The sequence below is a fragment of the Dreissena polymorpha genome, chromosome 3 (genome assembly GCF_020536995.1).
Source record: "Dreissena polymorpha isolate Duluth1 chromosome 3, UMN_Dpol_1.0, whole genome shotgun sequence".
In the NCBI taxonomy this organism is placed as follows: domain Eukaryota; kingdom Metazoa; phylum Mollusca; class Bivalvia; order Myida; family Dreissenidae; genus Dreissena; species Dreissena polymorpha.
Genome location: NC_068357.1, coordinates 16,129,981 through 16,265,575, shown reverse-complemented (window position 1 = coordinate 16,265,575; position 135,595 = coordinate 16,129,981). Strand labels below are relative to the sequence as shown.

Below are 135,595 nucleotides of genomic sequence, written 5' to 3'. Positions count from 1 at the left end.
TCATATGAAAAAAGAACTATCATGCATGTTTGATGTGTTAAAGTGTGTCACTAAATTTCCCTAACTGCCAATTTCGGCTATAATTTCGGTATAAACATGCACATAAATTAACATATATATAATGTTATTGCCGGTATGTTATTGGACATTTTGTATGTCAAATGTTCATTATTTGTATTAAAATTAAGACGATGCTTATTTGCCAGAAAGCGTTTATTTCAAATTCAAAACAAGCAATAATCATACATAATACCAAAATATAAAACTAACAAAATGACAACACTCTCGCTTAACGCAACGTTCAGAAGCACGCGCACTTAACAAAATTATTGCAACTAATGCAAGCTGTAATTAATATGTGACTACTTGCTATACACCCAGTATCATGCGAAAATTGATCTTATTTAATTGTGGTTCCCTCTTTGAATTTATGTTGCCTGTCGACTTTTAGAATAATGTGTCAGTAAGAAATGTATTGCTTGCTCTACAACCAGCATCATGCGAAAATGGATCTTATTTAATTGTAAATCCCTCTTTGAACTTAAGTTGTCAGTCGAATTTTAGAATAATGTGTCAGTAATAAATGTTTTTCTTCAGTTTCACATGTTTTTTTAAGAAAATTTAGTGAAAGATGCAAATGTGTCTTATTTATTTTTTTCTGTGTCTTCAATGTATCTTATTTATATGTGACTGCGTGCTTATTTTTTTTTCAAGAAATGAAAGATGCAAATGTGTCTTATTTTAATTTTATCCATGTCTTAAATGTGGCTTATTTATATAATATAAAATGATATACTGCCAGTGTCATGCAAAAAAGGATCTTATTTCTTAATATCCACATTCACGCTTTGTTCTTTATTAGCACCGTCTTTAATTAGGCTATCTATTTAAAGTACAGATTACTGTGAACTTAATAATTGTGCAACGGTGATGTTGATCCATTATCGTTGTTAATTTAAAATGTAGACAACAAGTTAGCAATTAATGAAATCAGTTATTTTGGAAGTAAATCTAATTTTTTCTGTACAGTAGCCAGGTGGATGTGTATTGAGCGGATAAGATAGGGATCACCCCAACAAGTTTCTAATACACAGTATAGACTTCCCCTATTATTATTAATTACCTGATTGGAATAAATAAAGTGTTAAAGATCATTTTATGTGAAAAGCAGGATTTCTGACATAATTTCAATCGTTTTGCTTTTATACACAATTTCATGGAACAATGAATATATTGGCGCGATGGAACTAAATTTATAAATCAAGCTGACAGTATAGTATTTTAATTATGTGTAATTTAATTCGCATCTCTCCCTTAACTCGTTCAATGACACGTGAACTTATATCAATTATAAAACATCACGTGCATCATTAAATATTTTTTTTTAATTATGAAAACATATATGTTCTACATGGTTTTGTTTAGTTTTTTTCTCAACCAGAGAGACATTATAAAACATTGTTATATATAAAGCGCTTTACTTTTCTACATTACATAAAGATATATCGATTTTTTTGTTAAGTGTACGTGCTTGACATATTTATAAAAAGGCAGTGTTTATTTTTGTAATAAAATCGAAAATTGACATTTAATTTGATGCAATCCACATTGTTTAGCGGCCAAGCGCAGTATTCCGCTCTCGGCGGCCGATGGTGTATTGCAATATATACAATGAAAAGCTGGGTTTCTGACATAATTTCAATCGTTTTGTTGACGCGGAAGTGCTTTTTGGTGGCCAAAAATACTATTGTTCCCTTTATTTAAACCTAAATCAGTATTTTTTTACACTTGAAGGTTTGTACAGCGGGGATTTCGGTACCGGCGCGGGTTTATGTGCTTGTTAAGAATTACCGAAATCCCCGCTAAGAGGCAACATATTATCCTGATTTATGCTTTGATTAAACATTGATAACTAAATTGCAAAAGTATATAGCATATTGTAAATAAGGTAGTTCGATATCATTTGTTTCATCAGATTTGTTTGGAAAATACTTTTTTACATTCGTTTACACATTTTTCACATTAATAAACTATTTAATAATGGAAAAAATATTCTGATAAGAGTGTTTAAATGATTAACACTAATATGCTTGTGTACAAATCAACATTAATGCAAAGCCAAAACCCAAACATAATGACATATAGACCCTTTAAGGCGTAATATGGGGGATTGGCGTAAACATGGGTGATTTCGGCTCTGGGCGTACGAATGTAGCAGTACCGAAATCCCCGCTAATTATTTTCCAAAAGAAGTAACCGAATGGGAGATAATACATGTCACTGGTTGCTAATGAAAAAAAACACTATAATAATTTTGTTGACACTTGAAGGTTTGTACAGCAGGATTTCGGTACCGGCGCGCGTTTAAGTTCTGGTGTAGAATTACCGAAATCCCCACTGAGAGGCAACTTAATGCTGTCAAGAGTGCTTAATAATTAAAATTAATATCATTTTTTTGCACCTTAACATTCATGTGAAGTCAAAAACCATTCATACCGATGACCTATTGACCCTTTAAGGCGTAAATATGGGGATTTCGGTACTAGGCGGGCGAATGTAGAATTACCGAAATCCCCTTTTCATCATCGCACATTAGTGTAACATAAATTTTAACACAATATATGTAGGGAAACTCATATGATTCGCGTAATGTGAAAATGATTACTATGCTATAATTCGACCACGAAACTTGACGTGACTTAATACCGGACATTATGGAATGGAGCTACGCTTGCCGTATTTGACATAAGACCCATTTTCGCAAATTATCTTATCAATGCTTATATGAATTTGATTGCTATAATCTAATGCGTATTCGACACGGAATTATTGTCAAGGTTTTTCATGTTGTCAATATTTATCATAGCAGGGGACATTGCTGACATCAATATGGATACTGTTTTCATTTTCTGTCGAGAAATGATATGACTTATTATCAAGATTATTTTATAGTACGGTAGCGTTCTCTTCACAAGTGAGATTTATTTGTACTGGTAAATTGCTCTTATACGCACCATTCGGACTCTACGATCGGCTCGAATAAAAATGTTAGTCGCTTAAAAGTACAAATTCATCATATTGAGCACGATTATTATTATTATTATTATTATTATTATTATTATTATTATTATTATTATTATTATTATTATAATTATTATTATTATATAGCTTTTAGAAACTTATACCTTAAAAAAAATCCCATTGGAAAAAAAAATCCCATGGGAAAAAAAATCCCATGGGACAAAAAAATCCCATGGGACAAAAAAATCCCATGGGATTTTTTTTATTATTTTAAAACACGATATAACGCGTTGAAATCGCGAGAAATGCTCATCATTTGATAAAAGGTAGTGTTTCTGAAGGTTACATGAATAAATCTCTAAAAATCAGAAAAAAATCCCATGGGATTTTTTTTTCCCATAAAAAAATGGGATTTTTTTTCTATCAAAGTAAATTAAACGAAAATAAGCACAAATGCTTTAACAATGCTTAAAATCGATAACTAAGCACAAACGAACGTGTTTTATGTTTTTGAAAATCCCATGGGATTTTTTCTCCCATAAAAAAAGCTGGAGAAAAATCCCATGGGAGAAACCAAAATTCCCATGGGATAATGAAAAATCCCATGGGATATTACAAAAATCCCATGGGAACCCCAACTTTGCAAATAAAGTTCATAGTGAAGAAAACGCATTTAACAAGCAAAAATAACCAATTATTAATCACAAGTTAGACTTTTATCTTATACTTTATCACAAATAAGCAAACCTTCAAGAAAAAGGGTACTTAAGTTTGCGAAATTTCGGTTTCGCAAAGTTTTTCCGGTGGCCGTTCAAAATGGTTTCCATCAATGTTATTTATTCAATTGTCCTGTTTTCATAATTAATATATTTTCTGTCTGCTTCTGATGCTTTCAATTCGAACAAGTTTCACATTGCAATGACGTAAAGGGTGATGATTAGTTAAGTCAGAGCATATGGTTCATGTAAACTTAGGTAGCAGGGGTGAGATGCGAACTTGGCACCGGTGGAATTTTCACACATTTCAACTGGTAGAATTATAATTACATAAAATAACCAGTGAATAAATATTTCATCAATTTCTCCTTTGGTTTTAATAACTGATACACTGAAAATGTTTAGGAAAGTACGAAAATTCGGGTAGGCTAGCTCTATTCAGTTTGAATAGTTCTCCAAAAAGGAGGTAAACTTGAAAGTGTATTTTGAATCCACCATATAGTCGGACGAACAGGTAATGTGCTCAGAATTTCTCTAAAATCAATACGGATGGCGTATGGTTTTCTGCACATTTTTGGGTCATGCAGGGTCCAAGTGTTTAGTAAGGGGGTTCAGATTCTCTCTATTGCGCGTTTTAAATCAAAGAATTGCCTTAGAAATATGGGAGAAAAGCTCGGTTTCGGCCTTGATTTTAAGGGGGTGGGGGTGAATGAATTGGTTGTGAAATGGCTTTCCCCTCTGTTTAGTTTTAGTAATGCATTATGATTGTAAGCCTTACTCATATAGCATTTGTTTAGGCATAGACATTAAATGCTGATGTCACTTGTCTCAGAAAAAGTCACATATTTCTAGTACAGGTGCAGGCAAACTCAAAATTGGGGAAAATTTCACACCCTGCCCCCAATCATGACGCTTACTGAAGTAACAGGGTTTGAAGCAGCAGAGGTGGTTGTCTGATCAAGGCACCAGACTATTACCCGGGAGACTAGTGGGGTGTCCTTTTGCTAGGTACTTTTACCTTTGCTATGACCCTGGTTTATGACCCAGGAATCATGGATAAGTGAACTGTCTGCCTGATTTAACTCAATGAAGGCTGAGTGTATCATTCTGCATATAGGTTTGTTTAAATATATACTTTTTTGATTAAGTTAACCCGTTTACTTGTTTGAGGAAAATTGTTACTGACGACTTTGAAATAATTTTAAAAAAAAGAGGCAACTTCTTAGCAAACAGCTGTTTTGTCACTATAGTGATTTTGAAAACCTTGAGACTAAAGGAAAATGTTCTCATTATTATTCTCCTGTTATCTCAAGCTTTTCAAATAACGTTGTCTGCTGCAAAGGCGTCTGCGTCATAAGGTGTTCGAATTTGGGAAAGAGTTAACCGTGTCTAATATCATAAGTCTTAAAGGCGTCAGCGTCATAAGGTGTTCGAATTTGGGAAAGAGTTAACCGTGTCTAATATCATAAGTCTTAAAGGCGTCAGCGTCATAAGGTGTTCGAATTTGGGAAAGAGTTAACCGTGTCTAATATCATAAGTCTTAAAGGCGTCAGCGTCATAAGGTGTTCGAATTTGGGAAAGAGTTAACCGTGTCTAATATCATAAGTCTCAAAGGCGTCAGCGTCATAAGGTGTTCGAATTTGGGAAAGAGTTAACCGTGTCTAATATCATAAGTCTTAAAGGCGTCAGCGTCATAAGGTGTTCGAATTTGGGAAAGAGTTAACCGTGTCTAATATCATAAGTCTCAAAGGCGTCAGCGTCATAAGGTGTTCGAATTTGGGAAAGAGTTAACCGTGTCTAATATCATAAGTCTTAAAGGCGTCAGCGTCATAAGGTGTTCGAATTTGGGAAAGAGTTAACCGTGTCTAATATCATAAGTCTCAAAGGCGTCAGCGTCATAAGGTGTTCGAATTTGGGAAAGAGTTAACCGTGTCTAATATCATAAGTCTCAAAGCTCTTATAGTACATGGCTAGCTTCAGTTACTTCTGTTTTATCCCGACCGACGATATTATGTATAAACAATTTGTGCAAGTGTAAACAAATAAGTAAAAAAAAATCCATAAAACGGCTGAATTTTCGAAAGCCTGTAGACAGCATTGTGGCAAATGAAGGAAAAATGTATAGTTACAAGCAATTTCTCCCTTTATCACATTTCTTCCGTATGATATTCTAATCATACCTATTTTCAACAAGATTAAAACCCTCTGTAAAATGTAGATGTACATCTTATATCGGTCTTTAAACTTTTCCTTATTTCAAAAAAAAAGTCTGCAGAAGATGACATGAAAGCCAAAGAAGAAAATATCCTGACATCCCTATCAAATACTGTATGCTAAAATAATTCAAGTTAAACATATTGGGACACAAAAAGAGAATTTGCTCATATTGAGAAAATTATTTTTTCTTTTTAATATTTTCAAATGTCATCTGCTGCAGAGGTGTCAGATTTCATCTGTATTATGAAAAGGGTTAATAAATCAAACCAATAATGCGAGCTCTGTTACGTTAACAAGCAACATAACATTCTTTGTGTAAGTAAGAAATGGAGAATTTTAACTTCAAATGAACGTTTCTCATATTCATTATTCCATGATCTCCATCTTCGATAGTTTTCAGCCCTTAATGATATAATATTGTGTGAAAGTTTCCAAAGAATTAGACGAAACGGAGACTTTATCAGCCAAACAATGCGGACAACAAGGTACGGCAAGACGATGAAAACCACACTAAGAAATAACCTCTTACGGTCATCTTAAATCTGTTCAAACGACACAAAATTACATATTAACCTTTTGCTATTTATTACAAACTCATGAATAAAGAATGTGGCAAATTATATGAAAGCTTTTTTTTATCTAAGTAATGCAAAATTAACATATATATTAATATCTAATGGGAGATAAGGCTGGGTTTTCGATTTCTTAATTCTTCATTTTCAAATAGTATGTTGTTGGTGCTCATTAGAATCGCGTCATTAAGACGGCCTTAATGAGTACCAGCCATATAGGGTTTTGTAAAAGATTTATATAGTAAGAATATGAAAATCAAATATTATTTTATCTGAACGTCTGCAGGTTAAGGTAATCAAGATGTAAAATTATGTGAAGTTCATAGGTCAAGGATGAGGGTCAATAGTAGGGGGAGTAAAAGGGTCTTTGCAAGTCAATACAAGTTCATCATTAAAACCTATGTTGTTGGTGCTCATTAGAATAGTCTCATCGAGACAAAGATAGCTGTGAAAATTACCCTTTATCTAGAGCTCTGTTAAAGTGTTTCATTCTGCCCTATATGGCATTTTATGACTGGTCCAATTTGAAAACATCAACAGAGTAACTTCTATCGTTGAAAATAAATCTGGTATTGTAATACTTCTGTCCAAATTCAATAAAAAAAATGGTTGCGATGGAAAATGTTTGTTAGGTGCATTATCTCCCTTTGTCACAATATGTTCTTCAGTTTTCTGCTTTAAGTGTATTAGAGCGTGCAAACTGCATTTCGTACATAGGGTGCATAGTAGATCATGTCTAACTAAAATGTATATACTATATGCAAATAAGACCAAGTGTAACTAAAAGGTATCTTATTTATGAAAAGTAGATCATATGTTACTAAAAGCTATATAATTTATGCAAAGTAGATTATGCTTTTACAACTAAAATGTACCCAACTTATCTTGCTTTACAGTAATGCTTGCCTAAACTTATCGCGGTTGCCTTGGCAACAGCCAAAGAGTCAACGCATCAAAGCAACACAATTCCCGCCAATTTCGATACATATAATATAAGGTGGACATTTAAAGGATTTAGAAATCAGAGCACTCTTAGAACATCGAAAAGAATGTTCTGTTCGCTTTTGGTTACCTGCCTCTGTATATGCGTCGAAATCATTAAGAAGGGAACAAAAAGCGAACAGAACATTCTGTTCGATGTCCTGAACGTGCCTCTGAGGCGTGTTCAAGAAAAAAGAACGGAAGCGCTTTCGTTTGATCGAACAATTTTAGCTTCTGAACGACTTCACTGTTTTCTGTTCACTTCCGTTCGCTTCCGTTCGCTTCCGTTCAATGTAACAATCCGTTCAACAAATAACGAAAGCGAACAGAACATTCCGTTCGATCTCTTGAACGTGCCTCTGTTATCGCTTGGGTGGAAACCTCGTACAATAGTCCACACGCGTTCAAACTTTTGCCAGAAATCAACGTCGAGCACTGATTATAACAATCTAAATTGAAAAATAAAACTGATAAGTGGATTTTGAAAATAAAAAAAACGTTAGATGGTATATAAGATTTGGAAATACGCCTGTCCCACCCCTTTCTAACATATCTTCCGCGCAATAAGTTTAGAAAGGCGTGCAAATGTAAAAAAAAAGGGGCGTGGTTTCAACCGGGTCCTTTGTTTTATTTTGAGCATGATATTCTACCATGATACCGCGATACATCGCACATATCAAATAACCCATAGCGTGCTTTAGGCGCACCCGCGAAAATATCTGTTTTATATATAAGTATTGTGTTTAAGCACAATGTATCTTCTTTCGAAAGAAAATGAATTGGAACAGTCAGTCTATAAATGAATAGAGTTTATTTCAACGTCCTTCCATAATATATTGCGAAGTAAAAAAAAAATACATGACTGCTGCGCCCATTATAACAAGTGTGTTAAATCAAGCTATTGCCTATAAATATACGCTAAGTGATTACGATAAGGGAAAGAAAGGATGACATGATGAGTACAAATTAATCCCAATCATCATGAAACTTGGCAAGAATATTAGTCTTTATGAAATCTTTAACAAGTTCGAAAATTGGTCACCTCAGGTCTAAAAGGTCACTAGGTCAAATCATATCAAAAGATTTAATACGCTATTGAAGCTACATTTTTATCCCAATCATCGTGAAACTTTGTCAGACTGTTATTTTTTATGAGATCTTGGTCAAGTTCTAAAATGGGTCACATCATGTGAAAAGGTAGGACACTAGGTCAAATCATAGAGAGACCTTGTGCGCAAGCTCAATATCTAATTTATAGACCAATAATCATGAAACCTGGTCAGTATGTTTGTCTCGTTCATGTTCGAATATGGATCCTCTTGAGTCAAAAAAATAGTGAGTCTATAGGTCAAATCATATAATATATTTGATAAATGCAGGTTCCCTGTAAACAAAACTGACTGTTTGTTGTGCTATCACCAATCTCAAATTATTTTCTGCTATAACAACCAAACTTCAATGACAGCAACAATTTACAAGTAATCCTTTACCAAATGACACATTTTGGACAGACCCAATATGAACGAGATTGCAGACGACAATTAACATTGTAATGGAATATGAAGACATTTATTCTGTAGGGTATAAATAATTGTGATAAAAGGAAAAATTGCGCATGTTGAGCAATTCCTCCTTTTACCTCAATTATTTCTTGAGTTGTCAGCAACAAACCCGTGAAATCCCTTAAGGGTTAACATTAGAATCGCATTATTCACAAATCAACTGTCAATTAAGTGTTCATTGCTTTGATTATGTCTCGTGTTAATGCATTTTGAAATAATTGCTGGAAAAGAAAAATTGCTTGGGTCAAGCATTTTCTCTTGTGCCAATCTGATTTCAATTACGTATGAGAAAACCTTTTCAATTTTTTACGATCCTTTATAATTTATTTAGGATTTATTCAGGGGTCTAAATAAGAGGGAGTAAAATTGTCTTAACATGTCAATAACTAACGTATTCCATAAGAGGGAGTAAAATTGTCTAAACATGTCAATAACTAACGTATTCCATAAGAGGGAGTAAAATTGTCTTAACATGTCAATAACTAACGTATTCCATAAGAGGGAGTAGAATTGTCTTTACATGTCAATAACTAACGTATCTTATAAGAGGGAGTAAAATTGTCTTAACATGTCAATAACTCACGTATTCCATACGAGGGAGTAAAATTGTCTGTACACGTCAATAACTCACGTATTCCATAAGAGGGAGTATCTGTCTTTACATGTCAATAACTAACGTATTCCATTAGAGGGAGTAAAATTGTCTTTACATGTCAATTACTAACGTATTTTTTAAGAGGGAGTAAAATTGTCTTTACATGTCAATAACTAACGTATTACATAAGAGGGAGTAAACTTGTCTTAACGTGTCAATAACTAACGTATTCCATAAGAGGGAGTAAATTTGTCTTTACATGTCAATAACTAACGTATTTTTTAAGAGGGAGTAAAATTGTCTTTACATGTCAATAACTAACGTATTTTATAAGAGGGAGTAAAATTGTCTTAACATGTCAATAACTAACGTATTCCATAAGAGGGAGTAAAATTGTCTTAACATGTCAATAACTAACGTGTTCCATTAGAGGGAGTAAAATTGTCTTAACATGTCAATAACTAACGTGTTCCATAAGAGGGAGTAAAATTGTCTTTACATGTCAATAACTCACGTATTCCATAAGAGGGAGTAAAATTGTCTTAACATGTCAATAACTAACGTATTCCATAAGAGGGAGTAAAATTGTCCTAACATGTCAATAACTAACGTATTCCATAAGAGGGAGTACAATTGTCTTAACATGTCAATAACTCACGTATTCCATAAGAGGGAGTAAAATTGTCTTAACATGTCAATAACTAACGTATTCCATAAGAGGGATTAAAATTGTCTTAACATGTCAATAACTAACGTATTCCATAAGAGGGAGTAAAATTGTCTTAACATGTCAATAACTAACGTATTCCATAAGAGGGAGTAAAATTGTCTTAACATGTCAATAACTAACGTATTCCATAAGAGGGAGTAAAATTGTCTTTACATGTCAATAACTAACGTGTTCCATAAGAGGGAATAAAATTGTCTTTACAAGTCAATAATTCACGTATTCCATAAGAGGGAGTAAAATTGCCTTTACATGTCAATAACTCATGTATTCCATAAGAGGGAGTAAGATTGTCTTTACATATCAATGACTAACGTATTCCATAGAGGGAGTAAAATTGTCTTTACATGTCAATAACTCACGTATTCCATAAGAGGGAGTAAAATTGTCTTAACATGTCAATAACTCACGTATTCCATAAGAGGGAGTAAAATTGTCTTAACATGTCAATAACTCACGTATTCCATAAGAGGGAGTAAAATTGTCTTTACATATCAATAACTAACGTATTTCATAAGAGGGAGTAAAATTGTCCTTACATGTCAATAACTCACGTATTCAATAAGAGGGAGTAAAATTGTCTTAACATGTCAATAACTCACGTATTCCATAAGAGGGAGTAAAATTGTCTTAACATGTCAATTACTAACGTATTCCATAAGAGGGAGTAAAATTGTCTTTACATGTCAATAACTAACGTATTCCATAAGAGGGAGTAAAATTGTCTTTACAAGTCAATAACTCACGTATTCCATAAGAGGGAGTAAAATTGTCTTAACAGGTCAATAACTCACGTATTCCATAAGAGGGAGTAAAATTGTCTTAACATGTCAATAACTCACGTATTCCATAAGAGGGAGAAAAATTGTCTTTACATATCAATAAATAACGTATTCCATGAGAGGGAGTAAAATTGTCTTTACATGTCAATAACTAACGTATTCCATTAGAGGGAGTAAAATTGTCTTTACGTGTCAATAACTAACGTATTCCATAAGAGGGAGTAAAATTGTCTTTACGTGTCAATAACAAACGTATTCCATAAGAGGGAGTAAAATTGTCTTTACGTGTCAATAACTCACGTATTCCATCAGAGGGAGTAAAATTGTCTTAACATGTCAATAACTAACGTATTCCATCAGAGGGAGTAAAATTGTCTTTACATGTCAATAACTAACGTATTCCATCAGAGGGAGTAAAGTTGTCTTTACATGTCAATAAATAACGTATTCCATCAGAGGGAGTAAAATTGTCTTTACATGTCAATAAATCACGTATTCCATAAGAGGGAGTAAAATTGTCTGAACATGTCAATAACTAACGTTTTCCATAAGAGGGAGTAAAATTGTCTTAACATGTCAATAACTAACGTATTCCATAAGAGGGAGTAAAATTGTCTTAACATGTCAATAACTCACGTATTCCATAAGAGGGAGTAAAATTGTCTTTACATGTCAATAACTAACGTATTCCATAAGAGGGAGTAAAATTGTCTTAACATGTCAATAACTAACGTATTCCATAAGAGGGAGTAAAATTGTCTTAACATGTCAATAACTAACGTATTCCATAAGAGGGAGTAAAATTGTCTTTACATGTCAATAACTAACGTGTTCCATAAGAGGGAATAAAATTGTCTTTACAAGTCAATAACTCACGTATTCCATAAGAGGGAGTAAAATTGTCTTTACATGTCAATAACTCATGTATTCCATAAGAGGGAGTAAGATTGTCTTTACATATCAATGACTAACGTATTCCATAGAGGGAGTAAAATTGTCTTTACATGTCAATAACTCACGTATTCCATAAGAGGGAGTAAAATTGTCTTAACATGTCAATAACTCACGTATTCCATAAGAGGGAGTAAAATTGTCTTTACATATCAATAACTAACGAATTTCATAAGAGGGAGTAAAATTGTCCTTACATGTCAATAACTCATGTATTCAATAAGAGGGAGTAAAATTGTCTTAACATGTCAATAACTCACGTATTCCATAAGAGGGAGTAAAATTGTCTTAACATGTCAATTACTAACGTATTCCATAAGAGGGAGTAAAATTGTCTTTACATGTCAATTACTAACGTATTCCATAAGAGGGAGTAAAATTGTCTTTACAAGTCAATAACTCACGTATTCCATAAGAGGGAGTAAAATTGTCTTAACATGTCAATAACTAACGTATTCCATAAGAGGGAGTAAAATTGTCTTTACGTGTCAATAACTCACGTATTCCATCAGAGGGAGTAAAATTGTCTTAACATGTCAATAACTTACGTATTCCATCAGAGGGAGTAAAATTGTCTTTACATGTCAATAACTAACGTATTCCATCAGAGGGAGTAAAGTTGTCTTTACATGTCAATAAATAACGTATTCCATCAGAGGGAGTAAAATTGTCTTAACATGTCAATAACTAACGTATTCCATAAGAGGGAGTAAAATTGTCTTAACATGTCAATAACTAACGTGTTCCATAAGAGGGAGTAAAATTGTCTTAACATGTCAATAACTAACGTATTCCATGAGAGGGAGTAAAATTGTCTGTACATGTCAATAACTCACGTATTCCATAAGAGGGAGTAAAATTGTCTTAACATGTCAATAACTAACGTATTCCATAAGAGGGAGTAAAATTGTCTTAACATGTCAATAACTCACGTATTCCATAAGAGGGAGTAAAATTGTCTTTACATGTAAATAACTCACGTATTCCATAAGAGGGAGTAAAATTGTCATAACATGTCAATAACTCACGTATTCCATAAGAGGGAGTAAAATTGTCTTAACATGTCAATAACTAACGTATTCCATAAGAGGGAGTAAAATTGTCATAACATGTCAATAACTAACGTATTCCATAAGAGGGAGTAAAATTGTCTTCACGTGTCAATAACTAACGTATTCCATAAGAGGGAGTAAAATTGTCTTTACATGTCAATAACTAACGTATTCCATAAGAGGGAGTAAAATTGTCTTTACATGTCAATAACTAACGTATTCCATCAGAGGGAGTAAAATTGTCTTAACATGTCAATAACTAACGTATTCCATAAGAGGGAGTAAAATTGTCTTCACGTGTCAATAACTAACGTATTCCATAAGAGGGAGTAAAATTGTCTTTACATGTCAATAACTAACGTATTCCATCAGAGGGAGTAAAATTGTCTTAACATGTCAATAACTAACGTATTCCATAAGAGGGAGTAAAATTGTCTTTACATGTCAATAACTAACGTATTCCATAAGAGGGAGTAAAATTGTCTTAACATGTCAATAACTAACGTATTCCATAAGAGGGAGTAAAATTGTCTTAACATGTCAATAACTCACGTATTCCATAAGAGGGAGTAAAATTGTCTTAACATGTCAATAACTAACGTATTCCATCAGAGGGAGTAAAATTGTCTTTACATGTCAATAACTAACGTATTCCATCAGAGGGAGTAAAGTTGTCTTTACATGTCAATAAATAACGTATTCCATCAGAGGGAGTAAAATTGTCTTTACATGTCAATAAATAACGTATTCCATAAGAGGGAGTAAAATTGTCTGAACATGTCAATAACTAACGTTTTCCATAAGAGGGAGTAAAATTGTCTTAACATGTCAATAACTCACGTATTCCATAAGAGGGAGTAAAATTGTCTTTACATGTCAATAACTAACGTATTCCATAAGAGGGAGTAAAATTGTCTTAACATGTCAATAACTAACGTATTCCATAAGAGGGAGTAAAATTGTCTTAACATGTCAATAACTAACGTATTCCATAAGAGGGAGTAAAATTGTCTTTACATGTCAATAACTAACGTGTTCCATAAGAGGGAATAAAATTGTCTTTACAAGTCAATAACTCACGTATTCCATCAGAGGGAGTAAAATTGTCTTTACATGTCAATAACTCATGTATTCCATAAGAGGGAGTAAGATTGTCTTTACATATCAATGACTAACGTATTCCATAGAGGGAGTAAAATTGTCTTTACATGTCAATAACTCACGTATTCCATAAGAGGGAGTAAAATTGTCTTAACATGTCAATAACTCACGTATTCCATAAGAGGGAGTAAAATTGTATTTACATATCAATAACTAACGAATTTCATAAGAGGGAGTAAAATTGTCCTTACATGTCAATAACTCACGTATTCAATAAGAGGGAGTAAAATTGTCTTAACATGTCAATAACTCACGTATTCCATAAGAGGGAGTAAAATTGTCTTAACATGTCAATTACTAACGTATTCCATAAGAGGGAGTAAAATTGTCTTTACATGTCAATAACTAACGTATTCCATAAGAGGGAGTAAAATTGTCTTTACAAGTCAATAACTCACGTATTCCATAAGAGGGAGTAAAATTGTCTTAACATGTCAATAACTAACGTATTCCATAAGAGGGAGTAAAATTGTCTTTACGTGTCAATAACTCACGTATTCCATCAGAGGGAGTAAAATTGTCTTAACATGTCAATAACTTACGTATTCCATCAGAGGGAGTAAAATTGTCTTTACATGTCAATAACTAACGTATTCCATCAGAGGGAGTAAAGTTGTCTTTACATGTCAATAAATAACGTATTCCATCAGAGGGAGTAAAATTGTCTTTACATGTCAATAACTAACGTATTCCATAAGAGGGAGTAAAATTGTCTTAACATGTCAATAACTAACGTATTCCATAAGAGGGAGTAAAATTGTCTTAACATGTCAATAACTAACGTGTTCCATAAGAGGGAGTAAAATTGTCTTAACATGTCAATAACTAACGTATTCCATGAGAGGGAGTAAAATTGTCTGTACATGTCAATAACTCACATATTCCATAAGAGGGAGTAAAATTGTCTTAACATGTCAATAACTAACGTATTCCATAAGAGGGAGTAAAATTGTCTTAACATGTCAATAACTCACGTATTCCATAAGAGGGAGTAAAATTGTCTTTACATGTAAATAACTCACGTATTCCATAAGAGGGAGTAAAATTGTCATAACATGTCAATAACTCACGTATTCCATAAGAGGGAGTAAAATTGTCTTAACATGTCAATAACTAACGTATTCCATAAGAGGGAGTAAAATTGTCATAACATGTCAATAACTAACGTATTCCATAAGAGGGAGTAAAATTGTCTTCACGTGTCAATAACTAACGTATTCCATAAGAGGGAGTAAAATTGTCTTTACATGTCAATAACTAACGTATTCCATAAGAGGGAGTAAAATTGTCTTTACATGTCAATAACTAACGTATTCCATCAGAGGGAGTAAAATTGTCTTAACATGTCAATAACTAACGTATTCCATAAGAGGGAGTAAAATTGTCTTCACGTGTCAATAACTAACATATTCCATAAGAGGGAGTAAAATTGTCTTTACATGTCAATAACTAACGTATTCCATAAGAGGGAGTGAAATTGTCTTTACATGTCAATAACTAACGTATTCCATCAGAGGGAGTAAAATTGTCTTAACATGTCAATAACTAACGTATTCCATAAGAGGGAGTAAAATTGTCTTTACATGTCAATAACTAACGTATTCCATAAGAGGGAGTAAAATTGTCTTAACATGTCAATAACTAACGTATTCCATAAGAGGGAGTAAAATTGTCTTAACATGTCAATAACTAACGTGTTCCATAAGAGGGAGTAAAATTGTCTTAACATGTCAATAACTAACGTATTCCATGAGAGGGAGTAAAATTGTCTGTACATGTCAATAACTCACGTATTCCATAAGAGGGAGTAAAATTGTCTTAACATGTCAATAACTAACGTATTCCATAAGAGGGAGTAAAATTGTCTTAACATGTCAATAACTCACGTATTCCATAAGAGGGAGTAAAATTGTCTTTACATGTAAATAACTCACGTATTCCATAAGAGGGAGTAAAATTGTCATAACATGTCAATAACTAACGTATTCCATAAGAGGGAGTAAAATTGTCATAACATGTCAATAACTAACGTATTCCATAAGAGGGAGTAAAATTGTCTTCACGTGTCAATAACTAACGTATTCCATAAGAGGGAGTAAAATTGTCTTTACATGTCAATAACTAACGTATTCCATAAGAGGGAGTAAAATTGTCTTTACATGTCAATAACTAACGTATTCCATCAGAGGGAGTAAAATTGTCTTAACATGTCAATAACTAACGTATTCCATAAGAGGGAGTAAAATTGTCTTCACGTGTCAATAAATAACATATTCCATAAGAGGGAGTAAAATTGTCTTTACATGTCAATAACTAACGTATTCCATAAGAGGGAGTAAAATTGTCTTTACATGTCAATAACTAACGTATTCCATCAGAGGGAGTAAAATTGTCTTAACATGTCAATAACTAACGTATTCCATAAGAGGGAGTAAAATTGTCTTTACATGTCAATAACTAACGTATTCCATAAGAGGGAGTAAAATTGTCTTAACATGTCAATAACTAACGTATTCCATAAGAGGGAGTAAAATTGTCTTAACATGTCAATAACTCACGTATTCCATAAGAGGGAGTAAAATTGTCTTAACATGTCAATAACTAACGTATTCCATAAGAGGGAGTAAAATTGTCATAACATGTCAATAACTAACGTATTCCATAAGAGGGAGTAAAATTGTCCTAACATGTCAATAACTAACGTATTCCATAAGAGGGAGTAAAATTGTCTTAACATGTCAATAACTAACGTATTCCATAAGAGGGAGAAAAATTGTCTTAACATGTCAATTACTAACGTATTCCATAAGAGGGAGTAAAATTGTCTTAACATGTCAATAACTCACGTATTCCATAAGAGGGAGTAAAATTGTCTTTACATGTCAATAACAAACGTATTCCATAAGAGGGAGTAAAATTGTCTTAACATGTCAATAACTAACGTAAACCATTAGAGGGAGTAAAATTGTCTTTACGTGTCAATAACAAACGTATTCCATAAGAGGGAGTAAAATTGTCATAACATGTCAATAACTAACGTATTCCATAAGAGGGAGTAAAATTGTCTTTACATGTCAATAACTAACGTATTCCATAAGAGGGAGTAAAATTGTTTTAACATGTCAATAACTCACGTATTCCATAAGAGGGAGTAAAATTGTCTTTACATGTCAATAACAAACGTATTCCATAAGAGGGAGTAAAATTGTCTTAACATGTCAATAACTAACGTATTCCATTAGAGGGAGTAAAATTGTCTTAACGTGTCAATAACAAACGTATTCCATAAGAGGGAGTAAAATTGTCATAACATGTCAATAACTAACGTATTCCATAAGAGGGAGTAAAATTGTCTTTACATGTCAATAAATAACGTATTCCATAAGAGGGAGTAAAATTGTCTTAACATGTCAATAACAAACGTATTCCATAAGAGGGAGTAAAATTGTCATAACATGTCAATAACTAACGTATTCCATAAGAGGGAGTAAAATTGTCTTTACATGTCAATTACTAACGTGTTCCATAAAAGGGAGTAAAATTGACTTTACATGTCAATAACTCACGTATTCAATAAGAGGGAGTAAAATTGTCTGAACATATCAATAACTAACGTATTCCATAAGAGGGAGTAAAATTGTCTTTACATGTCAATAAATAACGTATTCCATAAGAGGGAGTAAAATTGTCTTAACATGTCAATAACAAACGTATTCCATAAGAGGGAGTAAAATTGTCGTAACATGTCAATAACTAACGTATTCCATAAGAGGGAGTGAAATTGTCTTTACATGTCAATTACTAACGTGTTCCATAAAAGGGAGTAAAATTGACTTTACATGTCAATAACTCACGTATTCAATAAGAGGGAGTAAAATTGTCTGAACATGTCAATTACTAACGTATTCCATAAGAGGGAGTAAAATTGTCTTAACATGTCAATAACAAACGTATTCCATAAGAGGGAGTAAAATTGTCTTAACATGTCAATAACTAACGTATTCCATTAGAGGGAGTAAAATTGTCTTTACGTGTCAATAACTAACGTATTCCATAAGAGGGAGTAAAATTGTCTTAACATGTCAATAACTAACGTGTTCCATAAGAGGGAGTAAAATTGTCTTTACATGTCAATAACAAACGTATTGCATAAGAGGGAGTAAAATTGTCATAACATGTCAATAACTCACGTATTCAATAAGAGGGAGTAAAATTGTCTTAACATGTCAATTACTAACGTATTCCATAAGAGGGAGTAAAATTGTCTTAACATGTCAATAACTCACGTATTCCATAAGAGGGAGTAAAATTGTCTTAACATGTCAATTACTAACGTATTCTTATTAAATCCGATGCTGATGGTTCTCATTAGAATATTTTCCAGACAGTTCTAATGAGAACCCGCAACAAAGGGTGTTGATCAAAAATAAGTAATATACCCCGGTAGCTGTAGAAATACGCCCTTCATCTAGAGCTCTGACGCTGTGTACAAATTAGTATGAGCTTACTCTACTATAGAGCTCTGACGCTGTGTACAAGTTAATATGAGCTTACTCTACTATAGAGCTCTGACGCTGTGTACAACTTATAATGAGCTTACTCTACTATAGAGCTCTGACGCTGTGTACAAATTAGTATGAGCTTACTCTACTATAGAGCTCTGACGCTGTGTACAAATTAGTATGAGCTTACTCTACTATAGAGCTCTGACGCTGTGTACATATTAGTATGAGCTTACTCTACTATAGAGCTCTGACGCTGTGTACAACTTATAATGAGCTTACTCTACTATAGAGCTCTGACGCTGTGTACAAATTAGTATGAGCTTACTCTACTATAGAGCTCTGACGCTGTGTACAAATTAGTATGAGCTTACTCTACTATAGAGCTCTGACGCTGTGTACAAATTAGTATGAGCTTACTCTACTATAGAGCTCTGACGCTGTGTACAACTTATAATGAGCTTACTCTACTATAGAGCTCTGACGCTGTGTACAAATTAGTATGAGCTTACTCTACTATAGAGCTCTGACGCTGTGTACAAATTAGTATGAGCTTACTCTACTATAGAGCTCTGACGCTGTGTACAACTTATAATGAGCTTACTCTACTATAGAGCTCTGACGCTGTGTACAAATTAGTATGAGCTTACTCTACTATAGAGCTCTGACGCTGTGTACAAATTAGTATGAGCTTACTCTACTATAGAACTCTGACGCTGTGTACAACTTATAATGAGCTTACTCTACTATAGAGCTCTGACGCTGTGTACAACTTATAATGAGCTTACTCTACTATAGAGCTCTGACGCTGTGTACAAATTATTATGAGCTTACTATACTATAGAGCTCTGACGCTGTGTACAAATTATTATGAGCTTACTCTACTATATAGTATAATACTGTGACAAAGGCATGCATTATAATTATACAAATTCACATTTGCTGATAATCTTTTATCAAAACCATTATTACAATGAAAGGAAGTGGTCCAAAACAAGTCTTGGATCGCAGAGTTCTATTATAATTACTAACAAAATGTACTCTATCAGTTGTCATTTACAGATGTCGTTAATTTGGAAATTATTTTAATTGATAAGGGTTTAAAACAGGTGAGACATTTCGTCGGTGTCGATCGAAAAGAACGTACCTCCAGATTGTCGAAGCTGGAGATACGTCCTTATCGGTCGACACCGACGAAATGCAACAATGACGTTTAAAAACCCTGGGACAAAATGAAAATGTGTCCAACATGAGCATATTCTGCTTGTGTCACTTGAACTATTTCATTTTGAAGCTTTTCATTGAAATGTTTGAATTTCGTAGGCTGCAGATTTTATAAAACAGGGAAAGGAAAACAAAGAGATTATTTAATTAAACTAAGTTGTCAAATATAACATGCTGAAAGTTAAAAAAAGAAATTTAAAAAAAAAAAAATTACCAAACATCGCCTTTTTTCTCAACATGTTTGTATCAATTGAAATTTGAATGAGAGTTATCGGAAACTGTTCATAATGAAGACGTTTTCATTATTTTTATAGTTATGTCCTTCAATCTTTCCAGAAATTTTCTTATTTTTCTGCAAATCTTTCAACTTGGAACGATTCAATATTTCTTATGGTAAATGGTTAACAATATATTAGTCGTACTATTATGCACACGGTTATATCTGACAACAAAAGCTGTAGGATACACACAATACTCATGCTCAACTGAATGATTTATGAAATACATCCTACTTATAAGTATATGCTAAAGTTTGTTGGCATTTTAGCATTAACAAATATATAAGCAGAATAAGTAATAATCTCGGCTGAGTTTTACAAAATGATACCAGTAATTTGGGCTATTACAAAATGATACCAGTGATTTGGGCTATTACAAAATGATACCAGTGATTTGGGCTATAACAAAATGATACCAGTGATTTGGGCTATTACAAAATAATACCAGTGATTTGGGCTATTTCAAAATGATACCAGTGATTTGGGCTATTTCAATGTCTATAAGCACTTTATATTACCAGTGATTTTGGCTATTTCAATGTCTATAAGCACTTTATATTACCAGTGATTTTGGCTATTTCAATGTCTATAAGCACTTTATATTACTAGTGATTTGGGCTATTTCAATGTCTATAAGCACTTTATATTACATGCTTTATTCAATTAAGCATGAAAAAAGCTTTATTATTTTGAGCAAAGTAATCTATAATTTAATTTAGCTTATGCGTTCACCTGTAGGCCTCCCTTCAAGTGCTGGAAAATAAAAATATGTAGTTAGATCTGTTATTAATGTCGCTGTCTTGTCCGGCTTTCTATGTGTCTCTTCTTTCATAGGACGACAGTGTTTCGTTTACAAGTCAACAATTAACAATAATAGGCACATCGAAACTAACCAATGACATGGGCGCATGTGTATTGCTAAATTTGATTCAAACTATACTACAATGGCAAATCTTAGCATTGCCCTTGAAAACTATCAATTTGCCTGCAATTTCGATTCAAATAACATTAAATACATGATATTCCCACGAAAATACATGAAGTGTAATGCCCCTCCATATTTCTACTACAATTACTTTTCAAAATTACTCGAAATATTAGACTCGGTATCATGAAAAAACACATAAATTTCGCTAACGACTCAATCAGCATGTAAAGTAGTATTGACAAAGCGAAGATGCCATATTAGGTATTGCACTTGTTATTCGTTTTCATTTCGGGGAAACTACATTTTATAACTTAATGTCGGGTTTTATCATAAGGCAGGTAACCCGCGACATATTTTCCCTTTACAAATACTAAACAAAAACATGAATATCCCATAATCCTTTCAGTCTGATCCGCGGCAATATTGTGTGCGGATACCGCTGGGTCAGTATTGGCGAGGTCTTCAACTGTCAAAACATTTGCCTTCATGATAACTAACTTCCCTAAATTCAAAAATAAGATCAGATGACACGAGAACAACAATTGCATCTCAGAGCACTTTGTACCGCAATAATAGAGTGTTCGTTTCGAGCAATGTATTTGTGTCACAATAATTTCTTAACGCGTCTAACGTTTAACTATTTTTCCCTATCAGACTAATTTAAACAAGGCACTTTGTAAACAAATAATTAATTACGAGCAAATGATTTTGTGTTACAATGTTTTCTTAATGCGTCTGATGGTAAACTTTTTCCTCCTTTTTACTCTTTCAGCAGACGAAATTTAGAGAGTTAAAACAATTGTATCAAAAGCGTGAAGTTATTGTTGGGACTCAGCGGTACATTTTAAAGCAGAGTACCATTGTCCTAGCGGCTGATATCTACACATGCGCATGACGGTAAAGTTCTGTCTATTAATAGAATTATATAGTGGAACAGGTATTAACTTCTAACGAGACTGTCTTATCAGAAAATCAAAGGAAAATTCCGAATTCGACATATACAAGGGGTTTATTAGATATTGTGATGTAGAAGTATGTTAAATAAGTTACATTGTTTTACTGAGCAGACTAATCGAATGTATTATACTAAATGTATTTATATACATGTTTTCGAATGCTACCTAACATGCAAAAGTACGACACTTGACAACTGGGTACAGGTTTCCAGAGTTTTTTTGCGGTTCTATACTGCGGTTCTATACTTATATATCTGGGTTCTTTTCCTGAGCAAGTCGACCATGCATTACATTTTGTATATATGAAATAAACCTGATTGCCATGCGTAATAGTTCATACTCATTACATGCATTCATGTAACTAGAATATATGTGTATGTATCAGACGTTTCTGGCAAAATACAGGCGTCTCTCTTTACGCACAACATAGGCTATTGTTTGTTATTGTTTGGGGCGAGAAGTGGATAGGACTTATATTCCGCGCTGTCTGTGGAATTTGGCTTACCTGGGAAACTTTTTTCTACGGATCGCTGGACGTTTATATCAAGGTTTCCGTAAAAATCTTCCGATTTTATATATTTTTCCAGCAGCGTCTTGCGTACATGTTTTTGTTCCTTTAAACCGTTTTCCAAACCATTCCTAATCTGTAATTGTTAAAAAAAAAAACACGTGTTATTCTCCATTTATTACGAAGTTTCCAAAAGTTGTTTGTTACAAAAAGGACTCGGCATGAAAAACTAAAAAAAAAATGTATTTATAATTTCGTCGGTCTCGATCGGAACGGACGTTTGACACAAGCTGGACATACGTATTTTTCGATTGAGACTGACGATATGATAATGATGATGATGATGATGATGATAAATAGGAGGAGGCGGAGGTTAAAGTATTCAACTCACCTCATCCCCTTTTAGTACAAAGTCCCCGCGACTGCGTTTCCAATGGTCAAGAATAAGTTTATGGAAATCATCCAGGGTTTTCAGCCCTTTGGTGTCTAGTCTCAGCTCCCTTACAATACCAACGAGGGTTCCCAGGTCCTTTATATCAAACACCTGCTCCCAACTACGTATATCACTCCAGGTTAGCTTAGTCTGTCCTGGTTTTGTCGCCATATTGGATCTGTATTCCACGGGTCGTTATATAATTTGTATGATAATATTACACCTACCCTGAAACATATGGTGGAAACTACTTAAACTAGTTTAACCTTTTTCTTTCTTTTTTTATTTTTTTTATTTTTTAAATATGCAGCAAACGAAATATATATCGAAAATAATCAAAAATGCTGAAATCTCTATATAAACTTGAAAAATTCAAGTGACAAACATTTAGACAAAGCGAGCTTTTGCTCATCGTGATCAGTTTCTTCCTTTGTCTCACCTCCACACCCTCACACAGACCCACACACACTACCCCGCCCCTTCTCCCCCCACAGCGCTGCTCTAATTCATTGTGTGTTTGTATATTTATGTTTGTTTCTGTGCTATCCTTTTGTGTGTGTTTTGTATACGTCTTTTTCTACAATCCTGGTCAAATGCACACCGCAGACAGGGAACAAGTTTGCCTAAACCGTCATTATGTGCCCCCACCCCCCCCCCCCCCCGCTTCTAAAGCATCCGAATGAAAAGCAGAAAACATGTAACGTGGGTTCAACGTATGTCCAACGTAAAAACGACGTTGTATCGATTAAACGTCGGGCCGACGTAGAACCGACGCTAGATGTTTGCTGGTGGGTCTAGCAGCTAGCCAGTCCTGAGGTAACTTACCTTAGTTTGCAGATGTGTGTAAAGTTGGCACTGGGATCGAGAATCAACATTCCAAGTCGACATTCGACTCGAATGTCGACCTCGACAATCTACACTCAAGTCGACATTAGATTATTGTTTAGCAATTCGAATGTCGACCTCGACGATCAACACTCAAGTCGACATTAGATTATTGTTTAGCAATTCGAATGTCGACCTCGACAATCAACACTCAAGTCGACATTAGATTATTGTTTAGCAATTCGAATGTCGAGCTCAACAATCAACATTCAAGTCGACATTTGAATTTCTAGAGTGTTGCGAATGTCGAGCTCTACATTCAACATTTAAGTTGACATTCGATTTGTGTATAGCGATTCAAATGTCCAACTCGACAAACAACATCAAAGTCGACATTTGATTTTCTTGAGCGATTCGAATGTCGAGCTTGACAATCAACATTCAAGTCGAATTATAACTACTCTAGAAAGTCGAATGTCGACTTATACGATAGGTACGTGCGAAAAGTCTTCGACTCCGAAGGGAATGCGTAAGGTCCATGAAATTGTTGCGCAGGTACCATCGGAACGGCCCGCGTCGCATTCACTCGATGCATCCGAGCGATGTGCACCCGTTAGGTCTGGGAGAAAAGTGTTCGAGTTCGATGGGAATGCGTAAGGTCTAAATACTCGTTCTGCCGGTAACATCAGAATGGCTCGTATCACTCCAGCCCGATGCATCCGAGTAATGCGCACACGATAGGTACGGTAGAAAAGTGTTCGACTCCGATGGGAATGCGTAAGGTCCGTGGAATCGTTGCGCCGGTACCATCGGAACGGCCCGCGTCGCATTCTCTCGATGCGTCCGATCGATGTGCACCCGATAGGTCCGGGAGAAAAGTGTTCGACTCCGATGGGAGTGCGCTTGGTCCGAGGAATCGTTCCGCCGGTACCATCGGAACGGCCCGCGACAGGTCCGACAGAAAAGCGTCGAGCTCGACATTCGATGCACATTGGCCCCGATATAATATTTGTGTGTACTCAATACCCATATGATGCACATTGGCCCCGATATACTATTTGTGTGTACTCAATACCCATATGATGCACATTGGCCCCGATATAATATTTGTGTGTACTCAATACCCATATGATGCACATTGGCCCCGATATAATATTTGTGTGTACTCAATACCCATATGATGCACATTGGCCCCGATATAATATTTGTGTGTACTCAATACCCATATGATGCACATTGGCCCCGATATACTATTTGTGTGTACTCAATACCCATATGATGCACATTGGCCCCGATATAATATTTGTGTGTACTCAATACCCATATGATGCACATTGGCCCCGATATACTATTTGTGTGTACTCAATACCCATATGATGCACATTGGCCCCGATATAATATTTGTGTGTACTCAATACCCATATGATGCACATTGGCCCCGATATAATATTTGTGTGTACTCAATACCCATATGATGCACATTGGCCCCGATATAATATTTGTGTGTACTCAATACCCATATGATGCACATTGGCCCCGATATACTATTTGTGTGTACTCAATACCCATATGATGCACATTGGCCCCGATATACTATTTGTGTGTACTCAATACCCATATGATGCACATTGGCCCCGATATACTATTTGTGTGTACTCAATACCCATATGATGCACATTGGCCCCGGTATACTTCATAAGCATTAACAATTTGTTTTAAATTGTGTTAAAAATAATGAAATCATCAATTAGAAGTTGTACAGAGTCGACATCATGCTGAGACAATTTGTGTCGAATGCATGTTTCAGACTTTGCGTCTTCCATAAAGCTACTGTATGTATTATATTGACTGTCTTGAATGATTCGATATTTGTTTGTCGAAGGAACTGATAGTTTGGGATGTTTTATTATTGTATAAACCCTGCCTCAAAGCGCAATCATTGAACAAAGACCTCGATGTGTGCGCTATACATACATGAACTGCTAAACAAAGCATGTTTTTTTTCTTTTAAGTACTTTAAATTTGAATAAATGATTAGATACAGTAATTTGAATATAAAAAATAAAAATACAATATGTATCAATACACCTGAAAGTAGTTCCTTCGTGAAAATTTAGGTTTGTTGATGCGTAAACAGGTTGCATCGGCCAATAAAATACCCCAGTGGGATTGGAATGAAAGGGAGATATCTATAAGTAAGGCATGTATTAATAATAAAGAGATACTTTATTTGATAAGCTTGCAGAAGGGTCCTTAGTGGTGGAGTGGTTAAGGCGCCGAACTCTCAGCCGGGTGACCAGGATTCGATTCCCTCCTTCGCTGGTGAGGTGTCCTTGAACAATCGACCTTTCCGCGGTCTAGTACTGGTTTTCAACCCAGAGACAAAAAAACGAACTTTCGCCGCGACATAACGGAAATTGCTGATTAACGGTGTAAAAACCTCAAATAAACAAACACACGAAAGCTTACAAAATTAACAACATCTCTTATAAAGTCTATGTTTTAAAAATTGTAATGAGTAATTCCTCGCCTTTTTGTATACTTCCAGCGTGGAGAACCCTGATGTTAGTGGCAAGGCGTACTTAGGAGATATTTGTCACCCTCATCGTAAATGTGCATTGTCCCATAAGACACGTGTGACAGAATACGTCATACCAACACACGAATTGGGCCATTGGTAACGTATCGGCCGGCAGTTGATATAACAGCCCAGATAACACAAGAAATCGTTCTAAGTCGACCAAGCGTCAAACCGACCTTGCATTTCTGATTTGACGTTGGGCCGACGTAGAAAAGACGTTGTTTGTTTTGAGAGCTCCCCATAAATCCAACATTATTTTTGTCCAAATTTCACAAAGCTTACGTCAATGTGTCGAACTTTTTATTTCGCGATTCCCGAGGCTTACGAGTGTTACCAATATAACACGATTACATAATCAAATCGATGATAGAAAGCTAATCTTAAATAATTAAAATGTCGGATAATTCGGGTCGAAAATAAGTATGTATGTTTTTTTGTTTGTTTCTGATCAGACAATCCTCCTTCTACGAGGGCAATTTTTAAAGCGGTGGGATAACGCTGTGAAGGCAGAGCTTGTTAATAAGGGACGACACTTTATCCAAATGATTTGCCCAATTCTATCCACGAACCTTACTCGAACCACAAGAAGTTTAAATTCTATCAATAAAGAACGTATATATGTTCATTATGAAAATACCCCAACCACCCCGCCTCTCTATATGTCCATTACGAAAATACCCCACCCACCCCACCTCTCTAGAGAGGTGTGATGGGTGGGGTATTTTAATAAATAACACATAGACGTTCTTTATTGATATAATTTAAAGTGCCTGTGCTTAAACAACTATTATTTAACACCGTTGTATCATCAAATAATGGAAAACAACAGCTGCCAGGTTTCTGACCCAGCACAGAGTTGAGTTTTTTTTTTTAAATTTCTGATAATGCATTTCCCTAAAATAGAGGAAGAAAATAACCCGGGCTGTGCGGGAGAATTTGTAACGTTACAGCTAATTGACGTTTCCCATTATCATGGTCACGAAAATCTTATTAATCGAAACAACTGAAATGCTAAATAACTCAAATGGGTTGGAATGTTAGAATTGGCTCCATCATATCTCGTCACACACACACACAATAATGATAATTCAATTCAATGGTAACAATTTATCTCCGATATACTAGGAGGTTGGTAAAGTTAGAGTTACGTCCATTTTGGGGAAAATGATTCCATATGCCTTGTGAATTTACCCAGCAAACATAACGTCCGACGAAGACCCGACGTTATGTGCTTGCTGGGTAGTACTGCACCACAAAAATGCACCGTCATGTTGACCAGCCATGTTCATCTCTCGAAGGCTTAAATTGATCAGTATGTGTATACCTAATTCGCATTATTAATTCATGTTACACAGCCTGGGAATGTCACATGATAAAGACGTAGGATGTCCAAGTCCGAACGACGGAATTATGGGATCAAAGACCAGCGGTTGGAGTAAATGTAGTATCAACAGTGCACGGGAATTGTTACAGTAAGATAACGTAACCTCAACTCATTCATCCCAACATGCGACCTTTAAAGTCATTCAGCAGACGATATTTGAAAACAATGTAATAATAGAAGAAGTTGCTAATAACAAATTTCTCCTCTTATCACAGTGTTTTCGATGATATTAACGTCCTAAACATATTAAATAAATGCTACCTCCCTATTGATATGTAGCACATGAGTCCCAAAGCTGAGTTGATCATTTATCTCGCAACTGGCACATTTATTTACTGATAACACTTGCCATATAACTGTTAGTTATAACAGGTTAATTAACCTCGTGATACGATTTTCCACTGTTACTGTTTGCACAATTGAATATAAAACCGCCAAATTGATAACTTAACTCTTAGACGCGAGGTGGTCTTTTTTAGTAAATATTGTGAATCTATAGCATATATATATCTGCAGAGTTACTAGATACATATAACATTATGCTACTGAGGGCAAATATGAAAGCTATCGGTCAGGGGTTGGGAGAATTTACCAACTCGATTCTCCCATCCCCTGACCGATAAAATTCATATTACAACACAGTAGCATAATATTCTATATATAACTGGATGGAACTCTTGATGAAAATTAATAATCTCGAAGAATTATCAAACTGTTAGCCTCCTAAAATATGTACAATACCTTGTATGACTAGCCTCTGATTGGCCAATAGTTTACTAATATTACAATAAGCATATTTAAAATTAGAATTAACTCGGGTTAGAAGTATATTTTCTTATTCCAGAATATATGCTTGTGACAAAATGTGATATTGGTCATGATGAAACATTTCTCCTTCTGTCACAGTGTTTTCAAAAAATGAAATTAATTTGCAAAAAACAGCATAAAACTTCAGATCGAAATTGCTTTCAATAATGCTCACTTAAAGTCGTCTTCAACAGACGCAATATGCATGATAGGTACGAATGATGATAGGTACGAATGATGATAGGTACGAATGAGTAAATAAGGCTAAACTAGATTCAACCTCGGAAACTATTGAAAAATGCAGCAGTTCCATAATTTACAAAAATATAACTCTTCAAGTATAACCTATGTCTTTAACGAATCGCTCCATTAGTCTTTGGTCTAATTAAGACCAATGGAGAAGATTTTCCATAATTAGAGAGCTTTTATGACAATGGAATAAAATTGAAAATGAGGTAATGTAGAAGAGAATACGTATTTTCAATAGTTAAGACGGTGACGAAAGAGTGCCGCACTCATACTTTATTGAAAGACATGCATATCTTTCACCTCTTTATGGGTTAAAACTTATGCAAAGACTGTGAAACCATTTGTATTCGTGGTGCAATTATTTTAGTGGGTTTCGTGGGTAGGCTGATACATTAATTTAAGATTCAACGAATTACTGTGCTTTGTCTTACGTGGTGTTAACACTACGAGAGTCAAATCATAATAGATCGCTGAATCTAAAATTCGTTGATCATATTGCAATCCTTTATTTTATCCATCATTTTAGAATTGAAAATCAACGAATTTAGGCATACACGAATTTCTATTTTTTGAAAAACAACGACATCTCATACCGACGATTTTACATGAAACAACAAAAGATGGACGAAACATGCTTGCTTCTAGTTTTTGTTTTATATATGACCTTGACACACGCAAGTATAAATCACATGTAAATGTATGGTTTCTGTATCACATTCTTTTGACACCAGAAGCGATTTCAAGACATCGAACGCTATATTCTGTTTGCTTTCGTTCGCACCTTGTAACCTGCCTAATGTTCAAAACGTAAAGACAGAGGCAGCTAACCAAAGAAGAACAGAACCTTCCGTTCGATGTATTGTGAACTCGCCTCCGGTTCCTCCAATGTAACCTACTTGTAGGGGCTCGTCGGCGGGTTGTTTGTTCCAGACTAACGTTGAAGGCGGCGTAGTTGTAAACCTTACAGCAGAGTGGCCGGGTAAGTCCAGTCCGTGGGGGCGGCACCTTGTGTCCACATATGTTCATGTTGGTTGAGTCAGGTTATGACCGACCCACGGACGATGTATCGTCACGGACTGCACGGACGATGTATCGTCACGGACCGCACGGACGATGTTTGGGGTTCAAATTGAACAATTGAAAAATAAATCGAATATAAACAAATCCAACTTTAGAATTCTTGAGTTCGCTTTGACTTGAGATTGGTTAAAAGTTTAAAGTTTATAACCTCGGGGCATGTTCCCTGTTTCCGACATCGTATGCCGTGGTCGATAATAAAAAGCGCAAGTGTTGCTTTCAGTTTAATCCTTCATTAAACGACACATCTCGACCCGTTACAAATTTAAAGAGCTTGAATACCATAATGTAACTGTTTATTACAAATTAACTGCTCATATGGTATTGATGTTATTGTCCCTGTTATGTTCTCTTTGGACCCCAAAACCGTTTTACAAAATCTGCAACAGATGATATGAAACTCAGAGACCGCCAAACTGAAATCTCTATTAAAGAAGATCGATTTAGATAATGAAAGAGGAATCGTTGAGACAACGGGAGAATTTGTTCACTTTAAGCAAAAAAAAAGTTAGGAGGAATACGCATGCTGCCAAGAACTAAATCATGGAGTTGTCGTAATGTTTTATTTGAAAAGCGCGTATTTACGGCTTGTCCGGCAAACATGTGACATCGTTCAATGATGTTCAAACGTCAAATTGACGTCGGACCTACTTAGAACGGACGTATGATGTTTGTTTGGGAGAAAGTATGTGGTTTTGTGTGGGTTTTTTCCCCAGATAAGGAGAAATGACTCCATATGACATACATGCCTTTTTATTTATACATTCGATCTTGTATTTAACAGCCGTCTTCAAGACCGTTTAAAAGTGTTCTATAAGACAGAGGGCAGCTTAATACATGATGCTAGTCATGTAGAAATCTCAGGTATGAGGTTTCTATATGCGTAGCATCCAGTGTTAAGCTGTCACCTGGTTTTACAGACATTCATGCTTTGCTTAAGAGTCGTCGCTTAGAACAAGACTGACTATATAACATATGTGTTATATTTCTAGGTATGACCTATACCGATGACGAGATATGCGAACTCCACTATGGCCCCGGATATGTGTACAGACCATTCCCTTATGCAGCCTGGGTACGGCAAACAATACTTCATTTCTTGGTTATATATGGTATTTCCCAGGAAACACGCTGTATTGGTTAAACGTTGGCCCTACGTCTTACCGGCGTCGCATAGTCCGCTTGACGTTTAGTCAACACACGCAGTATCGGTTCAACGTTGGACCGACGTCAAACAAGTCTGTTTGACGTTCAGCCTACGTTGAAACGATGACTAATGTTTGCTTGGTCTGACAAACGTTGTCCTGTTCTCCTCTGATTACGGCCTTGTTTGTACAATACGTACATTCTTTTAATGCAAGCAATCTGATAACACCAGTAAAACGTTGGAAACGATGAAAAATTACATATCTGCAGCTTGTCACAAGTTGCAGATATGTCGTTTTCGATCGAGTCCGACGATAAGCTAAGTATTTTTTTTTAAATGTATTCCCATATACTTGCACCTGCCTACTGTTCTTGATGTCAGGCCGTTATACTATTTACTCGCTATTTAGCGTTATAAATACTTCAGTTCTTGATATCAATAATTTTATTATCGATATCAACAATTCCATTATTGATAACAAACATTCAATTATTGACATCAACAATTCCATTCTTGATATAAGGAAAAAAAATATTGTTGAAATCAATAATTCGATTCTTTACATCAAGAATTGAATTATTGATATCAAGATTTGAATTATTTTTTATTAAAAATTGAGTTATCGATATCAAAATAGGAAGGTCATTTTTGTGATCAAGAAATCAATAAGTGTTATCGATTATTCAAGTTTTCATATCGATGATTTATTGCTTGATATCAATAATTCTATTATTGGTATCAACAAATAATTGTCGATATCATAAATACTTGTTGATATTAGACATTTATTTATTAATATCAAACATTGAATTATTGATATCGCCAAATAAGGACTAAATGTTAAAACGGCTAGCCATTATTCTTGATGCGTTTCTCTCCCCACGTGGTGTATGCAGTACACACTCCTGTTTATCAGCTAATGTTAACTCTATGGTGCCTATAGACGAAATGTGCGTCCTTCAGCAGACGACTTTTGAAACTTTGTTACAAAAGGAGAAATTGCTCATCATGAGCAATTTCTTCTTTTATCACACGGTTTATAAAGGATAATGATGAATACATACAACAGCAGATCTTAATTGCTATCTGCAGTTTATGATAACTTATTTTTAACTCGTCTGCTTCCTTGTTACATGTTCTAGTGTGTTAACGTACTTATTTGTCCCCAGGGTGAGTGCACCTTGCACTCGTGTTGGAACATGACGACGACCTCCCCACAATTCGGTGTAAGTCACAACCATTATTGGCCGACGGACGGGCGCTACTGCGGCCCAAGACAGGTATGACGCCACTAATAATAATATTGCATTTTGGGGCTGTAACAACGGACCTTATATAGATCTGAATTGCTATCTAAAACTTAACAAAAAAAGTCATCTGCTGCAAATTGTAACAAAAACGAATGGGTAAACTCCTTACAAAACAATTTATTTTGGACTGTCTCAAATTGAAGCATGATGCAGGCCACAATTATTAGTTGTAAACGGATATTAAGGAATATGTTTGGTAGGGTAGAAAACATTTGATAAAACGAGAAATCGCTCATTTGAGCAATTTCTCCTTTTATCACAATGAGTTCTAGAATCGTCTGCAACAATCTCTTAAAGTCTCGTTATCGTTTAGTAATAGATTAAGTGGTGACGGTTATTCCATCAGTAGCGCTCACACTTTATATGAAAAATGTACTGGTGGTCCCGAAACAAAATAAGTAGCCAAACACGTTGGCATGGTGCACGGATCACGGTCTTAGCCCTGTATTTGTGTCCGTGTCCCGTTATTCGGGCACCTTGGCGTGATGCACGTTGCAAGGTCTTGGTCCTGTATTTGTGCAAGTGTCCCGTTATACGAGTCTTGGCCCTGTAAATGTATCTGTGTCCCGTAATACGGGCACATTGGCGTGGTGCCCGGTGCAAGGCATTGGTAATGTATAAGTGCCCGTGTCCCGTTCAACGGGACCTTGACGTGGTGCAAGTTGTAGGGTATTGGCCTTGTATTTGTGCCCGTATCGCGTTAAACGGGACCTTTGCGTGGTACCCGTTGCAAGGTCTTTGTCCTGTATTTGTATCTGTATTCCGTTATACGGTCACGTTCGCGAGGTTCCCGCTGCAAGGTCTTGGCCCTGTATTTGTGCCCGTGTCTCGTTAAACAGGCAACTTGGCGTGGTGCCCGGTTAGAGTTCTTTGCCTGGTAGATTTATCTCTACCCGTTATACGTGCACATTGGCGTGGTGCCCGGTTCAAGCTATTGGCCCTGTATTGCGTCCGTGTCCCGTTACATCAAACCACAGAGACATCTGCAAAGGTTCGTTACGTCACGAAACATGATAAATTCCAGGTTTGTATCTCCGAGGCCATATCCGGGAAATACCATTGTAGATCTTGGAGTGATACCGGACTACAGGAGGCCCAGTTTGTGGTGGTCGCGGGTGGCTGGTCGGACTGGGGAGAGTGGTCGGTATGTGGTCGCACATGTGGGACAGGTGTCCGTTATAGAGAGCGCTCCTGTAATAACCCCAAGTAAGGTCTAATCAAATTATAAAAACTATGGAAAGTGTATAACTTAATGATCAATTAAATTGTATAGCTAGTCAACTGCCAAAAGAATTAACTGTATGCGTTTCTTATACGTCGGTTTGTCAAAAACATTTCGTAGAGCACTACGGTGGCTTAATTCTCACAGTAGCTTTAACTTAACATGGTAGTTGAAGGTAATATCGTAGTAAAACTTTGCTTTCACTATAGTAGTGATAAATGTAAGGTATCATGAAAGTAGTTGACTTAGAATTTTGTGATACCAGCGGATGTGACTTCGTAATACCGTGATACTTTAGCTCCAATATAGATATGAAAACACCTTTTGCCTCAAACCTTGTAGAGCATATTATCAGTCTCGATCGAAAAGTAACGTAGTAACGAGCTGCAGACGTGTCCGTTTCGATCGATACCGATGATACGGACGACGTCCAGCAACTAAAGGCCAGATAGACAACATTGTATTTGCGTTTGATAGTAACTGCAATTTGGCATTTTTGACATCTCATATACTTACCTACTAGGTCAAAACAATGAATACGGGGTGTGCCTTCCCTTTAATCCAACAAAATGTCAACAAACCCATTCCACGTGTAGGTTAACCCCTCACATTCTATATTTGATATCAATGATTTGAATGTCATATTGAATGAACCCATTCCACGTGTAGGTTAACCCCTCACATTCTATAATTGATATCAATGATTTGAATGTCATATTGAATGAACCCATTCCACGTGTAGGTTAACCCCTCACATTCTATAATTGATATCAATGATTTGAATGTCATATTGAATGAACCCATTCCACGTGTAGTTCAACCCCTCACATTCTATATTTGATATCAATGATTTGAATGTCATATTGAATGAACCCATTCCACGTGTAGTTCAACCCCTCACATTCTATAATTGATATCAATGATTTGAATGTCATATTGAATGAACCCATTCCACGTGTAGTTCAACCCCTCACATTCTATAATTGATATCAATGATTTGAATGTCATATTGAATGAACCCATTCCACGTGTAGTTCAACCCCTCACATTCTATAATTGATATCAATGATTTGAATGTCATATTGAATGAACCCATTCCACGTGTAGTTCAACCCCTCACATTCTATAATTGATATCAATGATTTGAATGTCATATTGAATGAACCCATTCCACGTGTAGGTTAACCCCTCACATTCTATAATTGATATCAATGATTTGAATGTCATATTGAATGAACCCATTCCACGTGTAGGTTAACCCCTCACATTCTATAATTGATATCAATGATTTGAATGTCATATTGAATGAACCCATTCCACGTGTAGTTCAACCCCTCACATTCTATAATTGATATCAATGATTTGAATGTCATATTGAATGAACCCATTCCACGTGTAGTTCAACCCCTCACATTCTATATTTGATATCAATGATTTGAATGTCATATTGAATGAACCCATTCCACGTGTAGTTCAACCCCTCACATTCTATAATTGATATCAATGATTTGAATGTCATATTGAATGAACCCATTCCACGTCTAGTTCAACCCCTCACATTCTATAATTGATATCAATGATTTGAATGTCATATTGAATGAACCCATTCCACGTGTAGGTAAACCCCTCACATTCTATAATTGATATCAATGATTTGAATGTCATATTGAATGAACCCATTCCACGTGTAGTTCAACCCCTCACATTCTATAATTGATATCAATGATTTGAATGTCATATTGAATGAACCCATTCCACGTGTAGTTCAACCCCTCACATTCTATAATTGATATCAATGATTTGAATGTCATATTGAATGAACCCATTCCACGTGTAGTTCAACCCCTCACATTCTATATTTGATATCAATGATTTGAATGTCATATTGAATGAACCCATTCCACGTGTAGTTCAACCCCTCACATTCTATAATTGATATCAATGATTTGAATGTCATATTGAATGAACCCATTCCACGTGTAGTTCAACCCCTCACATTCTATAATTGATATCAATGATTTGAATGTCATATTGAATGAACCCATTCCACGTGTAGTTCAACCCCTCACATTCTATAATTGATATCAATGATTTGAATGTCATATTGAATGAACCCATTCCACGTGTAGTTCAACCCCTCACATTCTATAATTGATATCAATGATTTGAATGTCATATTGAATGAACCCATTCCACGTGTAGTTCAACCCCTCACATTCTATAATTGATATCAATGATTTGAATGTCATATTGAATGAACCCATTCCACGTGTAGTTCAACCCCTCACATTCTATAATTGATATCAATGATTTGAATGTCATATTGAATGAACCCATTCCACGTGTAGTTCAACCCCTCACATTCTATAATTGATATCAATGATTTGAATGTCATATTGAATGAACCCATTCCACGTGTAGGTTAACCCCTCACATTCTATAATTGATATCAATGATTTGAATGTCATATTGAATGAACCCATTCCACGTGTAGTTCAACCCCTCACATTCTATAATTGATATCAATGATTTGAATGTCATATTGAATGAACCCATTCCACGTGTAGTTCAACCCCTCACATTCTATAATTGATATCAATGATTTGAATGTCATATTGAATGAACCCATTCCACGTGTAGTTCAACCCCTCACATTCTATAATTGATATCAATGATTTGAATGTCATATTGAATGAACCCATTCCACGTGTAGTTCAACCCCTCACATTCTATAATTGATATCAATGATTTGAATGTCATATTGAATGAACCCATTCCACGTGTAGTTCAACCCCTCACATTCTATAATTGATATCAATGATTTGAATGTCATATTGAATGAACCCATTCCACGTGTAGTTCAACCCCTCACATTCTATAATTGATATCAATGATTTGAATGTCATATTGAATGAACCCATTCCACGTGTAGTTCAACCCCTCACATTCTATAATTGATATCAATGATTTGAATGTCATATTGAATGAACCCATTCCACGTGTAGTTCAACCCCTCACATTCTATATTTGATATCAATGATTTGAATGTCATATTGAATGAACCCATTCCACGTGTAGTTCAACCCCTCACATTCTATAATTGATATCAATGATTTGAATGTCATATTGAATGAACCCATTCCACGTCTAGTTCAACCCCTCACATTCTATATTTGATATCAATGATTTGAATGTCATATTGAATGAACCCATTCCACGTGTAGTTCAACCCCTCACATTCTATATTTGATATCAATGATTTGAATGTCATATTGAATGAACCCATTCCACGTGTAGTTCAACCCCTCACATTCTATAATTGATATCAATGATTTGAATGTCATATTGAATGAACCCATTCCACGTCTAGTTCAACCCCTCACATTCTATAATTGATATCAATGATTTGAATGTCATATTGAATGAACCCATTCCACGTGTAGGTAAACCCCTCACATTCTATAATTGATATCAATGATTTGAATGTCATATTGAATGAACCCATTCCACGTGTAGTTCAACCCCTCACATTCTATAATTGATATCAATGATTTGAATGTCATATTGAATGAACCCATTCCACGTGTAGTTCAACCCCTCACATTCTATAATTGATATCAATGATTTGAATGTCATATTGAATGAACCCATTCCACGTGTAGTTCAACCCCTCACATTCTATATTTGATATCAATGATTTGAATGTCATATTGAATGAACCCATTCCACGTGTAGTTCAACCCCTCACATTCTATAATTGATATCAATGATTTGAATGTCATATTGAATGAACCCATTCCACGTGTAGTTCAACCCCTCACATTCTATAATTGATATCAATGATTTGAATGTCATATTGAATGAACCCATTCCACGTGTAGTTCAACCCCTCACATTCTATAATTGATATCAATGATTTGAATGTCATATTGAATGAACCCATTCCACGTGTAGTTCAACCCCTCACATTCTATAATTGATATCAATGATTTGAATGTCATATTGAATGAACCCATTCCACGTGTAGTTCAACCCCTCACATTCTATAATTGATATCAATGATTTGAATGTCATATTGAATGAACCCATTCCACGTGTAGTTCAACCCCTCACATTCTATAATTGATATCAATGATTTGAATGTCATATTGAATGAACCCATTCCACGTGTAGTTCAACCCCTCACATTCTATAATTGATATCAATGATTTGAATGTCATATTGAATGAACCCATTCCACGTGTAGTTCAACCCCTCACATTCTATATTTGATATCAATGATTTGAATGTCATATTGAATGAACCCATTCCACGTGTAGTTCAACCCCTCACATTCTATATTTGATATCAATGATTTGAATGTCATATTGAATGAACCCTTTCCCAAACTGCACATTTTTTACCATTCCACATTAAAAGAGGTTGCAGACGACACATGAACTAGTAATAGGATATGACAACATTGATATGATAGGGTAGACATCATTGTGATAAAAGGAGACAATTCCTCAGGTTGCGTAGTTTCCCCTTCTCCAAAAATGATTTCTATACTACTTAATCAATGTTTTCATAATATATTACGGTTTTAATTGTCGTCAGCAATCTCTTTCGATTTGAGAAAGTCCCGAATTAGTCGTGTGTTAGAGTAAATATGACACTGTTCTTACGAAGCTCATATTATTAAATAATGTTTCAGACCGAAGAATTCGCCGAGTTGTAATGGATCGAAGTATGACGCTGTTCTGTGTAACAAACAGGTAAACATCAACACAACCACCATAATCATCATTATAATCATCATAATTATAATCTTAATCATCATATTAACGACTTTTTAACCTTTATTATCAGAAGAAATATTATGAACATTGGCGGTTAGAAACCAGCAAACTTTGTAAGCCCATAAATCAATGATCTGTACTGGAACGTGTTTATTTGATAAAGACGAGAGAGTGTTTTTGTGTTCAAACAAGGAAAATTATTTCGACTTTCTCAGGCGATAAACAAATGTGTTGTATACTGTTCTTCTACTCTAACTGAGCAGCAGAGTACCAGCTAGCTCTATTTATAACTATCTCGAAACGGTACAAATATAACGACACTTTTATCTTGATGATAATATATCATACACGAGCAGTAGCATGAACTTTCGAGTTAAGATATATGTTCACGAAACGATAAAGTATCATGATTACAACATAATTTCTTAGCCAGGAGGACTTTGAGCGGATTAACCCATTACCGAACAATAATGAGATTCTACGGGTATGTTGCAGACGACTCTAGAAATCATTGTGATAAAAGAAGAACTTTCTCAAGATGAACAATTTTTCCTTTTATCGCAATGATTTCTACTTTACCAAATCATTTTTTTCATATCCCATTAACATTTTATTTGCCATTTGAAACCTCTTTCAATTTGAGACCGTCCAAATGTTGTCGTTTAGTAAAAAGTCAACCCAATCCCTGGAACTTAAGAGTTTGTTGAAGATGACACTAAGAAGACATGAACAGATAAATCGTTTAAAGTTAGTAGTTCCTCACTTCTTCAAGTTGGTTTCCATCTTGTCTACTACATAATTTCAAAAGTATTTCACATTCAACTGTCGCATTGAATTTAAATTAAACTTTTTGAATTTGGAAAGGCTAAACAGTGTCGTTTGGTAAGGAGTTCGCGGAGTAGCGTGTGATATAAAATCAAGTACTCTAACCACAAGGCTCCCTCGTTCGAATGTCGGCTTGAGAAATCCACCCTCTCGAAGAACATTCCACCTTGTCCGGTGAAGGTTGTTGGAATCGTACCCAGGTGAGAGTCTGGCGCCTTAATGACTTGAACATGAAAGATTTCTTCCTTTCATTTATATATACAATTATTATATAAAGGACTCTGGTTATAAAGTAGCCTATAACAAAGTAAAACAAATATTTAAGTACTGTTTTATGTGATGAAGCTGACGATGGCGGCAGTCAAGGAATCTAGATAAGGGGAGTATCTGCATGGCTAACTTTCTTATATGTGATCAAATCTCGATGATGTGTGTACTCATTAGAATTGTCTCGATGGGACACCTCGAATAAGTACCAAAACCCAGAGATGTAGAACATATTATCTACGTCTCTGCAAAAACATATGATTCAAAAAGAATAACACAGAATCCAAGAACGGTCACTTACACCACAGCCCAAGGTTCTAGATAAAGGCGGAGTAAATAAGTATTTACAAGTGAATAACTCCTTTATGTTTCACAAGTGAATAACTCCCTTATGTTTCATTAAATCCTATGTTGTTATTGCTCACTAGAATTGTCTCCTTAAGACTATTCTACTGAGTTCCCACAACATAGGATTTGGGTCAAGAATAAGAAAGTAAGCTGTGGAAATACCCGATATATCTAGAGCTCTGTCACACCCCTAATGTAAACCCCTGTACAGTTCATGTATATCTAGAGCTTTTCCACACCCTTTATGTAAACCCCTGTACGGTTCATGTATATCTAGAGCTCTGCCACACCCCTTATGTAAACCCCTGTACGGTTCATGTATATCTAGAGCTCTGCCACACCCCTTATGTAAACCCCTGTACAGTTCATGTATATCTAGAGCTCTGCCACACCCCTTATGTAAACCCCTGTACAGTTCATGTATATCTAGAGCTCTGCCACACCCCTTATGTAAACCCCTGTACAGTTCATATATATCTAGAGCTCTGCCACACCCTTTATGTAAACCCCTGTACAGTTCATGTATATCTAGAGCTCTTCCACACCCCTTACGTAAACCCCTGTACAGTTCATATATATCTAGAGCTCTGCCACACCCCTTATGTAAACCCCTGTACAGTTCATGTATATCTAGAGCTCTGCCACACCCTTTATGTAAACCCCTGTACGGTTCATGTATATCTAGAGCTCTGCCACACCCCTTACGTAAACCCCTGTACAGTTCATGTATATCTAGAGCTCTGCCACACCCCTTATGTAAACCCCTGTACAGTTCATGTATATCTAGAGCTTTTCCACACCCCTTATGTAAACCCCTGTACGGTTCATGTATATCTAGAGCTCTGCCACACCCCTTATGTAAACCCCTGTACGGTTCATGTATATCTAGAGCTCTGCCACACCCCTAATGTAAACCCCTGTACGGTTCATGTATATCTAGAGCTCTGCCACACCCCTTATGTAAACCCCTGTACAGTTCATATATATCTAGAGCTCTGCCACACCCCTTATGTAAACCCCTGTACAGTTCATATATATCTAGAGCTCTGCCACACCCCTTATGTAAACCCCTGTACAGTTCATGTATATCTAGAGCTCTGTCACACCCCTTATGTAAACCCCTGTACGGTTTATGTATATCTAGAGCTCTGCCACACCCCTTATGTAAACCCCTGTACAGTTCATATATATCTAGAGCTCTTCCACACCCCTTATGTAAACCCCTGTACGGTTTATGTATATCTAGAGCTCTTCCACACCCTTTATGTAAACCCCTGTACGGTTCATGTATATCTAGAGCTCTGCCACACCCCTAATTTAAACCCCTGTACAGTTCATGTATATCTAGAGCTCTGCCACACCCCTTATGTAAACCCCTGTACAGTTCATGTATATCTAGAGCTCTGTCACACCCCTTATGTAAACCCCTGTACGGTTTATGTATATCTAGAGCTCTTCCACACCCCTTATGTAAACCCCTGTACAGTTCATGTATATCTAGAGCTTTTCCACACCCTTTATGTAAACCCCTGTACGGTTCATGTATATCTAGAGCTCTGTCACACCCCTTATGTAAACCCCTGTACAGTTCATGTATATCTAGAGCTCTGCCACACCCCTTATGTAAACCCCTGTACAGTTCATGTATATCTAGAGCTTTTCCACACCCTTTATGTAAACCCCTGTACGGTTTATGTATATCTAGAGCTCTTCCACACCCCTTATGTAAACCCCTGTACAGTTCATGTATATCTAGAGCTTTTCCACACCCCTAATGTAAACCCCTGTACGGTTTATGTATATCTAGAGCTCTTCCACACCCCTTATGTAAACCCCTGTACAGTTCATATATATCTATAGCTCTGTCACACCCCTTATGTAAACCCCTGTACAGTTCATGTATATCTAGAGCTCTGCCACACCCCTTATGTAAACCCCTGTACAGTTCATGTATATCTAGAGCTTTTCCACACCCTTTATGTAAACCCCTGTACGGTTCATGTATATCTAGAGCTCTGCCACACCCCTTATGTAAACCCCTGTACAGTTCATGTATATCTAGAGCTCTGCCACACCCCTTATGTAAACCCCTGTACGGTTCATATATATCTAGAGCTCTGCCACACCCTTTATGTAAACCCCTGTACAGTTCATGTATATCTACAGCTCTACCACACACCTTATGTAAACCCCTGTACGGTTCATATATATCTAGAGCTCTGCCACACCCTTTATGTAAACCCCTGTACAGTTCATGTATATCTAGAGCTCTGCCACACCCCTTATGTAAACCCCTGTACAGTTCATGTATATCTAGAGCTCTGCCACACCCCTTATGTAAACCCCTGTACAGTTCATGTATATCTAGAGCTCTGCCACACCCCTTATGTAAACCCCTGTACAGTTCATGTATATCTAGAGCTCTGTCACACCCCTTATGTAAACCCCTGTACAGTTCATGTATATCTAGAGCTCTGCCACACACCTTATGTAAACCCCTGTACAGTTCATGTATATCTAGAGCTCTGCCACACCCCTTATGTAAACCCCTGTACAGTTCATGTATATCTAGAGCTCTGCCACAACCCTTATGTAAACCCCTGTACAGTTCATGTATATCTAGAGCTCTGTCACACCCCTTATGTAAACCCCTGTACGGTTCATGTATATCTAGAGCTCTGCCACACCCCTTATGTAAACCCCTGTACAGTTCATGTATATCTAGAGCTCTGCCACACCCCTTATGTAAACCCCTGTACAGTTCATGTATATCTAGAGCTCTGCCACACCCTTTATGTAAACCCCTGTACGGTTCATGTATATCTAGAGCTCTGCCACACCCCTTATGTAAACCCCTGTACAGTTCATGTATATCTAGAGCTCTGCCACACCCCTTATGTAAACCCCTGTACAGTTCATATATATCTAGAGCTTTTCCACACCCCTTATGTAAACCCCTGTACAGTTCATGTATATCTAGAGCTCTGCCACACCCCTAATGAAAACCCCTGTACAGTTCATATATATCTATAGGCATGTCACACCCTTTATGTAAACCCCTGTACAGTTCATATATATCTAGAGCTCTGCCACACCCCTTATGTAAACTCCTGTACAGTTCATGTATATCTAGAGCTCTGCCACACCCCTTATGTAAACCCCTGTACAGTTCATGTATATCTAGAGCTCTGCCACACCCCTTATGTAAACCCCTGTACAGTTCATGTATATCTAGAGCTCTGCCACACCCCTTATGTAAACCCCTGTACAGTTCATGTATATCTAGAGCTTTTCCACACCCCTTATGTAAACCCCTGTACAGTTCATGTATATCTAGAGCTCTGCCACACCCCTTATGTAAACCCCTGTACAGTTCATGTATATCTAGAGCTCTGCCACACCCCTTATGTAAACCCCTGTACAGTTCATGTATATCTAGAGCTCTGCCACACCCCTAATGTAAACCCCTGTACAGTTCATATATATCTATAGCTCTGTCACACCCCTAATGTAAACCCCTGTACAGTTCATATATATCTAGAGCTCTGCCACACCCCTTATGTAAACCCCTGTACAGTTCATGTATATCTAGAGCTCTGCCACACCCCTTATGTAAACCCCTGTACAGTTCATGTATATCTAGAGCTCTGCCACACCCTTTATGTAAACCCCTGTACAGTTCATGTATAGTTTGCGGGCGACAATGGTGCAGGGGGTAGATCGTCGGCCTCTGGTACCGAGGGTCTCGAGTTCGAGCCCCGATAGCAGCGGGATAAAAATATCGGAACTAACCCACACATCGGCGCGAGTACTGGTGTAGAGCCCAGGAAGCAGACATCGAGAGTGATTTATATAAGCTTCAAACCATCGTCACAATCGATGTAAAATTAATTAGTTTAAACCTAAACCTACATTTTCCTCAACGCTGTATCGTCTTGTCTCTTTCTGTTCTAGCCGTGTGGTACAGACAAATCAGACAAAAGCTCTCTAACCAAACAACGTGCTGGCGAGTTGTGTGCTGTACTTGCCTCAGCAAGCAGGTCCGGGAACTATCTGACTACTGGCGACAGATACCATTACGAAAGTAGGTCTTCATATATACCTACTTTATGGCATTACCGAACGAGAATGGGATTTTACGATTTTGATGCAGACGACGCTATAACTCATTGTTATAAAAGGAGAAATTGCTTATGATTCCTAGTATTACAATGAGTTCTATCCTACCTATTAAGTGTTGTTATGTTCTTTTACAATCGTAATTGTCGTCTGCAACCTAATTCAATAGGAACAGTCAAGAGCTTGTCGTTTGGTAAAAAGTTAACGCATTACCCAACAAAAACGATATTTTATAAGTACTCTAGAAATAATGTTGGGAAAGGAGATATTACTCAAAATGATAAAATCTTACTCTATCAAAGCAATGTCTTCATTTTTCTATTAAAATTTGAATTTCCTTTGTATATGCGTTGAAATAACTAAGCAGTGTACCAAGTGGGAACGAAAGCGAACTGAATATTCTCTTGAACAGGCCTCAGGTATCTAACCGTATACGATAAACACGACTGTTATACGAGGACATTAACCCTTTACCAAACGACACATTCTTGACTTTCCCAAATTGAAAGAAGTTGCAGACTACAATAACAAATGTTCTCAAATAATACTTTGGTTGAGATAAAAATAGAAATTGCTCATCATGAGAACTTCTCCTTTTATCACAATAATTTCTAGAGTCGTCTACCACAAATCCGTAAAATCTCGTTTTATTTTGGTAAAAGGTTAACATATGCGCGTACCTTCTATAATTTGCAGGATATAGCTTGAAATAAGTTTATTGATTAGTAGATAACTAATTGGATCTTCTTTTTATGCAACAAATTAAACCAGAGAAAATGAGACTTTGCTTATGGCGGAGAAATTGCTCGGTATGGGTAATTTCTGCATTCCATCCACAAGTTATAAATTAAGATTTTTCATAACCCCAACATTTACACTTACATTTACTTTTACTTACTTTGCCGGACGTCACTTTATGGTACTACATTGAACCAAGCCAAACGACAGTTTTCAAACTCTCTGAAACCGAAAAAGTTTACTGAAGACATCTGAAGATGTATTGATATAACAAGTAACTCAAGGCGTTGAAAAAAGCAAGTGGGAAATGCAGAACACTCTCTTTTAACCGTCAGATTCAAGAATCGAACATTTACAGCTCAGCATAAACAAACACAACTGAAATATTGAATGCCAAAAGCTACATCCGATCTTGTATTTTACGACCACCCTGAAGCAAGCATAAATATCTGAAAAAAACTTTTGACAGTTTAACACAGAATGCTTTCTACATGACTAGCATCCTGTTTTAAGCTGTCATTTGTCTTATATCTTCTAGAACGCCTTTACAAGTTTTTGAAGCCGGTCGTTTAAAACAAGATTGACTGTATACATTACTAGCATCCTGTTTTAAGTAGCCATTTGTCTTATAGAACACCGTTTTAATTTCTTGAAGACATCCGTTTAATATAAGATTGACTGTATATGTCTCCTATATGTTCCTATATATCAGATGACGGACAGTGTGAGGTCCGATGTGACACAGCTTCTGGTTTCACAGCGCCAACCTTCCAGCGTTTTGGGCTCATGCCTGACGGAACTCCTTGCTCGCCTGGGTCCGAGACATTCTTGGAGAAATACAGCCTTCCCAGGAGAACCGGATATACGTACCACTGCGTGCAAGGCCGGTGTCTCGTGAGTAAAGTAATCTGTGCTATGATAACATAACATTTTGGTTGATATAATATGTCACCAGATGACACATATTCGACCTTTCCAAATTCAAAGAGTTTGCAGACGACATTTTATTTGCAATCCATTTTGCAATTATACATGTATTCTGAACTGTCTCGAGAACTATTCTGTAAAAGAGTGGTTTACTTACACAAGACCAGGTCTTGTTTTGTCTTAAACTTTCAAATACATACATATTTGCGAAGGCCCCGTGATGACTTCATACTTCACAGTTCATAGTTCATACTTCATATTTCATAATGTATTCTTCTCGTTTAAGAGCATAACGGCGACTTCACAGTTAATTCCTCATACTTCACAGTTCAAACTTCACGGTTCACTGTTCAAACTTAACGGTTCACAGTTAATACATCATTCTGAACAGTGTATACTTAACAAGTCACAGTTCATATTTCATGCTGAACAGTGTATACTTTACACGTCACAGTTCATACTCCACAGTTCATACTCCACACTTTATACTCAATACTTTAAAGTTCTTAATTCAAAGTTCACACTTCATGGTTCATGTTTCACACTCAATTTCACATTTCATTATTAAAAGTTCATTATTAACAGCTCATACTTTACACTCACAGTTCAGTCTTCATAATTAATAGTTCGTACGTTACAGTTCATACTTCACAGTTTACTCTTCACAGTCCACACTTCATACTTTTAACGTTATAACATTCGCGCACTTTTCGAATGATTATGACGTCATACCGCATACTTCCCAAGGATAATCATTACAAAGAGTCACACGTACGGTCAGTTACAGAATAAACTTTTCCCCGTACGTTTCTTTCTGTAATATCGTCTTCATTGGTTGTAAAGTCATTCCTGTTGTATCGTGGTGTAGGTAGCTGAGGCATACAAAGAAGGCTAAACTTAAACAATGAACTAGCAAGAATAAAATATGAACTGTAATGTATGCAGTATGAACTGTCAAGTATGAACTGTGAACTATAAAGAATGAACAGTGAAGTGTGAAGAATGAAGTTAGGAATGTGAGGTATGAACTGCGAAATGTGAAATATGAAGTGTGAAGTATGAACTGTGAAGGCACCATGGGGCTTTCGTACATACGACATCGGTTCTTCTACGGCCTTGCGTCAAACCAAAGTTGCAGCGTCGTTCTGTAAGCATGGGAATCTCGATTCATAGGGCCTCCTTGGGCGCTATGGTTAGAGTACTGGGCTTTAAACGAAAAGGCCCCTCAATGCATGATTTATAATACCTGTCAGTTACAGATTGTATGAGGGGACGTTTTATCGCTGATTAGCGATGGGTTTATTTTACTGTCAGTTACAGATTGTATGAGGGGACGTTTTATCGCTGATTAGCGATGGGTTTATTTTACTCTCAGTTACAGATTGTATGAGGGGACGTCTTATCACTGATTAGCGATGGGTTTATTTTACTCCCCATGTCAGTTACATATGGCAACTTTTCCAAGCACATCCAACTTTTCACAGCATATCGGGTTGCCGGGGGTGAATCCGTTGTATACCGATAGTCATAAAGTTGTAGGGTCACCAGGGTCGAGGTCGATTTAAAATGAATTTCTCCGTTATAAATGGCAAACAAAGAAAAGAGACTGTTATGACAGGTACAATTATAAGGAAAATGTATTAATCACAAGATATGTTGATATGTACCAATATTACACATACAATCAACATTTGTAAATTGTTAATCCAACATGTAAATAACCAATCTACAGTAGACCAATATTTCAAATAAGGTTATACATGACATGATCAATACAATCGAAAATAGGAACATCGTGTTAACTTTTAAATGGAAATCTACAATAAGAAAGTGACAAGACTGAAAAAGGATTAGTTAAAAGCTATTTATTTAAGTTCTTTTGCACAGAAATCATAAGGCTTATTTGAAACGCTCTCGAATCCGTTTCCTGGGACTAGAACTAGTAATTGGTGTCTTTGGGGGTGATGTAAAGAATGATCCCACATTGGGGATCGAACCCTTTAACTCCCGATCGCTAGGCGGACACAATATCCACTACACAACTGCGAACAAACAAGAATTCCAATAATTAATGAAATACTTCATAATAACCAAATTAATTTTACAAGTACAATATTTCTAGTATCACTATTCGCAATTACAATCAAGTAGGCTAAACAACAAATTGAATATAGTATGTCGGTGACAACTTCCTAACTTCCTAATTCAAACATAAGGCTAATGAATGAAAGATACGAAAACATATTACAAAACTGTTATTTACTGCGAACAGACATGTAATTCACTACCGACGTTTCTAGCTAGATGCGTGCTTGTAGGTTTTAAACCAAAAACAAAATACCTAATTGATCATTCAAGCACTTTACATTGTGCTGTTTGTCTATTATGAGCGCTAATTCGTCTTTATTGCGTTCATAGTCATTTAAAATTGATTGGGATATTGTAAATAAAAGATATATTTATTACACCATTGTGATCAACACAGAACTGAACAGACCATGATATCTGATACCAGGTATTTGAGGCTTGCAACTATTGTATCCGATTGAAGCAATATGCACGCTCGACCGCCGATAGACGGTAAACCTTTTGAAACAGTACCCCGATATATTTATGAATTTCGTAGTTCATATCTGACCAATAAATGACGAGCTATTTGATCACGTGGTGATATTACAAAGCTTTGTGATAGACTGCGCATTTGTATCGAATCTAGAAGTGCGGTGGTCGAGTTAACCATTTATATTAAAAAAGACAATATAATTGATTATTCCTGCTCATCAGATTATGTAAGTACATGTGTTTCTTTAATTATTTTATGCATGTTTTATTTCAGTTGTTTGTTTGAAAAAAGTTAATGCACTGTGTTTACTGGCTAAGTCGCAGAGAACAAAGACCTTTATATAACAGACATTCATTGCTCAGCAAACTGACAACCGAGCGCTTAAAACACTCATTAACACATTAAGATTGTTAATAACAATATCAAAATAATATAAACAGAACAGATCATGCTCAGAATACCCTTCGACAACAAATATAAACGACTAATAACGAAGAATAATTAATTGCTTTAAAACAAAATGGCCGACAGTAGCTGAAATAATTCGCGTTCAGAATAAATCTGAACGCTGAAACTCCGGTCTGTAAAAACCATAACGAAAACTGAATACAATGCTATTATATCGATTTGCTTAAAATTGCAAAATAACATAACCAACTCATAAAGGTTTAGTTAAGAAGTCCATTTTTACCTCAAATCGCGTCGAATTGAAGTTAAAAGGCATAATTTGTTTCAGTTAAACTTCTGCTTAAATCACAATACAATCATTGACCTCTCGTCATGTTATGAAATATTTAAATATCAACCAATCAGAAGAAGGCATTACAGTGTAATAGGCTGGGTTATCGATTAAAATCTACCTGCGGTATACAGCGGGCACAGCGATTGGAATGGAAAATGTGAGTAGTGTGTTGATTTAAATTGGTCAGGCGTGCAAAATTGAAAGATTCATTACATAATTCTTACGGAACATTATTGAGAAATGAATTATCTACACAGGTATGTAAATATTATTGCAATCCGTTGATACTAACTGTCTGATATCGGGGCTTGAATGTTGCGCACCAAATTCCTTGCGCATCAATATAGACAAAGAAGGAAAACTTTCGCTATTAAAAAGATAGAGTGGACTATTGACGCCAAGAGTCTGCCAAAGCAAAAATCATCAAAAGACTCTATGTCGGCAATTTATATTGACTACTGGAACAGGGAAGAATCTACAGGTACACCGGCATCTCCAAAATCAATGTCACGTGACCCGAGTCCGCCGTTAGATATTATCGCATATCGCTATCGCGAAGACGAGAGTTTCCAATCTGTGTTATCTATAGGTCTTTGCAGAGAATAAAGTAAACAATACTATATGGATTAAATGCAGTCTACGAATCACTTAAAATAACACGTATGAACGAAATATCGCTTATAGTTAAAAACAATACAAATGCAATCCAAGTAAGCTATTTCATGTGCAAGTAAAACGATAAATACACGTGTTTGATGCGCAATTGATTAATTGTATGCGAGGTAGCGGTATCAAACTGTCAAAAAGGACGAATTGCTAGCAAACTTTAGTTTCTCTATAGAGATCCTTATATTTATTAAAAATATATGTGTAAAATACACTAAGTTCATGAATTGCATTGTTATACATGGATGGTTTTTTTTCGAATGCATTTATGTAAATCCATTATTGATGTCGGATAACTTATAATATTTTATGCACACATAAAAGATTTTATGTCATTGTACGATTTCTTAATTGTTGACATTATATTGGTTCAAGCCTTATATTTAATTACTTGTGTATAGCCTCAGTGTGGGGTCACATGGGCTCTTTTGACCAATCAAATTCAGTGTTGGCCATTGTGGCCCTTTGTATCCTTTTAGACTAACGAGGAATCCAATATGGTCGAAATTAACAATTACGCTCTTAGGCGATACTTCCAAGGATTAATTTTAATAGGATATGATGCCGTTGCATTCCGTTTATGTGAAGGATTATCTCTCGTTGTACGAAGACTTACACCAATGGTGTTATCCCGTGTGATACTAAGTTTAAAGGGCAGTTGAACGAGTACACATGCTTATCACTATCAGTGCCGTGTGCAGAAAACTTTGCGACGTATACGCAGTCTACCGTGAAAGGTTTCCAAGATGGCGGCGCCCACAGCGTAATTAGCGCATATCGCCAGTCACTTTTTTTTATGCTGATCAGCTACACAGTTGTCGCTGCCCTGTATCAGTCATACTGATTCAGTTCAGATAAGTATTCAAATATCGTGTTAACATTTGTGCCTGACTTTAAGTTCTGGCTGTTTATATTATTCTTTTTTCTGCCTTTTTTAGAATGATGATCAATTCGGGTCAGCTCTATATATCTTGTATATTTATTATTGTCTTATTTAATTTAAAGTTCAGCCTGGGCTTATACTTTATGAATATTTACGACACATTTGTATTGTCAGTTTAGCTGGGTTTCCCACTGTCACATTAACAGATGTCTTCACGTTTTTATGAAATAAACAATGAAACAGGGCTCGAAATTAACACTCGCACACTCGCAAAATGCGAGTAAAAAATACCGAATGCGAGTCAAGTTTTAAGCCACTAGTATTTTTTTGCAAGTAAATAGTGAAAAGAAATGAGTAGGTATAATGCTGCTCGACACATGATCACTAAATCTTAGGTCAATTTATAGAACGCCCAAGAACCCTTATGCGTAAGCGCGCACCTTGTATGTAGACTGGTATATACAGACACGCGGATGGTATTGGTACAAAGGAAGTGAAACAGTCGACTATTCACACATGTTCATTGAAGCGAAAAATAACTTGTCACTTTATTCCCACAGACGGATATAACACAAAATATACATAATACAAAAGATAAAGCAAAGTTAACCGTTTAGTTAGAAAAAACAGATTTTAAATCCTTCTATGAAAACAGTGAATTAGTGGAAAAAATAACTTAAAATAAGACTAAAACTTGTTATAGATGAAAATGGTCGATCAACCTAATGTGGGCCCTTGTGGTACAAGGAACTGATATCTTTGTATGGTTGCAGAAATAAAATGTGTATACATGTTAAGTACTTTTATTTTGTTTAAATAGAACTAAACTAAAAACCAAGGGTTTTTTATGTTTCCATCAAAATTTGCGAGAATGTTTTTGATTTTGCGAGTTGGTATTAAAGCTGCTCGCAATTTTTTGCAAGTAGAAAAAAAGTTAAATTCGAGCCCTGTTATCCAATTGATTTTTCAATATGTAAATATTATTTTCTGTTATGTCGCCTTATCAACTTGATTAAAAAAAAAACCTGAATCATCAGAAAAAAATACTTTTGTTTTACTTTTGTTTAAATTACATCCAAAAAAATGTGCACAGATCACATCAAAATGGCCTTGAAAAAGTCTATTTTCCTGTACATATTTTGGGAATGATTGGAGATTCCTTTTTTTAAATAGAAGCAGTTAAATAAAATATGCAAAAAATATTTAAAAATCGGTAATAATTACGGATCGTCACCTTTTATGAGCCTTTAAACAAAAATCCAAATTATGCAACACTTGTAATATGCGACATTTGTGTCCGCATGCCTGTTGACACACAGATATTGTCCAATAGCTGCATTCATGCATAATGTCGTTTTATATAAAAAAGAAACATTAATTTTTTTCAAACCAGCAAACGTGCCTCGTGTAAATATGCGTATCGTAGACTATTTAATTAGTGAAATTCGATTTTCAACAGGATGGGTTAAAAATACATTCAAACAGTACAATTATATAATTATATTATTTACATGTTAACGAAGCTCAACAAGAGCAGGTACATATTTCTATCAGGCGTCCCAACAAGTCTAGAGGCCAAAGTCGATTAACAGGTTTAAATTTAATACATTCGCACGCAAATATAGAAAGTTTTACAGACAGGGTGTGGAGCATTTTTGGATAGGCAACAATTAAATTGTTTTTAAATTAAATGGGTAACTAAGAGCAACAAATTCGACATTCTTTTACCATCAATACTACTTTTGTAAAATGCACATAATCAAATGTTACGTTTTATAAAGAACTAGAAGGAGGAATGTCTGAAATAATACTTTTCTCTTAAACATTTATCTTTCTATTATCTACTTGTGACCGCATTTAATGTACAAAATGTATTCGATGTTATGATATACATGAACATTTATAAATGTGTTCCATGAGATGAATTATGAAATAAGTGCGGCGAGACTTTTGACTGGTTCAAAAACTATCGATCAGGATAATACTTTTCGAGTACATTTGTTCATAACTAGTGTACTGTCAACAAATAAGCGATACCTTAAAATATGTTCATCTCATAGAGTATCGATTATATTGATACTGTTAAAATTTGCAGGTAATAACTGCATTTGGATAATATTTATTAATCTGGTCGGTACCAAATAGAAAACTAATATATTCCGAAATATGATTGACCCTTTATGATGCAGTTGAAAGCATGCAGGGTATGTCCACAAGTGAGTTTTTATACCGTTTAACTTTCTGTGTTCCAATTTAATTATGTTAAAGGAAACACACTTATGAAACGCCTCGTGAAGATATGTGTCCGCCGCAAGTACATACTGAAACGAAAAATAAATGCATTTGACAGCATTTGAAATGACAATAACTTTTTAAGGCGCGAAAACGCTGAATATTTTAACTGATTAGAGGGTTAATAAACAATTTTCAACATTTGTTCGATATGATTAAATTATGTGCTTGAACATTTTTAAAATTTTAAACATTTATTAGTGATGTATGTGGCAGAAACAAACACAAGGCCAACTGCAAACCAAACGTATTATGATAATAATATTGACAATACGTTATGATTTGTAGAACGTTTCGATTTCTTAATCGCATTTGCTATATGATGTCTTATAATTTAATACGAATACTGTTTGTTTTCGTTTATATATATATGTATATATATATATATATATATATATATATATATATATATATATATATATATATATATATATATATATATATATATATATATATATATATATATATATATATATATATATATGTGTGTGTGTGTGTGTGTGTGAGTATATTACATTTGACAAGATATACACGAAGAGCACTATTTTAAATAATTTGGAAAATTAGTATATTCCATAATTAGTATTTCGTTCTTATTGTGAAGGTAATCATCTTTTAAACACTTGAGAATCTAGCATTTTTTAAGCTTTTTGAATTACAACTATAAGGTTCGCGGCAATGAGTGATAATGATTTTAATTATGTAAATTCTATTTCATTTGGGTATTTCAATACTCCGATAACTGTTATGAACACATAATTTAACTATATCCTCAATTTCGTTCATGATGTCGCTCGGATGGTAGAACATATGCATGGGAATAACAATTGGCTATTGTTGAGTACTTGTGTACGAATAGTTTAACGAATAGTTAAACTTACACCTGTTATCTTCTTTAGCTACATAAATAAACAGCTTTTATCCCATGCATTAACTTTGACATATTATACAAAATTATAACTATAAATCCGTTAATTATATAAATATGCATGTGCGATGAACACGTGCGCATTCAACCTATTACTTATCTTTCTCATTTAAAGCTATACAATTATGTCGTATGCTTTATTTATGAATTATTCAATGAAGCAGTCATTTATACGAAGACGTACTGACAGGCTGAGTAAGCATTCACCATTGGCTTTTGCGTTATATTTGGTACAATGCATGAATATTGAATCATTAAAACAAACACTGGATAACGTTAACTTATATGAGATTTTCGATGTGTCATTGACTTAAACAATATCAACAAATAAACAGTTTTGGACAATTAATATAGTTTACAAAATATAAAGTTATAACATTGATAACTCATAAGATTCTATGTTTGTATAAATACAAAAGAGTTGCTGATTGTATCGCGTTCGGTTTCTGACACGCTTGCAATTTCTCAATCTATTAATGTCAATCAATGCCGTAGTCGTTTGAAAAAAAATTGTCTGAAGGGGAGGTCAATGCCGAGTTGCATTAAAAACCGCAATTCGAGTTATGTTCGTTTTGTTGCTTTTAAATCATTTGCATGTTAGATAGAAGTTGCAAATTATTAAAATATAATTAATTCATATTTCTGTAAATTGCAACTGGAAATTTGTCAGAGCGTTCACTTAATTGAATTGATACCATAAATGTATATGATGCGAGGAGAGTTGAGAAGTTGGCGCATCATGAGAGCGCTCATTAAATAACAACAACAAAAAGAAAATCGACATCTATACCAAACATAGTGAACATTACGTACTTTCAAGGTAATGCTTATTTGGTGTGGCATAGTAGAAAGTTGGGATGTAATTGTCGAATATGGAATTTAACGTGACAAGCATATACTAGCCTCGTTATGTTGCATGGTCCTTAAATAACTAAAACATTCAATGGGGAAGCGGACAACGACAATGATCGAGGCATGGTATAGGGGAGATAACCCTGGGTTATGGTTAGGTTAAGGTCAGGTGTCGGATTAGGGTTATGGTAACAATATCATGCCTCACTCGTTGTCGTTGTCCGCTTCCCCATTCAATGTGTGCTCTATCTATTATACATGCAATATCAGAGGTGTCAAAGTTCAGGATTATTCCTGAAATCAGGATTTTGGCCCTTAAGGACCAATTTTGATATTGATATAAATCAGAGGATTTTTTTCTGGAATTTTAAGATTATTGTCACAAAATGTTATCTTAAACACAAATTATTTTACTTTGACATATTGTTTACAAAGTTATAAACACTAGTTAACAAAGTTACATGAATTATTAACCCTTTTTTGCTCTGGCCCCCAAACGATAGGCTTATTTTCAGGATTTTAGATTTTGGCCAATTGACACCCCTGAATATTTTGCAACACAGTTAAGCCATTTGGCAGATACATAGTTAATTACGTGATTAATATAAATCTCACTTTTTCTGCACACATATGTAACTAAGTCATGTCTGGATATTGGAAATGTATATAGAAAATACAAGTATCAGCTATTTTGAAGTTAAGTTTTAAGCATGTTTTATTTATCTTATAATTAAGTTTATATAAACAAACTTCTGTGCCATCAATGATATATACTACGATAATATTACATCACTCTACGCATATTGCTTTTTCTTCATAATATTCTCCACAAATTAGAAAACGAATCCTCAATGCCACTGGATTATTTGTCAAGAAACTAGGATAACAATCCTTCTTTGTACATTACTCTAAGTCCACTTAATTTAGAACAACGCATGTATTGATCACGCATTGATCACACGTAAAATAGCACTAAGCCGAGACAGATAAATATGCCCAGCATGTTCTTTAAAATCTTTAAAACAGGCACTGAGGCCATGACCGATATTTCAGTTTCAAATGAAACTATTTCGGAACATGCATTGTTTATTTAATGCACGAGCGCCAATCTAGAACGTTCTGAACCTGAGGCGTGGAGTAGGTTTGAATAGGCAGCATAACATATTGAACCCATATTTGCATTTAACTTAATTGACAACTGAATTTCTGCAAACTGAAATAGCTATGTTACAAAAAGTGGTATATCAGGTTCTACTTTGTGTTTGTTTTGTATTTTTGGGCTGTTTCAATTCATTGAGCAATAGGTCACCTGACATATATATATACGACCTTGTACTGATACTGAGTTCACTCCCGGTAAGGCACATGCAACTTGGACTATACTGCGTCTATATTTAGCATTTTGTCTGCACGCACAGTAAAACAGTTCAAGGTAAATAACAAAAGACAAATCTTTACTTTATTAGATTGTGCGAGCTCGTTTGCAAAATATTGATAAATATTGAGATTGGACAAATAAAGCGGCGTTGGTCGTTGAAATGTGTTTAAATATTATTTTGTTCGTTAGTGTCTCTGTCTAGTGACATATATTATGTCCTTGAAGTTATATTCAAAACAATAGGACTACGGAAACAATACAAATCGGTTAAGTGGCATGAAACATAGTTGCGTGTTGAGGTCAACATTGATTGAACGGCCCTACTTTTGTCAGGAGACATGCTAGATTTAAATTTAGTTTCCATTGTGTATTTTGATTTTTTGTTTGATTATGTCCTTCAATTTATATTTAAACACAGAGGCCTACACAAAATTAGCATTCTGTTAAGCGAGCAAAAACACGTAGCTTCACATTTTGCATGGTTAATTGAAAGAAACCCTTCCAACATAAACGCAAAACATAGTCGAATAGACATGAGATAATTATTGCAAGAAGCATTGACATCAAATAATAAAAGAAAAGTTTTTGTAAGTTTGTATAATTTTTTTTTGTTTACGCGCAATGTTATTTATAATGTTCATAACAGTTAACAAAATGTACGGATGTCGTTTTGCAACCAGTTATAAAAGCTGCCACTGCTTTCTAACCTTTGGTTTTATTTACTATTTAATCAATATTACAAGACTCACTAATACTAGTAAATGTGCGGCCTGGGCTGGCTAGTTGTGGTTTAACGGAACCTAGAATTGTATCCCATTATTATTACTGCATTTGTTTGACAAAGTAAGCAAGTTAAATGCTTAGTAACAGCGAAATACGCTTAGATTTCTCGGGACTATTATCGAGCCCCACACTGGCTCCGCCAGTTATTGACATGATAAAGTCATAAGTTGTTCAATATAATTTTTATAAATCTGAGAGATTTCAATCCAGTAGTGGATAATTTTAGATACGCTCTTCGTGGTAACAGTCTTTCTCGATAACACATCACAACTTGTTCACGGTAGATACGTCATTTGTAACAAGAGACGAGACAAAAAAAGTAACCGAAATATTTGGTTAATGGCCATGTTTTCAAATGAGATTGATGTGCATCTCTGCAAATTAATATGAAAATACACAGTGTGGAAAAACACTGTGTGCTATTCAACGCATGTACATATATTCACGTGTAGTTTCAAGTATACCTGTATACGTTTACGATAATACCAATGTGTGATTGTTATACATATATGTACACTTAACCACAACATTAGCACGCTAAATTGCATTTGAAGTTTGTTTTAAGTATTTTTTAATTCATTACAGGTAATTTAGCTCAAGAGAACTACGTCGTACTTCTGACGCTGCCCGAAGCAATCTCGCGTTTTCTCGTAAATGTTCGGATATCGTCGCGGGAAATTCACATGGAATATATTATGTCACAAAGAATATCTCTTTAAATCTATGTTACCATACCACACCTAGCTTTGAAATTTTGGCTATTGTTATAAGAAACACATACAAATGATTTTTTATAGGTTAACTTTATTTTACGAAGTATTTTACGAAATATTCGTTGATTCACCGATTTTAATAGCAATTTCCTATAACCGTGATATTAGGGGAAAAACAACATGTAACGTGTTACACATTGATGTATATGTTATATATTTGATACGGAAAAAGACAGCTCCAGAGGCGAATACGCTTGCCATTATTTTAATGTTGGATGCAACATATATTGATTGCAAAACAAACAAGCAATCATTAAAGTTTGCCTTTTAAACTCTGTTTTTCTGCATTTTATGTTTACATAACCTTTTGCTGAACGAACCGCTATTCTTTGCTAAATATCATAGTAAATTTGCTGTTTACACTTTCGGTCTTATAGGTTTATGGTTAATCTTGCACTTGCGCGACACGTCTTAAATTACATGTGTTCAATTTACCAAAGTTGAACATAATCCTTTTTCTGAAAGAGTATTGCTGGTACAAGGAAGCTTTCGAACTCGTGTTCGTGATACTTACTAACCCGTTAACGACAATGTACTTAAATTGACCGCACGAATGCACGCTAATATCTATTTTCCCCTTTGTGGCCTCCGAGCTAACTAACCCAGATAAATGCCGCTGCTTAACAAAGACTTTTTTAGTCATATGCTGCACTTTTTATACAGACACTAACAATAAGTCAACAAAAAAAGCTCTTGTCAGGAGTTTTGCACAATGCAAATTTCTCGTCGATGAAACAAATTCTTACAGAAAATATAATGCAAAGCAAATAAACTCGACGCCCTACAAACATCGCGCACCTCAATAAGACGCGTACTCCACTACAGTCCCGTCCTTGATAATGTGCAAATAGATCAAGACTTTCTCTTCAAATAATGTGCATTGCATCTATTTTATGGCGTGTTCATGCCAGTTTTTGATCAGATATAAACATACTGCGATAATTCACGATGATAGACCTTGCATGCCCTAGATCTTAAGGTAATGTAAAAATTAAAACTTATTATTTGAACACTATCAGTAAGTATTGCAAATCCATCTTCTAACTATTTGAATGTTCTAACTATTTGTAAAACCAACAATAGGTTTATAATATTACTTATATTGACATCTAACTGGCAACATAAGCTTAAACTGATGCAGTGTTACACAACGCTTACACCAAATCATGTTTACAAGGCATTTGCATACAAAATAAAACAATCAGCAGTGCATTTCAGTCCAAACCTTTTCTACTCATTGTTCTAATTGTGTGCACGTGCATTGCGAGTGTTATTTGCACACAACTATTCAAACATTATTATCGATCTTTAGCTCTGAAATGAATATCCTAGCTTTCCCGGGTCGATACCGTCTACGCGTTTATCAGTAAATGAGATATTCATTGCTCTTAGGTTAGTAGATTCATGATTGTTGAAATGGGCATTTTAACTGGACCGACCCAAGGCGAACGCGCTCCACCGTTACACGTAAGGAATATCCAAATCGATTGCATATAAACGCTTTCGGTAATGGTTTGCTTATGTTAAAATTTACACGTTCCAATATTATACATTCTAGTATATGGCATGAACTGTCTTCCAATATTTACCGTTTTATGTTTATCCAGTTTCACATAGTGATAAATAAAGATTTTTTTATGATTAAAGCACACATTTGCATATTATAAATGCCTGGATGTAGTATTGTAAGTAAATGTTAATATAATAGTATAGCTTAACATAGGTAAATGCATACATGAATATTAAATTGAATGTGTACATATCGTATACGGTCTATATTATTTGAACTATCCGTAGTGAAGTAAAAAGTAAGGTCACTTCCAACAGCCTTGCTGTTGGGCTAGCTCTTTAACGACGTGGTTAAAGTGTCTGACTACCACTCTGGAGGTCGTAGGTTCAATCCCCGGCCTGAGCTCAGTATTTGCACATTAATGGCGACGAGGTAAAAAGGTACTGTGAATGCGGGAGTCGGTCTGAGCTGTTTAATGGTTTCTGGTAGGGCCATGCGGATGCAAGACATGTTGTAGCGGGCGTGTCTGGGCCTTGAATCATTAAAAGAGGGGGGGGGGGGTGTAGTAAAAAGTAAGGTCACTTCCAACAGCCTTGCTGTTGCTCTTTAGCGACGTGGTTAAAGTGTCTGACTACCACTCTGGAGGTCGTGGGATCAATCTCCGGCCTGAGCTCAGTATTTGCACATTAGTACTTTTCTGTATTGCGCTAGACATTGGGAAATTTCAGTTAACCCTCTGTAAAACATATTCGCATTGACAATGATACTTTCATACGAATTATAACGATATACATTGTAGCTAATTTTGAAAGGATTTTACATGTTCTAGGTTTCGTTTATCACTCAAATTTAATTTATGATTTTTTTTCTTCCAAAAGCTAACTATTTCCGGTATATGTATATTGCTTGTAAAAACCGTATTGCAAACATAATAGTTGCATCAAACTTTGACATCGACAACCATCTAGCTAAAGAGAACTTATAAGTCTAACCACGATGTTCACGATGTTTTTTAATCACAGCGTAAGTTTTGATGTATAATCAAAGCCCTTTCTTTGTCTATGTTATCATACAATCTGCTTTAAGTTAAACACAAGAAACCAAATGTAACGAAGGTATATAAATATATTAAGTAGCTCTTTCATTAACAATGATTAATACACCCACATATTTCTTTGACAGTGATATATGTAGTGATTCGTTTCAATTTGCATCGAAAAGCTTTATCGTGATCTTAAAGATAGTAATATTGTTCAAACGCATAATACTCCGTCTAAAATAGGTAAGCTTTGTGTCAGGTTAGAAGAAAATACTTCATTGACCGGGAAGTGAGAGACTAAACAAGCTTTACTGTTACGCGACACAGCTCTTAAAAGCGTTAAATTGACATTGAATGTTGTTAACTTGCTGGTGTGTATCGTACACAATCTGACATACATATGCGATACAAGTTTGTTACCCAAACGATTTGGACACATGCTAGTTTTTTAAACAAACTGTTGCATTTTGATATTCGACCTTAAAGTATGACCTTGACCCTGGAGGTAGCCATATCTTTCTTAATTTTGCTGTTTTTTTCTTCATCATGTTCTCCATTTACATCTGATTTCCATTTACATATAAATGTATCAATTTAAAGACAAACGACGTTTAGAATACAAATGTAAAAGCAAAGTAAAAATAAATTATAAACGAAAAGGCAAAGCGTTCACAATAGAAAACACACATTTCCAAGTTAAATTATAAACTAATGATTTAATATATAGATTGTTAATTTAAAATTGGAGAGGTTTAAATCTACTACCAAAACATTAAATTAAATATTTATTATGAAATTATTTATCATAGTATAAATTATTTATAAAAAGTATATAGATCTAACTGTTAACAACACTTCGATAATCGAGTAGTCATATTTACTGTTATTTTCAATTTTTGTTTGTGTTTTTTATTCAGATACCACTGCCATAGGATGACAAAAATAGTGGCGTGTGTTTTAACTGAATAGTAAATGGTTGACAAAAAATACTGGATTGTTGTGTTCAACAGGCTATACTGTTCGTAAGAATCTTTAAGTGAAATTATGGGTATTTGTCACTGTTGAATTGAGCTGAACATAATTAACAGGTCAAAAGGCTTAGTTAAAATGTGGTAACTGACCAGTTATCTGCAACTCATCTTGCTACCAGTTGTTTATAAAACATATACATTATATTCGATATTTTACATGACTGTCCCAGTCCTCTAAGCCGAGCGGAACTGCCTTTTTATTAGGATCGGCGTAAGTGTTCGTGTGCCTTATGAATAGATATCGTTGCAGGAAAACGATTCATTTCTGTCGTCAGTTGCCAAACGAAAGTACGGTTGATATTCAAATGCATTATTTTTCTCTTTCCGGGAAATTGTTTTTGTATGTTGATGCTGCATTAACAAATCTAAGTGTATATGAAGTGAGAACACCAAAAATTAACAACGGTTGCGATAGACACATACAAACATAACATATACTGTTAGATGCGTCTAATGTCACTTTTAGAGTTACTGGTTCTGCAAAAACACGCTATTGTCTCTGCATGCTAGTGATTTATGTGTATATGCTCATTGGTGTTTGATTGTTGTAGTATTGTTAATGACAGAATTCTGAAAATTTGAGTATGTTGGGATGATTCCAATACCAATTTTAAATGTGTTTTGGAAGTCAATGTATTAAGGGCTATTTTTGTTACAAGATAAGCATAATCGTTCGTTCTTAGAGATTTTGTTAGGTGTTTGCTATCTTCCTTTTTTAATGGCAAGTGTGTGTGCAGATATTTAAATTCATGTGTGTCCAAAATGAAAAAAGTCATACAAGTACCAAGCTTTTGTTGACTTATTTATTTTAAGAATGTTTTCACGCCAAAGCTTCCCGTAAAATAAAAAATCTGATAAAGTGTGCTTAAAATATCATGTGTGCAATACTGTTACACTACTTTACAGGCTTTTCCCATCAGTGTCGGTCAATAAGTATAATTTGTACATTTCATTTTGTTTAAAAGCATTAATTTTTGCAAAAATAATAATAAAACGTATAAACGTGATACTGCCCAGCCTATCGTTTGTGTTATTGTGGACTTTTCAACATTCATTGAATTAAAAGTATCTACGATTGTCGCAAGTACGTTCTCTAACAAAGTTTAACTTTGCATTTTATATATATCTTTGATATGTTTCTATTGAATTACACAACCGCACCAGGGTGTCTAAATATGTATATTCGCATTTTTTTTATGAAATGTAACATTAAAGTGAAATTATGGGTATTTTTCAATGTTGAATTAAGCTAAAAATAATTAACAGGTCAAAAGAATTAGTTAAAATGTAGTAATTGACCAATTATCAGCAACTCATCTTGCTTCCAATTGATTGTAAAATATATATATTATTTTCGATATTTTACATGACTGTCCCAGTCCTCTAAGCCGAGCGGAACTGTCTTTTTATAAGGATCGGAGTTAGTGTTCGTGTGTCGTATGAATAGATATCGTTGCAGGAAAATGAATAATTTTTGTCGTTATTTATCAAACGAAAGTACGGTTGATATTCAAATGAATTATTTTTCTCTTTCCGGGATATTGTTTTAGTACGTTGATGCTGAATTAAAAAGTGTATATGAAGTGAAAACACCAAAAATATACAACGGTTGCGTTAGGCACCTATAAATATAGCATATACTGTTAGATGCGTCTAATTTCACTTTAATTATTATATTTTAGGAAAATATGACATATTGTTAAGTAGATTGAAATACATCTCAAGAGACTTGATGTAAATTCTAAGGAAAACATATGTAGACACAATGTATGAAAGCTTGCATCTGAAATACACTTTACATGCCTTTTACGTATAACTGTAATGCTATTCAACCATACCTGGGTAAATATATATTCAGCTTTCTAACTTGTTAACCTGTGACCATTGAAATATCGTGTACATTATCATTACGTTTACAGTGTAACACCAAGAAGGCGAAAGTACCAATCAAAGTTGCCAATATTTTACAGTATTATTTAAAAATAACACTTAATATTTTGCACATATATTGTACTTGCGCAATTGATAAGGGTTCATAGATTGCGAGGCCACTATCTTATATTAAAATGAGCCATATTGAACACGTGTTATGCAGAAAATTCACGCAACTCTCTTGTTTACCAGAACTAATACGATTTGTGAACGATAAAAGTATGAAATAAATGTGTTTAACTCACGGCGTGCGTCCATCATCTCACACGTTGAAGAATTTTATATTCTGCAATGAAAGAGAGGTCATGCCAGGTTTGCATAATGAACACTTACAATTTATGAAAAGATTTAAAAAAAAACATAGGTATTATAAGGATGTGTTATATATTATTTTGAACGCTATGCATTCGATAACAAGATTTATCAACAAAAGAAACTAGAAGTTAAGAAACCAGATTCTAGTACTGATGTTCATCTATGCATTTACATATGACGATTTTAAAAACAGTACAACCAAGCTTTTATGATAAACGTGATGATTTAATGTGTCCTTTTTGGATGGAAATAGTACAAAGAAACCACCGTATTGCTTATTTGTGTCCCATTTAGTTCGCTATGCGTAAATGAATTAAACAAACATGATTTTATGTAAGGAATACGTTAAAATTGTGCACGGTATTTGATGGTCTAGAGTCTAAGTATACATAGGTTTCTTCACTGCCAGTAGCGTATCATCATTTCGAAAATTTAATTTGCGAGTTAAGTGTGTTTCCTTCTTTACATTTTAAGTTGGGAAACTAAAATACGTTTACTTACTTTCCTTTTTTCCATTTGATTCAGATGTAAGCTTTAGTCAGTGAGTTTATATCTCCGCAAAGTCCAGCAAAGTTCAATAGGTTACCTGTAATATATCGGTTAAAATTAATAAAAATAATTCCTACCGCTGACATAACATTTATATATGATAAAAGGTCCAATAAGTTTCAAATGAAACAGTTATTTTTAACTTGGTAATCACTTATTTATTTTTTGGGAAAAAAATGAAGCAATGTAAATTTCAATGACTAAATATGATTTGAAATGTTCCTATCTTATGTCCTCCACCACTATAGTGGGGAACATTTTGTTTTTGCCATGTCTGTTGGTGTGTTTGTTTGTTGCTTTGTTTGTTTGTTTGTTTGTTTGGTCAAACTTTAACATTTGCCATTACTTTTGCACTATTGAAGAAAGCAACTTCATATTTGTCATGCATGTGTATCTCATGAAGCTGCACATTTTGAGTGGTGAAAAGTCAATGTCATCCTTCAAGGTCAAAGGTCAAATATATGGGGACATAGTGTTTCACAAACACATCGCTTTTTGTTCATGTTTCTGATCCCATATCCATTCAATCATCATCACTATTATCATCATGATCATCATCCTCAGCAGAAGCAGCAGCAGCAGCATCAAATGCAACAACTTCAACATACAATATAGCCTTCACTTTAACAGCTGTACGCATCTCCAAACAAAAGCAAAACCATCATGCGTTAAAGGGACTTGCCACAGTATGGCTAACTATCATACATTAAAGACTGAATGAATGCATTATATCCAAACATGCAAACTTACACTCCTTTGCTAAGAAATTAAAAAAACAAGACCATGTGCGTTCATTGAAAATCATCAATCACACTCTTAAATATAGGAACAGTTTGTAATGACATTCATTGATAATTTAGCACAACGACATAGTTTTTTTTAACTACGTGCAAGATATATAACCCTGCCTGGTGTAGTATTGACATTCGCGTTCAGAGGTACTGGGTTAGATCCATAGAGCATGTAATATGTTTTTATCCTATCGTCTTTTTATGTATTCAGGACATATTGTTTTTGCCCTGTCTGTTGGTCTGTTGGTTGGTTGGTTTGCGCCCTCTTTAAAATTTGCAATAACTTTTGCAATATTGAAGATAGCATTTTGATATTTGGCATGCATATGTATCTCATGAAGCTGCACAGTTTGAGTGGTAAAAGGTCAAGGTCATCCTTCAAGGTCAAAGGTCAAAAAAACTAAATCAAAGCGGCGCACAAGGGGACAAAGTGTTTCTGACAAACACATTTCTTGTTTGTAATTGAAAGTATTTAAACAAATTTCAAATATTCATTTTTATAGAAATATAATTTGTTTTTGTTTACCATAATCTGTTGACAAGTTTCTTTACAAGCCCCAAAATTTCAAGCTAAACAAGCTAAAATTAAGACCGGAATAAAATATTATGTCCAGAAGTGTAACAAGGTTTTTACAAAAGTAATGTAAAATCATGCTCCAAGCAATGGCGACCATGTTTTTTCAATAAACAAAAACTTGTTTCAAATTATGGTGATATGTCATTTAAAACACAAGTTCTGAGCAGGTTTCTTGATTGGGAAATAACTGTTCAAGAAGGTCTCAATGTTTCATGCTAAAATATCATTAGAACAAATGGTGTGAGCAAATTGTTCGAAGCCTAGTTGAAGACTGTACTAAAATAGTGTTTGCTATAGCAAAACTGTCCCAACTGTGGTGGCCATGTTCTTCAACAGACACAATCCGCATTTGTCCAATAATATCATTAGAACAATTTTTTTTTAAAGTTTCTTGACGATTTTACTCCATATATGTCTTCTTACGTGAGCACAAGTTTTTAGTATATGTAACTATTTGACAATGTCCCGCCTCCTGGCGGCCATGCTTTTAAAAGTACCAAAACTATTTCAAACACTTTCAAGCTAACATTAGAAAAGGTATTCTGAACAAGTGATATTAAGGTTTTGTTTCACTTTTCATCGAGGCAACATTAAAACAAACGTTTTGAATATTTGCGATGATTGAGCAAGAAATATGAGTTTTGGAGTGTTTTTAAGGTTTGATAATATCCATATTAGTAAACCTGTCCCGCCTCGTAACATCCGCGCTTTCCAGGGAACGAAACCTTTTTCGAAATCATCAGAGACATCAAAACAACAATTGTTTTAGACAAGTTTCTTTATAAATTGAAAACAAAACACAAAAAACTTAGGCTTCTAGAGTATCCACAAGCGTTTTCTTCAAATTAATGAAACGTTACTCAGTATCAAACTCAGACGAAATATCATTTTGATGAATGTTGTGACCAAGTTTCATCAAAACTGGGCTATAAATGTAGATAAAAGAGTTTTCACAAGCTTATTCTTTACTTGGACCTTGTTTTTGACCTCACGTGACCCCGTTTCGAACTTAGCCAAGATACAATAAGAACAAATGTCATGAAGATCGGGACATAAATTTGAATTATAGAGTGTTCACAAGCTTTTTCTTTAATTTCTCCTGGTGAACTTGTGTTTTACCTTACATGAACCAGTGTTTATCTCGGCCGATAATTAAGTAGGACAAATGTTTTGACTAGTTGTATCAAGATTGGACAATAAATGTTGCATGTATAGTACACATCTAACCCAGCCAGAAAAATCCCCGACCATACTGGGGATCGACCCCGGGACCTCCCGGTTCCAAATCGGGCAGACACTCTACCGCGTCGCTATAGAAAATAGATCCGTTTATGTTTATTTCCTATGTGTTATAGAATATAGGAAATACAAACGACAGTTATATCTTACACCATTATGGTTTTACAGCCTTGGAATGATCAAATATAAGAATTGTGGGTTTGATGGCTTCCATTATCTTACAATAAGCCCAAAAGTTTACATTAAAACAAGCGTAAATATTTAATAAACATTGACTTTTTAACTTATAAATTAAGGCAATACAGGTTAATACTAATTTTATCAAAATTCAATTAAATACATTTACTAAGTTAAGGTACACTGCAGCAACAAAATACAACTTTTTATGGCACGATGGCATATTCTGAATTCACATATCGGGTAAATGATTTATTGTTGAAAAGCTTTCAGAACCTCGCGTAAAAGATTACAAATAACAGATCCTCGTACTGCCCTTTTGTATTGCACAATACAAAACCATGCGTCTTAATCCTTTGAAATCGATTTGAATTATTTAGAAATCTAGCATGTCTCGTAACAAAAACAGGACAGATAAGTAATCAAAAGGTTTGTCCTAAAAACATTTCTGCACTTATTGCGTCAACTGCAAACCCATGAATCGCTAAAATCTGCATATATGGAACTGCATCTATGATGATGTTGTTTGGAATACGTAAAATAACGATAAACATGCAAAGTTGTTACTTTTTGAAGTTGACATCATTTGATTTTTTTGTTGTATATGCATTCAATAACAATACCACAATGACTTGGAAAAAATTCAGGGTGAGTGAAATTTAGCTCGGAGGCCGCTAAGGTAACAGATAAATCAGATAAATATGTTATCTTTACAATTCTAAACAGGGCTAGAGACAAACGTAATTTCAACAGCGAGTTTGAGTGCTATTAAGATCGAAAATGGGTCATAACAGTCATTACCGAGCTCAGAATATCGGTGTTTTGCATTGTTTAAAATATGGTGTAATTTGAGTCCAAATATGTCTTGTTTGTGTGTAAATGTCTGACAAACATTGTTTGTAAAGTACAAAAAACACAAGTACCAGGTTGATGAGAATTGTTCAGTTTTAACAATTAAATTATCGCAAAAGAACACACAATTTTAAAACATGATTTTACCATGAGCTTTATAAAATCGTTCTTTGTATGAAGGGTATAGGTAAATGTGTATTAACATCATGCGGCATTGATCTTTATTTTTACTCCAAATATGAAGATTCTTCTGATTATGTTTGTGAGTTGCAGCGCAAACAATACAGTGAAATTATTGATTCGTTTCAATTTGTAACAGAACATGAACTCTACACAACGCGCGCACTAGGCGTGAGGTGATTTACGAATGTTGGAATACACCTGTTCTGATTGGGCGCTTATTTCATCAAATCTTTAAATAGAAACATATGCAGAAATTCATTTGATAGTTTAGAGATATGGCGAGCGTTTGTGATTTTTGCATTTCTATCACACTTTTATCGTCAAAATTGACCAGAATTTGCATGAAATCGGAAATCTCGGGATTATCGGGTAATGGATACTCCTATAAATATGAGGTCGATTTACATCGACCTCATATCGTTTAACGTTATTTTGCAATAGCATCGTTCCGACATGAATTCATGTCGGAAGCTTTAACGGCATCAAATTCATATAACAGCACAGAATAATCATGCAATAAATAATTAAACATTAAATATAAACATTATTTTACTAATTGCATTAGAAAAATGTTTATACAAACTTACAAGTAATGATAGTCCAGACCTTAAAACACTACCACTGTTCAAATTCCATATTGTTGCCATATAGCACTGTGTAAATTGAAAGTTGCATAATGTTACCTCATTGGTCGGTTATAAATACATTGTTTCTCTATATATAGTATTCGATTTAGACGAAAATAATAATTTACGTGGAATGTCATATTAGTTTTTTCATTAAAACTTTGATCTTGCCGTGTGTGTTTATGGACGTTATTAATTATGTTATACTTATTTTTGTATTTAATTAAGAATTAGAACGTGTAGCCCTTTTTGTTAACTGTTTTTAGCAAACGATTCGCGGCTTAATAAGACACGGAAATAGATAAAGCGACACTTTCATTTAAAGGTTTAATGTGAACAATATTAAATGAAACCTTTTTTGGTATTAATATATTTTATTGACAGGTTAAATTCGATACTTGAAAAGGTGTTTAGTCTTTAAAGAGATGTCGCTGATATTGTTAATTTCAATAACTGTTAATATGCTTAATGTTGTATAAGAAATTGAATAGTTTCACTGAGTTGTATTCCCGCCTAAAATCCGATATCGTAAAACGCGCAACGGTTAAGAATAAGGTCTGAGTAAGTTTAAGTATTCAGATCCGAATATCAGCAGCTGTGCCAGCTGGGAAGCCCCGTTTTGGCTTTAACAACCGCAAGCGAAACAACATACTTTTTTAAGTCTTGCACTTAGACTCCATGATCACAAGTATAGGTCCCTGCTGTGGCGTATGACACCATAGTGTTATTTAGTATTGGTCGGCACAGTATCTGATCATAACGAGATAATTGGTTTGTGCTGAACACAGGGGCAATAAAACCACAGATCTATCAATAAACAAGATTATTGAGATATCTTTTATTGAACACCGCGATAAAAATGCTCAAACCACGGACTCTAGATTACACGGATAAGAAACATGGCAACATTCTCAGAATCATCACTGCTATAAGTGTAATCACCTAACAATTCGTCTAAAAATAATTTATTTATTTGAGTTGCAGACGATGTACTGTTGTATAAGTCTGAATAAACTATCTGTCTGCCTGTCTAAATCTAAGCCATCATCGTCCCAGTGAAAAAAATCTGATTTTGAATAGTTGGACATGATGCCCTGATGTCAAAATACGAAATGACCCGCGTAACACCGACCGTGATTTTCAAGAATCTTTAATAAATTGATAATTTAAGGTAAATAACATTTCATATAATTATAGGAGGTTTTTGTGTGACGTCACAAGAGGGGTTTTCCGTTACTAAAAATAGATTGGCCGTCAACTTCTTGATCGCGGCCAATTACATTGTATCAGAGTTAAGGTCGTCGGAAGACTTAATAATTACAATTTCACAAAACAAAACTATAAGTAAACTATAAAACAAAGCCCTAAAATATCTCAATACATTTCAATCTTGAAATGTATTTTAATTTTCTTTTACATTGAATGAATTTTCGTTTCGTTAACATTGAATGAAAATATTAATAAATTTTAGCATTCAAATTGAAAAAAACACCTGCATATTTTGCAAATTGAACTGTCTTTGCATGTACACGTATATTGAAAACTCGTCTGTAGTGATAATGAGCGATACAAATATAGCATTTTATGAAACCATTAATCTACACATTTAATTTATTTAACGCAAGTATTTTATATCCCTATAATGACCAAACGCGATTGCTTGTTTTCATGATGATGTTTCGAACACTGCAGTAACGCACGATCTTTACACATTATAGCAGAGTTTACATTTGCAGGTACCCGTTAAATACGTTAATTGTGTAGCAGTAAATGTGTACAATATTTTAAATGTATAGTTATTAAACACTTTATTGTTATGTTTAAACTGGCTAATATATATATACTTAATAGTTCCTAGCTGTTAATCCATTTCGGACAAATTTCTATTTTTAAATATGTTCAAATATTTTATTAAAGCAACTGTTAAGTTTTTGACTTAATATGTCAAAAGATGGCATGGAGGTATCATAAATTGTGTTTAATGACCAGACACATGTGGTTTATGCAGAGACCCCATACAGAGTCATACAAGTATTGGTCCCTGGGTTTATGTCACACTGTTTTCTTAGTAATTGTCTGTCTGGATCATATCGAGATAATTGGTTTGTGATAAAGAAAGGGGCATTAAAACACTGGATTAAAATGCTGAAACAAAGAGTGTGAAAATTGGTGTGAACAATTAAATAAAAAACATTAACATTTTTCAAGAAGATTTAGTTAATCTGTAAATCAGTTTCTATATGTTGATTACATAAAATCAATCAATTTGTTGTTTGTTTTCGTCCTTATTTGTGTTCGTTCATTGGATTCAATTTAATCTGAAAGAATTTCAATTTCTGAGTATTTTTTGTTCTTCAAAAGGGTCGCGAATATGTTTGTAACCTTATCACGATGCGCTTCATCAATGCAAACAATAGCAGAATGGCCGCAGTTTTGACGGCCAAAATTTGAGCATGCGCAAACGTGACGTCATTATCGGAATCCCCAAAACCTCCTATACATAATTCCGTCGTTGATAATTAACAGCAAACGATGAATGTTTTTGACACCCATTTTATTTCAAGTATGCATGCAAAGCCGAATAAAATCGTGAGGGTCCGCTATATACGCTGTTTCATCATAAATTTAACACCCTTTCTGTGTTATAAACAAGAGCTGAAATCGTTAATTTATTAAGATTTATTTATAATAAGCTTTATTGACATGTTTCGTGAACAAAATATTACAATATATTCCATAAACATATAATAATCATGGCAAAGGAAATTCAATGGCCGGTTTCTAAACAAAAGCATACTCGCCAAGACCGTAGCATCAGTTCAGTGCGTTAGGAACGCGCGCTACTTTCTTCCGCCTTCATTCCTTAATTACTTTCGTTTTTAAACAATTTTTTTTCTATCGTATACAGAATTCTATTCTCCTAAGCAAGATGTACTTTTTAAAACTGAACTCCAAATATCAACGCTACAAATTGGTATTAAGTACGAAAATGTCAACCGTAAATCTAGATTCTAAAACTCCAAAACGGTATGATATTTGCAAAAGTTAAAGTTATAACTCGCCGGGCTGTCGAAATCAGAAGAACGCTACAAATTGGTATTAAGTACGAACATGTCAACCGTAAATCTAGATTCTAAAATCCAAAACGGTATGATATTTGCAACTTATTATTTAAGTTAAATTAATAAATCGCCGGGCTGTCGAAATCAGAAGAAAAACTTAATATATATTTATATATCTGTTTACTACGTAACGTAAGCTTTCTAATGATATATAATTTGTCAAAATCGGCCGAGAAATGAAACTATAATTCAACAAAAGACGTGAGTGGGTACATCAAAATGTATAACCTCGGCGCTTCGCTGTACGCTAATTGTACAGGATCGATAGCCACAACACGATAAAACGCGCGTTGGTAAAACATGAAATGTGTATTTCTTGTGTTTATCTCGCTATAAATCCATTAATAACAACGGGAATATACTAAAACGTATATTTTTTGAAAGAGGAATTAATAAGCAACAAGATAACGTATAAACCAATAAAATCGGATGAATAGTTTTTGCATAAGATTGAATTTACTACAGTAAGGGTCAAATACTCGATTCATCTCCTATCAATATACACTCCGTGATACAACTGGTAGTTTTAACACACACATATAGGTTTCATTTAATTAAAGAGTACAGAAAGCTAAAAAGTGATGTGGTTTGTTGTACAAAAACAATTGGTTATGTGTAACCTATTCAAAAAATAATTTCGTTCAAAATAATTCAATGTAATTCTATAAACGACAAACACACTTCGTGTGTTGTGTATGTTTATTTTTAAAAATGTACATAAGTGGTTTAAAAGCACAATTTTTACACATTTAAGAGGTAATCGCTCACATTTATGTCTAATTAATGATAATTTTATGCATTAGCAAAGATTTAACGAGAAAACCTGAAGTTTAAGTTGAACTCAATTTGCTATAGGAAAACGACGGTAGCCGTTTAGACGTAAGCGGGGTAGCTTACGTCTAATTATTTGGACTAGGGTAATGGACAGAGACGTGAATTTTTCCATGTATGCGGTAATCGATTGTGATTGTTCGTAATCGTTGTTAATTTTTTAGACACCAAATGACACCTATAGCATTCAAACGCACGGTAGATTCTTTCTGCAAATTGGTACCGACCTATGTTTATGTTCATTTATTTTATTTCTAGCGAACACGATGAACACTGCGGTAGATATTAAGGGTCCGCGGTGATTCGCGGTGTCCACCTTATGGAAAACGGCCCCGCGAATATTTGTTCTGAACACCTATCGCGGGTGTCGTTTGGTAAGCGTACACCGTAAAATGAACACCGCAACGAGTGGCGTTTGTCAAAGTACACGTTGCCTGTACTGTATGTGATTGTGTGTTGTCTGGCGTCCGTGCGTGCGTCTCTCAACAGTTTGTGTGAATAGTAGAGGTCACAGTTTCAATCCAATCTTTATAAAATTTGGTCAAAATTTTTATCTTGGTGAAATTTGGATTGGGATTGTTTTTGGGTCGTCTGGTAAAAAACTAGGTCACTAGGTCAAAAACTAGGTAACTAGGTCAAATAATAGATAAACCTGTATATACAATAGAGGTCACAGTTTTCATCAAATATGTATGAAATTAAGTCAGAATGTTATCTTGATGAAATCTGGGTTGGGATTGTATTTGGGTCATTTGGGGTCAAAAACTAGGTCACTAGGTCAAATAATAGAAAAACGTTGTGTAGGCAATAGAGGTCACAGTTTTCATATGAAATTCGATGTTTATTTTGATAAAATCTGGGTTGGGATTGTATTTGGGTCATCTGGGGTCAAAAACTAGGTCACTAGGTCAAATGATAGAAAAACCTTGTGTAGACAATACAGGTCACAGTTTTCATCCAATCTTTATGAAATTTGATCGGAATGTTTATCTTGATGTAATCTGGATTGGTCTTTTATTTAATTCAAATAGGGTTAAAAACTAGGTCACTAGGTCAAATCAACAACGACGGGAAAGACACCCCCGAACTCAAAGTTTCGGTTCGAGGGTGGGGAGGTGCCGATGTGTCACTCCTTAATGTGGCTTCCTGTGAACGCTTTGTTCTCAGGGAACGGTCCAAAGCCCGTGTAAACACAGATGGGGGAGAACACAATTTATGTGAGTAGGAATATAAACATACTAATGAAACATTACCAATCGATGTTTAAATTTAGCATTTGTTATGCGTTATTTTGCCATTTACAGGCGACTTTTCACCCAAGAAAAACTACATCGCAGTCAGCGCACCGGGTAAAAGGCCTGGTAAATGGCCCAAATATCAGCCTCAGCGTAGTTCCTTTCCCTGTTCTTCTTTACTTTCATTTAAATTGATATTGAAATATATGTATTATATATAATATGTTTTTTACACATTTTATATAAATTCATAAATATTTAACAAAATCGTACAATCTCGCTTTAAAATCCTTATTGTTGTTAGTTTAAAAGTTATTTAGCAGTTTTAAAGTTGTTCTGTTGACTCAAGTTGATGGTGTTTCTCCAACTGATGAGTCCCGGAAACACGGTACGAGTCGACAAAACATTCCCGGTAAGTAAAGTTTGTAACATCTGGCCATAAGCATTATTTCAATATGACCTACTGTAAGAGAAAGACGTATGGGAACCTTTTTATGCCCTCAAAGGGTGGCATATAGTTTTGAACTGTCTGTCTGTCTCTCTGTCAGTCTATCTGTCCGTCCGAAAACTTAAACATTGGTCAATATTTTTGCAAATTTGAAGATAGAAACTTGATATATGGCATGCATGTCTATCTCATGGACCTGCAAATTTTGACAGGTGAAATGTCAAGGTCATTCTTCTAGGTCAAAGGTCAAATATATGGCTTCAAAGTGGTGCAGAAGGGGGCATTGTGTTTCTGACTAACACATCTTTTCTTATACCCTACTTAAAAGCAATTATTAATTAATGTAATTTTTGTGCTTGATCCAGAAGTTCACAAGTTTACTTTCTGTTATATTGGGCAGTCTGCAAAATTAACACATAGCCTGATTGCCAATGCGATGAAATCTCGGCTCTAGCGATAGAAAAATTGAATATATATTGCCTGAATTGCAATGAAAATAATTCAGAGCAAATAAGCCAATTACATGTTATAATCAATTACGCATTCCAGGTGTAAATTCTTACAGTGACAACGCTTAATTACTTCCCTTAGTTTTCTATCATTAGTCATCTCCCTTAGATATTATAGAGAGTGTAAAGTCTGGCTCGCCTATTTAAAATGTAATACTTTTGGTAAACTGAACTTGCATTCTACGCCGATAAATAAAATAATAGTGCGAGGGGTTTTATACATTTAGTCAAACGGTAGAATGTCTTTATTAATAGCTTTGAAATAACGAAATAACCGTAACAGTGTTTATCATTCATATGATTAATAATGAAAATAATATTTCAAAATATTGTAAAAATCTCTCAGTGGCAGATGTGATTGAATAAAAGTTTGAAACCTGGAATACTGATTAGTTTGCAATCTTAACCCCCCCCCCCCCCCCAATTGCAATTGATATATAACGACTGTTGATATTACTTTCATAATAATGTCACTGTAAATTATTTTTTCTGGACATGAAACTCTTCTGGCTATGACATTTTCAAAGATTCATAGCCACATTGGCTATGAAGACAAAAAACTTAGTTTTGCAGACTGATATTGGGACGAAACACACCAGACGTTCGGGTCCATAATTTTCAAAATCCTCAAATATGAAATAGTTATTACGCAAATTTACTTAAGGTTTTCCAAAATTTAGCAATTATAAATGTTTAATCATGAATTTGGTAAGTGTCTGGGGTGTCTTGGAAAGTACTTTTTTGTCAATAAGATAATAGAGCCAATGCTTGCACTATTGGTTTTATTTTCCCTAAGTATACACTGATGAAATTGAACACTTATCATAACTTATGGTTATAATAATTATATATTGTGTAGGTTGTTTAAAAAAAGAGATATACAGTCTAATAATCATATTAAGTCATAAGACATGTATTTCTAAAAAAAGAATGACATTATGTGTGTTCGCTGTTAAAATATTTTACAGAAAAATCGACTTCAGCTCAATGTCACCCGTGTTGTTCAAGTGCATTTTGACGGTATTGCCCTTGACTTTTTCCCATTTTGAAACAATGTCCTATTTTGAGAGGCCATTCTGAATTAAGTTCATTTCAAAGGGCAAAGTTATGCCTTAATAAATGAATATTACGAAACTAAACATTGTTACACTGTCGCTAATTTTTATGACACTTGATTGTTTTTGGCTTTAAAAAGCTAGTGGCCTGGCCGGAATAACAACATCTGTAATTAAGTGGCCTAGGCTAAAATATAAACAATCTCTGCAAGAAGTACTGTATAGTTGCAATCATCAACTGCACAGAAAAAAATCTCAAATTCATTTGAACTCCACACTCATTCTATCACGCGAAACCCTTAAGGTGTCGCAATACTTTGTACGTTGCATAAAGAATAGTAGTCATAGTTAAATAATGTTTAATTGCTTAAAAAAGTTAATATGTTACTTTTAGATGTGTACAATTGATATTTCACTTGTGTGAAGTTAACGTTTATGATAAGTTTTATTTGAGTACCAAGTACCAATCATCTAGCGTCAAAACTAGCCACATCCCGGGGCCACATGATTTATATAGACTCGTATCGCAAAATAATGCGTTTTCTTCAATAATACGCAATTGGTATTTACAATTGTATAGTGGTCCTCTAAAACTTGTTTAAAAGCCACGCTCCGTTTGTCATAACTGGCAAATACCCGTTGTATTGTGTGTTTTTTTATTTACGTCTATGAACTTGCTACATTATATGACATGCGGAGTAAAGGGTGTTATTCGTCATTATTTTGACAAACTATTGTTACTATACACAGTATTTTTACCTAGACATAAACCTTTCCCAAATAAGTGATATTTGTTTGACATGTACTATTGCAATATAAAGTGTACTTAAAGTAATTGATTCAAGTCCGGGCTCACTAACAGCGAACATTACATACGGATAAGGTGGCGTTTAGTCGAATAAACACGTGTTGTCATTTTTGGCTTGCATATACTATTAATCGATGTTTATTTAAATTGTCATAAGCTAATGCTGTTTATTCAGGTCCAAACTAGGGCAATTTACAATTTGCATCAAGGCTTCTTCTGAGATATGTTACATTTTGTTCCATTCATAATCTCTTGTATTTCTTTTTTAATTTGAATCGCAATGTATTGAGATAAACGTTTATTTGCCGATGTGTGTTTTGTGAATGAATCTGGACGAAGTAAGTGGTTTGTAATGCCTTTTAACAGTTTCAAGCCCACACTGTGCGTTATTTACCGTTCTAAGCTGTTGACCCCACACTTCATCACTCCTTGATGTTTTGGGGTATCTTCGGTTAATGTTATGTTGTCAATTGTTTTGTTCCCTGTTAACTGGGCTAGCTGTCAGGATTGGCAATATTTTAAAACAGTTTTAAAAATTTACATATATCAGCATGAATAAATGTCTTTAAAAAACCCTTTCGCGTTGTACTTAATTCGAGAGGACCAAGACCAACATTATCGGTTACGTTGTATAAAACGTGCAAATGGATTCCATTTTTTTAAAGATAAATACTTATTGAAATCGTGTAGTTTTTAATTGAAAACAAAAGAAATAGTGATAAAAAGTCCAAACATCAGCAACAACAAGAACAAAAGCAAGGAAATTATATAAATATGATAAGAATTCCAAGATTAATGACTGGATTGTTTCTTGAAGCGGTTTATGATTCAAAGCGTTGCTACCTGACCTTTTTCTGGATTCAAATATCTCTTATCTTAAATCATGCACAATCATGCACAATATAGTAACAATTATACTACACACAATTTACCGAACAATCTTGTAAATAGTATACTATTATCAAACACTATTATCCATTTTTTATACATATAGAGCACATACAAACAGTCAATTCAACGATTTTTGAAAATAAAATGCGATACACTTGTACACTGTATTAAAACCCTTGCGCTATCAATGATTGAATAGTTTCTTTCAGAGGTTCATAATTCCTGGCGTTTCCGGCTGAACATTTTCCAGACTCGAAGATCTCCCATCGACCGTGCTTGCCACGTGACAGCGAGCACATGACCACGGCCTGGTATGCCCCAGCGTGCCCAAATGTGGTCTTGCACAGGTCCTTATTCGGGTTGGCGGCCTCGTAAAACTTCAAACTAGGGTTCGGATATCTAGAAATGTTCGCCGAACGCCACGCGCTCAAAGTAAAAAAAAGATGCGTTATTGACGATGGCAAGTCCTTGAGGGAAACATTCATCGTGTGATGTCCCTGGGTAGGTTTCATTACATCACCAGAATGACGTATCGCGGGGCAGGGCTGCCTGCGCGCATAGTCGCATAACATGTCACATTGCTTGCCGTTGAACAATAAACACGAGGCATCTAGGTAATCCATACCAGTTGAGGGATATCCCCAATACAGATCAAATACCACATCGTTGATTTTCTCTGGGATTGCAAATAAAAGAACCATGAGCATAATATTAGAGTTTGGTTGTACATGGAAGTCACAGAGTCTTGCCCTGTCGCCATTTTCCAAATAGACCTGCAATATACATTGTAATAAATACGTTATACATCTAAACTAAACAAATTGGTTATCTAAAACAAACATCATACACAACTTAATAAAACTCTCGTCAATTATCAATCCATATCTTAACATGATTGACCCAGTTACATGATGAACTAAGATCACACAATTTAACCTAGTTTTTTTTTTATTTTAAGTTCTCAGTAATGTTTATCTAATCTAATTTGGGTACTCAGGATGTACATACATATCAAATTACATGTACAAATTACAAATGTGTACACATGTCCTTTAGGCATTGTTAAATATACCGCAAGTTCTTTTTCCCTAAAGAGCAGCTTCTGTTTGTTCACGTCATGCTTCATTTGTTTTTGAACCAACGACTTCAGTCCTTCGACTTCCATTTTCGGATTGAAAGGAAACCTCGCACTCTCGCCATTAAGTAGCGACACTGTAAACGATGAACCGTCACTAGCGGCTGTTGTGGAAGGGGCGTAGTCATCTGCAACTGTGTATTCTTTAAACATGTCGTTCAAAATCGCCTCGAAAAACTGCAGCGTGTGATCGGTTAGATTTGCGGATTGGTCGCAGCCTGGATGGGGACATTTTGATCTGTCTTTTACTGACTTCATTGTGCACTGAATATAAATATTTTGAAAATCCTGTGTTCCAAGTACGTAAATATGTACATTTGTCAAACTAATTGTCTATAATGACATTTAGACCATGGCTGGCATGGGCTGTTTATTTACATGAATACCAAACCTCAACACCAATGCTAGATTGAAAGTGTTATTAATTAAGCAATTGTGTGCATTATATTCACATAAACCATGTCTTAAACATGTGTCTCATCGTATTGATATTACAAACAATAAAACAAATTGTTGATTTATGACAATCACTACAGTATGTTCATAATGGCATTTACAATAACATATATCATGCAGATACATCGATTACCAAATTTTGATGTGGTATTTATTCGTACTATAAATATATAACATATATAAACTTACCCGCAGGCAGCACAGAACCGGATGCACACAATTTGTCGTAACATTTTTAGGTGGAAATTCATTCGACAACTTGTCGATGTTGCAAATCAAACACGCCATGTTAAATCTAGGCTCGTCGAAATAAATATGGACATAACGTGTTTGCAGACTATTCGACCTTGGTCCTGAAACACATCGTTGCATTCCCTTTTCTGTTATAAAGGATTTACCAAAGGGTAAACGTTATTATGTGGTGTCATTTAAGCGCGAAAAGCACGAATGCAAGGTGTAAGCATGGACAGATTAACACATTTTATATATTATCATAGCTGCACCTTATGGATGCTAATGCATTTATAAATTAATTTGCTTTTAATGTTATTTATTTCCCCCAAGTATCCTCTACACTTATAATGGTTCACGAGATTGTCAGCTGACAAAGCATTTTTTTTAAAATGAGTTGATCTGTTAAAGGTACACTAACTGTCCTCGATAAAAAAAGCAGTATGCATCTCATAGCCATACAATGTACTTTTTATATCCCCCAGTCTATACTGGGGGATATATTGTTTTTGCCCTGTCTGTTGGTTTGTTTGCGTCAAACTTTAACATTGGCGATAGTTTTTGTTTTGCAATATTGAAGATAGCAAATTGATATTTGGCATGCATGTGTATCTCACACATGTGAGTGGTAAAATGTCAAAGTCAAGGTCAACCTTTAAGGTCAAAAGTCAAATATATATGGGGGTAATAGTGCTTGACAAACACATCTTGTTTCTAATGGACTTGCACCGGACTTTGTTTAATTTGTAAAAAAAACACCTGCTAAACTGGGCGTACACACAAAGCTTGCCCGATTTAAGTCCTTTCAAAATCACAAACCATATACAACATATTTTAATAAAACGATTATTTGTTTATATAATGTTTCACTCCGGAAAACTATTATTCTGGACGTATATACAAAGCTTAAAGTCCTTTCAAAAGCACATACCATATTAAAACATATTTAAATAAAACGATTATTTGTATATGAATTGTTTTACGGTGTTTCACCTACGATGAATATGATTGTTTTCAAAAACTGTGGAAATGCATATTACAATTCTTGTTGTTCAGTCAATCGTTTGGATTAAAAGGGTACATACACAGTAGGAAACGTAAAATTAACTTAACATTTATGTTTAAATGCGCCTTATGAAAGCGCTGTAGTGATAAGAACATGGATGTTTTTAATTTTATTTATAGCACAATCTTATTAGCCATTTTCTATTTTTAACGTGAACTGTGCATTTCAATGTATATGTGTATTTGTTTTTTCAGATCATCAATATTGCTAACTTCGGGAGACAATTGGGCAGACATTGGTCCTTTAAGTATTAATGATCTTGTATGCATTTTCCGAAACCCAAGGACAACCTATTAAGTACTTGTACGTGAAGACCAGCCGTGTCATTTTAAAGCAGACTTGAGAGATACCGGACGCTTCTTTACATGTTATAACGGGGTGTCTCTGTGCGCGGCTTAGCACAACGAACCAGGTTTATGGTAAGTCCGTTTGCCTCATTTTAATTCATTGTCGAGCGTTTAACACTTTCGTTTTAAACGAATTCACTGCATTGTTAGAGCATTGTTTAAATTAATGGAAATTTAATAGAACATTTTCACCTGCAGGATAAGACGAAAAAAACATCGGTGTAGCATTGGAGGCAACTTTTTTAAGGACAATAATCTTTTCGAACAAATCTACATATAACGCTCAATATAGTATTTGAATGAAGGTATATTTCATTCATAAAATGTTTATTCATGAGTAAAATATATTTTTTGTAAAAAGATAATCCAAGATTTTTTGGGCTGACCGGTTAATAAGGGTCTATCTAGTTCTTATTCAATGCTTTTAGTTCAATGAGTTCGTACGTTCAGCTCAAATTTCTTCAAGGTAAAGGTAACAGGAGATATCTTAATACAAAATATTCGGCGTATATCTTTACTTTGAAATAAGGGTTGACACTTTAAGTTTTAAATAATTGAATTGAAAACAAAGGTGTAAGTGTTGTTGTGGTTGTTTTCACTTGATAGTCGCCTTTCCACCGCATGAAATGTGTGTTATTGAGTGCACGTGTATTTAAATCACGCAATACTGTTTGTAAATAAACATTCTACAACATATCATATCAATTGTATGTGTCCTCGCATGGGTTATTATTTAGTTTAGTTGTATATATGGTATGATAATATTTTATTAAGACGCAGTTTACTTTCGACACATTCAAATCACACTTTTAGAACCGCGTCATGCGAACATGGGTGTTTGGCGTGAACGCAAGCGTATCTACCCCCCCCCCCTTCCCCACCTGCATTGTTGACGTAAGTGTAAAGAGTCAGTCTTTTTTTGTTATTCTTGATTCACAATTTTGCAGTTTGGTCAGGAGGTAAGCTGTCTGCTATAAACTCACACAATATTTCGTGATCGCTATGCGCAAGTTGGTCTGTAGTTACGCATAAGACCCATTATCGCATGACGCGGCTCTATAAATATCTGATTGCGTCTTGTAAATGGAGCAAGAGCACAATACTTATCGATATAAAATTTAAGTAAACATGTGTTATTTGTAGCAAACTTGCAAATTCCAATAGCCTTTTAAAAATTTTTAGGATCGATTTTCCGATATGCTGACAGCGTACGGCAAACATTTGTGGTTAGATATAAAACGATTTCCCTCTTATAAAGACACTAGCTGTACAACGTCGGTATAACTATTGTAAATTGTCTTTCAATGCAAATACGTGTCATTTACCGAAATGTTTTCATTCATGTCTTTCCCTTAAATGCGTTTCATTTTATATCTTAAAAACACGACTGTGTTATAGACGTTTATGTCTTCCCAATGTGTCGTATGAACACGCAGATTGTTGTTACACTGAACTGTGTTGCACTCAAATCAGCCAATGAAATATCGACTGTATTCATGGCGCACCCTGTATTCATTCGGATCTAGACTAGTGGCTAGAAATTTTCCTGAGATTTTAAAGGCATTTAATGTGAATAGCTTGGTTTACCCATTTATGCCTAGTGGACTTTCCAATCCTTCTATAATGGATCAATTAATTTCCAAAATTATGGATGTCTAGTATATTTATTTCTATATTTAGAATATTTCTTACAGAAATGTCTTTAATCAAACAGCACAGACCCTGATGAGACGCCGAATCATGCGGCGTCTCATCTGGGTCTACGCTGTTTGCCAAGGCCTTTTTTCTAGACGCTAGGCATAAATGGGTTAAACAGCTATGCCGAAAAAACATCTCACCTATATTCGTGACAAGGCCTACCCATGATTCTCGGATTTTGTTTTGATAAAGTTAGCTTCGCCTTATTGCACTAGATCTACCCTTCAGAAACTGTTTTATGGCGTCATACCGGCGAAAAGAATAACACAAAAATGGCTGACGCTTTACACTTACGTCAACGAAATTGACATTTAAGGCATTTCAACCATTGTAAGCTTTAAGGCATTTAAAATATTGTGTGCAATCACTTAGAAAATCAGTGAGGATGTATTTATTTTATAGGGTAAGTGTTTGCTCTCGCTGTTTTTTAGTATCTTAATATTAACATTAAATGTTAAACATGTTAAAAAGGTTTCCAGTCAACTCGTACCTAAGTCAACTCGTACCCTAGTCAACTCGTACCCGATTTGGTCAACTCGTACTTCAGTCATTTTTCAGATTGGTCAACTCGTACCTTTTTATGCCCCCCTTCGAAGAAGAGGGGGTATATTGCTTTGCTCATGTCGGTCTGTCTGTCGGTCCGTCCACCAGGTGGTTGTCAGATGATAACCCAAGAACGCTTGGGCCTAGGATCATGAAACTTCATAGGTACATTGATCATGACTCGCAGATGACCCCTATTGATTTTGAGGTCACTAGGTCAAAGGTCAAGGTCACGGTGACCCGAAATAGTAAAATGGTTTTTGGATGATAACTCAAGAATGCATACACGGCCAACAGGGCGAACTCTGAACAATATAACTGAAGCAACTGCTCTGTAATCCTAAATCTATAATTATCAGTCCAATGAAACATCATCCTTTGAGTAAAATAAAGTGGATCAGTAAAATATTATTAGAATATGTTTTTTTTTGTATATTTTGTATATTAAATATTGTGTTAATGTTTAATTTTGTTGATTAATATAAATATAAGCAGGACAGGGGAGGTAATACACTATTATATATTTCTTATATACAGGGGAAACAAATGCAATAAGTTAAAATTTCATGTTTAATGAATAGAGGATATCACCCCCCCCCCAATTTTTTCATCTAATAAATAAACCCACCCCACATTATTACCCCCTCTCACCCCCCCCCACCCCCACCCCCCCCAATTATTTTTTTAAACATCTTATAAATTACCACACCCCACATTATAACCCCCTCTAAACCCCCCCCCTACCCCCCACCCCCTACCCCCCCCCCCCACTGCCCCCCCCCTAATTTTTTATTTTTTAAAAACATTAATAAATTACCACACCCCACATTATACCCCCCTCTCACTCCCCCCTACCCCCCCACCCCCCACCCCCAAATTTTTTTTAACATCTTATAAATTACTACACCCCACATTATACCCCCCTCTCACCCCCCCACCCCCCCCACCCCAACCCAATATTTTTTTTTAACATCTAATAAATTACCACACACCACATTATTACCCCCTCTCACCCCCCACCCCCCTACCCCCACACCCCCCTTACCCCCCCCACCCCCCAATTTTTTTTTTAAACAGCTAATAAATTACCACACCCCACATTATACGCCCCCATCACCCCCTGCCCCCCCCGTACCACCCCACCCCCCCACCCCCCCAAACAAAAAAAAGTGTTTTTTTAAACATCTAATAAATTACCACACCCCACATTATTTCCCCTCTCACCTCCCCATCCCTACCCCCCCCCCCCCCACCCCCCCATTTTTTAAACATATTATAAATAACCCCACCCCACATTATACCCCCCTCTCATCCCCTACCCCCATCCCCACCCCCCACCCCCCCACCCCAATTTTTTTTTAACATCTAATAAATTACACACACCACATTTTACCCCCCTCTCACTCCCCCTACCCCCCCCCACCCGCTACCCCCCCCCCCCACATTTTTTTTTTAACATTTAATAAATTACCACACCCCACATTATACTCCCCTCTCACCCCCACCCCCCAACCCCCCCCACCCCCCCCCCCCACACCCCAAAAAAGAAATATTTTTTTTTAGACATCTTATAAATTACCACATCCCACATTATACCCCCCTCTCACTCCCCCTTTGATCATGACTGGCAGATGACCCCCTTTGATTTTCAGGTCACTAGGTCAAAGGTCAAGTGCACAGTGACTCGAAATAGTACAATGGTTTCCGGATGATAACTTACATTAGGTCAAAGGTCAAGGTCACAGTGACAAAAAACGTATTCACACAATGGCTGCCACTACAACTGACAGCCCATATGGGGGGCATGCATGATTTACAAACAGCCCTTGTTAATATTTGTTCTTTATGGAAACAAATTGCGATGGGTGTTAGCATGCAATTATATGTTTTTTATGTTTATTGCAGGTACGAGTTGACCAATTAAAGTTATATTTTGGCATAGACTAACATAACTTGTATGTTGTTTTTTTTACCAGGGTACGATATGACTAATTAATGTAATTACCTAAGTATATATTTATATTATTCTTATTAATATGTCCAATATACAAAGATTATATTATCTAAGAAATATATAGAAATCATTTACCTTTCAAAATATATATTTATTAACAACTATCATTATCGATGTTAAAAGAAAAAATCTTACGGTATGAATCAGTAAAATATTTGTTAACTTCTTCCATTGCATGATTTTTATAAATATTACCAAATTGCAAAATAACTATCATCCATGTCGTTACACTTGTGTATTAGTTTATAAATGTTGTTGTTGTTGTTGTTGATATATATGCCTCAAATTAAGGTTCGTCTGAAAATTGAGTCCATGATTTAACACCTATGTGACACGGGTCGTTAATATCGTAATTTACCTAATCTTGACCTTTGTTAAATATTGATTAAAGGGGCCTTTTCACAGATTTTGGCATTTTTTAACTTATTCATTAAATGCTTTATATCGATAAATGTAAACATTGGATCGTAAAAGCTCCAGTAAAAAATCAAGAATAAAATAAAAAAAGGAAAAGAACATTGCCCGGACCAGGTTTCGAACCAGTGACCCCTGGAGTCCTGCCAGAGTCCTGAAGTAAAAACGCTTTATCCTACTGAGCTATTCCGCCGTGTACACTCACTGAACGTATTTTATACCTTATATCAGCAATCTTCGTAGTTTCACAAAATTTAACGACAAAAACAGAACTCTCCAAATTATTCAATCGTTTCGCGTTGCAACGCTTTATAATTTTTAGGTTTTAAAATCGTCAAAAGATGCATATAATGGCTATATTAGACCATGGTAAATGTTCAGTATTACTGTTTCCTCACAAATATCATAACTAAAACGAAAATTTGCGAATCTGAAACAACTTTTTTCAATTTTGTCAATTTACCAAAGCGTGAAAAGATCCCTTTAAAACATTACTTGACACGGGTCGTTAATATCTAAATCGATTTAATCTGCACCTTAGTAAAAATGAAGAACACCTTTGAATCCAAACTAACAACTAACCAATCATTTAAAAAAGATTATTGTGTAAAACAAACGGATTTAATGAGTATGTAGATGTTTAAACATTTTTCAATAAAATAATTAGATTTTCATGTAAATTTGAAACAACGATCATAATATTCGAATAATTTGAACATTAAAATAAAAAGAATGCAAGTTATTGTCTCTTGTGTTTTTATTTTGGCATTTATAAAACACACAAATAACATATACTACATTCACATTTAACACAAAAAAACAATATATTTCACACAGGGTAACAAACAAACCATCTTATACACATACTACATACATGTATTAAACACAAGAACTTTTATTAAACTTAATACAACTACCGACATAGATTATGTACAGCAACAAAGTTTCACACTTAAAACAGAAACAGAACCAACACTTGCATAGAAGTGTCCATCAGAACACCAGACACACGCACCACGGTCACGTGCACATAAGTGTCCATATCAGACTCAGGCTCGGATTGTTGGTCGGACTCAGACTCGGTCTCTTGGCCAGGCTCGGGCACGGACTCATGATCGGACTCGGGCACAGATTCATTGTCGGACTCGGATTCCGAGATACTGTCGTCACGGAGATACACTTCCATGACCTCAACCGATGGCCGTTCTCTACATGGCACACAAACAAAAGGGGTTTGATTACGCCAGTGCTCCAGCTAGGATTTGAAAAGGGCAGGGGGGCTTTTTTGTCAAAAGGGCACTTTCGACGCGCAGTATATTGTCAAAAGGGCACTTTCGACGCGCAGTTTTTTTGTGAAAAGGGCACGTTCGAGCGCGCGGGTGTTTCTGGAATGCTTCCTATTGCATTTTAATTTATATGTTATAAATAATTGTATTATTCCCATTATTATTAAACCATTCAAATAAAATGTCTACAATGAGGATTAAAATAATGACAATGAAATAAGAGATTTATGAATTATCATATGTAAAAAAAAAAAAAAAATTTTTTTTTTTTTTTTTTTTTGAGAGGGGGGGGGCAGGGCGGGGGCTCGGGGGGGGGGGCAGGGCGGAGGTTCGGGAGGGCAGGGCGCGGCGCCCTTCGATTTAGGCCTAGCTGGAGCACTGATTACGCCTTTCACCATTCTGTTGTACTGAGCAAGTGTTACACCTAAAAAGTATACAAATCGTTCTGATACAAGTTTCTTTGTTTCATTTTTTTCGGCGTAAGCTGTATTAAGCCAGCTTTTCACCCTGACTTGACCTTTGTAAGTGCCCAATAATACTCAAATAAAATTTCCCGCGGCTAGGTACGAATGAATACACTTCATTTATTCCATTGGCTGATTTGAGTATAACACCAGAACATTGGAAACATATCCGCGTCTTTGTAACACTGTTTTACTGCATGAAACAATTTTATCTCTAATGAAAAGGCTCAATAGAAAGAACAGTTTTACAATCAATTTTCGACATAAATACAGTTTGTGCGTTCACCTTTTCTTTTCAGAGAATTACCAGCGCAAAAGCGTTTATACTAAAGGCTATGTTGTCATATTTAGTACTTACTTGCATTGCATTTCAACCCGCGAGGTTTCGGGTCAATTCGCGGCCATTTGTGAAAGTCAGAGTTTATATACAGTTCATCACCGGAGTTCGCAGAAGGGGTTGCGATCATTGTGTTACACCGGTCTTACTGACAATAACGTAGTGACTGTAATGCATTGCATTCCAATCCGCAAGGTATCAAGGTCAGTTTGCGGTCAGTTGCAGAAATCTTTATATAAACGCCGTCTCGTAAACTTTGTGCACTTGAAGTCTGTTTTGATCAGAAAGATACTAAATAAAAATATTCGGCGATATTAGTGTGGTATGTCAATCATCGATTTTTAATATGGTTTCAACATTTGCATGATAAGGACCAATTTTGATAAAATTAATTAGAAATATTTATCCATTTAGACCAGTTTATTAAGCATGAGCACAATAATTCACTATACTATAATTATGCAATTAAATAAGATCCGAGTATTGCCGGCTGACCTATATGCACTCGTTTATTTTCATGTTTCTTTTTTTTTCTATTCTGTAAATATAGATATCTGAGTAATAATATCACATAAAGCAAAATAAGCCACGAAATCTGGCGCAACACCCTGTAATTGATTTGCTTGCCCGTACGAAATAATGGGGCGGATTCCGGGCGTAATCAGGGCGTAATTGGCACGTAATGTTGGAATAACGCCCGTACAACTGGCGGAATGAGTTTTACGCCCGGAACTAAAATTATTTCTGGGCGTAATTCAACTGTTTTTTCCGGGCGTAAAACAAATCCGGGCGTATTTTTATACTTAGAATTTGTATGATGGAGATTTGTGGACGGAATTTTGCACTTTGTTTCTTTCGTGGGGCAGAATTTCATACTTATAAAATATTTGTGAAGCCACATGACGGAATTTTGAACTTAGTAGTTTTTATAGAGAGTAATATTGGACTGAACAATAACTTAATAAATTTAATTTAAACCAAAGTACTGAACAAAATATTACCAGTAACTGATAACTTAAAAAATGTTTTTAAAAAAAATATTTAATTTTATTTATACAGTTGTACAATCAATGAACATTCATTATAGACACAACTATTTCAGTCACAGTATAATTAATTCAGCATAAAGCTTTGATCTAATTTATGATTTTCATGTTCAGATTCTAAAACATATTTTGTAGTATTTTTATACTTAATTTGTGAGAAGCTGAAAAGGAGACAGACTTGTGAACTTGTGATCATGAATTATACTCTTAGATTTTGCATTATTATTGGCAATATTGCTGGTAAAAAAAATTAGGAGATAACAATAACACATTTTAATTAAATAAATTTTATCTATTGCTGACTTTTACAGTTTCCACTTATAATTTTAAGTCTGAGGGATGACCATGCATTAAAAATATATATGCACTTATTTTTTTAATTCACTTCATTAATTCTTCTTCTTTTTTGAAAATTTTGCTCATTTTTTATTATTATTTCATAATTATAATAATGACTGTAAAGTTTAATAAAGAACAAGACTTGGTAATGTTTTCATCATTTTAAGGTTTCCTTTAACATTAAACACACAACAGTCTAGTTTAATATTATTTGTTTATATCATCAATATGAATGCAGTTTCTCTGCATGTTACTCTATAATTTTTTTTTATAGTAATTAAGATTTCCCCAGTCTGAAAAGACCATAATTATGTACATAATTATACCAAACCAATGTTAATTTAATCTCAGATAAACACTGACAACCTGCTGAGTTGATCTCATGTATTGTGCTGCCCATTCTATACTCACCAAAGGCTGAGTCACATCTGTACATGTTTATAAACCATCTGGGCTTATCAGGCTTCAGTGGATTGGTCAGTGGTACAGGAAGTGAGTGGTAGAAGTTGCAGTTTGAAAACATTAGAGCGGTTAAGCAAATTACTGACTCTGAACTAAATTGTCAGTATAATACTTAAGCAAAATGAGGACTAAACTGTAGTGAAAAAATGTCTTGCAGGGAGTACTGTGTCAAAAACAATTTGTATTTAATACACATAATGTGGAAATGAACAATAAGTTTGTTGCAAAAGAGGTTCAAATTGGCTCAGGTTTAACTGTGATTTGGTCTCACCAAATTCCTGTGTTTTTGGAATACTGCAGAACAGCATAAAAGGTTTGTATTTTTACTCCTTCATTCCTCTATTATTTAGATTATTAACTGATATAATTGTAATTGTATTTGTGTACTGTCCCAGTGGGAAATGTAAAAGGATGATGAAAAGTAGACGGGCATCTGAAGGAAAAACAACACAGTTTGAAACTAAAATGAAATACACAAATTTCTTTAAAATATATAGTAAGTACTTAAATTAACATTTCATTTTCAGATTATGTCATAGGATTAGGGAGAAAGGTTGCTGGTGGCATAACAAATTTTCCCTTCTCGGACCTCAAAAGCCACATCACAAATTGAAGAATTTGTTTGCAAGAAAGCACAGTGTTGAAAAAAACATGTGAAAAAATGAACTTTTTTATATAAATTTTGCTCTGTGTGCGCGCCCGGATGATGAGCACAAAGCGGTCCTTGACAAAGGAAAGCTGGATTTGTTGATAGGTAAATCACAATTTTACTATACAAGTTATTGTATTATTAGTTTGAAATAGTTAAGTTCAAAATAAAGATTAATTCGAATTATACGATTAGTGATCCTCAGGGCTAGGCCTGTCAATAACAGGGTGTCTCAGTACCTTGCCGCACTAAGATCCAAACCTGCCCCCTTTGACCCCCAGTCATGTTTTTAATTGGTTCTGATCACATTATTTTACAGAACATTCAATGAATTTTCAATAAACTAATTTTATTTTAACAGTGAAACTAGTTTTATCAATTAAAAAAAATATTTTTATGCCCCCCTTCGAAGAAGAGGGGGTATATTGCTTTGCTCATGTCGGTCTGTCTGTCGGTCGGTCGGTCCGTCCGTCCACCAGGTGGTTGTCAGACGATAACTCAAGAACGCTTGGGCCTAGGATCATGAAACTTTATAGGTACATTGATCATGACTTGCAGATGACCCCTATTGATTTTGAGGTCACTAGGTCAAAGGTCACGGTGACCCGAAATAGTAAAATGGTTTCCAGATGATAACTCAAGAACGCATACGCCTAGGATCATGAAACTTCATGGGTAGATTGATCATGACTCGCAGATGACCTCTATTGATTTTGAGGTCACTAGGTCAAAGGTCAAGGTCACAGTGACCCGAAATAGTAAAATGGTTTCCGGATGATAACTCAAGAACGCATAAGCCTAGGATCATGAAACTTCATGGGTAGATTGATCATGACTCGCAGATGACCCCTATTGATTTTGAGGTCACTAGGTCAAAGGTCAAGGTCACAGTGACCCGAAATAGTAAAATGATTTTCGGATGATAATACAAGAACGCATATGCCTAGGATCATGAAACTTTATAGGTAGATTGATAATGACTCGCAGATGACCCCTATTGATTTTCAGGTCAAAGGTCAAGGTCACGGTGACCCAAAATAGTAAAATGATTTTCGGATGATAACTCAAGAACGCATATGCCTAGGATCATGAAACTTCATAGGTAGATTGATCATGACTCGCAGATGACCCCTATTGATTTTGAGGTCACAAGGTCAAAGGTCAAGGTCACGGTGACCCGAAATAGTAAAATGATTTTCGGATGGTAACTCAAAGACGCTTTTGCCTAGGATCATGACACTTCATAGGTACATTGATCGTGACTTGCAGATGACCCCTATTGATTTTCAGGTCACTAGGTCAAAGGTCAAGGTCACAGTGACAAAAGTCGTATTCACACAATGGCTGCCAGTACAACGGACAGCCCATATGGGGGGCATGCATGTTTTACAAACAGCCCTTGTTAAAATGAAAATGCATGTAATATTAAATAATATGCGCATATATTGCACATGTTATTTGAAAATATTCCACAGTGATAAATATCCAAGCACATTCAAAAGTGTACTTAGTTGCCAAATTTGGACCCTGTCTTTTTCAAATCCTAGATGGGGCCCTGGATTAGATAAAAAGTTTGAAAAAGCAATTAATTCTACATAAGTTGTTAACAGTATTTGCAATAGGTGCACTGTAGTTGTACTTAATATCAAATTGCATTTCAGATTATGACATAGGATGGGGGGAATCGTGGACCTGAACAATACTGTGATAGAGAGGAATTCCTACTCAAGAAAGCAGTTTAAAAAACACAGTCAATGTGAAAGAGTGAACTTTTTTATTTTGGCCGTGTATAAGAACAGTTTGTTTTTTAAAAAGTGCATGTCTATCAAATTATTTTTTATGTATATATATTGAATATTTTTGTTGTTTGTCTTTAAAAGCTACATTGTATCTTAAAAGTATCATCAAAATGCGGAACGAAAATGCATACATTTTCCGCATAAGTTCCACATTTTTTGTGACTGCGGAAAACATGCGGGGATTTTCAGCATTTGTTCTGCATTTGCAGAAGTATAAAATGGTGATCCATGTTTTTAAAATGTATTATCTTAAAATAAATATAAAGATACTATGTTAAATGTATCTTGTCATAATTTTGATTAGTTTTTAGCTAAACTGAGCACAAAGTGCTCATGGTGAGCTTTTGCGATCGCCTTTTATTTTTTCAAATGGCCTGTCCTTATATGGGTATATGGGTATATTTACAATATGCATGTAATCCGATTTCCGCCCGGTATCTAAATTACGCCCGTAATCTAAGTTACGCCCGTAATTTTAACATTCCGCCTGTAATCTGAATTCCGCCCATAAACTGTTTTCCGCCCGTAATTTAAAATTCCGTCCCACCTCATTTACATATTTCGCCCCTGTTTTCCGCCCGGATTACGCCCGGATTACGCCCGGAATCCGCCCGGAATCCGCCCCTCTTCTTAAAATCATATATAGAAAAATACGCCTGGAAATATTTTTTACGCCCGGAATTTAGTTTGCGATTCCATGCCGATTCCGGGCGGAACATTTCGTACAGGTATGATGTAGCTAAGAACTGCGCAGAAAAAGGCATCCGCTACTTTTTATCTCATAGAGATAACTTTTGATCTTTCATAAACATCGACCACAATCAACGCCGTATATCTTTTTTAAAGATATTTCTTGTTTGTATTGTGGCAAAAATAAGGTTAATGCCAAATTCTCTTATGACAATGCCATTTTATTTTTTTAATTAAAAGTTTATATTTATAGCCGTTACAATTCCATGATACATCTCTATGTACAAATACAACGACGAAATAAGGCATCCTGCAGACATACAGGGCCCTCAATCTGTCAAATCCACGGCCGAAATTGGGCCGCATTCCCCCCCCCCCCTGAAAAGTATACTTTTTTCCCCTTTTTGGGGGAAAAATTCCCCGTAAAAAATAATTTTTTTTTTTTTTTTTTTTATAGATAGATGTCTCATGATTACTATATCTCAATTCTATTTTAATTTAATCTTGTCAAACATACTAAATAATGAAATAAGCAATGAATATAGTGCAAACATGTACAAATGTAATAATTAGAGATTAAGTTAAAAATCCCCCAAAAAGGGAAACGCCGCGAAAATTCCCCCTGCTATGGGTAGCGACCCGCTTCCCCTAAAATGGATTGAGGGCCCTGACATATATATATTATGTATACATTTAAAGACCTTGATTATTATGAACCATGATCTTGGGTAATTACCATAGTTTTTTAGGCAGGTTGATTATAACGTGATATAAAGTTTGATTTTGGACCCGTGGTTAATTTAATACGTTATAGCTGGGATAAGTTACCGTTTTAGAATAATTTGTTTTGTGTTTTACATGATATACTTTAATCTTAATATTTAAAGGTCTTGTTAATGAATAGATGTGCTGTTTTCTGCATAAAACGTAACTAACAGGCTTAACGTATCTTACATAAAGTAAACGTGTATTACACACTCTATGTTATGTTTAGGGCACAATGTTTATAAGATGAATTTTATTCTGTCAGTATTAATGCGTGCTTAGATGATATAACACGGGTCAACATTACATTATAATGTAAGTTAGTATATAGTTTGACAATACTAATACTCCATTAGGTCTTGTGTTTTTGATATTGTATTTAACATATCTTACCATTTTGCTAACGTATATTACATTTCTATCCGAACTTCGCCATGGTTATATCAGAAAGAATACAGTGATAGGGAAATAATTTAAATGTGAATGACCTGCAGGGACATGGTAAATTTAATAATTTGACATGTTACAGTAGACAGTAGTAGATGAGCTAGATACCTTCATGAAATGCGCAATGACATAAAGCAGTTCGTTTACAATAAACTGCACATTCTGTGTTTCATGGAGAATGTAGACTTTAATAAACGTATAATAATACCATTTATGAAGACCGCTGTCTTTTTTTAAAATTTACCTTATCTAATAGCTGTCACATTGTTAGTACATGATCTTTTCTTGGCACTGTAGTGTATACAGTTAAGATGATAAAAATAATAACAAAAATTATAATAAAAAAGAACTTGATAACGAGTGCTCATACTGTTAGATTTCATTTGAATTTAATATTCATCACATTTATTTAAAATTCATTGTGATCTTACTTGATTATACCGGTATATGACAGGGCTCAAAATTAACACTCGCAAACTCGCAAAATGCGAGTGAAAAATACCGATTGCCAGTTAAGTTTTAAGCCACTAGTAATTTTTTGCGTGTAAAGAAATAGTGAAAAAACACACAGTAATATTGCTAAATGCGTTCGACGTCCTGAACGCTAAACCATAGGTCATAGAACGTCCTAATACCCGTATGCGGAAGCACGCACCTTGTATATAGACTAGTGTACTTATAGTACAGATACCAGGATGGTATTGATACAAAGAACGTTAAACAGTCGACTAATTCACACGTGTTCATTGAACTTGAACAGACATGGCGTGGAAGCGAAAAATAATTAGTTTCTTTTTGCCCACAGATGGAAATAACAATATGAAAGATAAAGCAAAGTTAACTGTTGAATAAAAAAAACGAAATTAAATTAATATGTTTCCAGCAAAATTTGCGAGAATGTTTTTGATTTTGCGAGTTGGTATTAAAGCTGCTCGCAATGTTTTGCAAGTAGAAAAAAAAGTTAAATTCGAGCCCTGAATGAAACACCCTTTCATTTTAGTCTATATTACCATACCTCATTTATATGGTCAACGTGTGTATTTTAAAATTATTGTGATGTGTTTTGTTGTGCTATTGTTGTTCATGTTTTCTTTATGGCAATTATTTGGTCGTAATATTTTCATTAACATATCCTTGTTAAGTCTGTAACTACTAAAAACTATAAGTAATTTTAATATTCTTAAAAGCTTCATATTCTTGTGAGTATAAGTCAAATCCATGGATGCATGGTTGTATGGTAAACAGTTAATTGTCTATGTTTTGTTTACAGAATTCACAATGGCGAGCCACGATTTCCCAGTGGCTGTCATTGGAATGGCGGTCAAGCTTCCGGGAGCAAACAACTGCAGTGAATTCTGGGATCTGATGGTCAATCAAGAGGACACCGTATCTACGTTCCCCGAGGAAAGAGCTGCAGATATTGAACACATCCTTCCAACGTTTAAAGGTCAGTTTGTCGATGATTCTAATCCCTTCTTCACGGGTTCCTTTTTTCAATCAGTAGACCATTTTGATGCCGATCTGTTTGGCGTCAACCCGAAGGAAGCTATGTTCATCGAACCGGAACAGAGAATATTTCTGGAGACAGTCTGGGACTTACTGGAAGATGCCGGTTACGCTTCTAAGATTAGAAACTCTAACACAGGGGTATACGTAGGAAACACTGTTAACAAATACAAATACATTCTGACAGAAAACCACCCTAGTATCTCCCATGGGAACCACAGTCCCTTCATCTCGTCTAGGGTATCCTACACATTTAACCTCAGTGGGCCAGCTATGATGGTTGCGACTGGCTGCTCTTCTTCCCTACTTTCTGTCCATCTGGCTTGTCAGGGACTGCTGTCCGGAGACTGCGATATGGCCATCGCTGGTGGTATTACCCTTGACCTTTTACCTATCAGTCTGAAGACGGATATATGGAACCAACTAGGAATAACGTCGCCAAATGCTAAATGTCGGGCGTTTGATGCTAAGGCTAAAGGAATAGCGAAGGCGGAAGGATGTGGAGTAGTTCTATTAAAGCCATTAGAAAAGGCGATTGCTGACGGTGACAATATATACGGAGTGCTTGAAGCTACAACTGCAAACCAAGACGGACATTCCCAGGGAATTACGGCGCCCCATCCAGGAGCACAATCCAACATGCTAATAAAAGCCTGGGAGCTTGCGTCCATAACGCCAGATGCACTTGGGTACATAGAAGCACATGGAACTGGGACAGAACTCGGAGATCCCATCGAAATAATGGGAATAACGAAAGCTTACCAAAAGATGGCGAAGAAGACGACTGCCAAGAACGAAAAAATACCGATTGGATCTGTAAAGGCGAATATTGGACATCTTGCAGATGGCGCTGCGGGCGTGGTATCCCTGATCAAAGTACTTTTATGCCTGAACAAAAACTGCATTCCACCGGTCGCAAACTTCTCAACTCCTAACCCACATATTAACTGGGAACGAGCGCCCGTAGTGGTAAATGAGAAACTTAGAGGATGGGCAAGTAAGGGATCCCAGTTACGTTACGGTGGCGTTAGTGCCTTTGGTCTTCTTGGGACAAACGTACACGCTGTCGTCAAAGAATACAAACCAAAACCGACTGTTTATCACCCCATGACCTCGAATACACCACAATTACTATGCCTTGCGGCAAAGTCGAGGAAAAGCTTAGAGGTATTTGTCACAAGTATATTGAAGTACCTTCAAGAAAATATTGACATGTCACATGAACATTTTTGCAGACTGTGTTTCACCCTGAACACCGGAAGAGAACAGCGGACATTTCAAAACCGTTTGGCTATAGTTTCAAATAACTCATCAGACCTGATAAAAGCACTTCAAACCAATACGTTTGCGTCCACAAGCAAGAGGTTAGACGATAAGAGTATATTTGTTAGGCCAACAACAGAACAATCTGACACTATTGACACATTTTTAAATGGAAATGTAATAGATTGGAAAGTATACTATGCAAACATGAGTGATGCTTTGAAAATACCCATCGGAATGCTTCCAACATATGCATTTGAGAAGATAAGGTACTGGCCAGATGTTTCCCAAACTTTAAACAAGCAATATTTGATACTTGAACACCAGATACTAATCGATAACGAAAACCATGCTGAAGTCGACCAAACACAAACCGACAAAGATATGCAGGACATAACCAACGAAAATGTTAAAGATACATACAATATTCTGAGTAAAGCTTTCGACAAAGCTTTGGGCAATCATTACGACTGGGTGGAGGAAGGAGAAACAAACCTTTTCGACCTCGGGGTCGATTCTCTAGTGTTTACTCATTTAAAAATGCACTTGGGGCAAGTCCTCGACAACTCAGCGATCATGTTTACGCAGGCAGACCTTCACTCCCGACCAACGTTTAACGGAATCTGCAGATTCCTTAAAGACAAGTTGGATACTAATAACCAGTCGAGACTAGCAGATTTATCAACAGGCGCAAACCATGTCGCAAGCGATGACGAAATTAACGAATGTTATGGTCAAAATGAAAACATTCGACTTTCATATTCTCAAAGACGACTGTGGGTCATAGAAAAGATGGATAAAGCAGGAAGTACATATAATGCAACAAACTGCTTGAAGATTACTGGAGATTTGGATGTTGATGCTTTCAAACGATCTGTGAATACTGCATTGGGAAGGCATGATGCATTTTTTATGACTGTTCAAGAAATTAATTCGGAGCCCCACATTGTGTACAACTGGGACAGTGTAGTAGAAGTGGACGAGATAGACTTAACTTCCTCGTTCGGAAACCCTGAAGACGCAGTAATGCTTAGTTATGAGACAGACTACAAAGTCTCATTTAATCTATCTGAAGGACCTCTGGTGAGAGTTAAACTGTATAGACTCGGAAGCAACCAGTATATATTTACAATGGTGATACATCACATCATCTTCGATGGGTGGTCACATTTTGTCTTGTACAATGAAATATGGGACAACTACAGGCAATGCCTTAAAGGTCAAACGTTGGAAACGGAGATGCATTTGCCAATGGCGTGCACATTTTCCAAACAGGAATATGACGAATCCTTATCTCAACGTTCGAGGATAAATAAGGATGTCCTCTACTGGATACATAAACTTGCTTCTCCACTTCCACTCACAACGTTCCCCGGTGATCGAAAAAGGCCAGACACCTTTACCTTCGAAGGAGGTAGATTAACCCGATTCATCGACATGAATGTATTCAAGAAACTTCATAGTTGCGTACAAGAACCTCATACTATGTTCCATTCCATACTAGCTTCCGTGTTTGTTTTACTTCAATACTTCAACCCAACACAAAGCGACTTTGTCGTAGGAATACCAGTCACCGGGAGGCAGGTGATCGAAATGCGCGGTGTGATTGGCTGTTTCATAAACACCCTTGTTATTCGGGTATCCTCTGACAAAACCAAATCGTTTTCAGAAATCCTACAATCGGTTGTAAAGAATTGTCTCGAGGCTCAAGAACACCAGTTGGCGCCATTCGATCACATCGTCAGCAAACTTAGGCTCCCAAGAAATACAAGCATCACGCCTGTTTTTAGCGTCAACGTTTGTTTTCACAACGAGGAATTGAAGCATGGTTACATTAAACCACCAAACAGTCTGGGTATTGAAAGAAAACTTCTACACAATGGCACATCGAAATGGGATGTTCAGTTCGACTTTTTAGAAGAAGATGATAAAATGAGATTTACATTGGAGTATTACAAGGGCATTTTCTCCGAAAGCTATGCTGAACTTGTAGCAGACATGCTTCTTCAAACTATAGAGATTGCGACTGAGACACCATATGTTCCTCTCACAAACACTCATATAGGTGAATCATCTATAATGGTTGGGCCAAAGGTTTGTCTAGGTAATCATTCTTTATCGGATGTCCTTATTGAGAGCATGGATATGTATCCAGAGTCAGTGATACAGGACCAAACTGGTGCATTGCACACATACAAAACACTGAAAAGGGATTCGATTCAAATATCAAACTTTCTCATAAGCACATGTGGATTACGCAAGGGTGATCATGTTGGATTGCTATTCGAGAACTCGTATGAAGGCTTACGAGTGATAGTAGCATGCTTAATAACTGGGATCATCTATGTACCGCTAAATCCAGACAATCCAAAAGCAAGATTGGAACAAATCGTCCGAAGCTCAAAAATCAAACTGATTTGTTTTTCAAAATACGCGATTGCCATGGCGAGCTATCTCCAATGGTCGTGCGAAGAAATGGGAAGCATTTTCTGCATCGATGGTAAGGATCTTAAGAAAGCTACCGAAACCTATGAAAATCCTTTAATGGACAAAGAGCTGTGGAACTGCGTCGCAGAGGAATCAACGACTGACATTGAAGGTGGTGGATGGAAAAGTTCATTCACTGGAGAACACATGACGAAGGAAGAAATGAAAGACTACGTCAATAATGTAGTCAGGAAACTTGAGAAACATGTCGACCCCGATTCTACAGTCTTAGAAATCGGTTGCGCATCTGGATTGACCACTAAGGCCCTTTGCTCAAAGGTTAAGACGTATGTTGCGACTGATATATCGGAGACAATGGTAGGAAAGCTTCGAGAACAAAGCCTTGAACACGTGACAACATTTTGCGTTCCTGCACATGAGATCGGAAATGCATTCAAGGACAACAAATTTGATTTGATTATCCTCAACAGCGTCGTTCATTGTTTTCCGGGATATAATTACCTCAGGAAAGTGCTTCAAGAATCTGCGAAGTTGCTGACACCTAAGGGAAAGATTTTCGTAGGGGATGTAATGGATTTGAAAAAGCGAGACGACCTGGAATTTGCATTGAAGTCCTTTAAGGCAGCGAATCAAAAATATAGGACAAAAACGGATTTAAGTTCCGAATTGTTTGTATCAAGAGAATTCTTTGAAAACGTTGATGACACTTTACCAACTGTAGTCGTTTCAGCTAAATACGGAACTGTGGAAAATGAACTGACCAAATACAGATATGATGTTCTTTTAACAAAGGAAGTCAAATTTGTATCGGGACAGCACTCCATAAAAAAACAAATATTGTCTGTGAACGACGTTGATTTCGTTAAGGATGAACCACATGATGTTCCAAACGTAAATCTAGATGACGATGCATACGTCCTCTTCACATCAGGCACTACCGGTACTCCAAAAGGTGTTCGAATTAGCCAGAAAGCTCTGCTGAATTATTGTACATGGGCGGCGTCGGCATATTGCCTGAACCCAGAGTCTAAGATACCTTTGTTTTCACCCCTTACCTTCGATTTCACGGTGACCAGTATTATACCACCTCTACTGAAAGGATCAACCATTGAGATATTCAAACCATTTGCAGATTCATATGAAGACATAGCCAAATCCACCTCACTGACAGTGGCAAAGTTTTCCCCGCTACAGCTGGAAAGTATTCTTGCATCAGCATCAATGCCTCTGCCCATTGACACGTACATTATTGGGGGCGAGGAAGTAACGTACGCACTATTAAAGAAGCTTATGGACAACAAGCAAGGCGCGCCGTTCAAGGTTTGGAATGAATACGGGCCCACAGAAGCAACAGTTGGATGCGTTGTACAGTGTATTGACAGCACAGAAATAATGGAACTTGAAGACGAAAACATTCCTATTGGACAGCCAATCAACAATGTGACTGTAGCTGTTGTGGAGGGTGGCAAGCCTGTTCCACTAGGTACGAAGGGATTCTTGGCTATTGGTGGACCATGCCTGACAAACGGCTTTCTCAATTCAATGAAAGAAACTAGAGAATCTTTTACAACATCTTGTTGGGGTCAAGATGGGTCTTTAATGCTCACAACAACAGATATTGTAGAGTGCAATCCTGGCAAAGAACGAATGTTTTACTTCGGTCGGGACACCACCAGCATTACAAAGATAAATGAAATGAGGGTTGATATATCTGAAGTTCAATCAGCAATTCGAAAAGTTGCTTTTGTTGAAGAGGCATGGGTATTTCCATTTGAGTTGGATGGATCCGTATTTTTAGGAGCTGCCACCAAACTTGTAAAACATGCAAACTATACTGATGAAGATTTGAAAAGTATTATCACCAAAGACCTTACGCAGACACTGCCGATATATTGTATACCAAATGTATTTGTGCAGCTTAACGAACCCCCGACAAACAAGAATGGAAAGACAGATGTAAATGCTCTAAAGGCTCTCTTTATTTGTGGCATGGAGAAGTCAAAAGAACCTGAAGATTGTCTGCCTAATGACACAGAACGTAAAGTACAGAAAATATGGCAAGAAATACTCCCAATAAAAAGATTACCGGGCTTGACCGAAGATTTCTTCTTTGAACTGTCTGGTGATTCACTTCAAGCGATCCATCTCGTAAGGAAGCTACGGAATGCAGGATTTAATCTCACGGTTAACGATATTTTTAAAAAGCCAACAATAAAAGCCTTATGCAGATCTCTTTCTGAGATCAACACTGAAAGAATCAAACCGAAAGAGACATATGCTACTTACGAACCATTCCGACCAACACCTATCGCGGAGAGATACATGCTTACAAAAAAAGAGTCGGATAGATTCGCTGTACCCGCATTATTAGAATTCAGAAAACCAGTGAAACTCGAATTCATACAAAAAGCCCTACAAGCCGTTATGGTCAAACACAACAGTTTGTCGTCCAGGTTCTTCGTTGAGAATGACCACGTGTTTCAACAATACGTTGATGTTGGTGACAAACCGTCTGTCATTGAAGCCACACTGTCCAAAGATTTTAAAAGATTCGTCGAAGATCCAATATTTCAAAAGACATGTGATGATTTAGAACATCAGCTTGACATTGACAAGGGGAACCTTTTGAATGCAGCCGTTTTTCGATCTGACGGTATAAACTACTGTTTGATCGTGATTCATCACATTACCGTTGACATTGTTTCTTGGCAGCAACTTTTAGAAGATCTCATTCTGGCTTTGGAACAAGTCAATACAGGCAAACTGCCATTATTATCGAATGCCTCCACCCCTTTTCACAGATATTGTGCAGAACTTTGGCAAGAAGGGAATGGCTGTCCAAAAGAAGAAATAGATTATTGGACAGCGGTTACAGAAACATATAAACATGATAATTTATTTCAACAAGAGACAAAAGATTCGCTTTACATTTCCGCGAAATGGGAAAGTCAATCGATAGATGCTGAAACTGTGCGGCACTTGTCTATAGCAATAGGAAGCACAGATGAGTCCGTTATTCTTACGGCTTTTGGCCAGTCGTTTGCAAACCTCGAAGGAACATCGTTAACTGTCTGTCTCGAAAGTCACGGCCGCCAAATACATCTTGATTCCACGGACACAGTTGGATGGTGCACGAGCATGTTTCCTTTTACTATAAACGCAAAGGCCGGTGATGATTTCATTGTCGCCGCAAGAAAAGTGCAAGATGACATCAAACAAATTCCATTGCATGGATTGCGATATGGACCAGCTGTCGGCGTTGGTAAGGTCGAGTCCGCATTGCCGAAAACTATGTTTGTATTTCAAGGATCGCTGGATGCATCGTCAAAGGTGGAGTTTCAAGCCGGTGATGCCTCATTCAAATACCTGCCGTGGGTCGAGGTACTGACACATGATCTTGAGCATGGTCATTACCATAGAGATGACAATGACATTTTGGACTTCCCTTTGGAGGTGATATGTTGGTTTCATAGCGACAACCTAAGAATCGGGTCTCTATTCGATAGTAAGAAGATACCAAGCGAATGGGTTCAGAGGTTGTTGCAGACCATGAAAATTACTATTTTGGAAGAGAGCCGAAAATTGAATTCAACTACTGCAAAATGTGAATTGTCTATAGAACCTGTTATTCATAACCAGTCTGCACAAACTGAAGTTCAAGCTCAGAAGAAAGACAGCACTTTGAAGAAATCCAGATCGGTCCAAGTTCTGTCAAATATTATGATAGACCCTGAAACACTTTCACTCATGAAAGCCATTCTAGCTGGCCAACGTCTCGAAAATACGGAAATCGTACTCAAAGATCCATCAGATTTCTATCATTCCCTACTGCAGGAGAAACCGGCAATGTATTTTCTTACATTTGTTTTAATACGGTGCACCAATAGCAGACAAACAGATGAAATACAAGAGGCATTGAAGATTTTTTCAAAGCAAAATGAAGGAACTGATGACAGATTGGTCATTCTAAGCTTGGAAAACATTCCGCATTCCATTTCGTTGAACGTCGACAAAATATCAAGTTCTGAAGTTCTAACTGTACATTTTGAAAAAGGAGAGTGTGATATCAATTCTGGTGAAGATTTCAATATACCTTTAACAAGACAAGGGTATGTACGCTTAGCTCTTGCCATGGCGAGAACAGTAACTGCCTGTTTGAAGCCGTCTGATGCGAAAGTTATATGTGTAGATGGTGATTATACACTATGGGACGGCGAGTGTGCCAACAATGATGTGAGAATAACGGAGGCAAATTTATATTTTCAGAGTTTTCTGCTTCAAAAGATGCATGAAGGGTTTTTGCTTGTGTTGCTTAGCAAAAACAGGCAACAGGATGTGTTAGCCATACTTGAGAACAAAGAAATGGTGCTTAAACAAGATCATTTTGTTCATTTAGCCATCAATTGGGAACAAAAACACGAAAATATACGATATGTTTCTAAGGTACTAGATCTCAATTTACAATCATTCGTCTTTATAGACGACAGTGTCGCTGAATGCGAACATATGCTGCGAGTTCATCCACAAGTAAAAACGCTTCGAATTCCAACCGAGCAAAGTCTCGTTAAAGCCTTTACATCATCACTGTGGATCTTTGACAAGATTGACATTACGAGTGAAGCGACAAACAGGACTGATTTGTACAGAAGTGAAGTATCTAGACTAGCCGGGAACGTGTTACCAAGGTCAAATGAAGAAGCAACGAACGAAACATTTGATTTGACGTCACTTTTTGAAAGATGGGGCATGAAAATGCAGATCTGGAAGACATGTATACGAGATTTAAAAACATATCCTGAAGTCTCAAAACGAGTCGCAGAACTCCTTTACAGAACTAATCAGTTTAAGCTGAATGATAGTCATGTCAGGCTTGAGGACTTTAGGGACGACTCGGAATGCCTAGTGGTGTCTTTAAAAGACGAATATGGTAACTATGGCATCATTGCAGTCATTATATTTGGGAAGGTTGCGTCCATTGAAACTATTAAGCAATGGGTTATGAGCTGCCGAGCTCTTGGTCGAAAGATCGAGGAAAGATTGTTGTATGAAATAATTCACAACACAATCAGGAGCAAGAAAAAGGTTTGTCTCCAATTTGAAAGGACTGAGAAAAATATCCCGATGCAAAACTTCCTCAATCAGTTTACTAACTACCTAGAAATTACCACAGGGGCTTTGGTTTTGGAAGAAGAAATGGTCTGCACTACCAAAAGAATATTGAATCTGCATCAGGTAAGCATCACTTCTGATCCATCATCCCTGCTCCTTCCTAAAAGCCAAAGCAATGACGGCGTTGGACAATCTCACAGGTCGGTTATATCCGCCAACATTAGTATTCTCAAAGATTTCAGTAGATGGTTGCGATTCCAGTTATCACCCGAACATATGGATCACATCTCCAAAAACAGCATATTACCCTCTTTCTTACTTGATGAAAACCGTGTCATACTGGAAGAGAGCTGCACAAATATTACCAATGCTGCAAAAACGGTTGAACAACTATGGATGGAAATTCTAAAAACGAAAGAAACACCGAGCAGTCTCGACAATTTTGTGAAACAAGGTGGAAATTCATTTCAAGCCGTATTTCTCATTTCCGAAATCCTAGCACATTTTGGCATCAAAGTTGAGCTGATTGACATACTAACAAAGTCATATTCCTGGCTCAATAAACACATCCAAAATAGGGATTTGAATAAGCAAACAGACAAAAAGGCAAAACTCGACTCAGGTGAGATAGAATTGTCGCAAGCACAAAAGAGAATGTGGATGTTACAGAGCTCTTCTGAAAGCTCTACAGCATACACGGAAACAATTGCACTGCAGATAGAAACAGATAAATCACTAGATGAAATTGTATCACACCTGACCAGGAAGCATCCTATTCTTCTTGCAAGAATAGATGCGTCTGCAAGTTGTTTGCATATTGTTGATTCCATAGCCAGTTTAAGTGAACGAAAATTCAAAAACTTTGATGACCTTATGAGCTACATATCACTAGGTAAGCCAGTATTTGACAAAGCAGAGGAACCTTTGACTAAATTTATGGAAATGAAATGCGGGGCTATGAAGGTATTTGTCATGCACGTCCACCATTTACTTGTTGACGACATTACACTCCAAAATATCAAGATATCAGTGAGGCGTTTGATTAAAACTCCAACTCTTTCTTCAAGAAAGAATATTCAACAAAGTGTACAATTGAATTCACGTGACATGTTGGAAGATTGCGTAAGGAAAGAAAAAGATTATATGCGATCTGCTGCTTTTGAAAATGACCGAGCATTTTGGGAACGGCGGTTCGCAATCTGTCCAGAAGAAACATCATTTGGTTTAAAACCAACGGAAGACATAGTCGAGTTTGTTCCCCAACTTGCAAAAGTATCAGCCGTCAGTATTTCAAGTGAGGCCGTTGGACAAATACAGCACATGTGTCATGAATATGGGGTTACAGAATTCCAATACATACTTGCATGTTTTCTTCTTGTTGCACAGCGGTACACTGCAAAGGAAGAATTACTGCTTGCTGTACCTATTTCAAACAGGATCTCTGATAGTATAGAAAAAGACGGACTGTTTGTTAATACAGTCTTATTTCGTTACAAAATGCCAATGGAGAAAACCCTAAGAGAACACATTAAGAGCGTTGCTGAAGAATGGATGGATTCATTTTCTCACTCCAGATATCCTGTCAACTACGTGGGCCATGCCATCTGGCAAAAACATGGAATAAGCATATCATCAGTGTGCAATGTGATGTTCAACTTTGCAACATTTGAGATAGAAGATGACGAAGTGTATGTCAAACCTATACATGCAAAGATGCCCTTCAGCTTGGATGTAGTAAAAGATAAAACGGGATTGAGGCTGGTCTGTGAATATGCAGAGCAATTGATCCAAGGATACACTGTTGACAATATCCTCCGCGCACTCGTGAATGTTCTCGGTAACGGACAAGCCAATGAAGAGCTGAATCTGAAAGACATTGAGTTTCTTGCAGACGACGAAGTGAAAACATTGGGTTCATTTTCAGCTTCGAGGGTTGAGGCTGAGAGAAGTCCTCATGTATTCAAAATGTTTTCAGAAAATGCTAAATCATCACCAGAGGCCACAGCTCTGAGTTTCAAAGGAACCAAAACTTCATACAGGGAATTGATGGACCTTGTAAATGCAATTGCTGTACGAATATTGCAAACAATTGATGCGCATGAGTTACAGCAGAAGCCTACACTTATTTACATGAGCAAAACTGAAAAGGCCATTGCAGCAATATTGGCAGTTTGGAAAATAGGCGGATACTTTATGCCTTTATCAACAATGTACGTTTCAAATATTCGGGATGTCATCGAATCAGTCAGACCGTGTGCTGTCTTGGTAGATGAAAATGTGGATAAAAATGTTGATAGTATGCAAAACTGCAATATCATCAACGTCAATGATGTACAAATCGACTCACTTATTGAATCGGACACATTGCCAACAATGCAATTGGATCCTGACCAGCCGGCATACATGATTAGAACATCAGGGTCGACAGGAACACCAAAGAATATACGTATTAGCCATAAAGGGCTTGCTATTGTTGCATCAGCCTGGAGATGTGAGTACAAAATGTCCCAATTTCATGTCAGTTTGCTTCAGTGGGCGCCCATGTCGTTTGACGTTTTTATTGGAGACATTGTCAGAGGACTTTGTTGTACAGCAGGGAATGTAGTTGTTTGCCCGGATAGTATGCGTCTTGACACCGAATATATCATTTCACTCATAGTCCAAGAAAAAATATCAATCGCAGAGGTGACTCCACAGTTTGGTATAATGCTGACTCAAAGGGCAAAGAACAAAGAATTGGATTCGCTGAAAATTTTCATATTGGGATCTGATATCCTTCAAAAAGAAGTATACAATAAAGTGAAAGGTAAACTTAGTCCTCACCAAAGACTTTTAAACAGCTATGGAATGACAGAAGCTGCTATTGATTCTTCGTTTTTCGAAGGCAACACAATTCCACAGACACGTGGTGGAGTAATACCAATTGGTAAACCATTGCCAGGAGTAGTTCTTAAAGTGCTTGATCCAATCACATTACGACCATGTCCTGTTGGAGTAGTGGGAGAGCTTTATATTGGTGGTGATGTCGTAGGATCAGGTGAAGTTAACATTTTAGAGATGGGAAATGAAGAAAGATTTTTGAAGACCGGCGACTCTGCATGTTGGTTGTACTCAGGTGATGTAGAATTATGCGGTCGAAAAGACACCATGAGAAAGCTGAGAGGTTTTCGCATCGATAGCTCCCATATTGAAAACACAATTATAAGGAACTGTGCTAATGTTACTGATGCGACAGTGGCCGTGTTGACGGATAGAAAGTACGGACAAGAACACGATTATCTATGTGCATTCATTGTGAAGGCTTCCAAAACTGAGGAGGAGGCTGAACAGAAACGTTTTGTAAAGGACAAGGTTCGCGAAATCCTTCCATACTATATGGTCCCCGACTTCGTTGAATTTGTTGATAAAATCCCCCTCTCGCAGAATGGCAAGGTTGATAGAAAACGGCTTCCAACAATTCAAGAACTGTTATTAAACAGAACTATTAACAGTAAACCGAAGGAAGTCACTTACCAAAACAGAAATGACTTGAAAGCGTTGTTCGCTGAATCTTTAGGTGTTGAGTCTGAATTAATTGACGACGATCTTACATTTATGGAACAAGGTGGGCACTCTTTGATCCTGATGAAATTCTGCTCCCTTATAAATGAAAGGACGAATCTTGAGATAGGCATTGTTGAAATATTTTCCTTTCCATCGATTACCCTTTTGTCAGAGAGAACAATGACGACACACCAGAAAGTATCTATAAAACCACTTCTCAATCAGACGGAGAGCTGTCATAAGACCAAAGATGACACTTGCGACATCGCAATTTGTGGAGTCGGACTTCGTCTTCCCAACGGGACTTGCTCTATTACAGAGTTTTGGGATCTGATTGAAAACAAGAAACATTTACTTTCTAGTTTTCCAAGCCAGAGAAAGAGCGATGTCTTAGATTGTTCAGATCCGGTACTTTCGAACACTCTACGAGAGGCAGAAGAGTTCAAAGGCGCATTCCTTGCTGATATTGACAAGTTCGACAACGAGGCATTTTCTATTTCGTCAACAGAATCACAATCAATGGCCCCGGAGCAGAGAATCTTCCTTGAAGTCGCATCAGAGACACTAGCTCAAGGAACCGATATATCAAAAATTAATGGCAGCAATATAGGAGTGTTCCTTAGTCAAACGGAGATAGGTTATGCCAGACTGAATCACAATGGTGAAGCAACTGCCATATCTGGATTAATGCCAGGTATGATTGCTACAAGAGTGGCTTACCACTATAACTTAAAGGGACCAACCATGTTAGTTGATACAGCCTGCAGTTCTGGAATATCTGCTCTGAAAGCTGCTTGTAGTTCTATAGAAACAGGCGAATGTGATGCAGCTCTTGTTGGCGGAATGAATATTGTCCTGTATCCATCAAGAACAGGCGTGCATGGAGACAACGGTATACTCTCACCAGATTTCGTGTGCAGGCCCTTTGATAAAAATGCCAATGGTACAAGTGTCGGCGAAGGAGTAATTTGCTTTTATGTAGAACCACTTCAAAGAGCACTTGAACAAAATAAACATATATATGGTGTCATTAAGTCAATTTGCACAAATAGTGTCGGGAAAGGAAACGGTATCACAGCCCCGACGGCACTATCACAGGAAGCCGTTATTCGCAGTGCACTGGATAAAGCTAGCATTTCGCCGAATGATGTATCGTTCATTGAAGCGCACGGAACTGGGACTGTACTTGGTGACAGTATCGAATTGACGGCTTTATCAACAGTATTCAGCAAGCACGAATTGAAATCGAAGGTTCCCATTGGCTCTGTGAAAGGCAACTTGGGTCATTTAGATTACGCTGCTGGATTTGCCAGTCTACTCAAGATCATTGCTGGTTTTATGTTTAAAACAATCCCTCCCTCTGTCAATTTCAAAGACCCACACAAAGAACTTTTGGATTCGGCATTATATGTTCCTTCAAAGCCTGAACTGTGGCGAGAATCAAAGAGTTTGAGATATGCTGGTCTCAGTGCGTTTGGACTGACAGGCACAAACACTCACATGATACTATCAGATGTAATCCAGATTGATGCAAACCCAATGCCTACGACAGCTGTACCTTTATTACTATGCGGTGCAACACATGAGCATGTAACAGCACAGGCTATCGCATATAAAAAGCTGATTCAACAGACAGTCGTGAAGCATAAAATCAACACGATTCAAGGGATTACAACTTCGATAGCCGTTAAACTGAACCAGATTCAAAAGAATAGATCACTTCATATAGAGCACCGTGTTGTTATTCTGGAAACTGATCCAGAAAAACTACTTCAAATATTAAACCTTGTCAGCAAATGCGACGATGGATCAAAGGTTAGACAACTAGAGCATCACTATTTTATACTTTCATCATGTCCTAATTTACCATGGGATGGGGTAAACACGAAAAATGACGTGGATGCGGGAGTGGACGCATTTTTGACATCTTCGGTTGTCAACATTTCCGCCTTGGTTGATAACAGCAAATTTAATCCACTTTTTTGTGCGCCTGGAGTGGTACTTTCGATTTTCAACTCAAAGCGTCACTGGATACGACCTTGCTTGAACAGACCTCGGAGTCATCTTGGTTTAATAGACATCTTAAATGAGAAAGTTAGCAAAACACAAGAACTCGTCCGCACTCTAAATCTGACACCAACTGAGGATCTGCTGGAATACGAAGCAAAGTTTTGTTGTTCAATAATTATGAACTTACTGAAAGAGACCGAGCTGAAAGAAGTCATAGAAAACCAGAAAGAAATCACTCTTGAGGAGTCTTTTTCTAAGACGGGGATGCTGGCGAAGTATGACAAACTATTTTTCATCATGATCAGAGAACTTTTTAATTTCAACTTGGTGAAGTCAAATGGTACTGATTCTGGGCGATTAAACCTCGATGTGTATTCATTCCGATGCCGAGATATACATCTGCCTTCCCCGAAAAAGATTGCAGAAGAAGCCCTGGCTAAGCACCCACAGTGGGCGGACTGTTTCAAATTCCCTCTCCACTGTTCTCAACATTTAAAGCAAGTGTTATGGGGCCACCTCAGTCCTTTATCAGTGATATATCCCCAAGGAGACCTGAACTTCATGTACCAGTTTGACAAACTCGGGGATCTTCTCGGGGATGTTTACTACAACATGTACATGCAAATCATTGTGGAATATGCTGCCAGACTGTCTGCGAAGGGAAAGACGGTCCGGATACTAGAGGTTGGGGCCGGAATGGGTCACGTGACTCGACAGTTATTGCTAAGCCTCTTCGAGTTACCGAATATAGAATATTGGTTCACAGACCTTGGGCGAGCGTTTGTCGAGAATGCAAAAACCCTGTTTGAGAAGTACACGTCAATGATGAGATTTTCTACATTCGATATCACGAAAAATGCCGTTAAACAAGGTATTCTGGGATCGTACGACATCGTTATCTCTTACAATGTGATACACACCACGGAGAGCGTTTATCAATCTGTCAAAAACCTCAAAACATGTCTAGGCGAGGATGGCGCGTTGTTTATAATTGAGAGCGCCAAGAACGAAACATGGGCTACGCTTGCCTGGGGCATTCTAGATGGATGGTGGTACTTCAAGGATTACGACTTGCGACCCTATGAACCGATGTTGGAGCCCGAGAAATGGGAAGAAGTTTTGAAGAAATCCGGTTTTCGTTCCGTTCACTCTTGTCCTATGGATGCAGAAGAAAGAAAGCATGTTGAGAAGTTTTTATTCGTCTGTACAAACAAACCCAAACATGCAGAATTTATTCCAGCACCGACGGATGGTTGGTGGAAATCTATTGATTTGACTGCTCGTCGACATGCAGACTTCGACACTGATTTCTCCGGAAGTGATGAAAGCGGTTTAGGGGATGATGTGAAGTTGTCGAAATCAGCTGTCAAAACCGAGTTGAAGAGAATCTGGTGCGAGTTGTTAGATATGAACCATATAAACGACGAGGAAGATTTCAATGCATTGGGTGGTGAATCTCTACTGGCTATACAAATGATCACAATGGTGCGGAAACGAATCGGCTTTCAGCTCGAGATAGCCGACACTTTCTGTTATACCTCTCTAGGAAGTCTCGGGGAGTATATATCAGACCAATTAGAACCTGAGGCGAGCGAGAGATCAAATAATGAATCATCCACAAGCAGCAGTGAGAGCGAAATGCCGACTAAGACAGCCTTCCAAACACATGAACAGCAAGCTGATAAAGTCGGTTTAAAATGTTTGCTTATGTTCCCCGGACAGGGCTCTCAGAAAGTCGGCATGTGCAGATCGATGAAAGACAGTGAACCGGCTAAACGAATCTTCAGTATCGCAGAGGGTATACTTGGTTACAATATACTTGACATTTGTACAGGTCCTGAAGACATTCTAAAAGAGAGACTATTGTCGACAGAGTTCGTGCAAGTTGCTTTGTTTGTAAGCTGTTTGGCCAAGATTTCTCAACTACAGTTTGAACATTCAGAAGTGACAAGGGCTGTCACGCATGTTGCCGGATTGAGCGTCGGAGAGTTTGCAGCCTTGGTTTATGCAAAGGTACTTCGATTCGAAGATGCTCTCGTACTTGTACAGCGTCGGGGAATGGCGATGGAGAAGGAGGTATTAAAGGCTTCGACAGCGATGGCGAGTGTCCTTGGACCACCAAAAGGTGCGCTTGAGTTGTTCCTTAAAGAATATGTCCCTGCGGCCGTGATTTCCACATGCCTTGCTGATAATCAACACACTGTGGCGGGGACACAAGCCGATGTTGAACGTCTGATACGTTTGATGTCGTCTGCTGAAAACGATTTATCCGTTATCGACGTACGTAGACTTCAAGTCGCGGGCGCCTTCCATTCATCCTATATGAGCGATGCTGAAAACGAGATAAAACACTTGATAGACGAGTGCGAGTTCAGAAAACCCGAAGTTCCCATTATAATGAATGTGACTGGGCAGCTGTGTGATGATCCAAGGGAGATAAAAATATTGATATCTCGTCAAATTGTCGAGACTGTACAGTGGAAGGACTCCATGATTACGGCGTATGAAGAAGGGGTTCGACGATTCATCGAGGTAGCTCCGGCTCGCGTTCTGTCATCCATTGTCCGAGCAAGGATTGGAAAATGCAAAGGCTGCTCGAGTGAACTTATTAACATTTAATCACGTGTGATATGATGTAATTATTTCAGTAACAATAAATAAAGACTTAAGTTTCAATATTTCGCAAAAAAAAAAATGTGAAAGAAGACGATATAACGCGAAATATTTCTTTTTATAAACACTTAAGCATTTCCTGAATTTAGAAGATGTAGATATTTTTTATTTGTTTGTTATTCTTGAAATAGTATAAAAGCCCGAAATATTGAAACATATGTATTAAGTTAATGATACTTATGTAATAATCACCTTGGAAAAAATCAACAACAATTGTAATTATTTGACTAGTCCAATTCCAAAGCATCGTTAATTTAAAACAATGATGCTTAAAAATATAGGATAAAGCAAGTTAAATGCATGAACAATAAAGGTATGCTGACCATGCTATATACTGGACCAAAGCGTGTTTATAATAATTGTTCGATGGCTTACCTACCTATATCAGTATATTATCAGCCGATACATTCACCGTTTGAAACAGTGACATTATCACTTCCTGTAACGGAAATTTGTAAATGTCAGTCAACTTATGTTTATTTCGTTCTGGCTTTGGTATATCCTCAAACTATAAAAAGTTTTTTTTTACATATTTAATGAAAATAAATTCGTAAACTTCATTTCGTCTGAATGCTTTTTGCAAATTCGAGATTAACTTATGTCAGGAATATACTTAAACACTATTTCTTTCGAAAGCCCTTTGAGAATTACATAATCTACCAAGTATTCTTTACAGCGGTAAAAAGTATATCACGTGATCTGTCAAATTTAGGGTTCATCAGATGATAGCGAATTTTAATTTGGCTGACACTAAACACATTTATACAAGGAACAGAACATGTGTTTGTTTCGATGTCAGATCGAAATGTATTTCATCTCGTGACCTCGTGAAAATATTAGCTCTAGAGATCACTCGATGAAATATATTTGGATCCTACACCTAAACAAAACATGTAGTCTCTATGTATCATATGATCGGTCTCTAAACAAAACATGTAGTCTCTATGTATCATATTATCGATCTCTTAACAAAACATGTAGTCTCTATGTATCATAAGATCGATCTCTTAACAAAACATGTAGTCTCTATGTATCATATGATCGATCTCTTAACAAAACATGTAGTCTCTATGTATCATATGATCGGTCTGTAAACAAAACATGTAGTCTCTATGTATCATATGATCGGTATGTAAACAAAGTATGTAGTCTCTATGTATCATATGATCGGTCTGTAAACAAAACATGTAGTCTCTATGTATCATATGATCGGTCTCTAAACAAACCATGTAGTCTCTATGTATCATATGATCGATCTCTTAACAAAACATGTAGTCTCTATGTATCATATGATCGATCTCCTAACAAAACATATAGTCTCTATGTTTCATATGATCGGTATCTAAACAAAACATGTAGTCTCTATGTATCATATGATCGGTCTCTTAACAAAACATGTAGTCTCTATGTATCATATGATCGGTCTCTAAACAAAATATGTTGTCTCTATGTATCATATGATCGATCTCTTAACAAAACATGTAGTCTCTATGTATCATATGATCGGTCTCTTAACAAAACATGTAGTCTCTATGTATCATATTATCGGTCTCTAAACAAAACATGAAGTCTCTATGTATCATATGATCGTTTTCTAAACAAAACATGTAGTCTCTATGTATCATATCATCGGTCTCTAAACAAAACATGTAGTCTCTATGTATCATATGATCGGTCTCTAAACAAAATATGTAGTCTCTATGTATCATATGATCGATCTCTTAACAAAACATGTAGTCTCTATGTATCATATGATCGGTCTCTTAACAAAACATGTAGTCTCTATGTATCATATTATCGGTCTCTAAACAAAACATGTAGTCTCTATGTATCATATGATCGGTCTCTTAACAAAACATGTAGTCTCTATGTATCATATGATCGGTCTCTAAACAAAACATGTAGTCTCTATGTATCATATGATCGGTCTCTTAACAAAACATGTAGTCTCTATGTATCATATGATCGGTCTCTTTCTTAAAGGGCGTAACGTAAACTGGAGTTACGTCCTGGTCGATCGAGATCGATGATATGCACATTCATAATGTGACAATGTTACTCATTCAATTTGCATTCAAATAACTTGTTATCTTTAATACGATTCGAATTTACTCAAAGTATTAAATTGAAATTTGTGCTTATTGAAATCATCAGCATGTTACATTTTTTTTAATGGAAATTTATAATTTAATCTTGAAATTGAGTAGAAATCAGAGTGACAAAGAGAATTATTAAATTGTTTGTTGCAAGTAATTTTTCCGTTTGTCACGATGATTTCTTAAGTATTTTAATACAGATGTGTTAAAACGAGTATGTCGTTGGTCTCGATCGAAAAGGACGTAACGTCAACTTGTGAGAAGCTGACATTGAGTCCTTTTCGGTTGACACCGAGCATTTAGGAATAAAAGGTTAATTTATAAACGAAACCCTCTCACTTGCATACTACCACGTGTATAGTTTAACAATATGTGTAGCGTATTACCTTATTGACCAATGTAATCACGTGTATAGTTTTACAATATGTGTAGCGTATTACCTTATTGACCAATGTATTCACGTTTATAGTTTTACAATATGTGTAGCGTATTACCTTTTTTACCAATGTATTCACGTGTATAGTTTTACAATATGTGTAGCGTATTACCTTAATGACCAATGTATTCACGTGTATAGTTTTACAATATGTGTAGCGTATTACCTTATTGACCAATGTATTCACGTGTATAGTTTTACAATATGTGTAGCGTATTACCTTATTGACCAATGTATTCACGTTTATAGTTTTACAATATGTGTAGCGTATTACCTTATTTACCAATGTATTCACGTGTATAGTTTTACAATATGTGTAGCGGATTACCTTATTGACCAATGTATTCACGTGTATAGTTTTACAATATGTGTAGCGTATTACAATTACAATTACTGACATTAATTTTTAGATAATTAGATAAAGAATGACATTCTTGACAATTGACTGTACACATTGCTGTTCTGCATTTAGTTTTGTGGTATACAATTATGTATTAAGTGCAACTTGATTTGTATCAAATTAAATAGTTTTCAGTGAAATAAACTCCATTTTCCTTCATAAGAACTTGCACAATTGTTAATATGTTAAAATTATTTCTGGTGGACTGGGGTTTTACAAAGGAATTCCATAAAAGAAGTTATTTCAAACTATTTTTCCCAATTGTTGTACAAATATAACATTGTAAATTTAATTTATGATTATTATACCACTCCAATCAAAGTTTGACAGGGAGTATATTTGAGTCACTCTAGTGGTGGTTTGTTTCTTTGTCTATCCAGATGAAATGTTACAAGTTTGTGTAGGGAACTTCTCCATTCATGAACTGATTGAATTGAAACTTGAAGTATGTAATAATCAAGTAGATGAGAAAGACTTGTTAATGCCCAGTTCTCCTGTGTTGGCAGAAGCAGAAAATGTTCTCCATTTGTAGAGGATACTACTTCCACTTTTCTCAAGCTATTTAATGTAAACTTGAAAAATGTTATTATATTGTAGTGTTGATTTAATGTAAACTTGAAAAATGTTATTATATTGTAGTGTCGATTTAATATAAACTTGAAAAATGTTATTATATTGTAGTGTCAATATGAAGGACACTTTTTTATGCCCATTTATCCACACTCCCATGAGAAATATTCCAGTGAACTTGTTTTATAGCAAAAGCATAACATGTATTTTTAACTTAGATGTGCTTATTTTATTAGATATCTATATGTTTATTTTGCAGTGCCATATTTTGTATGTGTATATATATCCTTCTTGAAAAACAACAACATATTTTTTGTCATCCAAATAAAATTCAATTCGAAGTGAAGAGTGATTTAGAAGCGCCTGTTTTATTATAAAATAAAACACAAGCCACTTCACCATAACAAAAACATGTTAGTGTATATGAAAATATTTTCTTGTGAATTTATAGATTTGTTATGTGTATATATATATATATATATATATATATATATATATATATATATATATATATATATATATATATATATATATATATATATATATTGCATTTAATGTTCTTTTCATGCAAACAAGATATGGTCCCCATACTACTGCATTGAATGTGCATTAAATTTATTTTTTGAGAGGGATTATTAAATTATTGTCCTTGTATAATAGTGTAAGAAATGTCTGTAAGACAGAGTAACCTAGTTAAATGTCTTTTGTAATGAATGTTGTATTTAATTAGTAAATGAAAAACTTTGTAAATTATAATTGTAACAATAATATAACAATTATTGTAACCATAACAGGACTTTCATTATATAAGAGATATGAGTGAAAAGTTCAATAAAACTAAAGTGTTTCTTAATCTGAATGAAAATCTTTTGGGAATGAGATAGCTCACCTTAGCACAATTATATCATGATGAGCTTTTGTCATTGCCTGTGTCTATTGTTCTTCATAAGTTGTCAGTTGTATGAAGTCAACAATTACCTTGTGAATACTTAAAAGGCCAATTTTTTTGCCCAATCTTCATGAGACTTGGTCCAAACATTTTTCCCAAGGCTGGTTGATAACATTGTTTATATAGTCTTGTATTGCAAAAAGATTTTGTAAATTAAGTTCTGTGTAGCTGCACTTCCCATTGGTATTTTTTCTGGTATGTAATTTTTGTTCTCATTGTGCCTCTGGGGACTATACCCTGACACATTGTTAATAACAAAAGCAAAATTACAAAATTTGTATCCTCAAAAGTATTTCACAAAAGAGCCATCCAGCGCCATCTTTTTAGCTCACCTGAGCACAATGTGCTCATGTTGAGCTTTTTTGATCGCCTTTTGTCCGTCTTCCGTTGTCCGGTGTCCGTCTTGCGATGTCAACATTTGCCTTGTTCACTCTCTACAGGCCACATTTATTGTCCAATCTTCATGAAATTTGGTCAGAAGATTGGTTTCAATGATATCTTGGATGAGTTCGAAAATGGTGACGTTTGCTTGAAAAACATGGCTGCCAAGGGGTGGGGCATTTTTCCTTATATGGCTATATATGGCTATAGCAAAATCTTGTTAACACTCTAGAGGCAAAATTTATTGTCCACCCTCATAAAACTTGGTCAGCAGATTCATCCCAATAATATCTTGGATGAGTTCGAAAATGATGTCGGTTGGTTGAAAGGGGCGGGGCTTTTTTCCTTATATGGCTATATATGACTATAGTAAAATCTTGTTAACACTCTAGAGGCCACATTTATTGTTGAATCTTCATGAAACTTGGTCAGAAGATTAATCCCAATAATATCTTGGACGAGTTCTTCGAAAATAATGCTGGTTGGTAGAAAACATAGTCGCCAATGGGCGGGGCATTTTTCCTTATATGGCTACATAAGGCTATAGTAGAATCTTGTTAACACTTTAGAGACCACATTTATAGTCTGATCTTCATGAAACTCGGTCAGAAGATTCATCCCAATAATATCTTGAAAGATTCAAAAATGATGCCGGTTGGTTGAAAAACATGGCCACTATGGGGGCGGGGCTATTTTCCTTATATGGCTATAGTAAAACCTTGTTAACACTCTAGAGGTCACATTTATTTACCGATCATCATGAAACTTGGTCAGAAGATTTGTCCCACTGATATCTTGGATGAGTTCAGACAATGGTTTTGGTTGCTTTAAAAACATGGCCACCAGGGGTGGGGCATTTTTCCATATATTGCTATATTTGGCTATAGTAAAACCTTGTTAACACTCTAGAGGCCACATTTATTGTCCAATCTTCATGAAATTGGTCTGAAGATTGGTCTCAATGATATCTTGGATGAGTTTGAAAATAATTATGTTTGCTTGAAAAAAATGGCTTCCAAGGGGCGGGGCATTTTTCCTTATATGGCTATAGTAAAATCTTGTTAACACTCTAGAGGCCACATTTACTGTCCCATCTTCATGAAACTTGGTCAGAAGATTCATCTGGATAATATTTTGGAAGAGTTCAAAAATGATGCTGGTTGGTTGAAAAACATGGCTGCCAGGGGGCGGGGCATTTTTCCTAATATGGCTATAGTAAAACCTTGTTAACACTCTAGAGGCCACATTTATTTTCCGATCTTCGTGAAACTTGGTCTGAAGATTTATCCCAATAATATCTTGTTATCTCAGGTGAGCGACTTTGGGCCTTTCAGGCGCTCTTGTTTACTTTTGTTAATGAAAGTCCTGTTCATTTGTTTATTTATAGGCAACATCAGTGAAATATTTGTATAACATCACAGACATATTGTTTTTAGAATATTGCTTGTGACAACATTGATTTGTTTATATGAACACTCAAGAGTTAACATTTGTAAAGCAAAAACAAACGTCTGTTAAAGAACAACAACTTAAAACTAATATGTTGATGTTACCTATTGTCAACCAATAATATATTGACAATTGATTTTGTTGTTATGCAGTTTTGTGTATTTAACTTTTCTATGTATGGATGTTGAAATAAAATTTCTTGAAAAAGTATAACATACTTGTGTTTACCCGGTACTTGATTTTAGAAGAGTCACTATTTGTCAGTACAACTCAAAGAATTGTTAGACATGCTTTGACAGTTGTAGTATTGATCTATATTAACATTGCTGTTTTGAACAGAACTTTATAACAAAATCAGTACAAGAAAATACTGCTACAGCAATTTATAATTTTAATTGATTCACAGATTTATAGACATATTTATAGATAGGCCTAAAAAAATAGTTCTGTTTCCTGTAACCTGAATGTTCCTAATTTTTACCCAACCTTTTTTTCCCCCTCAAATTTGAGAATACCCCTGTTACGTCACAACCATAAAGTGAGTGACCATTTTATTGTAGAATTTGCATACCCTCAATATAATCAATCATGTGTCAATTTTTTTTTCCAAAACATTTTAAATGATAATCACCACATATGAGGTGGTTCAATTCAAACATGCCATTATTATTATTCAAATCAAAATTGGGACATTTCATTACAATTGCCAGGACATGTGACCAGTGACCTAGTGGAAATAGGACATAACAACAAAATATAGACCAATTTATTGTAACTGTTCACATTCTGGATTTTCCGCTCATGCACACTGACTGGTTGGCAAAGGAACTGGTTATAGTAACATAAAACAATTATTATGCATACAGACCTGTGTTTAGTCAATAAATAATGTAAGAAATTCCAAAATAAATATTATAACACCTTAATAATACCGTAAACAAGTAATTCAAATATAACATATTTAGTACCAATTTTGAAATTAAAGGCTCGTAAAATGTGACAAATCAAATTATTATGCATATAAACTGGTCGAATTTTTACCGGATTTCAGTTACTCTTGCATAAAAAAATGATAAAAACAAGCTTTAAGGTACAACGTTGTCAAGAAGTATGGAAAATATCCCTGTTTCATAATTATGCCCCCCTTCGAAGAAGAGGGGGTATATTGCTTTGCACATGTCGGTCTGTCGGTCCGTCCACCAGGTGGTTTCCGGATGATAACTCAAGAACGCTTGGGCCTAGGATCATGAAACTTAATAGGAACATCTATCTTGATTCGCAGATGACCCCTATTGATTTTGAGGTCACTAGGTCAAAGGTCAAGGTCACGATGACTCGAAATGGTAAAATGGTTTTTGGATGATAACTCAAGAACGCATACGCGGCCAACAGGGCAAACTCTGAACAATATAACTGAAGCAACTGGTCTGTAATCCTAAATCTATAATTATCAGTCCAATGAAACATCATCATTTGAGTAAAATAAAGTGGATCAGTAAAAATATTATCAGAATATGAATTTTTATGTCCCCCACTATAGTAGTGGGGGACATATTGTTTTTGCCCTGTCTGTCTGTCTGTCTGTCTGTTGGTCTGTCTGTTGGTCTGTTTGCGCCAACTTTAACATTTTGCAATAACTTTTGCTATATTGAAGATAGCAACTTCATATTTGGCATGCATGTGTATCTCATGAAGCTGCACATTTTGAGTGGTGAAAGGTCAAGGTCAAGGTCATCCTTCAAGGTCAGAGGTCAAATATATGTGGCCAAAATCGCTCATTTTATGAATACTTTTGCAATATTGAAGATAGCAACTTGATATTTGGCATGCATGTGTATCTCATGGAGCTGCACATTTTGAGTGGTGATAGGTCAAGGTCAAGGTCATCCTTCAAGGTCAGAGGTCAATTATATGTGGCCAAAATCGCTCATTTTATAAATACTTTTGCAATATTTAAGATAGCAACTTGATATTTGGCATGCATGTGCATCTCATGGAGCTGCACATTTTGAGTGGTGAAAGGTCAAGGTCAAGGTCATCCTTCAAGGTCAGAGGTCAAATATATGTGGCCCAAATCGCTTATTTTATGAATACTTTTGCAATATTGAAGATAGCAACTTGATATTTGGCATGCATGTGTATCTCATGGAGCTGCACATTTTGAGAGGTGAAAGGTCAAGGTCATCCTTCACAAGGTCAAGGTCATCCTACAATGTCAAACATCATATAGGGGTACATAGTGTTTCACAAACACATCTTGTTTTTGTATATTTTGTATATTAAATATTATGTTAATGTTTAATTATGTTGATTAATATAAATATAAGCAGGACAGGGGAGGTAATACACTATTATATCTTTCTTATATACAGGGGAAACAAATGCGATAAGTTTAAATTTCATGTTTAATAAATAGAGGATAATTGTTCAAGTCTTCACAAAACAACACTTACCTGAATACCACAATGGATTCCACTCAAACAATACCCCACGCCCCTACCAGAATCCCTCCCTCCCCCACCTCATCCCCCTCCCCCAAATTTTTTTTTTAAACATCTAATAAATTACCACACCCCACATTATACCCCCCTCTCACCCCCCCCCCTACCCCTCCCCCCCCCCGGCCCCCCCCAAAAAAAATATATTTTTTGTAAACATCTAATAAATTACCACACCCCACATTAAACCCCCCCTCTCACCCCCCCCCCCCTACCCCCCCCCATTTTTTTTTTATTTTTGAAAGATCATCTAAATAATTATTGAATATGAACAATTTCCCCATGATGGCTTACGTTATACTGTCAAGCACTCGAATAGTCGAGCGCACTGTCCTCTGACAGCTCTTGTTAGGTCACAAGGTCAAGGTCACAGTGACTCGAAATAGTAAAATGGTTTGCGGATGATAACTCAAGAATGCTTACGCCTAGGATCATAAAACTTCATAGGTACATTGATCATGACTGGCAGATGACCCCTATTGATTTTCAGGTCACTAGGTCAAAGGTCAAGGTCACAGTGACTCGAAATAGTACAATGGTGTCCGGATGATAACTTACATTAGGTCAAAGGTCAAGGTCACAGTGACAAAAAACGTATTCACACAATGGCTGCCACTACAACTTACAGCCCATATGGGGGGCATGCATGTTTTACAAACAGCCCTTGTTTTAAGAAATGTTAACAACTTTGCAATTTCCGTACATTTTCGCTATCTCCAATGTTCCTCGGCTTCTATTGTTAAGTACCCATATATTGATGAGGTAGTACAAACAACACAATATCCTCGTAAACTAAGAAAGTGAACATGAGTTTGGTAAGATATTTATTTTTTTAATGTCTGGCCTCTTCACCCTTGACCTGCTCACGTGATACACAATGTCTTGTGCCAACCGATCAAGATGTGTTATCGAAGTGAGTGAGTAAACAGCGATGTAAAGAAACTTAGTAATTGTCAACACAATTGACTTGGACGACACTGTATTTTGATCTCAAAACAAGTTGTATTGCTCATTTTTAGCTCACCTGAGCATAACGTGCTCATGGTGAGCTTTTGTGATTGTATTTTGTCTGTCTTGCGTTGTGCGCTGTCAACATTTGCCTTGTTAACTCTCTGGAGGCCACATTTATTGTCCAATCTTCATGAAATTTGGTCAGAAGATTGGTCTCAATGATATCTTGGATGAGTTTTAAAATGGTTACTTTTGCTTGAAAAACATGGCTGTCAAGGGGTGGGGCATTTTTCCTTATATGGCTTTAGTAAAATCTTGTTAACAATCTTGAGGCCACATTTGTTGTCTGATCTTCATGAAACTTGGTCAAAAGATTCATCCCAATAATATCTTGGACGAGTTCAAAAATGATGCTGGTTGGTTGAAAAACATGGCCACCAGGGGGGGGGGGCGGGGATTTTTCCTTATATGGCTATATTAAAACCTTGTTAACACTCTAGAGGTCACATTTATTTTCCGATCTTCATGAAACTTGCTCAAAAGATTTGTCCTAATAATATCTTAGATGAGTTCAAAAATGGTAACCTTTTCTTGAAAAACATAGCTGCCAAGGGGCGGGCATTTTTTATGCTCCCCCAAAAAAAATTTGGGGGGGGAGCATATAGTCGCTTCGTGTGCCCGTCCGTCAGTTCACAATTTTTTTCCGGGCTATTTCTCAGCAACTAATGACTGGAATTCAATTACTTTATGGGAAGCTTCACTACCAAGAGGAGATGTGCATATTATTAGCCTGTTCTGGTTGGATGATTTTTCACAGAGTTATGGCCCTTTGAAATTTTCCATTAACTGTACATATAGTGCAATTCTTGTCCGGGCTATTTCTCAGCAACTAATGAATGGAATTCAATTAAACTTTATGGGAAGCTTTACTACCAAAAGGAGATATGCATATTATCAGCGGGTTCTGGTCAGATGATTTTTCACAGAGTTATGGCCCTTTTGAAATTTTCCATTAACTGTACATATAGTGCAATTCTTGTCTGGGCTATTCCTCAGCAACTAAAGACCGGAATTCAATGAAACTTTATGGGAAGCTTCACTACCAAGAGGAGATGTGCATATTATCAGCCAGATCTGGTCGGATGATTTTTCACAGAGTAATGGCCCTTTGAAATTTTCCATTGTACATATAGTGCAATTCTTGTCCAAGGTATTTCTGAGCAACTTATTACGGGAATTCAATGAAACTTTATGGGAAGCTTCACTACCAACAGGAGATATGTATATTATCATCCGGTTATGGTCGCATGATTTTTCACAGAGTTATGGCCCTTTGAAATTTTCCATTGTACATATAGTGCAATTCTTTTCCGAGCTATTTCTCAGCAACTTATCACGGGAATTCAATGAAACTTTATGGGAAGCTTCACTACCAACAGGAGATATGCATATTATCAGCCGGTTATGGTCGGATGATTTTTCGCAGAGTTATGGCTCTTTTGTGTAAACTATACATATAGTGCAATTCTTGTCCGGGCTATTTCTCCCCAACTACTGACTGGACTTCAATGAAGCTTTATGGGAAGCTTAACTACCTTGAGGAGATGCGCATGTTATAAGTGGGTTCTGGTTAGATGATTTATTTAGAGAGTTATGGCCCTTTGAACGTTTTAAGTTGCAAAACCATCCATCATATTATTTTGTCCAAAGTTATTCCCCTCAAGACGTTTCCTTTTATCTGAATATATAGTGCAATATTGTGACAAAAAAAAACTTTGGGTAGCATCACCCGTCTCCGACGGTTTCTTGTCCTTATATGGCTATAGTAAAATCTTGGTAACACTCTAGAGGCCACATTTATTGTTCAATCTTTATGAAACTGAGTCAGAAGATTCATCCCAATAATATCTTGGAAGAGTTCAAAATGATGCCGGTTGGTTAAAAAACATGGCCGACAGGGGCGAGGAATTTTTCCTTATATGGCTATATTAAAACCTTGTTAACACTCTAGAGGCCACATTTATTTTCCGATCTTCATGAAATTTGGTCAGAAGATTTGTCCCATTGATATCTTGGATGAGTTTAAAAATGGTGACCTTTGCTTGAAAAACATGGCTGCCAAGGGGCGGGGTATTTTTTTGTTACATGGCTATATATGGCTATAGTAAAATCTTGTTAACACTCTAGAGGCCATATTTATTGTCCAATCTTCCTGAAACTTGGTCAGAAGATTCATCCCAATAATATATTGGACCAGTTAAAAAATGATGTCCTTTGGTTGAAAAACATGGCCGCCAGAGGGCGAGGCATTTTTTCTTATACTGCTATAGTAAAACATTGTTAACACTCTAGAGGCCACATTTATTGTCCAATCTTCATGAAATATGGTCAAAAGATTTGTCTTATTGATATTTGGATGAGTTCGAAAATGGTTACGTTTGCTTGAAAAACATGGCTGCCAAGGGGCAGGGCATTTTTCCTTATATGGCTATAGTAAAATCTTGTTAACACTCTAGAGGCCACATTTATAGTCCGATCTTCATGAAACTCAGCCAGAAGATTCATTCCAATAATATCTTGGAGGAGTTCAAAAATGATGCTGGTTGGTTGAAAAACATGGCCACCACGGGGGCAGGGCATTTTTCCTTATATGGCTATAGTAAACCCTTGTTAAAGTGATATTTTGGGCATTTTTCACTGTTGAATTGAGCTGAAAAGAATTAACAGGTCAAAAGAGTTAGTTAAAATGTGGTTACTGACCAATTATCTGCAACTCATCGTGCTACCAGTTGTTTATTAAAAATATATTTTTTATACGATATTTTACATGACTCACCCAGTCCTCTAAGCCGAAATGATCCGTAAAACAAAATAATGTCTTTGTGTTGTATGAACGAATCTGAACTAAAACTAACTTTAGGTTCACATTGTACATGCATGATCAGTTGTCAAACGAAAGTACGGTTGATATTCAAATGCATTATTTTTTCTTTCTGGGATATTGTTTTAGTATGTTGATGCTGCATTTACAAATATAAGTGTATGAAGTGAAAACACTAAAAATAAACAACAGTTGCGATAGACACCTGTAAACTATTAGATGCCCATAATATCACTTTAACACTCTAGAGGTCACATTTATTTTCTGATCATCATGAAACTTGGTCAGAAGATTTGTCCCAATGATATCTTGGATTAGTTCGAAAATGCTTTTGGTTGCTTTAAAAACATGGCCACCAGGGGCAGGGCATTTTTCCCTATATGGCTATATATGGCTTTAGTAAAACCTAATAACACTCTAAAGGCCACATTTATTGTCAAATCTTCTTGAAATTTGGTCAGAAGATTGGTCTCAATGATATCTTGGATGGGTTCGAAAATAATTATGTTTGCTTGAAAAACATGGCTTCCAAGGGGCGGGGCTTTTTTCCTTATATGGCATTTGTAAAATCTTGTTAACACTCTAGAGGCCACATTTACTGTCCGATCTTCATGAAACTTGGTCAGAAGATTCACCCTGATAATATCTTGGAAGAGTTCAAAATGATGCCGGTTGGTTGATAAACATGGCTGCCAGGAGGCGTGGCATTTTTCCTTATATGGCTATAGTAAAACCTTGTTAACACTCTAGAGGCCACATTTATTTTCCGATCTTCATAAAACTTGGTCAGAAGATTTGTCCCAATAATATCTTGTTATCTCAGGTGAACGACTTTGAGCCTTTCAGGCCCTCTTGTTCTAATTAATTCCTGTTTTCCTGTTGTAAAAAAACCCACAGAGAATTATGAAATTTAAATTAAATTGGAATTGTATATACACTTGGTGACTTTTCAAACGCAGCATTTTTTCAAACTTAAATATCTCGGTTATGAGTCAATATTTTGATTTAAAATTGTGATCATTTGACTACAGTATGTGCAAGCAAACAATAAAATCATTCTTTCGAGATGATCGGATGCTTCAGCAATTGGGGAAGGTAGCCTGCAACATGCTGATTGCGCTGTTGCGCTCCTGAAATTTTATAAGAGACATATTGATTTTTAAATTAATTTCCTGGTGTATCAACCCACCTTAAATGAAGACATTGAAATATAATTAGAATCATATCGCGTTTAACCATTTTCACGTGCAAAAAGATGAAACCACACCTACCCCACATTCAAAAGCGCCCAATTGTCACGGATGAATGATTTTATTATTATCTTGCACAGAATATAGTAGAATATGATCACATGTGCAATTTTAAATTAAAATCTTAACTAATTACTGAGATATTCAAGTTTGAAAAGTGTTGCATTAGAAAAGTCTCCAAGTGTATGGAGCATAATGAGCCTTATTCTTATTTATATAACCCCCTTGAAGGTCAGAATGCAAGAAAACAAGACACAGGGTCACAGAAAGTTGCTGATTCATCAGGACAAATGGAGGCATCAAGTGATTCGTCGACTAGGTAAATGTTAATTAATGTAATTATGACTTCATTACAGATATGTGAATTTTTAATGCCTGGGAGGATTTTAATGCTAGTTTGAATTATTGTTCACATGAGCAGATGCTGTGTAGCACATGTGTTAATGCCATGCTCAACCTTAAAGATCAATTCAAAGATTTGTTTCCTCTCTCAAATGTTTTAATGTCTGTAAGGATTTTAATACCACTTGATCAATCTCCAGGACCAGACAAGGTGTTGCATACAACTACCACGCTCCTTGTTGAAAGGTGATGGTCAAATTTTGAAATCATATAACATAAATTATTATTTCTGCTCTGAAACTTGTTAATGCCTGTGCGGATTTTGAATAATTATTCTCAGTGACCAGATGATGTGGTTCACAGAACTCCCATACCTCACTGTGAAATGTCACAGAAAGAGGTCTAAGTCTCAATTTAAGGTCAAAGGACATACATATTTTGTTTCCGCTTTAAAGTTTTTTCATGGTTAAGTTTGATTGTTGTTCGCTGTGTCCAGATGAAGCTTGGTATACAACTTTGAAAGATCAAAATATCAGGAATTTTTGTTTCTGCTCCTTTACTTTTTAGCTCACCTGATTGATCAGGTGAGCTTTTGTGACTGGCCTTTGTCCGTCGTATGTCCGTCCGTCTGTCAACATTTGCTCGTAAACACTCTAGAGGCCACATTTCTTGTCCCATCTTCATGAAACTTGGTCAGAAGCTTTGTCCCAATGAAATCTCTGCGGAGTTCAAAACTGGGTTATGCCGGGTCAAAAACTAGGTCACTAGGTCAAAAAAAGAAAAACCTTGTAAACACTGTAGAAGTCACATTTCATGCCCAATCTTCATGTAACTTTGTCAAAATGTTTGTCTTAATGATATCTTGGTTGAGTTCAAAAGTGGTTCCGATCCGTTGAAAAACATGGCTGCCAATGGGCGGGGCAGTTTTCCTTTTTTGGCTATAGAGAAACCTTGTAAACACTAGAAGTCACAATTTTTGCCCAATCATCATGAAAGTTGGTCAAAACATTGGTTCAAATGATGTCTCGGACGAGTTCGAAAATGATCGAGATCGGTGAAAAACATGGCCGCCAGTGGGCAGGGCATTTATCTCCATATGTATTTAGTGGCAGTTTTCCCTATTTGGCTATAGAGAAACCTTGTTAACACTCTAGAAGTCACCTTTTTTTGGCCAATTATCATGAAAGTTGGTCAAAACATTGTTCTTATTGATATCTCTTACGAGTTTGAAAATGGCCTGGATCTGTGAAAAAACGTGGCCGCCAATGGGCGGGGCATTTTTCTCTATATGTATATAGTGAAAACATGTGAACAGAGTAGAAGTCATATTTTTGGCCAAATATTCATGAAATTTGCTCAGAACATTTGTTTCCTTGATACGAGAGTTGAGTTAAAAAATGGTTCCCGTCAGTTGAATAACATGGCTGCTGGGAGTGGGGCAGTTTTCTCATTATGCCCCCCCCCCCTTTCGAAGAAGAGGGGGTATATTGTTTTGCTCATGTCGGTCCATCCGTCCAACAGATGGTTTCCGGATGATAACTCAAGAGCACTTATGCCTAGGATCATGAAACTTCATAGATACATTGATCATGACTTGCAGATGACCCCTATTGAGTTTCAGGTCACTAGGTCAAAGGTCAAGGTCACAGTGACCCTAAGCAGTAAAATGGTTTCCGGATGATGACTCAAGAACATTTATGCCTAGGATCATGAAACTTCATAGATACATTGATCATGACTTGCAGATAACCTCTATAGATTTTCAGGTCACTAGATCAAAGGTCAAGGTCACGATGACCCGAAATAGTAAAATGGTTTCCGGATATTAACTCAAGTACGCTTAGGCCTAGGATCATGAAACTTCATAGGTACACTGATCAGGACTCGCAGATGACCCCTATTAATTTTCAGGTCACTAGGTCAAAGGTCATGGTTACCCGAAATAGTAAAATGGTTTCCAGATGATAACTCAAGAACGCTTATGTCTAGGATCATGAAACTTCATAGGAACATTGATCATGACTCGAAGATGACCCCTATTGATTTTCAGGACACTAGGTCAAAGGTCAAAGTGACCTGAAATAGTAAAATGGTTTCTGGATGATTACTCAATAACGCTTATGCCTAGGATCATGAAACTTCATAGGTACAATGATCATGACTTGCAGATGACCCCTATTGATTTTTAGGTCACTAGGTCAAAGGTCAAGGTCATGGTGACCTGAAATAGTAAAATGGTTTCTGGATGATTACTCAAGAACGCTCATGCCTAGTTTCATGAAACTTCATAGGTATATTGACCATGACTCGCAGATGACCCCTATTGATTATCAGGTCACTAGGTCAAAGGTCAAGGTCACAGTGCCAAAAAACAAAATCACACAATAGCTGTCAAGGTCACGGTGACTCAACTTAGAAGAATGGTTTCTGGATGATAACTCAAGAATGCTTATGCCTAGGATCATGAAACTTCATAGGTACATTGATCATGACTCGCAGGTGAAATAATGATGAAGCTTGACCAGAATGTTTGTCTGGACAATATCTAGGTCAAGTTTGACATTTGGTAAAGATTAAATGAACCGACTCCTCTCAGGTGAGCTAACTAGGGCCATCTTGGCCCTCTTGTTTATACCTGGGGGATGTTGTTATTGCATTTGATTATTATTACCAATTGTCCACAATGCTTACTGCTCCTCAGTGAAAGGCCAAGGTCACAACCAATATCAAAGGTCATTTACTTTAATGTCTGTTCTGCAAATTAATTGCCAGGAGGATTTGTATTATTTCTGATAATTATTCCTATTATGACAATAGATTGTGTCATGCACAATGCTTGCTTGTGCTCCAAGGTGAAAAGTCATGGTCACAATCCGAGTTAAAAGGTCATGAAATTTCATTTCCTGCTTTTAGCTCACCTGAACACACAGTGCTCATGGTTTGCTGTGTTGAGCTATAGTGGTCAGTCTTATGTCTAGCCTCTAGCGTCATGAAAAACTGTTATAGTCCATTTTCAATTTTTAGCGCGTTCTCACTGTAGAGGCCTTATTTTTCACCCAATCTTGATGAAACTTGGTCAGAATGTTTAAATTGAAAAAATCTAGGCAGTTTGAATATAGGTGTGATGAAACACTAGGTCAAGAGGTCAAATCTCAGGAAAACTTTGTTACCACTATATTGGCCACATTAATTACTCAATCGTGATGAACGAGTTAAAATCTGGCAAATATGCATCTGAAAACTAGGTCACCAAGTCATTGCTAAGAAAGACCTTGTAACAACTCTAGAGGCATCATTTAAAAATCATTCTTGATGAAACTTGGTCAGCATTTTTTTATGGGCAGATATTAAATCTGGGTTTTGTGCGTCTAAAAACTAGGTAATCAAGTAAATCACCTTGTTGCATCACTAAAAGCCTCATTTATGACTCAATCTTGATAAAACCTTTTAAGAATGTTTATGTTGACAATATCTAGGCAGCAGTTGGAGGTGGGTCATGTGCATTCAAAAACTAGTTCATAAGGTTAAATCATAGAAAAACCTTGTTACCACTATAGATCCCACATTTATGACTCAGTCTTGATTGATCTTTTTCAGAATCTATATCTTGAAATCATCTATGCCATGTTCAAATTTGGGTAATGCATGTCCAAAAACTAAGTTATTAGGTCACAGGTTGTGTCCACTCTAGGGGCAATATGTATGATTTAATATTGATGATACTTTTAGCAGCATGTTTATCCTGACAATATATAGGCCATATGTTAGCCTTGTGACCGTCAGGGAGAGGACAGTTTTGACTACAGGGGCATAATTTGAAAATATTATGTAGTATACCTCTAGATGATGCTACATGCCAAAGATAAAAGCTTCGCGGTTTCAGACAAGAAGATAATTTAATGTAAGACATGTGACCCTTTCAAGCAAGGATAGATATTGTCAGGATATGTTGCGCTGTTAAGGGATCCTCTGCAAAGTTTTTAGTGATCACCTTTTGTCCGTTTCCTTGAGCTGAGCTGCAGATTTTCAAGTGAGCGTTCTGAGATCCTCCTGGTCTTTTTTCATGTAAAGGTCCAAAAAAAAAAAATTGGGAAAATAGGGGAAAGTAGTTTTAAATTTCTTAAGTCTACTTGAATAAACTGGAATGTTTTAATCTGTCATCAATAGCCAAGGCATTCAAATTTTCTCAAAAAACTATATAAAGTTTAAAAAAGGTAATTGTATGATTTTTAAAGTTAATTTAGAGTTTTTCTTTTAGAGACACTTCAGCAATCTCAAAGACTGAAATTGAATTAAATGAAGACTTCAATGGTCAAGGCAAAACAAAGAGGTAACTGATCATATTTGTTTAGACTGAAATAGCTTTCTAAAGCTTTACTTTTCTAAACACTTCGCATCTTACTAGCTGCTTTAACATTACATGGACTGTTATAATTGTATGATTTTTAAAGTTAATTAAGAGTTTTTCTTTTAGAGACAATTCAGCAATCTCAAAGACTGAAATTGAAGTAAATGAAGACTTCAATGGTCAAGGCAAAACAAAGAGGTAACTGATCATATTTGTTTAGACTGAAATAAATTTCTAAAGCTTTACTTTTCTACACACTTTGCATCTTACTAGCTGCTTTAACATTACATGGACTGTTATGGGCCATAACAGTCCATGTAATGTTAAAGCAGCTAGTAAGACAAAACCGAAAAAAATATGATCCTTGGTTATGGGTCCTGTGTCCTAAAATGCATGCAAATTGTTTGTTAATGCAAGCTAATGTATAAACATGGTCATTTTTTGCATTTCTTCTTGCAAATTTCGCATTATTAGTTTTGACTATAAACACACACACACACACCAACGGTTGCACTATTTTTAGTTGTTTGCTAGAACAACTAAGGTTAATTATCGGGTTTAGAAAATCGGTATACTGGGTACTACCGTTCACCAAATCAATCTCAACCCGCATCCACGCCATGTTTGCCAAATGAAAAAAGTCCACTGCGTGTAACGTTATTATTGCTCTCCTTAAAGGTCACAGCGGCAGGTCAGCCAAAAGATGTGTTTGCGAAGATGCAGCTCTAAATGAACTACACACATACACATGTGCAGCTGAGGCTATTAATTAGCAACCTTAATAACAGCCAATTCCTTATCAGATCAACAAGAGAAAAACTGGAAAAAACACAATACTATTTTACTAAGTGTTCATTATAACTATTATATTGTGTAAAGCTACGTAAGCGTAACCAATCGCCGAAATCCCCATTGGTGATTACAATTACAATTCCTGGCTGGTGATTAAAAATAAGATTTTCATGAAATTGGCGATTGAAAAAAATAGACCGTTTGCTTAACAAATGCACAATCTAAATGCCTGTTTTCAGGCCGTATAAATCGCCAGAAACATCGCTAAGATTACACAGATCACCCTTACCGGAAAGGCCCCAGGGGATAATGACGATGGCTTAGGTCGATAATCCACATGGCTAATGTCTTAATTGGTCATGCTGCTTCACACTGCGACCAGACTTTTTCGAACATTTGGGTTACTTGGCGATTTATGTGATAACTGAATCACTGAAACGTACAGTGTAATGACCTATGCTATAGATGTTACGATTCAACGTTATCGAATCGACCAGTACGGAATTGTCATTTAATAAGATGGGCGGAGTTACGGCATTGGCATAGCCACTTTAAACTTATTTCCCAAGAAACAACGATTTTGTTTGGCTAATAAAGTAGATAAGAGTAACTTCCCTTTATGGTCGCTATGCGACTTGAAAGACCGATTTAGAAAGTGAGTTACAGATTCCAGGAAAAATGGATTCTTCGAACGAAAAAGGAAAGTCGAAGCAACAGAAATTAACACAATTTTGCTCAGGAAATAGTCCCAAAACGCACCACAGACAATCTAGGAATCAAAAATTTTCAAGGGGGGGGGGGGGGCATGCCCCCAGACCCCCCTAGATTGGGGGGGGGGGCATGCCCCCAGACTCCCCTAGATTTGGCTACTAAGTTTTTTATGCCCCCCTTCGAAGAAAAGGGGGTATATTACATTGCACATGTCGGTCTGTCTGTCGGTCCGTCCACCAGGTGGTTTCCGGATGATAACTCAAGAACGCTTGGGGCTAGGATCATGAAACTTCATAGGAACATTGATCATGACTCGCAGATGACCCCCATTGATTTTGAGGTCACTAGGTCAAACGTCAAGGTCACGTACACCCGAAATAGTAAAATGGTTTCCGGATGATAACTCAAGAACGCATGCGCCTAGGATCATGAAACTTCATAGGAACATTGATCATGACTCGCAGATGACCCCTATTGATTTTGAGGTCACTAGGTCAAAGGTCAAGGTCATGGTGACCTGAAATAGTAAAATGGTTTCCGGATGATACTCAAGAACGCATACGCCTAGGATCATGAAACTTTTTCTTTAGATAGATCATGACTCGCAGATGACCCCTATTGATTTTGAGGTCACTAGGTCAAAGGCCAAGGTCACGGTGATCCGAATTAGTGAAATGGTTTTCGGATGATAACTCAAGAATGCATACGCCTAGGATCATGAAACTTCATAGGTAGATTGATTATGACTAGCAGATGACCCCTATTGATTTTGAGATCACAAGGTCAAAGGTCAAGGTCACGGTGACCCGACATAGTAAAATGATTTTCGGATGATAACTCAAGAACGCATACTCCTAGGATTATGAAACTTCATAGGTAGATTGATCATGACTTGCAGATGACCCCTATTGATTTTGAGATCACTAGGTCAAAGGTCAAGGTCATGGTGACCCGAAATAGTAAAATGGTTTTCGGATGATAACTCAAGAACGCATATGCCTAGGATCATGCAACTTCATGGGTAGATTGATCATGACTTGCAGATGACCCCTTTTGATTTTGAGGTCACTAGGTCAAAGGTCAAGGTCATGGTGACCCGAAATAGTAAAATGGTTTTCAGATGATAGCTCAGGAACACATATGCCTAGGATCATGAAACTTCATGGGTAGATTGATCATGACTCGCAGATGACTCCTATTGATTTTGAGGTCACTAGGTCAAAGGTCAAGATCACGGTGACCCGAAATAGTTAAATGTTTTCCAGATGATAACTCAAGAACGCTTACGCCTAGGATCATGAAACTTCATAGGTACATTGATCATGACTCGCAGATGACCCATATTGATTTTCAGGTCAAAGGTCAAGGTCAAGGCGACCTGAAAAAGTAAAATTGCTTCTGGATAATAACTCGAGAACGCTTACGCCTAGGATCATGACACTTCATAGGTACATTTATCATGACTCGCAGATGACCCCTATTGATTTTCAGGTCACTAGGTAAAAGGTCAAGGTCACAGTGACAAAAAACGTATTCACACAATGGCTTCCACTACAACGGAAAGCCCATATGGGGGGCATGCATGTTTTACAAACAGCCCTTGTTTCCTAAGCGCCAACCTAGGTGTATAGCAAATAAAAATATTAAAAGAAAAATGTTTTATTTTAATATGTATATAATTCCCTTTCATTATTGTTTCATAATAATAAGTAAAACACTTTTTATTGAGATAAATCATGACTCGGAAATTTATTCACATTCTCTTAAACTCAACAGAAAACAACAAAAAGTTTGTTTTGATCAGTTTCGATATTATTGTGTTTGATATTTGTTGAACTTATACTTCGCATTTTGACTCGGTACTCGGTCATTAAATTGTCCCGGGAAGACATGATGGACTATCGATAAAATTTGATAACACAGTATTGCTTTCAAGATGAGGAAAGAAAAACTAACAACATAATATACAAATGTAGTGTCATGATAAGACGGAAATCATTTAATTATCTAACCACAATTGTTTTCCATACTCATTCAGTTGGTATGGAAATCGTTCTTAAAAGACTGACTATGCTTCTGGAATTTACCAGTTTGTATAAATAACACAGTTTGACTCCAATTTTTTATCGAAAAGTACTGTGCTCAGATGTTCCATCTATAAGAAACAAAGATATTTTTAAAGACCTGCGTCAAATGAAAATGGGTCTTATTCCCTATGCGTTGAGCGTAGATATAGTCCAGCCTGCGCATCTAGCAGTCTAGTCAGGAGATACCTAATGAGACTATGAATCCTTGTGTGATTTATAGGGGACAGCACAGCTCCTTACCAGACTTTGCAATTGCAAAGACTGGGCTTGAGCTACTCCAGCCAAAGCGCAATAAGACCAATTTTTGCATGACACAGCTCTGAAAGTATGATTTGAATGTGTCGAAAGAAAACTGTATGTCAATAAAATATTAAAATACCATATATTTCGGTGGTAAAACAATAAACTCATAATAAGCCGTGTGAGGACACATATGAAGTGATCTCCTGTTGTATAATTTTTATTAACAAACATTTATTTGTGGTTTATGTATATTTGTGCAATTTATATCACACTTTTCATGCAGGGAACAGACCACTAACAAGGGACAAAACCACAACAATTTAAACCTTTTGTAAATTAAATTATTTAAAACATATTTTTTCTATATTTAGCTCACCTGATTGCTCATGTGAGCTTTTGTGACCGGTCTTTGTCCACTGTCTGTTCACATTTGTTCGTAAACGCTCTAGAGGCCACATTTCTTGTCCTATCTTCATGAAACTTGCTCAGAAGCTTTGTCCCAATGAAATCTCGGTCGAGTTCGAAACTGGGTCGTGCCGGGTCAAAAACTAGGTCACTAGGTAAACAAAAAATAAAAACCTTGTAAACACTGTCGAAGTCACATTTTATGCCCAATCTTCATGTAACTTTGTCAAAATGTTTTTCTTAATGATATCTGGGTTGAGTTCAAAAGTGGTTCCAGTCCGTTGCAAAAATGGCTGCCAGTGGGCGGGGCAGTTTTCCTTATTTGGCTATAGAGAAACCTTGTAAACACTCTAGAAGTCACAATTTTTGCCCAATCATCATGAAAGTTGGTCAAAACATTGGTTTTATTGATGTCTCGGACGAGTTCGAAATGGTCCAGATCGGTAAAAAAACATGGCCGCCAGTGGGCGGGGCATTTTTCTTTATATGTATATAGTGAAAACATGTGAACACTCTAGAAGTCACATTTTTGGCCCAATTTTCATGAAATTTGGTAAAAATGTTTGCCTTAATGATATGTTGGTTGTGTTCACAAGTGGTTACAGTTTGTTTAAAAAACATGGCCGCCAGTGGGCGGGGAAGTTTTCCTTATTTGGCTAGAGAGAAACCTTGTAAACACTCTAGAAGTCACAATTTTTGCCCAATCATCATGA

The 135,595-nt window shown here is 36.0% G+C and overlaps 3 protein-coding genes across 9 annotated transcripts in view; 1 reads left to right on the top strand and 2 right to left on the bottom strand.

The window, feature by feature from the left end:
- The window catches only part of LOC127872058 (uncharacterized), a 59,597-nt gene extending 36,260 nt beyond the window's left edge, over window positions 1–23,337 (bottom strand). Inside the window, exon 1 of the mRNA XM_052415393.1 lies at window positions 23,125–23,337. Within this exon, the coding sequence (XP_052271353.1) occupies window positions 23,125–23,337 (213 nt within the window). The remainder of the gene's footprint in view (window positions 1–23,124) is intronic.
- Window positions 23,338–48,409: 25,072 nt separating this feature from the next.
- On the top strand, window positions 48,410–133,899 carry LOC127873053 (uncharacterized). 3 transcript variants are annotated; one of them, XM_052416617.1, is made up of 6 exons: window positions 48,410–48,562; window positions 94,812–94,988; window positions 126,186–126,273; window positions 130,555–130,626; window positions 130,771–130,842; window positions 131,323–133,899. In XM_052416617.1, the coding sequence occupies exons 2-6, from the start codon at window positions 94,820–94,822 to the stop codon at window positions 131,375–131,377; spliced, it is 456 nt and encodes a 151-aa protein (XP_052272577.1). In that variant the 5' UTR covers window positions 48,410–48,562; window positions 94,812–94,819; the 3' UTR covers window positions 131,378–133,899. The 3 variants fall into 3 exon arrangements, with proteins under 3 accessions (XP_052272577.1, XP_052272575.1, XP_052272576.1); XM_052416615.1 differs by lacking the exons at window positions 126,186–126,273; window positions 130,555–130,626; window positions 130,771–130,842; window positions 131,323–133,899 and having other exon boundaries at window positions 48,440–48,562; window positions 94,812–118,587; XM_052416616.1 differs by lacking the exons at window positions 48,410–48,562; window positions 126,186–126,273; window positions 130,555–130,626; window positions 130,771–130,842; window positions 131,323–133,899 and adding an exon at window positions 80,539–80,660 and having other exon boundaries at window positions 94,812–118,587.
- On the bottom strand, window positions 77,136–79,505 carry LOC127873076 (uncharacterized). Of its 5 annotated transcripts, none has more exons than XM_052416661.1 (3): window positions 79,134–79,505; window positions 78,426–78,762; window positions 77,136–78,126 (listed from the first exon to the last, which is right to left on the bottom strand). In XM_052416661.1, the coding sequence occupies exons 1-3, from the start codon at window positions 79,193–79,195 to the stop codon at window positions 77,521–77,523; spliced, it is 1,005 nt and encodes a 334-aa protein (XP_052272621.1). In that variant the 5' UTR covers window positions 79,196–79,505; the 3' UTR covers window positions 77,136–77,520. The 5 variants fall into 5 exon arrangements, with proteins under 5 accessions (XP_052272621.1, XP_052272622.1, XP_052272624.1 ...); XM_052416662.1 differs by having other exon boundaries at window positions 78,426–78,706; window positions 79,134–79,498; XM_052416664.1 differs by having other exon boundaries at window positions 78,426–78,616; window positions 79,134–79,498.
- Window positions 133,900–135,595: the final 1,696 nt, after the last annotated feature.

What these genes read in the sequence shown, in the direction of transcription:
- LOC127873076 (XM_052416660.1), bottom strand. Translation starts at nt 79,316, where the DNA reads ATGCAACGATGTGTTTCAGGACCAAGGTCGAATAGTCTGCAAACACGT. An exon ending in CGGTTCTGTGCTGCCTGCGG is followed by an intron (nt 78,753 to 79,133) that starts GTAAGTTTATAT and finishes ATTTATATTCAG; the next exon opens with TGCACAATGAAGTCAGTAAA. An exon ending in TTAGGGAAAAAGAACTTGCG is followed by an intron (nt 78,127 to 78,425) that starts GTATATTTAACA and finishes TGTATATTGCAG; the next exon opens with GTCTATTTGGAAAATGGCGA.
- LOC127873053 (XM_052416615.1), top strand. Translation starts at nt 94,820, where the DNA reads ATGGCGAGCCACGATTTCCCAGTGGCTGTCATTGGAATGGCGGTCAAG.